The sequence below is a fragment of the Bubalus kerabau genome, chromosome 3 (assembly GCF_029407905.1).
Source record: "Bubalus kerabau isolate K-KA32 ecotype Philippines breed swamp buffalo chromosome 3, PCC_UOA_SB_1v2, whole genome shotgun sequence".
Classification (NCBI taxonomy): domain Eukaryota; kingdom Metazoa; phylum Chordata; class Mammalia; order Artiodactyla; family Bovidae; genus Bubalus; species Bubalus kerabau.
The window spans coordinates 179,973,622-180,083,935 of NC_073626.1; the positions used below are offsets into that span (position 1 = coordinate 179,973,622).

At 50.8% G+C, this 110,314-nt stretch overlaps 2 protein-coding genes and 1 pseudogene across 2 annotated transcripts; 1 reads left to right on the forward strand and 2 right to left on the reverse strand.

Moving 5' to 3' along the window:
- Positions 1 to 5,895: 5,895 nt before the first annotated feature.
- On the forward strand, positions 5,896 to 60,306 carry SLC9A1 (solute carrier family 9 member A1). The gene is made up of 12 exons (XM_055574009.1): positions 5,896 to 7,081; positions 46,606 to 47,066; positions 50,350 to 50,600; positions 51,527 to 51,744; positions 52,911 to 53,113; positions 54,889 to 54,978; positions 55,430 to 55,500; positions 55,625 to 55,798; positions 56,018 to 56,132; positions 56,299 to 56,400; positions 57,812 to 57,884; positions 58,474 to 60,306. The coding sequence occupies exons 1-12, from the start codon at positions 6,730 to 6,732 to the stop codon at positions 58,818 to 58,820; spliced, it is 2,457 nt and encodes an 818-aa protein (XP_055429984.1). The 5' UTR covers positions 5,896 to 6,729; the 3' UTR covers positions 58,821 to 60,306.
- LOC129646980 (prefoldin subunit 5-like) lies at positions 38,309 to 38,894 on the reverse strand. Its single transcript, XM_055574010.1, has one exon. The coding sequence runs from the start codon at positions 38,886 to 38,888 to the stop codon at positions 38,424 to 38,426; it is 465 nt and encodes a 154-aa protein (XP_055429985.1). The 5' UTR covers positions 38,889 to 38,894; the 3' UTR covers positions 38,309 to 38,423.
- A 5,352-nt stretch (positions 60,307 to 65,658) lies between the features above and the next one.
- On the reverse strand, positions 65,659 to 66,133 carry LOC129647919 (40S ribosomal protein S10-like; annotated as a pseudogene).
- Between the last annotated feature and the right edge of the window lie 44,181 nt (positions 66,134 to 110,314).

Genomic DNA, 110,314 nt, shown 5'->3' on the forward strand with positions numbered 1-110,314 from the left:
AAGCAATCTGTACCTGAGAAGGTGGAATGGTAGCAAGTTCAGGGAAAGGTTGGGGCTGTGATTAGTACCTGTAGAGATGGAAGTACCCATAGGACTTCTGGTCTGTGAGTGGATATGAGAGTCTCAGGTTCACCGATGGGTGTTAACCAGATTCATTGTCCAGTCTCCCACAGCAGGAAGCACAAGGACTTGCACATAGTAGGTGCTAAAAGTTTATTGAGTGAATTAAGAATTTAGCTTCAGGGACTGCCCTGGTGGTCCAGTAGCTAAGACTTTGAGCTCCCAATGCAGGGAGCCTGGGTTTAATCCCTGGTCCAGGAACTAGATCCCACATGCTACAGTTAAAGATCTCATGTCCCGCAACTAAGACCCGGAGTGGTCAAATAAATAAATAAATATCTGAAGAAAAGAATTTAGCTTCAAAGCCAATCACTCAGTCACAAATTCTACCTTCTTACCAGTAACTCTCTCCTGGTTGCGTAGCATGCAATGTATCTTCATGGTGGCCATCAGCCCAAAGAAGTGGGAAAAACTTGGACTTCAGAGTCAGACAGACTTGAATTCACACCTGGTTCCCCTTATTCCCAGCTCTGTGGCCACAAGTGAGTCTCCCTTTGGAACTTGGTTTTCTCAGGTGCACATAATGTCATTTGCTCATTCATTCATTCAGCTTCTTTTGCCCTCCTGGAGTTTGCAACCTAAGGAGGTAATGGTAGTAAATAACACATATAGTAAGTAGGTTCATTATACCATATGTGAGAATGTGAAAATTGCAATGGAAAAAAAGAAAAAAAAGCAGCAGAGTGAGGGCTGGGCCTGAGTGGTAGTGGCAGCAGTGATCAGGCTGGAGAAATGTCATTATTAGTTAGTGTTATCATGTTGTAGGCCACGTTGACTCAGACAGTAAAAAATCCACCTGCCATGGAGACCCAGGTTCGATCCCTGGGTTGGGAAGATTTCCTGGAGAAGGGAATGGCAACTCATTCCAGTATTCTTGCCTGGAGAATTCCAAGGACAGAGGAGCCTGGCGGGCTACAGTCCATGGGCTGGGAAGGAATCAGACACGACTGAGTGACTAACACACTTGCAGGCCACGCTGAGGAGGATTTGCGGAAGTGATGGGATGTGGAGGGTTTTGTGGAGGGATGTGATGGAGTGGACCAAGTGGATAGCTAGAGAAGAGTATTCCAGGCAGAAGGGACAGCAAGCACTAAGGCACTGAGAGAAGTGTGCTTGGCACTGTGTGAGAAATAGCAAGGAGGCCGCATGGTTGGAGTGGAGTCCGTGATGGAAGAAGAGGGCCATGCAGGGCTGTGATGTCATATAACAAAGGAAAGAAGGAGGTGAAGTCAGTTACTGAGTGCCAACAATGTGCAAGAAACTGAGCTTTGTGTATTAATATATCAGCTATTTAATCTTTGCACTAACCTTCAAGGCATATATTCAGACCTCACCCCTCTTTTATATACATGAATAAATTGAGTGACAGAGACAAAACCTGACTTCCTCATGATGTACAGCTAGTAAGTGGCCCAGAGGATCTTTTCCAAGTATGACACGTTGTCTGCTACTTATCTGTCATAGCTATAGCAATTCCATAAAATTACCACTACTTAAAATTTATTTGGCTTAGCTGGATCTTAATTTGGGCACGTGGGATCTTAGTTCCTGGATCAGGGATTGACCCTATGTCCCCTGGGGTCAAGGTAGACTGGACAACCAGAAGGGGGATTTGCATAAAGGCTTGAGGGATGTGATGGAATAGGCCCAAATTCCCATTACTTTTACCAAAAGGATTGAAGGAGGGACAGACATGGCCTAAACAAGGGGAGATGCTGCCCAGGGCCAGGCATCTGAAGATGGTTCTGGATCTGCAGGAGAGGAATCTGCAGAGACACGGCCCCTGTGAGTCAAGAGCAACGTGTAACAGTAACACAAAAGGACTTGCCAAAACGGGGTTACAAGTATTGCAGCATATATTAACTGATGACCTTTAACAAGATAGACTTCCCTGGTGCTCAGACAGTAAGGAGTCTGTCTGCAATGCGGGAGACCTGAGTTTGATCCCTGGGTTGGGAAGATCCCCTGGAGAAAGAAATGGCAACGCACTCCTGTGTTCTTGCCTGGAAAATCCCAAGGACAGAGAAGCCTGGCAGGCTACAGTTCGTGGGGTCACAAAGGGTCAGATACAACTGAGCAGCTTCACTTTCTTTCTTTCTTTTAACAAGATCATGCTTTTAACATGCAGAATAAGCAATATAATTTATCTAAAATTATTAAATTCAAAATATAATTTTAAGAAATTATTAAACTCATAGCATGCCACAGGGGTCGTGGTCTGATGATCAGTTTCTCAGATGTGAGGGATTTTTTTCTAGCCAGCATTTCTGTGTCTGAATGTGGCCCTAACACCAAAAGTCTACATTTGAGGCCCTCAGTGCATATAAATGAAGATACAGACGGTAAATGTAAGCGGTACTGCTGTGTGCTGCCCTGAGTTCCACATGTACATTGGCTAAGATCTTATAACAGCCCCATGAGACTGGCATTGTTGCCCGCATGCGATGGAGGAAGAAACTGTGAAACAGGGAGGTCGACTGACTTACCCAAGGTCTTCTAACTACCAAGTGGTGATGTGGGGATCTGAACCTAGACAGTCTGGCTAGACTCTTTTTTTTTTTTTTTTTTTTAAGATTTATGTATTTTATTTTTGCTCGTGCTGGGTCTTGGTTGCTGTTCTCGGGCTTTCTATAGTTGTGGCGAGCAGGGGCTACTCATCATTGCTGTGCATGGGCTCCTCACTGTGGTGGCTTCTTTTGTTGCAGCGCATAGAGTCTAGGCCTACGAGCTTCAGTAGTTGTGGCACAAGGGCTTAGTTGCTCCTCAGCATGTAGGATCTTTCCAGACCAGGCTTGGAACCGGTGTTCCCTGCATTGGCAGGCAGATTTTAACCACCAGAGCACCAGGGAAGCCCACAATCTGGCTAGATTCTTAACCTTAACTTTTCCGTTCTACTGCGTGGTCCAGGCTGGGCCTTGGTTGTCCCAGGTGGTTTTTCCCAAGGGCTCTTTCTTGGCATTGCCATGTTGGTGCAACCTTCTCCAGGCTGCAGAGGATCTCAGGGCTGGTATTTCCTGGTCCTCACGGGATCTGCTACTTCCCAGGCTGGTACCCAAGGACTGACTGAAGACTGGAGTGATGAGTCAGAGAGTGAGGAGGATCAGAGCATACCGTTGACTGTTGCCCTCAAGACTGGAAAGAACTGGGAGTTCCCTGATGGTCTAGCGGTTAGGATTCGGCACTTTCACTGTCACAGCCCAGGTTCAAGCCCTGGTCAGGGAACTGAGATCCTGCAAGCTGTGTGGCATGGGAAAAAAAAAGCTGGAAAGGTCTCAGGGTTCCCTCTCCATGTCACCTGCATAAAGTCCCTCCACTAACCCCACATTTGCCCTTCTTTTTGCTATATTGAACCTGTGGTGTTTTGCAAGAGCTCTGGATTAAGATGTAAGAAAACTGACTTAAATCCTGGATCTATTATCTAACAGCTGTGTTATCTTGGCCAAATGGCTTTATGTTTAAATCTTCACTTTTTTTCCATCTGTAAAATGGAAATGAGAGTAATGGCTACCATTGAGCAACAGGACTTGGTACATTGATAAACCTGGAGAACTTGGGTGTAAACTGTTCAGGACTGAACTGTTGTGAGGCATAATGCCATCATTCTCATTCTTGCCCCAAATGCTTTTCTTCTCTTCGGTTATTTTCATTATAGCTGATGTTATCCTTTCATCTGCTGTCAGGTGACACAAGGCCCTTGGCTTTCTCTGAAGGCTCTTCTGGGCTCTTCTGTCATCTCGCAAGTAGCTGGACCTGTGCCAGGAGAATGTGAAGTACAGAGAATCAGTTTAACGTTGACACCTTCAGTCACAATCACATCACTTTCGTATCATTGGAATATACCTTCTTGTGAAAGGAGAGCGTATCTTATGAAAAGTGCACAGATCATGAGCACTCGGTGGGTTATCACAGTATAACCTTTGTATCTACCACCCAAGAAAGAAAGGGAACAGTATCAGCCCCTAGAAGCCCTTGTTGTACCCACTTTGTGCCCCCTCCCAATCACTGCCGCCTCCTTCCTCCCCATTATGTCTGTGTTGCCAAAGCCTAACACGAATCCTTGTCAAGAAGCCCATAAACAGTTGCTAAACTGAACCGAGCCCCTTTGAAATCATTTTCTGATCTCAAGGTAATCACTTCAACTTCCTTGGCCTTGATTTACTCTTCTGAAAAACAGGGATGGCATTTCAGTAATTTCAATAGTTTTCTATCCTAGCTGTACACTAGAATCACCTGGGGAATCTTTTGAAAAACTGTCCACCGTTCTTGGGCTCTAGATACGAACCTCTGAAGATCCCAGGCAGTGGTAGTTTTTCATAGCTTTCCAAGGATTCCAGTGTACAACCATAATCACTTGAATCTTACCAATTCCAATCAATACACAATCACATATACATTCAAATCTCAGTTCCACCCCTGCCGTGGGTTGAATTGTGTCCTCTGCAAAGATGTTGTTTCGAACCCCCAGCACCTGCAAATATGGACTTATTTGAAAACAGGGTTATTGAAGATGAGCAAACTAAGATGAAGTCGTTAGTGTGTGTGTGTGTGTGTGTGTGTGTTAGTCACTCAGTTGTGTTCGACTCTTTTGTAGCCCGACAGGCTCCTCTGTCCATGGTATTCTCCAGGCAAGAATATTAGAGTGGGTAGCCATGCCCTTCTCCAGGGGGTTTTCCCAACCCAGGGATTGACCTGGGGTCTTCTACATTGCAGGCAGATTCTTTACCATCTGAGCCACCAGGGAAGCCCAATAGGTCTTTAGGGTGGGCCCCTAATCTAGTGTGACAGGAACCCTTGTAAAAAGAGGAAATCCTGGACCCAGAGACAGAGGCCCAGGGAGATCACCAAGTGAAGGCTGGCGTTACCATGGTGCACCAAAGATTGCTGCAAACCACCAGAAGCTAGGAGAGAGACCTGGAAGAGATTCTTCCTCAGAACCTCAGAAGTCCTCTGCTGACCCCTTGACTTCAGACTCTAACCTCCAGTATATGAGACAATAAGTTTCTATTCTTTAAGCCACTCAGTTTGTGGAACTTTGTTACAGCAGTCCTAGAAAATCAACATAACTATTTTCATATTAGCCAAGGAACTCTCTTGACCTGTTTCTTCATCTGCAAAGCTGGAGGCATAATCATGGTTTCACATCCTGGGCTCCATTCTAAGCACTTTGCATAGATTATCTCATTTAGTCATCACATATACTTTACTACTGACTTCCCTGGTAGCTCAGTTGGTAAAGACTCTGTAGTGTGGGAGACCAGGGCTCGATCCCTGGGTTGGGAAGATCCTCTGGAGAAGGAAATGGCAACCGACTACAGTATCCATGCCTGGAAAATCCCATGGACAGAGGAGCCTGGTGGGCTGCAGTCCATGGAGTTGTAAAGAGTCGGGCACGACTAAGCCACTAACACAACATACTTTACTACAACAGGTATAGGTACTCCTGTTATCTCCACTTTTTCAGATGAGATAGCTGTGGAACAGAGGTTAAGTAATTTGCTCAAGGTCACATGGTAACTAAATGTCTAAGACAATAAAACATCATTCACGTTTCCTGGGAAGTCTCCATGAGACTGCGAAGGTGGATGTGAACAGCGCTTTGTAATTAGCAGAGCATTTTACCCTTTTTAAAGTTAGAATCTCTGTAGATGCTGGACTTTGGCTATCTCTGACTCTTCCCTTCTCTTTCGACGCGATACTTCCTTTCCTCGGCGACAGGGGTCGCTGCATCGCGCGGGCACTGACAGGTCCTTCTAGCCCGCAGCGCCGGCTGCTCGCTGGTGCCTATAAGTGGCAGTACAGCGCTCAGTAGACAGCAGTCAGCCGCCGCCGGTGCCAGGGCCGGGGCTGCAACTGCAAGTGGAGCTGGATGCGGAGGAACTGAAGCTGGGCCGGGGCGCAGCGCAGCACAGCGCCGGGGCCGCAAGGAGGGGCGTTTCGCTGCTGGCCCACCGCGAGCCGCCCCCAGCCGGCGCCAGGGCGCCCTTTCTCCAGGCCGTCTGCCTCCGCCTTCCGCCTCCCTCCATTTCCCCGGAATCTCAGCCCGGCGCGCCTGCACCTGGGTCCTTCTTTGGGTGGGGAAGCTCCCGGCCGCTCTCTGGTTTCACTCCTTCCTCGCAGCCTGGGCTCTCAGCTCCCTTTCTTCTTTTCCTGGACTGGGTCCCACCCCCTTCGATCCCCTTCTTTTAGCTCAGGCTCTCTGCTCCTTCCCTTAGCAAGAGTCCCAGCAGCTCAGCCACTTTTCTCAGCAGAGGGTCCCCGCCTTCCCTTTTCCTTTCCTGGGGTCCCCCCCCCCCCATTCTATTCCTTCCTCTGTCCCTAGGGTGCCGCCTCTCCCCTCCCCCACCCTCTTTCCCAGGCCTGGAGTTCCAAACCTTTTGGTCTCCTCTTATGGTCCTAACTAGGTCCTGGTCCCTCTTCCCCGGTTTGGCGTTCTAGATCGGGAACCCAGCCTTCTTTCCACCTCCAGAGGACTGCTTCCACAAAAACACATCTCTCAAACATGAACTTTGTCTAGAGTCTCTCCTGCCCCCTCCTGCTGACCCCTTGGTACCTATGTCCCAGGTCTTACTCTCATTTTGCTAAGGGTCGGGGGGGTGGGTAAGCAGCGGGATGCTTCTGTGGTCTGGTGCCAGTGGCCTCCCTCCGCCTCGAATCTTCCCTTCGTTGCTTGTGGTGGTAGCCTTGGTGGGGCTGCTACCCGTTCTCAGAAGCCATGGCCTCCAGCTCAGCCCTACCGCCAGCACCATCAGAGGCTCAGAGCCGCCCCGGGAACGCTCAATTGGGGATGTCACCACCGCCCCACCGGAGCTCGCCCCCGAGAGCCGCCCTGTTAACCATTCCTTCGCTGAACACAGCCCAAAGGCTCGAAAGGCCTTTCCAGTCCTGGGCATCGACTACCAACACGTGCGCACACCCTTCGAAATCGCCCTCTGGATCCTACTGGCCTGCCTCATGAAGATAGGTAAGTCCACCTCGCCCCCGATGCTTCCGCTGTCACCTAACTGATGAGCCTGTTGCCCATCCTTACCACGTGAAGCTGCCCAGGAATGAGGGTTTGGACTGCTCCTGTATAGTAGGCAGCCTCCATCCGGCCATCCTGATGCTTCTCAAACTTGAGCTCTGCGGCCTCCTCACATGGGAGCGGGGTATTGTTCACGGGAGAGAGCAGGACTGGAGGATGCTTCTGGTCCTAGGTACCTTCAGCGAGGCTTCCAGGCCTGGCAGGTCTCCTCTGGAGCCAGGTGCCCAGCTGTGTGTGTGTGAGACAGGCGTGTCTTCAGCAAGTGACACAGTCTGCTCTGTCACCAGCCACCATTGTAATAACACGCTTCATGGAAGGCTGTTTCAGGACGGAGGATCTTTGTACTTGGTTTGCCTAAGGAGTTTGAGTAGAGTGGGCAACGTGTGTGCTGGAGACTTACAGGTGTGGCGGAAGATGAGGCATCACTGTATTCTCACCTTCCTTCCTTCATCCCTGGAGTGTTATCCATCAGCTCTGCCTGCCCAGGCTGGTCAGGAGCCCCTGAGTCAGTTTCCTGCCCGGGAATGCCATTCTTTATACAGTTTATGGGACAGGGGGCCTTGGGAATTCCTGAAGTCTGGTTTGAGGCGGGGGAGGGGGAGTGGAGGACGGTCAAGCTCACCTCCAGGTTGCACCCTGCTGTGTCTCAAAGTGCTGTCCAGCCCGGCCAGTCATGGTGGCCTGCCTGCTACTCAGCCAAGTGGGAGAGGGACGGGTGGAGAAGCTCAGGATGTTCTGATATGAAGAGACTTTGAAATGTTCTTTTTGGAAGAAGGAAACAGAAAAGTGGTTCCCCTCCAGAGGCTGTCTCCCCACTAGGTCTGGGCATTCTGTTCTGCTGGGTGATAGATGCTGGAGATGCTCCAGCTAATAGATGCTCCAGATGCTGCCGGAGCTCCCCAGAGCCTGCCCAACCCAGAAGTCCCTGGAAGTGATGTCCTGGAGGGCTTTGACATCCGCCTTTGCCTTTTTAGCCCCCAGCCAGCTGTGGAAGGCACGAGGGCCTGGGACTCTGCTGGTTTGGGTTTGGAGAGTTTGTGATTCTTGGCAGGAAGCCTTGCAGCTCTCCCAAGGACACGCGGGAGCTGAGGGCGATGCCAGGCTGGTATGAGGCAGGCTCCGGGACATGCTGCAGGAGGGCTCGGGTGCTTCTGTCGTGACAGGTCTAGGAGCTGGCTTCCTGATTCAGGGCTTTGGTGCTGTGGCTGTGGCAGGCCTCCACATGGGCCTGGGCCACCAGCACCTATCCTGATGGCAGCCGGGAAAAAAAATCAAGGCCGGGGCGAGGGGAGTCGTGTGTACTGATTCTGACAGATACATGACCTTGAACAAACTGGGCTTTTTTCTGCAGGTCTCGCCCACCTGTGAAACCGGCAAGAATCTCTAAATTTGACCATATCCATTGAATCCTGAAGCCCCTGTGTCCTGTTTTGTTGTAAGAAGCTGAAGTGACTGATGTGTCATTTGCCTGTGTGAGACTGGGAAGAGGCCTCACAGGCACTATTTATAAATTGCCCTCCTCCTCTCTCCAACCCCGTCACCTCCCAGCCGCACCTGGCATTGTGTTAGGGCATGGGGGGGGGGAGGTGGCGGGGGGACTAGTGCATGCACGGTGGGTCTCAGTGACTTCTGGTAGGTCGACAGCATGACCACTAAGCTCCTACTCTGGACAGTCAGGAGTTTGTCCATGCAGGCCTAACTCCAGTCCCAGTGGGACCAGGTTTGGCCTGATTTGTCCCCGCCAAAACTGCCGGGGCCCCGGGCAGTTGGCAGAGGTGGTTCCATGACATGGGTGTCAGCCTAGAAGTTAGGAAACTTGGCCTTTTGTCCTGTCTCCCTTGTGACCTTGGGCCAGTGACGCCTCTCCACTTGTCAGTTGATCTTTGTGGCTTCTTCCAGGTCTGACATTTCTGCCATTCCACTGACTTGGGTAACCCTGGCAAGTCATTCAGCCGTGGGCCATAGTTTTCCCATTGTAAAAGTGAGGATGCTGGATATGATCTCTGAGGGCCTTTGCAGTTGCGAGACACTGTGTCTCTGCTTTGACAGGACGTTTTTCTGCCTCTGGAAACAGAGGTGCCCTCACACCTGGCCATCCTGGGGAAGAGAGTAGAGAGAAAGGTGATCTTAAGGGTCCCTGTTCAGGTGGCCAAAAGCGAAAGCCCATTTCCCCCTCTTTGTTTGGCTGTTTGTTTTTTGGCCACACAGCTTGAGGGATCTCAGCTCCCCACCCAGGGACTAAACCGAGGCTACGGCAGTCAGAGCCTGGAATCCTAACCACTCAGCCACCAGGGAACGCCCCCCGCCCCTTTGCAGTGTTGAACTGAGGTTGGCACCCCTCTGCCGCTTACCCTCTCTGACCCTCAGTTTTCATAAGTATAAAAAGGGGGAAATATTAGTATCCAGTTATGGTGCTGCTGACGTGGTGAGGACAGAAATTAACGCGCTTGAAGCTGCCTTTGTGCTCACAGGAAGCGCTCAGTGAGGTGCAGTTTAACCACCTCAGGTAAACGCCTCCCCACCTCAGCCTCCTAGAGCCTTCCTCAGAGGCTGGAGGATTACGATCTCTCGGCCTAGGCTGCCGCCAGGAGCCCCTCCTTCAGGTTTCAGGAAGGACTGAAAGTCCGTCCCACTGACTTTATTCTTCCTTTTGCTTTAGCATTTCCTGTGGGGGAAGGAACGTGGTGCCAGCTGACTCCGGGGGGTGGGCTGGGCGGCCGAGGCCATGCTTCCTTTCTACTACGCTCTAGAGCCTTGGAGTTCATCTTGGGGTCTTGCCCCTTCTTTCAGTGCTCCAGCGTAGGTAGGCGCCCTGTTGGAGGCCTCATTCTGTCATCTGTGACAGCTGCTTCCCTTGCACGTCACCTCTCCTTTAAGAACAGAAGGTGCTGTGTGCAGTTCTCATGCTTGTCCTGGTCGTGGAGCAGAGCCTCAGGTAGACACTGGCCGAGGGCGGATGGCGTTAGAGCCGAAGATTAAAAAACAATTCTTCACCTGTACACCCATGGCTGATTCATGTCAATGTATGGCAAAAACCACTACAATATTGTAAAGTAATTAGCCTCCAATTAAAATAAATAAATAAATTTTAAAATAATACTAAAGTGATGCTATTAAAAAAAGTTATTTTGGCCGCACAGGTGTGGCATGTGGAATCTTAGTTCCCAGCAAGGAATTGAACCAGTGCCCCCTGCAGTGGAAGCACAGAGTCTTAACCCCTGGACCTCCTGGGGAAGGCCCTAGAGCTGAAGTTCTAGAGGAGATGCTTCTGGGTTCTTTCTGAGTGACTCAGTGGGTGACATGGGGCAAGTCTCTTCCCTTCTTGGGCCTTTTCTCTCTCTCTGACAGTCTCCTTCTCCAGGGGATCTTCCCAACCCAGGGATTGAGCCCAGGTCTCCCACATTGCAGGCGGATTCTTTACCAGCTGAGCCACAAGGGAAGCCCGACAGTCAGGGATTCTTGCCTTTTCCCTCGTGGGGAGGGCCTAGTGATGTGAGTAGGGGGTGAGCCCACTGGGAGAGCTGTGAGAACAACTCCAAGCCCTGGGTAGGACCACTCCGCATCCCAGCCCACCCCACACTGGGGTTTGGACCCTGCATGAATCCCGCTTTGTCTCTCTGTTTACCTGGCTCCCAGTCCTGTGTGTGTTTCAGGGGAGTGCCTCGCTGTAACCCAGCTCTCCACTGGCACCCCATACAGTTGTTTACCCACGTCCAGCTCCTGGCAGCCTGTGAAGCAGGTATTCAACTCGTCTCCTGACCACAGACAAAAAAAAAAGCCTTCCTTTGTCCCTTCACAGCTTATAGCTTTTCTTGGTTTTGGTCTTTGCAAGGTGCGTCCTGATGTGTCCTCCTCAGAGCAGGTCTGTGAGGAGGGGAGATGGGAGTCGTTATTGCCCAGTTCACACATGTGGATATCAGACCCAACGGCTGGTTTCCTGTGTAAGACTAGAACTCTCACTTCTCAGAAGGAGAGAGGAACAACTTAAAGGTCACCTTGAAACTGTTCCTAGAAGCCCAGGTGGAACTCTCCAAAAAGGAAAAGGTGACCTTTTTCTCTTTGGGAAGAAACAGCAGAATACCCGCAGGACAGTATGGGGAGGTCAGCTGGGGCCTGGGAGGGAGTTCAGGTAAGAGCCCTAGGTCCTGGGGCGCCAGGACACTTGGAGGGCCTCTGCTGGTCGTGTGGCCTGGGCTTCACTCAGCTGAGCCCCCATGAGACGCCCCTCTCCTCTCTGTCCTGCCCCTCATGGCCGCTCCCACTCCAGTTCTGGTGGGAAGGACAGACAAGGTCACGAAGTCGAGGCTCTGCCCCTGGTACCTGCGTGACCAGGCACCTGGTGTCTGTGAACCTGACTTGCCTCATCAGGAGGGTGAGGACGCCATCTCTTTCTTCCAGCATCGAGACAGAGGCCGAACGTGGGATGCCCAGCACGGAGTCCAGCGCTGTGGTGGCTTTTCAGGGCCTGTTCAGGTTCCTCCCCTTTGGGCGGTCTTCCCAGGCCACTCCAGCCCAAAGCCATTGCTTTCATTTCTCCCCCAAAGCCGTATCCCGTATTGTTTATCCACAACTTTGGCGTCCGGCCTAGCCTGCCCTGTGACATCTCTTCTGTTGGGGGGCTGTGTGTTTTAAAAAGAATTACCATTTATTGAGTATATGCAGAGTAGTGTCAGGCAGAAGTAATCTCGTTTAATTCTTACTAAAATTGGATGAGATAAAGGCTATCTCTGTTTCACAGATGAGGAAACAACTCAGAGGGCTTATCCTCTGTGGTGTGGGGCTGCCGTTGTCTGCTTGAGTCACGGTACAGCCTCCTCTCAGGGTACAGCTGCATCTCCCACCCTCACGTTCCCCTCAGCAGATGCCTGGCCTCTGCAGGGAGTAGCTGCCCAGCTCACCGCACCTGCTAGCGGGGATTTTAGTACTCCCTGTCGGAGTTGGCGGCTTCCCAGGTGGCTCAATGGTAAAGAATCTGCCTGCCAATGCAGGAGACGTGGGTTCGATCCTTGGGTCAGGAAGATCCCCTGGAGAAGGAAATGGCAACCTACTCCAGTATTCTTGCCTGGGAAATCCCAAGGACAGAGGAGCCTGGCGGGCTACAGTTCATGGGATTGCAAAGAGTCGGACATGACTTAGTGACTGAGCACTCACCCCGTAGGGGCTGGCACTTGTTGATGGCAGGAGCTCTTTCCCTCTACTAAGAGAGCCGTCGGGGTTCTGTGCCGGCATCCTCTGTCCCCATGAGCCTGCATGTGTGCACCTGAATCCCGCAGGGCTGGGCCTATCCCTTGTCCTCTGCTAGCGACCCTGCCTGCCATCTCTTTGCTCTCTCCGTGGTCTGACCCAGAGTGCTTCTTCCCTGCTTGGACGGGGGAGGACCAATTAGAGGGTCGTTTCCTTTTGCCAGCAGGGGTGGCTAACCTTGTGATTACCATCTGCTGCCTCTGGGCTGCTTTGGGTTACCCTTGGCACCCAGCAGGGTCCCCTGAGAGGCAGCCTCTGTGTTGAGAGCAGGTGGCACAATTGTCTTTAGCCCTTTAAGGCATGTGGAGTTTAGTACTGATTCTCATTAGTACTGTAACTTGTTTCCAAAGCACTTGCATATACACTGTTTAATTCTGATCTTCTCAATGGTCCTGTGGGCTAGAATAGCAGGTGGTGCTTTTGTTTTCGTTAATATTTATTTATTTGGCTGCACTGAGTCTTAGTTGCAGCACACAGGGAGCTTCAGTTTTCGTTGTGGAATGAAAATTCTTACTTGCGACATGCGAGATCTCGTGCCCTGACCAGGGATTGATCCCAGACCCCTTGCATTGGGAGCACGGAGTCCTAGGCACTGGATCACCAGAGAAGTCCCTCGCAAGTGGTACTGATGTACCACTAATGACATCTGATGTACCAGATGTCATTTTACATCTAAGGAAACCTCAAGCAGGTCACTTAACAAGTAAGGACTCAGTGCCCAGACTTATAACCCAAGACCCTGTCCTCTTTCCTGCCTGGTCAGGTCATTGTGAAGACAAAGGGAGACCGGAGGTCCCAAGAGGCTTTAGCTAGAGTAAATGACCAGACACATCCCTGTTGGTAACCTGAACTGTTGACAGGAGGGACAGTTTCCTCTTGGAGGAAGGAAGGGCGAAAGGAGCATGGTGGTTTGGGTTGCTCTGGAGCCCAGGCCACCTCAACTCCAAGTCCTTGACCCCTCACACACGCCTAGTATTTGTATGAAGAAAGAGTGTGAGCGTGTGAAGGCTGACTCAGCTTTGGGGTCTGTCCTTCTTCTAGTCTGTGGAACAGCAAGCTTTTGAAATGGAGAGCTTTCCCTTTCCCTTGATGTGTTGTAGGCCCTCTGGGAGGAGAAAGGAGAGGCAGAGGAGTGATTTATAGCAGAAAACATGTGGGATGGGGCAGAAGAGGGAAAGTCGGGAGACCTGAGATCTGGTTCCAGCTTTTTGCCGCTTGTGTGACCTTTTAGGCAAGGTGCTCTTCTCTGAGCCCTCATTGTCTCATTCGCAGTATTTATGTTAAATACTTGTTAATTATGTGAGCCGTCACATACCAAGCTCCTGTTTGAGACACTGTCAGATATTGCCCAGCTGGAAAGCACTGGTGTTGAAGCTCAGATCTGTATGACTTTGGAGCTTGTGTTCTTTTCATCATCATGCCCTGATTCCCTTTCAGTTCAAAAGTTTTCTTTTTCCCATGATCATTTTAAAATAGGGAGGGAATGAAGGCATTTCAAGTCTTGGCTGCTGTCTGTGGATCATTTCTTGGGTTGGAGGGGGTGGTAAAACTGTGCACCCCCGTCCCCCGCAAAGCCTCTCTGTGAAGCAAATAGGCCTTCTCGGAGGTGGTGGCATTCAGAAACACGGGAGGGACCTGGGCTCCCTTCGGAACGCCAGCCTGTGTGCAGCTGGCTGGCAGGCCTGCCTCTCTCCCTCCCTCCTCCTGTCTCCCTGCCCTCCCCCACCTCCCCCCTTTCCTTCCGTGGTGGGGAGAGAAGGCTCACTCAGCAAACCCAGGACCTGGGTTATCCCTGAGTCATCCATCGCCTGTGTGGGCCTCCTTCTGCAGCGCTCACTGCCCCTGCAAACGTCTGAGTCAGACACGTCTCCCCAAGGTTGTCTGCACACACCGCGCTGGGCCCGACCATCTCTTTAGATGCCGACAAACATCAACTGGTACTTTAAGGCAGCCCATGATTACATGTGGGTATTTTTAATCTTATAGGCTAATCTAATTTTAACTGAACTAGGTTTTGAGTTGGGCTCAGATCAGTGGGCTGCCCCCACCCCCTTCCCTGAGATCGTGCCGACTTCATTTCCTTACCCCCTAAAGTTCTATCAACATATGAGGCCAGTTTGGGGGTCTGTTAGGTCAGACGTGACCCGAGTTCTGACACTGACTTGATGAGAGCCTGGAGTTTCCCCAAATTACCCAAGCAAGCGCTTTCCTGAAAAGATAGCATCCTTAAGCAGCTCTGAGCAAGATTCAGAAGAAGTCCTATTCCTTCCCTAGTCCCTTTCCCAGTCCCTTGTGGGGGACACTTGCCCCTAAGCCCAGACTGGCCCTTCCACAGCGCTGGGCCTATTTGAGACCAGGTCACAGAAGGCAAAGAGGTGACATCACAGACGTGTACCAGCAGAGTCTATAAGTTCACCAAAATAACAAGCAGTTAACACTTACATAGCACTTCTGTGTGCCAGACAAACTCACAGAGGCTCTGGCTTCGGGCTGGCCAGTCAGGACTGAGGGCAGCTAATTAATTCGTCTGTTCCAGCTGAGGTCGTAGAGGGAAATGAGCCGAAACCCACCAGTAGGCTCTGAGCTTGGCGGCCCATCCGGGAACCAGGAAGAGTGAGAGACCCAGGCCCAGCTCACCAGGAGCTTCCAGTTTGCTTGGAGAAAATGGTCTCTATGTGCTGAGGGCTGGGTGGACTCCCGGCAGAGGCAAAGTTCAGAGGGAAGAGGCAGTTCCCCGAGAGCACAGATGGTTAGGGAAAGCGTCTCAGAGGAGGGGGAACTTGAGCCAGTCTTGAAGATGGAGAGGAATTCGGGAAGCAGGCAGGACAGAGAGATCTATTCTTAGTATGTGATTCCTACGAGAATGTCAGCCCATTGAGGGCAGAGCCTTCGTTTGCTTTCTCCTCTGTGCCTGGCATGGAAGAAGGGCTCCGAAAGATCTGAGGGGACAAGTGAGTGTATGACTGACTTCCATGCAGAGACAGTGTCCGTGGGAAGCGTTTGAGGCAGCCAGGAGACCCGCCTGACAGGGATGTCAGGCGTCAGCCAGCCCGTGTGTAAGTGCCTCCCGCCCCCACCTCTCCCATCTCCCTCCGCTTCGCGCTAATGGAGGGTCTGCAAGGGCATCCTCTCTGAGCTGGGTGGGGTCTCTCTGGGAGAGTCTCGATCCATTTGGTTTGCCCTCAATTTGTGTAAGTAAAAGCAAGATACCAGAGCTTCCTCAGGGAGCTGCCAAGAGCCCTAATTGAATTTAGCTTTTCTTGGTAAGATTCCTCAAGTCATCACCCGCACCATGACTGTGAATTAATGAGACCAGTGGCCATAAACTATGCAAAAAGGCAGTCTCGCTAATTTATAGTTTACCCGGACGGGAGGACTTAAGGCTTCTCTTTGTTTCTATTTATGTGTTGGAGGTGGGCTGGGGCCAGAATCTCCTTTCGGTGGCAGATTTATTTTTATAATTTGAATACATAAAACACATTCATGGTAAAACAAAACAAACAAAAATAAAATCCAGCAGTAGAGAAGGGTATTAAGGTAAATGTTAGCCTCCTCACTTCTCTGACCACCTCCACTGTCACACTCCCCAGAGGTTACCCCTGTTAACTTTCTTGTGCACCTTTTCAGAAACTCTCATGCATGTATGAGTGTGGGAGGACAAATTTAGCTTTTTTTTAAAGTGTATTTTTAAAAATTTGTTATTTATTTCTGGCTGTGCTGGGTCTTCATTGCTGTGCAGGCTTTTAGTTGCAGCAAGTGGGGGCTACTCTCCGGTTGCAGTGCACAGGCTTCTGATTGCTGTGGCTTTTCTTGTGCGGAGCACAGGCTCTAGAGCAGGTGGACTTCAGTGGTTGTATCATGTGGGCTCAGTAGTTGTGGTTCCTGGGCTCTAGAGACTAGGCTCATGGGCTTAGTTGCTCCATGGCACGTGGGATCTTCCCAGACCAGGGATCAAAGCCATGTCTCCTGCATTGGCAGGCGGATTCTTTACCACTGAGCCACCAGGGAAGCCCCCAGATTTAGTTTTTATAAAGCCACCTGTGTAAGGTAAAGAGCTCTAGGCTTGGAATCAGGGACTGGGTCTAGTCCTAGCTCTGCCTCTTTCTATGAATATTGATCTGTGGCACGTCATTTTGCTTCCCTGGGCCTTAGTTTCCCTTTCTGCCGGTTTTAGTTTCTGAAAGGCTCTCTGGGATATTCCAGTAGGAAAGGCAGTCATCCCAGGGGAGCTCCTGCTCTTATGAGGCCTGGGCAGACAGGCTTTTGGAGGGAGATTTCCGCAGCCCCATTGTTTTGGGGAATGGTCCACTGCTGTCATGAACCTTGGCTTCAAAGCACAGAATTCTCATATTCATGATCATGGTCATCTCCAACTCTGGTTCAGGGTTATGGGGTTAAATAAGTGGGTCCACAGAGAGCCAGCTCTCTTGCTTGGGAAGAAAGTACAGGTGGGAACTTGTGTGGCTCTGACTGAGATGCTGAGGGGCTCAGAGAGGAGGAGAAGAGATGAGGGAAGGCTCCCTGGAGGAGGTGATCTTGAGCAGTGGGCCAGATGAAGAAGAGGAACATCACTTGACGGAGGTGAGAGGCTTGCTGTTAGACGGGATCCTGGCTTAGGCGAGAGAAGGGACTGGGTGACCTGCTTTTCTTCTAGGATCTAGGTTTCTAAGAGTCTTTCTGAGTCCTTGATGGACTTTGGGGGGCCCATGGTACCCGCCAAAATAGTCTACAAATATTTGTGTGTTTTTATCAGAGGAAGAAAGCCCATAGTAGCCACAGATAGCAACAGGATCTATTCCCCGCACCCCCGTCACCTACCAGAAATGTTAAGAGCTTTGACCCTTTGTCCTGTGGGAATCTGAAGACAGGTAAAGGACTTTCCTTAGATGAGTATGTGTTAGTTGCTCAGTTGCATCTTGACTCTTTGCGACGCCATGGACTGTAGCCCACAAGGCTTCTCTATCCATGGAATTCTCCAGGCAAGAATACTGGAGTGGGTAACCATTTCCTTCTCCAGTGGATCTTCCTGACCCAGGGATCGAACCCAGGTCTCCTGCATTGCAGGCAGATTCCTTACCATCTGAGCCACCCGAAGTGGTAGTTAATTCCGTCCTCAGTGGGGTTTGCCTAGGGAACTGGAGAACTCCTTCTAGGCGCGGGGAATGAACCCCGTTAGAATAAGCAAGCTGTGTCCTGGGAGAAGAGAGGGAAAATGACTCTGTAAAGTAGAGAAAAGCTTTTTTGGATTGGGGATCAAAGCAGACAAGAGAGGCCCCTCTTGCCCAGTGTAGGCAGGCAAGGTACTAGGGTCATTCTGCCCCCTGGTCTGCTGGGTTTCCAGGATGAGTGCTGCTCATACCCTGGGAGGTCACTCAGGCCTTCTGCCGTTTTTCTGTTTTAAGTGGCCAAGGCCCGGGCAGTCTTCTGAGACTCTGTTAGGTGAAACAGCTACCTTGGAGGCAGTAGAAACATGGCCTTGCCTCTGAAGGGGATAAGCTTTGAAGGCATAATACTAGGCAGTCTTGATTGGCCTCTGCTATTTCTTGGACTGAGGACCGCCACCTCCTGCTCTGACCCTGGTTCTGGGAGTAAAAATAGAGAATATTATTCTACCTGTAGGATATTAGAGGTAGAAAGAACCTAATCATAGCCCGTGGCCCCCGGACCCAAAGGGGAACTGGAGATGTTTTGATCCAGTCCTCTCATCTCCCTGTTAAGGTGCAGAGAGGATGTGCCCAGTGTCACATGAATTAATGGCTGAGGGAGGGCTTTCCCTGTTCTGTTAACTAACCCAGGGGTCTCTAGGCAGTAAGAGCTGGACCAAGAGGAGGGGCCATGGTCTTTGGCCTGGATGTTGGTATCTGAGTAGTGGCAGCTCTCTGCGTGCATGCTTAGTCACTTCAGTTGTGTCTGACTCTTTGTAACCCTATGGACTTAGCCTGCCAGGCTCCTCTGGGATTCTCCAGGCAAGAATATTGGAGTGGGTTGGCTGCCATCTCCTACTCCAGAAGATCTTCCTGACCCAGGGATCGAACCCTTGTTTCCTACGCTCCTGCATTGGCAGGCGGATTCTTTACTGCTGAGCCACCGGGGAAACCTGGTAGCTCTCTAGTGGCCCTAAAAGCCTAAGGAAGGGCAGCTTCCTGCTGGACTTTCTGTCAGAAGAACTGTTCCTGGCCAGGAAGCCATTTGGCTTTGTCCAGACAGGTCCATGCAGGAGAACCAAGTGCAAGCCTTGCAACCCAGAAGCTTCTGCTCTCACCCATCAGATTCTTCAGGCCTTTGACTCCTTTACAAACCAGCAAAGAGCCTGAGAGCTCTGCTTTTTATTGGATCTTTGCCATCAGTCCAGGGGATGAGATCTTATCTCCTGGGGCCAGGGCCCACAGGAATCAGGATGTCATACCATGTAGGCAGGATGCCAGCATGGAGGTAGGGCCAGCTCACCCCACTGAGCCCAGCCCAAGGCTCTGAGTACAGCTCAGGGCAGGAGGGGAGTCGGCACCCTACCACAACCCTCTGGGCCTGCCTGACTGGTGGAGCTAATAAAGACACACAAGAGCTGCTTCTCTCAAGGAGCTTAAGGACTTGTCTGAGGAATTCAGTGTAGATGCAGAAGAGTCAGGCAGTAGAAACTGGGTGTGAGTCAAGGTGCAGATAGAATTCTTTGAGGGTATAGAGGAAGCAGAAAGACCTTCCTGGGACTTGCCCAATGGTCCAGTGGCCAGGACCCCATGCTCCCAACGCAGGGGGCCTGGTTTTGATCCCTGGTCAGGACTCTAGATCCCACAAGCCGCAACTCAGACCTGGCACAACCAAAATGAAACAAGTAAATATTAGAAAAAGAAAAAAAGGAAGACCTTCCTACCTTGGAGGACCAAGGAGGCTTCATGGAGATGACTGGTGAACTAGGCCTTGAAGAACAGGTAGGATTTAGATGAGACGCTTGAGTGAAACAGAGCTTACTGGGCACAGCCCAAAGCTTTGATTTGGGGCAGGACTTTCGGACTGCAGAGAGTGGCCCAGAGCAGTTTCCTCAGGAAACATGGTAGTTAGGAACAGAGGCTTTGCAACTTGACAGACCTGGGTTGAAATCTTAGTTCAAATCTTAGCTCAATTCTGTAGTGACTCGGGCAAGTCACTTTCCCTGTTTGAGTCTCAATCTGATGATCCCCGACATGGGGATCTTCCCAGGCGGCGTGAGTGGTTAAAGAACCTGCCTATCAGTGCAGGAGATATAAGAGATGGAGGTTTGATCCCTAGGTCAGGTAGATGCCCTGGAGAAGAAAATGGTAACCCACTCCAGTATTCTTGCCTGGAGAATCCCATGGACAGAAGAGCCTGGCAGGCTACTGTCCATGGGGTCACCAAGAGTCAGACTCAACTTAGCATGCATGCGTGCAAGCATGGGGTAACGCCTGGCAGGGGTGTCGGGAGGACTCAGGGAGAGTGCCGTTGTAAGATGCATGGCATAGAGTTTGACACATTCTGAACATAATGATCAGTGGTGGCACTTAGGAGTCCTTCTAGGATCAGGAGGAGGAGCAATAGTGGTTTATTTTCTGTGACTCCTGAATCTCCAGCAACTGAAAAATCACTCAGCAAGACTTCCTGATCCCTGCTGGGCATCCAGTGCTGTGCTAAACGCAGGGGTGAGGTGGCTGCAGATAAATAAAATTTATTATTTCAGTGAAGTGGGTGGAGCGCTTTTGAGCATGCATCAGAAAACCTTTTGGAGAGATACTGTCATTCTCCTTTATACAAACGAGCAAATGGAGGCCCAGAGCACTTGGGTGACTTGCCTAGGATCACATAGCCTGACTGCGGCACAGCTGAAGCCAGACCCAGGGCTTCCCATTCCAAGTGCTGCTGTGTCTCCTACATAACAGTCCTTTCCCCACCTCGCTGGAGTAGCAAGACTTATCACTTGAAGCATTGAATGAGCAAAGCGAGATTTTGTATGACAGTTTGATATGTAACTATAAAAGCACTAAATTTTGCAGAACAGATGATGATTTTTAAAATAGACTCAGCTCTGATGAGGTGCCAGGTGATCTGTGCCAGTGTTAAGGGCAGAAGATTCTGCCAGTTCATAACTGCATCACCTTGTCTGAGCCTCAGTCTCCACAAGCAAGTGGGATAATGTCTGTAAAGCCCCGAGCACATCATAAGAGCTCAGAAATGGGAGTTACCACCATCCTGTAGCATTACAGGAAGAGGAGGGAATTCCCTGGTGGTCCAGTGGCTAGGACTCTGTGCTCTCACGGCTGAGGGTGTGGATTCAATTCCTGGCAGGGAACTAAGATCCCACAAGCTACAAAGTGTGACCGAAAAAAAAAAAAAAAAGAAATTGTTTTAAAAGAAGAGGAGAGGGTGAACTCTAGCAGTGGAGGATGATTTTAGGTAAGGGGGCTGGAGGATGTTGGGGTAGGGCTGACTGTCATTGTGACTGGGATGAGCATAGAATGAGACCATGAGCTGAAATGTCTGAGTTTGATTGTCAGTTGGGAATCAGTCCACCCTAAAGGGAATCAGTCCTGAATGTTCATTGGAAGGACTGATGTTGAAGCCGAGACGCCAATACTTTGGCCACGTGATGCAAAGAACTGACTCATTTGGAAAGACCCTGATGCTGGGAAGGATTGAAGGTGGGAGGAGAAGGGGACGACAGAGGATGAGATGGTTGGATGGCATCACCAACCCGATTGACATGAGTTGCGTAAACTGTGGGAGTTAGTGATGGACAGGGAAGCCTGGTGTGCTGCAGTCCATGGGGTCGCGAAGAGTCAGACACAACTGAGCATCTGAACTGAACTGAACTGGGAATGGGAAGAGACACACTCAGTTAACACTGATTCATGCCTGATAAATGCTGTGCTAAAGATGGAAAGATGAATAAATATAATCCTAGCCTCACAGGAGAGGCTGGCGTATAAACAGGCACTTGCCCTGTGCTGTGAAATGCCGCAGCAGGGCCCTCAGAACTGTGGGCGCATGGGAGGAGTTGGGCGGCGGGCGATGGATCAGGAAGGCTTCCCGGAGCTTGACGGTTAAGCAGGAGTTTGCTCATCTCGCATGGAGGGGGTGCTGGGGCAAGGTGAGATGTGGGTGATGCGGAGCATAGGATGATGCAGTCACCGACTTGTGCTTTTGAAACGCACGGCGCAGCCTTCATTCCCTCCACGTCACCCTCAAACATGCTTCATCCCCCTGCCTGGCTGGGCAGAGAAGCTGAGCCTCCCTGCGGAGTAGTGAGCACCCGGGATGGGTGTCCTCAGACACAGGCGGTCAGGGAGGAGCTGCCCTTGAGTGAGATCTCCAGGTGCCTGGCCTTGTGCTGAGGGCTCCACGCAGCCTGTCATGGTCTGAGTGTCTCCACAACCCTGAAGGGTGCGAGTCTGGTGTCTGCCTTTATCTAGCTTACAGCTGCCTTGGGAAAGTGAAAAAAGGGAATAATGACGTGCTCCCTGATAGCTGCCTTGGTGGTGGCGGTTTAGTCACTAAGTCGTGTCCCACTCTTGCAGCCCCATGGACTGTATCCTGCCAGACTCCTCTGTCCATGTGATTTCCCAGGCAAGAATACTGGAGTGGGTTGCCGTTTCCTTCTCCAGGGCATCTTCCTGACCCAGGGATCGAACCCAGGTCTCCTGCGTTGCAGGCAGATTCTTTACCAACTGATCTGTGCCGCTGCCTGAAGCCCAGAAAGACTTCAGGGAGGGGAGAAATGAGGCTGGCATGAGCAGGGGTCTTTGTGCCGGTGTCTTCACCCTCATGTGGTGGTGGTAGGGAGTGGCAGGTCAGGTGAGGGTCGCAGCATGTGCTGTGGGCATGGGTGGGCAGCTGAGAGGAGGCCGAGTCAGCTGGGGGGAAAGTCTGGGCTAGGGGTCGCTGAGAAATAAGATTGGGTAGGTGGGCTGGGATGGATTGCGAGCATCTAGAACTCCAGCCAGGGGGCTGCTGACTCACAGGCCTCTCTGGCTGGTAGGACAGACGGCTCCATGGGTCGAATGGAGCCCCTTCCTTGTGTTTCCACCTCTGTCAAAGCCACGACGAGCATCTCTAACCCGGTGACTCCAGCAGTCTCCTGGCCCACTCCCCTCCACAGAGCAGCCGGTGCGGTTCATTTAGAAATGTAACCCGCAACATGGTGTTCCTGTATTTGCTGACAAGTGCTCAGTCGTGTCCGACTCTTTTCGAGTCCATGGACTGTAGCCCGCCAGGCTCCTCTGTCCATGGGATTTTGCCAAGCAAGAATACTGGAGTGGGTTGCCATTTCCTCCTCCAGTTCCTATGTTTAAAATCTTTCAATTGCTTCCTGATGAACTTGGGATAAAATCCAGGAGAGGTGTGTCCCATCTACCCCTCTCTCCCTCACTCCCTGCTTTTCTTTCCCCTGCTTCACTCACACCAAGCTTCTTGGGTTCCTCAAACCAACCAAGCCTTCCTTACCAGACCTCTTCCTCCATGGGGCCACGGCTCTTGCTTTCCCCCTCCTGGAAGACTGCTTGGAGATGGCCACAGGCTGGCTGCCTCGTTCAGGCTCTAAATCAGATGTCACCTCTTCAGATAGGCTTCCTGGCCACCTAGTCTAGCATGTAGCACCCCTCACCACCCCCCACCCCGGCCCACACGCTTCTGGGTGCTGAGGTCACAGCTGGGAGCAAACTGAGGAGGCTCCTGACGTCAGGGAGCTCACAGGCCAGCGCGGGGTGTTGGACAGTGGATACAATGTCAGCTGGCAATAAATGGCCTGAAGGAAATAGATAGGAGAAAGACGTGCTGCTTTGGATGGTCAGCGAAGCCCTCTCTAGGGAGCTGGCTTTTGAGCTGAGCTCATGAGAAGAAGGAGCCTGTCTTTCAAAGATCAGGGCCCCTGAAGAGAGCATGTTTGAGGAACCTGGGGTAGAGTAAGAGGCAGGGGGTGGTGTGAGGACAGAGAGGAAGGCGGGAGCCAGACAGAGGCTGCTCGGCCCGTGGGCCTTGGGTTAGGCATCGGACTGGGTTCTGGATGTGCTGCCGCTGAGCCGGGCCGGTGTGCAGACCACTGGTCTGACCCGGGGAGGGATGGAGCTAGCACCCTAGGGGTCAGAGATGGCTCCCAGAGCTGGCCCGGGCTCTGGGCTGGCCACAGCGAGCCGAGCAAAGCAGGACACTGGCCCAGGGCTATTCTGCCAGGTCTGCGAGAACAGGAGCAGAGCTTGGGAACAGTCACCTCTGGCCAAGCCAGAAGCAGGAAGGAGAGCCCTGTTCAGAGAGGAGTGGACCGGGAGTGGGAGGGGGGGGCGAGAGCTCTTGGGGTAGGGAGGGGCCAAGTGAGGTGCCAGGCTCTGCTGGACTCCCGGCCCAGCCCTGCACCCCCCCCTCCCCCGGGCAGGATGTCACCAGACCTGTCATGTGGGAGGCGTGGCACTGCTGAGCCCCAGGACCCTGACATGCCTGTTCCCAGCTGAACCCTGGGCCCACGTGGCCTGGGGAGTTATCAGGCCCAGAAAGGGCTGGCCTGAAATCAGAGAATTAGACTCGATTGTTGAGAGGGATCCTAGAGACAGAGTCAGGAGTTCAGGAGGTGTAATGGAAAAAGATAAGGGCGGTGGGGATTAAGAGGCCTGGACTCGAATCCTGGCTCCTGGTCGCCCAGCTGTGCGGTGACTGATGGGCGGCGTTGGGAGGTTCGGTGACGGTGCTGTGGGGAGCATGCAGCAGCAAGGGCTCATCCATGTCTGGCCCAGCCCCCTGTGTCACAGAGGAGGAAGCAGAAGGCCAGGGAGGAAATGGCTTGCCCACAGGCCGCAGGGGGCGGTGGCAGAGCTGGGTTAGTTCAGGTCTCAAGCCCTGGTCTGGAGCTCTTCCGCGGTGGTGGGAGTGGGCCTTCACTCCTGCTGCGTTCCAAGGGGTGAGCCCGCTGCCCCAGCATCCCACCTTTTCCTCGACTCGCCTCTGAGCACCTACTACGTACACATCTGCAGGGCTGTGTGGGAGGTGGCCAACAGTTCTGTGTGGGAGATAGACATGCAAACAGCTTAAATACAAGGCAGGCCGAGGGGACACCGGCAGGAGGCGCGATGCAGCGTGGGCCCTGGTGGCAGACGGGCTCCGTTCTGGCGCCGTCACTTAGAACCGAGTGGTGCTGGGGCACGGACCGGAGTCGGGCCCCCATGGAAAGGCCTCTGGTCCGCGGGGCCGGCCGAGCAGTGAGGACGACAGTACAGTGGCGGCAATTGCGGAGGTTTGGGAGGGAGGCGTGACTCCCTTCAGGCCATGGCTGAATGGCTTGTGTTTAGGGCGAAGGCCCTCCTGGTGGGTGGAGAATGAACTTGGTGACGTTTTCCCCCATGTTCTTGGCTCTGGGAATGTTCCGCCTCCTCCCTCCACGGATAATCATCCTTCCTAAGAAACTAATCAGATGGGAAGCTGCAGGAAGTGGTTTGGGACAAGGACTGTGTAGGAGTTGGGGGGAGAGCAGAAAGGATGTCGCAGGAGGGGGATCAGTGCCAAGCAGCAGGAGGTGGCTCCCTTTGGAGGGGGTGGGGGAGCCTGGGCAGGCTGGAAATTTAAAGCACAGGGCGGTGGTTCTGGGGAATCCAGCTTCCTCAAAGCTCCTCTGCCCCTGGTCCCCGGTGGGGAAGAAGGTGAGATCAACTGGCAGGGTCTGGCTTTTCTGAGTCAACAGGAGCTGCGGTCCTAATGGGCTTCCTAGGTGGCACTAGTGGTAAAGGACCCGCCTGTCAGTGCAGGAGACATAGGAGGCGCAGGTTCAATCCCTGGGTTGGGAAGATCCCCTGGAGAAGGAAATGGCAACCCACTCCAGTGTTCTTGCCTGGGAAATCCCATGGACAGAGGAGCCTGGCGGGCTACATTCCATAGAGTTGCAGAGTTGGACATAACTGAAGCGACTTAGCACTGAGAACGGGGTCCTAATGGGAGAATGTGAGACAGCAAAGTCAGATGGCTGGAGCACTGGGCCAGGGGTTTGAGCTAATAATCCCAAGCCTACCTCTGCTGCTTAGCTGTCCTTCCACATTTGAAATTCCATCGTTGTGGCCCAGGGCCTATTATGGCAGGTGGGTGGGTGTGTGCAAGGCTTCCTCTCCCTGCATGGAGCACTCCAGCCATCCCAGCTCCCAGTAGGCTCAAGACTTTAGTTGTGGGCCTGGCCTCTGCTCCCTTTTGGCCTCACGGGTTAAACTGCAGCCCTCAGTGTGCTGAGCCTTCCGGGGAGCCGGGCTCCACCCACTTGATGTGAGCAGGTGACTGAACCATAGTGACTGGTGGTTAATATCGAGGAGCAAGCCAATCTTGAACCCAGGGGCAAGGCTGCTTCTGCAGAGAGACACAGGGACTCTTTGGGGAGATTCGGGGCATCCTTTGGGCAGTCAGGTTTCAGTGTGGCCTGGCGGCTTAAGGTCTTTAGAATCTAACAGACCTGGTTTTGAACCTCAGCTCTGTTCCCTTCGAGCTGTATAGCCTTGGGCTAAGGACCTGTGTGACCTGTGAGCATTATTTTTTTCTGGAAATAATTCTCACCTGCATTTTTTAAAAAACCTTTCCCCCTCTGTTTATTTAATGGAGGAGTAATATACATCCATGGGTCTTCCCTGGTGGCTCAGGGGCGAAGAATCTGCCTGAGGTGCAGGAGATGCAGGAGACACGGGTTCGGTCTCTGGGTTGCGAAAATCCCCCGGAGGAAGGCATGGCAACCCACTCCAGTATTCTTGCCTGGAGAATCCCCATGGACAGAGGAGCCTGGCAGGCTACAGCCCATGGGGTGCAAAGAGTCGGACACGACTGAAGCGACTGAGCATGCCTGCACCTACATACATATATACAGTAGATTACACTGATCTTAATGTATACATACAGCTTGCTGATTATTTACAAATATTTGCACCCAGACGGATATAGAGGACGTCTGTGTACCCCCCCAAGTCCGCTCTGCCTTCCCCAGTTTGTACCCCCACGTGCCGCCGAGAGAGCCACCGTTTTGACTTCCATCATTGTCACTTGGTTGTACCTGTTCTTCGACTCTATATACCTACAGCCAGACACAGGTACTCTTTGTATCGGGCTTCTCTTGCTCAGTGTTTCCTGGAGGTTCCCCTTTATCTTCGCCTGTCCCAGCGGTTTGTTCTCTCTGTAGCTGTGTGTGGTGTTGCCTTGCGTGAGTAAGCCATAGTTGATTCATTGTGCTGTTAATGGGCATTTGGGTTGGTTCCCTTTTTTGACAATTATGAATAAAGCTGCTATGAATATTCTTATACGCCATAGGGTCTTTGTGAAAATTGAGATAAACAATTACAGCAACATGTTTAATACTGAGATTTTTTAAAAAATCATTTATTTCAAAAAAAATTTTTTTTTTTTTTGGCTGCATCATGCAGCATCCAGGGTCTAGTTCCCCAACTGTGGATCAAACCCACACCCCCACTTTGGACCACCAGCAAAGTCCCCCTAATACTGAGTTTTGACTTAGATCTGGTGCTCAGAAAATTCTGCCTAGATTTTTGTTGTTGTTGTTTGTAAAAAGGAAAATAACAAAAACAAACCAACAAACACTACATGAGTATTTAAAGAAAAATATTCAGGTCATATCCTTTTCACTCCACCTCTCCTTACCTGCCCTGCTTCTCAGAGCCACTCCCCCAAAAACCCCCGCTTAGAACCGATCACTCTTCACAGTTCAGTGTGTCTGCCTGGACTTTTCCCTACAGTTGTGTGATGTTCTTTTTAATAAAAATAGTTTCACAATAATAATCATGCTGTCCATAATATTTTGTGACTTCACTTTTGTCATTAAATCTGATCTTTTAAGAGTCCCCTTATCTGCCTCAGTGGAGCAGTTTCGAGAGAGACAGGCTAGGTGAATTCTTGAACTCGTCTCTTGGGCCTCCACCCTATCCTGGCCCGACTGCCCTCGACTTTCCTCTGTGTGGAGCCCAGGGTGCAAGGTCTGGCTCAGTTGTGCCCTATCTGAGTATGTTCTTGGGCATAAGTGCCTTGAGCTTTGTTTTTGTTTTTCCTGTCTTTGACTTAGGAGAACTCATACTTGCCACAGAAGGATGCCATGATGTTCACATGAGACCAAGTATGGGGAAAAGACAAAGCAAAATGGAAAGTGACGCATGTGTGCTGTTTATCATGTAAAATCAGGGGCTGTCAGAGTTAGAGGAGGCCTCTGAGAAGCTAACTCAGCCCATCATCCGACACACTGAGGAAAGAGTGGCCTGGGGAAGGTCACAGAGCCAGCAAGTGATGGAACCAGACCCAAACCGAGGGAGGTGTTGGAACTACAGCGTCCCAGGGGACCCCCCCCGACCCCGCCCCGCCCCGCCACATTCCACTCTCTCTGGACCAGAGCTTGGTCCACTTCCTATCTGTGGGGACTCCCTGCTAGGGAGGAAGGGTGGTCTAGAAAATTTCCCAGGCTCAGTCTCTCCCCTGGTTCCTGGCTGAGGCCACTGGGTGCTAGAAATTCTGGGCAGTGGTCTGGTTCCCCACCTTTCCCTGGTTCAAGAGTGCACAGATGCAGGAGGGTGGGGGACAGAGGAGCCTTGGATGGGAAGGAGACGCAGCCCTGGTCTGGGACCTGAAGACCCGGGGCTCTGTAGCTCCCAGGGCTCTCCATGGGGCTCTGCCTCATGGAGCTCACTTCTTCCTCCTTAGAAGCCAAGCTAGCACCCCTGCCCCTGTCCTCTCAGACAGACAAGGCCTGGATCTGAGTAGTCAGCTTGTAGCTCAGTGTCCAGGTCTCCTGAACCTTCGCCCTCACAGCTTCTGCAGGAGAGTTATGGGAGGTCTCCCAGGCTGGGGAGATTACAGCCTAGGCTGAGGTCAAGAATCTGGAAGCAAAGGCCTGACCAGCGTGGGTTGGGCCTCTGCCTCACCACCCGGCTCCTTCCCAGGAAGCATTTAGTGTGATAAGATACCGGCCCAGGTGGACTCCACTTTGCTTGGTGTTACCACCTGCAGTGCCAGGCACACAGTGGCGCAAGTGACTCCTGTGCTCTGGCTCCTGCCTGTCTAGGAGGCATAGCTCATTGTGAAAGCACCCCGGGCGGTGATATCAGGGAGCAGGGCAGGCCCTTCCTTGGGAGTGCCCTGTTGGTCCAGGGTGGAGCTTGGGGACGGCCTCTGAGCCCTGGTATCTGCCTTCAGGGCGAGGTCGTGGAGTGACACGTGTTCTAGCGGCAGTGACTGGTGACGTCACAGGAGTCCGGCCCAAAGAGTAGGAGGCACCTCCACCTGGGGCCCGAGCCTTGCCCTCCAAGGCCCTCTCTGCCTTCCTCAACTCGGTGGGCCTCACCTGACCCTGTGAGGTGGTGGAGGTGTCCCCATTTGTAAAGGAGGACCCTGCGGTCTGGAGAGGTTAACTACTTACCCAGGGTCACACGCACCAGAAAGTGGAGGAACTGAGTGACTTTGAAGTGTAGGAAACCAGAGTGAAAGAGCCCCTGAAGTTCCCTGGTCCTTTCCCTCTACAGGGGAGCAAACCCAAGGCCCTTAGTTCGGGCAGTGTGAGGCCTGGCATTCAGGGACAGTCTTCTGTCCTTTCCACTGGTAACAACAATAGTTATTCCATTCCAAGGCCCCCAGCCTGCTCCTTGGAACATTCTGAGATGGTTCCTGGAGAAGGAAATGGCAACCCACTCCAGTATTCTTGCCTGGAGAATCCCAGGGACGGGGGAGCCTGGTGGGCTGCCGTCTATGGGGTTGCACAGAATTGGACACAACTGAGGCGACTTAGCAGCAGCAGAGATGGTTCCAGTGAGGTCCGTCCTTCAGAGAATTGAGAAAACAGTATCCAGATCGTTTTCACTGTGGCTCAGATGAGGAACCTGGCTGAGAGCCACCCTGGAGGATGAGCCGCCGTCAGCTCCGGAGTCAGCCTCCTGGGCTGGAGTCCTGTTTGGCCCTGCCACTCGCCAGCGAGGAGGCCTTGGGCAAGTAACCTAGCCTCTCCGAGCCTCAGGTTCCACATCTGGGAATGGATATGACAGGGCCTCCCTCACGGGGTAGCTGTGAAGGCTAAGGAGCCCTCAGTGAGGCTGTCTTCATGAGCATCCCCGTCTCCTGGGGAAGCTGGGCCGCTGAGCTGGTTAGAAAACCAGGGCTCCACCCGGAGTTCCAAGCCTTTTGTCGCCCACCCCGCAGGGGCTGCTCCTCCAGCTCCTGCTGCCCCAGGCACGCCCACTTACATCCCGTGTGAAGGGTCATCCGATTGGCCTTGCCCAGGGGGAGGCAGGTGCTATGGAGCCTTTCTCTGTGCCTTCCTGGGCACGGTGCGCTGCCTTCTATGGGACGGGCCGGCGGCAAGTAGACAGCTCGGCAGCCTCTCAGTCTGCCTGGGCCCTTGCCCCTCCGTGCCTGGCTCCTCACCGAAGGACTCCTGGCCTCCAGCCAGCCGCATCTGAGGATGTGCACAACCTGTGCCCTGAGGACCAGAATGACAGCAGGAAGCCGTTACGCGTCCTTTCCTATCCAGCAGCCTGGCTTGAGGGCAGAGCTCAGCTTCCAGTGTCCGGCAATCCTGGAATCAAATGCCAGTTGTCTTGCTGGCTGGCTGTGTGCCGCCTGGGCAAGTTCTTTAGACGCTGAGCCTGTTTCTCCCCCCCCCAAAATGGGAACAGTACCTGTCTCAGGTATTGCTGAGGTGAAATGAGAACGCACAGGCCTTGGCATGAGTCTCCCTTCCTGTGCTGGTGGCAGCTGGAGGGCTGCAGCACGCCCCCCCGAGGCAGCACGCACAGGTGCACCCCAGGACTGGAGGTGCCTCTGCAAGGGTCCCATTCCTCTTCACCAGGATACCAGACAGCTCCTGGTTCTCCCACAAGCAGAGCAGATGCAGAACAAGGGCATGTGGGTGCCGCCAGGGGTCCTGAAGGGAACCAGAGGTCTAGAGTGGGTGGGTGGCTCCCCCCATAAGGAGTGACAGAGCTGGCTGTGAACTGAGGCTTCTGCTCCCAGCACAGCAGGACAGAAAGCCAGTGCTCGGAGATGGAGGCAACCTGGTTGAGCCATGGCTCAGGAGTCAGAAAAGACTAGCTCTGGGGCCCTGGGTTAGGTCCCTTCACCTCTCTCTGCCTCCATTTCCTTTGCAGAAGGAGGATGGCAGTACCTGTGTAGAGAACTTTCAGGAGGATCAGGCAGTTAATGTGGACAAAGCATCACAATGGAGCACTGGGAAAGGGTAATTAAAAAAAAAAAGGTGGGAGTCATGTGAGGGGTGGTACCGCGTTCCCAGTGAGGACTGGCTTGGGATGTTGAGTCCTGGGTGTGCAGTCTGGCACTGCCATCACGTTGCAGTATGACCTTGGCCAAGTCCCTTCCCGTCTCTGGGCTTCCTTCTTGGCATCTGTGAAGTGGAGGGGCCAGATTGAGATGGTCTGGGGAGGCCCTGCCTCCTGTGACCTCCCTGGCTTTTTTGCTGCCCCTCTTCTTCCCCAGGAGAGGCCCGAGTCACTTTGCTGTTTCTGGAGCCCTGGGCCTTCCTGGCACCAGGACCGAGGCCTGCAGCCGTACGTGTCCTCATCTCTGCAGTGTCCTCTAAAGGGCAGCCTCCTCTGAGCATGCTTGGCTCTGTGTGTCTCCGGGCTCCTGGAGGCCTGGGGCGGCACACTGTCCCCGGTGGAATGGGGAGGAGGCTGGGAGAGGCCCACCCGCACGCCCTCTGTGTCCCCCTCCTTGCTGACGGTCAGCCAGCTGGGATGTTTTCAGGAGAAGCGTGTGGACACTTTCAGGGCAGACCCTAGACTGGTCCTCGGGCATCTTCTTAGGGGGGACCTCTGGCCTCCCCACCCCAGCAGCCTGCTTCAGGGATATGGCTGCTGAGGGTCCAGGGAGCCTGGGTCTGCATGGCCCAGCCACATCCCCAGCGCCCCAGATCTGTGTTCAGGTACCCTGGCAGGACGTTCTATGGATTTTATAGGGAATAAGAAGTAAACCCAGTGGGGGCTCTAGAGGGCCTCTCTTCAGCCTCCCCTCAGCACCTCCAGAAACTCCTGCCAGCTGGGCTCAGCCTGAAATTGATGCTGACAGGGACAGGGCACCCTGCTGTGCTTTGGAGGGGCTGCCCCAGAATGTGGCCCCGTCTCCTGGGTGGCTGTGCTCTGGTGCGAGCAGGCCCTCTCCAGCCTGGGACTGGGGCACAGTGTGGGGACCGGGCCCTCCGCTGAGCTCTTTCTTTGGCAGTCCCTTGTTCAAGATGTATCATCGCCTCGGACCCTCAGAACAGCTCTTTGACATAGACGTGATTGTGAACCTTGCTTTTCAGATGAGGAGACAGAGACTCAGAGGGCGAGTGCCTGCAAGTAGGTGACAAAGCCAGGAAACAGATTACTGGGTTCTCAGGACCAGGCGCCCCGCCTCCCTGATTTGAGTTGAAACGAGACAGAACCCAGGTGTGACACCCCGGTTTGTTTTTCCAGCGTCTCCCTCCCAGCCCACTAGCTCCCAGCCCACACCTGAACCACCTCCCCTGGCCCAGCCCTGCTTGGAGCCCAGGACCGATCCCTCTGCTTCAGTCTCCCAAGGAGCTGGCTGCTGAGGCCTCCGAGAGAAGCCGCCTCTGGCGCCGACCCGCCGCCCGACCAGGGTGGGTCCTGCTCCCACCAGGTCCTGACTATGAGGCTGGGCAGTGATGACCGCAGCTCTCTGGGAGTTTATCAATGCCTCTTTTACTTCTTTTTCTCACGGCCACCCTGTGCCACAGTGCTGTTGCTAGAGAGGCAGGAAGCGGGGTTCAGGGCAGTACCATGGTTTGCCAGAGATCACAGAGGAGTTCAGGTTTAGAGCTGGGACAGAAGCCAGCACCCTGGTTGGCAGCCAGGACTCTTCATGCTGCCCCGTGCCGCCTCGTGCAGTCTTGATCAGCGTGAAGGCTGCTCTGGCCCAGACATCGTGCTTGTTGGCATGGGCAGAGATGGTGAGCGTTGCAGAGCCCTGGCTTTGTCCATCAGCAGGGCTCACCGGTCAGACGTCAGAACTGGAAAGGCTCTTGTTATGCCTCTGAGGAAGGGGAAAACTGAGGCCAGAGAAAGGCCAGGGCTTGTTCAAAGCACCTAGTGAGGTGGTGGCAGGGTCTCGACTGAAGCCCAGGTCTGCTGATCCCCAGCCTGGCTTTGGCTCAGGCGCTTCTCCTCTCAGTGTAGCTTTCTGGTGTCTGCAGGCATTTGGAGGTGAGATGGGGGCTAGGGCTCATCCATCTGTCGGAATCTTCCAGAAGCGGAGCCAGCTGCCCCCGGAGCCTAGACTTGCTTGCTAGGCAGTTGGAGAGCTCTGCTCCACCCCAGGGTGGAGTACCATCTCCCGCCTCCCTCCCGAGGGGCTTGTAGGCAGGACTGTCAAAGCCCTCCGGTAGCTCTGCCTGGTCCACCGGGTTGACCCGGAGGTCCCTCTCCAGGGTATTTAAGGCCTTTCGCAGTCTGGCCCTGTGTGAGCACTGGACTGGGAGTCAGCGGTATCAGCTTTGTGACCTGGCTTGGCTGCTACCCATGTGATCTTGGGTCAGTGTCTGGACCTCTCTGAACTTGTTTCCTCATCTGTTGTCTGCGTGCCCTGGGTTTTAGCGAGGACCAGAGGAGAGGCTGCTTTATGACCATTTCTTCAGATGATTATTTCCTCCTCGGCCTTCACTCTCATTTGTGCCCAGTAGAAGCCCTCTACCCACACACTCGTTCCGTCTGTTCTGCCTTTCTGGACACTGGGGCTTTGCCTGGAAGGCCTTCCCTGTGCCTCCCTAACCCCAGCCCTTCCTTCAGGCTCAGGCCAGTTCAGCTAACGCTTAGTGCTCATGCGCTTAGAGCCAAAACTGAAGATTAGGTTCAATTAGGACAGGAATCGTGCCCTTGGATAGTCATGCAGACTCAACAAGGAAGTTTGATGCTTGCCCGGTGCCAGGCTCTGTACTGTGTGGGAGTCAGCAGTGAGTAGGACAGGGTCCCTGCCCTTGAAGAGCAATCTGGAGGGGAGACGGCCAACCAGCCCCATGGTGTGAGCAGACTCTCTCGATCTGCTCCGGGCTCCCGTGTCTGGGTCTCATGCAGTCCTCGCATCAACCTTGTCAGGTCACGAGGCAGAAGACCATCATCCATGGAGCAGATACTGATGGCGAGCCTATAGCCTGCCAGGCACAACTCTAGCTGCCAGGGACGCAACAGAGATTGCGGCAGTCTGCCCTGACGGAGCTCACGTTCTGGGTCATGGGGACATCAGTGAGTGCATACAAACGGTCAGGAAATGCTAAGTGCTCTAAGAACGATAAAGCAGGTTAAGCAGAGACAAGGGAGGGTATGGGACCTGGAAGAAAGGAGGGCCTGCCATTCACCTATTCAGTTTCAGGCAGAGTAGCTAACAGGTGCAAAGGCCCTAGGGTGGAATCATGCTTGCACTCAAGAAAAAAGCAAGGAGGCCAGTAGAGCCAGAAGGGAGTGAGGGTTTGCCACTGGATTGGATGTGGGTTGTGAGAGGAAGAAAGGAGTCAGGATGATTCCAGGGTCTGGGCCTGAGCAACTAAATGATGCTGGGGAGGTGGGGACCACTGGAGGAACAGGTTTGGGGGTCAGTGCAGCTCTCCTGTCCTTGTCACCCTGCAGGTCCATCCCATGCACACCCAGACACACTGGTCTCAGGGTTCCCCCATTCCCCCGCCACCCGCCTTCTGGATTCCTCCCCATCTTCTCAGGCCCGCTCCAAGCTCTGAGAGGTCACCAAAATGCTCTAGTTGAGGGGTACCTGGCCTCCCTTCTTCATCACTACCCCAGACGCCATGAAGCACAAGTGGACTCTAGCCAATCGAGCTAGGAGGGGTGGAAGGGGCCCAGATGCCCCCCTCGCTAGCCTGCCCCACTGGAGTCCTGGTCTCCCTTTCCAGCTCCCCCTCTCTCCCCTGCGGCCGCTGAAAATGGGGCACCCGGACTTGCTTTTGCACGGCTATTGTCCTGGAAATGGTAGAATTTCTCTTTGTGTTGCTTTCCTGCCACCATCTCTCTGTACTCCCCCTCTCTCTGAGTGTGGTGACATCGTGAGCAAGTTCAAGTTATATATAAAGGATTGAATTCATTGTTAGGCTTCTAAGCAGAGTGACTTGCAACTGGGACTCTTAAGAACAACAGGTATTTGGTATCCTCAATTTCAGTTTTATCTTAAGCTTGCATTTGGCAAACTACGCCCTACCCCCACTAAAAGGAACAGGAAAGAAAAACGCAGCTTTCTCAGGGCTCTAAGGTTTCTGGAAATAGAACTTCTCTCACCAAGCCTCCTGTTTTCTTCCCCACCCCAGGTGTGGGGCAGACTGGTACTTGGAGCTCCTGCTGCTGTCTTGAAGTCCTGAGAGCATCTGGCAGGAGTCATGACAGGTCCCGGGCATGGGGATGGGTGGGAAGGGCAGAGCCCCAGCTGGGGAGCTGCATACCTGGGGCATCAGGAGACGAAGGGGATGGTAGCTTGAAACTAGACAAACCCCTGGTTCTTTTCGAGCTCGAGCATCCTGTGCTTTCCTCTCCTCCACACTTCTTAGTTGAAATCCGGGGAGCCCAGAAGGGTCTCCTTTGCCAGGGGTGTGACTCAGATTTTTCTGATGCCCGTGGTACCAGGGGGTCAGGAGAAAGCAGAAGCTGAGGCCCTCTGGTCTCCCTGCCAGCACAGAGGCACGGCCTGCCTGGGGCTCTTAGTGAAGGATCTCGGAGTGTAAGAAAGCAGGCTTCAGCCCGATGCCGTTGGTGCGGTACATCCAGTACATGATGGCACAGGCAGGGAGGTTGATCCACGGGCCGGGGGCGGGGCGGCCAAGGGATGGGACCTGGAGGGTGGGGTCAACCTGGGTCTGAAACGCTGCTCTGTAGCCCTGGCTCTCTGACCTTGGGGCATATTAGTGGTCATCCCTCTGACCTTCTCTTTACTTACCTTGAAATGGGGACAGTAATAATGCCTGTTGCCGGAGGGTTGTTGAGAGAATTAAACAGGAAGCTGCAGCGTTGAGTGCAGTCTCTGCTCCATAGAAGCCAGTACAGCACTGTGTAGAATATACCATTTACACAAACATTTTTCTAAATGTTTATCTAGTCAGGCTGCCTTGGCCCTAGCTGCCACACACGGGGTCTTCGTTGAGTCATGTGAGACCTTTTGTTACCTCATGCAGGCTCTCTAGTTGTGGCATGCGGGGTTAGTTGCCCCGTGGCGTGTGGGATCTTAGTTCCCCAGACGGGGATCAAACCTGTGTCCCCTGCATTGCTAACCACTGGACTGCCAGGGAAGTCTCTACACAAAAATTTAAAACTTAAGAAATACAGAAGAGTTTTGAAGTTTATATCTCTGTCTGTTTCTGGGGTTAGGGGATTGTGGATTGGGTATTGAAAGAGGAGGATCAATGGCAGATAATTAGCACTTATATACTTTTGGGGAAAAAAAAGTTTTAAAGGACCATGGGTTTCATTTAAAATCACCAAAGTAATATATTTCTATTTTGAAAAAAATCAAAAGTAGCTGGTGTGTATCACATGGTCCCCCATCAGGGACCCAAACCAGCCTCTAGAGTCTTTGGAGCCTGAAGTCCTACCCCACCCCCTCCAACCGGCTGCCTGGAGGCCTCTCCTTCGCCGGGCCCTCCGGCTGCCCGCTGGAGCTCTGTATCTTGTCAACACATGCATGCTGTTTACTGCCAGGCCTCAGTCCATGTCCCTACCTCCCCTGCCCCATGTGAGTCATCATCCACCTCCCTGTGTGGGGACACTCCATCCAGCACCTTTCCTGTGGGGGTGGGGAAAAGCTGCCGGAGGGAAGTTCGTTCAGCACATGTTTATGGGGGGCTTCGGCAACTGGGGAGACTGGACTAGGTCCCTGGAGGTGCTGCCCCAGTGCAGGGTGAGGGGGGTGGGGTGGAGGTGGGTACCAAAATGGGTCTTGAGACCCGCAGAGAAGTCTGGTGGAGTAAAAGGCAGGGCAGGAATAGAACCTGGGTCAAGGCCAGGTCCAGGGCTGAGGGTCAGGGGTCCCTCTGAGCCCTGCAGTGTCAGCTCCAGTCCCTTGACTCAGGTCCTGGCACTCCTGCCTCCTCCAGCTGTGCCAGCACCTCCCTCACTTCCAGTCTCATTTCCAGGCTGGTTGGAGGCTTCAGAGTCCTTGGTAGGCTTTGCAGATGCCGCCCTCTCTGTTCCTTTGTTCACTGTTCCCCCATCCGCCCGTTGCCCTCCAGACCCAACTTCAATCCCACATCCTTTAGGAAGCTTCCATCATCCCCTTAACTCACTTATCCCGAGCATCACTTTCGTGGGGCCCAGGGCCTTGTGCTGGGCTGCCAGGGGGAGGAGAACACCAGCTGCAGAGCTCCCACCCGTCAGCTTGCAGGAGCGCCTGACTCAGCCTGGGCTTTCAGGGAAGGCTTCCCGGAGGAGGTGACACCTGCAGTAGGTTTGGAGGCGGGTAGGAGCTCAGGGTGAAGGATTGCCCCCTGTGTGCGCACAGCTGCGGCTTGGCCACTTCCAGCAACTGGAGTACAGGGCTTGATCGGTACGGGAGGTTAACGGCTAAGGATTACCCGACCCAGAATCCTGATCACAGCCTCTCTTATCAGGTCTCCAGGTGGGCCCGACAGTCACAGCATCTCTCTGCTTATTGCTTTCAAGTCTCCTTGACCCCCCGCCCCTTCTGTCCCATGTCTGTCCTTCAGTTCAGTTCAGTCGCTCAGTCGTGTCTGACTCTTTGCAACCCCACGAATAGCAGCACGCCAGGCCTCCCTGTCCATCACCATCTCCCGGAGTTCACTCAAACTGACATCCATTGAGTCGGTGATGCCATCCAGCCATCTCATCCTCTGTCGTCCCCTTCTCCTCCTGCCCCCAATCCCTCCCAGCATCAGAGTCTTTTCCGATGAGTCAACTCTTCGCATGAGGTGGCCAAAGTACTGGAGTTTCAGCTTTAGCACCATTCCTTCCAAAGCACACCCAGGGCTGATCTCCTTTAGAATGGACTGGTTGGATCTCCTTGCAGTCCAAGGGACTCTCAAGAGTCTTCTCCAACACCACAGTTCAAAAGCATCAATTCTTCGGCGCTCAGCTTTCTTCACAGTCCAACTCTCGCATCCATACATGACCACTGGAAAAACCATAGCCTTGACTAGACGGACCTTTGTTGGCAAAGTAATGTCTTTGCTTTTCAATATGCTATCTAGGTTGGTCATAACTTTTCTTCCAAGGAGTAAGCGTCTTTTAATTTCATGACTGCAGTCACCATCTGCTGTGACTTTGGAGCCCCCCAAAAATAAAGTCTGACACTGTTTCCACTGTTTCCCCATCTATTTCCCATGAAGTGAGGGGACCAGATGCCATGATCTTCGTTTTCTGAATGTTGAGCTTTAAGCCAACTTTTTCACTCTCCTCTTTCACGTTCATCAAGAGGCTTTTTAGTTCCTCTTCACTTTCTGCCATAAGGGTGGTGTCATCTGCATATCTGAGGTTATTGATATTTCTCCCATCAATCTTGATTCCAGCTTGTGCTTCTTCCAGCCCAGCGTTTCTCATGATGTACTCTGCATAGAAGTTAAATAAGCAGGGTGACAATATACAGCCTTGACGTACTCCTTTTCCTATTTGGAACCAGTCTGTTCTTCATGTCCAGTTCTAACTGTTGCTTCCTGACCTGCATATAGGTTTCTCAAGAGGCAGGTCAGGTAGTCTGGTATTCCCATCTCTTGAAGAATTTTCTACAGTTTATTGTGATCCACACAGTCAAAGGCTTTGGCATAGTCAATAAAGCAGAAATAGATGTTTTTCTGGAACTCTCTTGCTTTTTTGATGATCCAGCGGATGTTGGCAATTTGATCTCTGGTTCCTCTGCCTTTTCTAACACCAGCTTGAACATCAGGAAGTTCACGGTTCAGGTATTGCTGACGCCTGGCTTGGAGAATTTTTTTTTTTTTTTTTTTTGCCCGGCTGGCTCATTTATTAGCATTAAACACAGACCCTCTTCTTTCCCCATTCCAGGAAACCACGTCCACAAAGTCCCAGGCCCCAGAAGCAGGCACCCTCTGCCCCATTTGTGAAACAAGCTCTCAGGCCTTGGCAGTAGCCTGAGCTGCTCCCAGGGTTGTGAGCTGCTGAATCTTCTGGCTCATCATCTCCATGACAGCCTGTTTCATGGCGTGCTTCTCCTGCAGAGCTGGCTGGATTTTTTCCATTTGCTTGGTAAGGAAGTCTATCTTCCTCTTGAAGAAGTCCTTGGCATCCTCAGCTGTCTTCTCTACGTAGTAGCCAGTTCCCACATCGATAAGCACATGTTCCACATCATGTAGCTTCCCGGGGACATACATAGAACTCGTCAGTGGGACAAGTAATTCTTTCCCCTCGTTGTTTTTCTTCAGCACGTTCAGACAGTCCTTGGCTTCCACATACTTGGTCTGAACCACCTTGAGCTGGGCAATGGACGTGGACAAGAACTCCACTTCCTGGTCCAGTTGGTTCTTGAGCATTTCTAGCCGCGGCAAATTCAGCTCGGTGATGTTAACTGACTGCGCCATGTTGGGAAGGAGCTGGCTTGGAGAATTTTGAGCATTACTTTACTGTACTAGCATGTGAGATGAGTGCAATTGTGTGGTAGTTTGAGCATTCTTTGGCATTGCCTTTGAGCTATTTCAAATAGCTCAACTGGAATTCCATCATCTCCACTAGCTTTGTTCTTAGTGATGCTTTCTAAGGCCCACTTGACTTCACATTCCAGGATGTCTGGCTCTAGGTGAGTGATCATACCATTGTGATTATCTTGGTCGTGAAGATCTTTTTCAGTTCTATGAAGACCTACAAGACCTTTTAGAACTAACACCCAAAAAAGATGTCCCTTTCATTATAGGGGACTGGAATTTCTGTCCTTACTTCTCATGTGTTGATCATCTCCGAAGTTTGTTTGCCACATCACAAGGTACAAGGTGCTTCTGTGTCCAGTCCCTTGATTCTCACTTGTCTACACACGAGGAAACCGAAGCCCGTCTGTGAGTTCATGATTTGCCCAAGCCTCCTGATTACTAAAGGGCAGAGCTGGGCCTGAAACCCACGTTTTGATCTGACCAAGTCCTCCTTTCCCTATGCCTCAGGGAGCCCAGTGTATGCTGCTGTATTCTCCACTGATTTATTAGCTAATTTCCCACCCGGACTGGATGTTCCCAGAGGGTGGGACCCTGTCTCCCTGAGACGGGGACTGAAACAGGCCAGAGATAGAGGTGCCGTTTGGAAGAATGATGGGGGAAGGCACAGACAGAGACTGACTCCCCCGGTGTGGGGGACGATTCCTCTCCAGGTACTTGGAACACATTTATTTTTGGCTGTTTTGCAGGGGAGGCACATTGCAGACTTGACTTCTCTTTCCTCTGATGCTCACAGGCTTAGTTTTCATTGATGCAGCCTGCCACAAAGACTAGTGATGGGGAGACCTGGGTTCTGATTCTGACTCTGCCACTTCCCAGCTCTGCAGCCTTGGGGAAGTCACTTCACCTCTCTGAGCCTCGGTTTCTTCATCTATTAAATGGGGGTCAAGATATGAGATAAAATGAGAGGAGATGTGAAAGTCTTGCATCCAACCCTCTTAAGTGTCCAGTAAGTGTTTTTCTCCTTCTCTGTGCTAGAGATTATATCTTAAAGTGAATTATGATCTTACTGGGTGGGCATATTTTTAAAAAATTGTCTTCACAGTTACCCTGGTCACTGGGTACTCAGGTTATTCATCATCACCCCAGTGACAGAAGGGACCAAGACTCAAAGACATGTGTAACAGGTACTGTGCCAAGTGATTTATATACACCATCTCATTTAATCTTGGCAACTCTCCTGTTTGGATATTGGCAAAGGCTTGGTGAATTCAGCCTTGCTATTTGTCTTTTTCTTTCCTTATTTTTCATTCATCCCATTATCCATACATCCATTTGCGGGGGACTTGTAATACAGACCCTGCTGCTGCTGCTAAGTTGCTTCAGTCGTGTCCGACTCTGTGCGACCCCATAGACGGCAGCCCACCAGGCTCCCCCGTCCCTGGGATTCTCCAGGCAAGAACACTGGAGTGGGTTGCCATTTCCTTCTCCAATGCATGAAAGTGAAAAGTGAAAGTGAAGTCGCTCAGTCGTGTCCGACTCTTTGCGACCCCATGGACTGCAGCCTACCAGGCTCCTCCGCCCATGGGATTTTCCAGGCGAGAGTACTGGAGTGGGGTGCCATTGCCTTCTCCAATACAGACCCTAGAATGGCTTTTTTCTTCCTTCTCTCTCTGGCAAACTTCTCTTGATCCTTCAAAGCCTAATTCAGATGATCCCTGCTCTGGGAGCATCACCTACTCTTGAAATCTCAGAGTCTCTTCCATCTCCTTCCTCTTTCCCATGCTTCACATCTGAAAGTCAGTTTTGTCTCAGTTCCTAAATAGTTAATGCCCACTCTGTGCTGACAGCTGGAGACCCAGATGACTTAAAAAGTTTGCACCATTGCAGAGCTTAAAGTGATGTCCATCCTAAATGATGGACAAGTGCAACAGGTTGTAATAATGTAGTGTGATTCACATTAAACCTGGTTTAAGCCTGGTTTTTAAGATTATAACAATAATAGAACCACTTTTTGCCAACATTGAAGGTCAGCAGTGTTTGCCTTTCTTTACCCTTATTAGGTCCTCTTGGGCTCTGGAAACCTTCTGAAACAGGCTTTTACACGGACAGGGAAACTGAGGGTAGGAGATGTAACTTGCCCAAAGTCACCAAACTAGTCAGTGACTGCATCTGGCTTATAACCCAGGGCAGAGTGGCGAGTGCCACACGTCTTTGTCTGTGCCGGTCTGGCTGCAAGCCTACTGAGGCAGCGGCTGCATCTGGACCTCAGAGCTGACTTGATGGTAGGAAGACTCAACACTGAGAAGAAATCTGACTCGAGAAGAGTCAGAGCCCCTCTGATTCTCCTCCTGCCCTAGGAGTTTAGGAGAAGACTGACCCCTTCCGGCTGAGAGGGGGCAGCCTTAAAAGATGGAAGGGTTCCCTAAGGTCTTTCCTTGAGCGGAAGAACAGCCGTGGCAAGACTTCCCTGGAGAAGAGCTCATGGAAAGAAATACCACCTCTGGTCCCCTGGGAACCGCTTTGGGGCTCTTTAGTCCTGGGTTCTGATGCGCCCCTTGGAAACAAAATAAGAATAAAACCAGGGATAATGTGGCAAGTGGCTGAGAACCCGGAGTGGCGCCAGTCTGCCTGGATTTGAATTGGTTGCCAGCCACTGGACTTCGAGCAAGTTGCTTCACCTTTCTGTGCCTCAGTTTCCTCATCTCTAACATGGGGGGCTGATGACTGTGCCGGCCAGAGCCTGGTGAGGTGCAGGCGAGTTAGACACAGCAGAGCAAGCTGCTGTAAACTGTCGAGCGCCAGGCTCTCCTTGGGAGGGATCAGCTTTCATTACTGCAGCGGAGCCTGGTTGCTGGGGCAGTTGAAGAGGGATTTAAAGACATGGAGTCGTTGTGCAACCAGGAATCCCTTGGGACCTGGCCGAGTTGCAGCCCCAGCGCAGTCCTCAGGCCAGGAACTAGGGCGGTAGAGCCCCTCATGTGCCCCTGGGTACCTGCTGACCCAGCTCTGGGGGGCCAGGGAGGCCCCTCTTCCTGGCACACCCCTCTGACTGCCAGGCCAGGGGAGAGATGCGGCCAGTGGGGTTGAGCTATCCCTTCACCCTGGCAACCAAGGGTGACATGGGACAGTCTTGCCTGCCTGCTGCACGGCACCCAGTCTCAGCAGGTGGGGATGGTCTGGGATGTAAATAAAACGTCCTCACAGTGAAGTACAGCGAGGCCGCCGGGGACCAAGAGCCCTTCATCAGTCTGCAGCTGAGTCGCATGCCGGTTCAGTTTACCTGTGTGTGTCAGAGAGAGAGTATGTGTGTGTGTCTGTAAGACAGAGAGGGCAGCTGAACGTGAATGTCTCAGAGCGTGCGTGTCAGAGACAGTAAGAATGTAGGTGATTGTGTGCATGGGTGTGTAAGAGAACGAGTGTGTGGTCAGAGTCTGTGTGTGAGAGCATGTCAGAGAGTGAAAGCGGGGGGAATGTGCGTGAGAGTGTGTGTGTCAGACAGTGGGCAGAGTGAGTGCGTGTCAGAGCTAGAGTGAGTGTGCATGTGTGTGTGCCCCCCGTTGCCCAGCTGTCACCCACGCTGGGCAGAGTGAGAAACACCACTCCCCTGCCCCCGCCTCTTCACCTAAAAAGGGAAGCCAGCCTGAAACCGCGTTGGCGGTTTCGCCCCGTGGCCAGGAGATGTTGAATTCCAGACCTCCTCCTCCCGTCCTTGCTCTGGGAGGTCTGGGGGCTCCAGCAGGAGGCCGTGTGGCTCGAGTGATCCCTGGACTTTAGCTTCACGGGTCCTCATGGGGGTACTGGCCGTGACCTGACAGATCGCCACCCCTGTCTGCGTCTCAGTTTCCCCAACCATGTGATGGAGGATCTAGGTGGCTTCTGAGGTCCGTGTCGGCTCTCACAGCTTGGGTCTGAGTCTTGTGGCCTCTGCCCCACCCCTGATTCCATCCTGGTGACATCACCATTGTCACAAGTTCAGGCCCAGAAGTTTCGCCTCATTTCGTGGCATCTTGACGTCCTGCCTCAATGCTGGGTCTTGGTCAAGGGCCCAGAGGCCCAACTGTCCCCCTTTCACTTCACTCAGTTTCTGGGGTGCAGTGTGGGGACAACAGGTGGAGGCAGGGCCTCGGGAGAGGGACAAGTCAGAACAGGCCATCAGGCCCCCTTCTGCTTTGCCTGATGACAGAATCCGCCCCTCCCCCAGAAGCTATTTTCCAGTAATATGCAGCCTACCCACAGGCCAGGAGCCAGGGTGGATCCCGGACTTTCCTCCCCTCCCCTTCCCTTGCCCGTCAGGGCCCGGGATTCTGCTCCCCGAGAGGCAGGGCCAACACAGGAAGACCTGGGGGTTCTGCTCTGGGGACAGGGCACCAGCCCCAGGTACTGTGAGGACCGACTCACTTGAAGAAGTGAGATGCTCTGAGCTGGAGTCGAACTCCTCTCCTGCACTCTGGGAAGGCTACTGAACCTTGCCAAACCTCAACTGTCTCTTCTGTAAAATGGGGACAATACCTATCCCACAGGGCTAGGTATTGTGAGGACTAAAGACGCGACATATGCCTGCCTCCTGGCGCACCTTTAAGAGTAATGAGTGTTCTTCATGTTATTGCTCTTGGAGGGTTACGCACACACACAATCATCCCTCTGCTCCCCCAGTGGGCTGAGGCTTACTGGTCTCTGGTGCATTGCCTGGCACTTCCTGCAGCCAGGAAAGCTCTGTGGATTGGATGGATGGCGTAGAGGGTGGTGAGGCAATTTCAGAGCCTAGCAGTCTGGCTGGAGGTGAACACTGTCCTCCACTTGCCCTGGGCTGCCTCCTTAGACCCTGCTTACTCCTGTGGCAGCTCTTGTTGCTCAGCTTCTGGGCTGGGGGTGGGGCGTTGAGGAAGTCAGCTGGCTGGCTGACTACTGATCAGCATGGGGGTTTCTACTGATCGGAAAATGCGAAGGGCTTGGCCAGGACCCACGTGAATCTCTATAATCTGTCTAGGGAGGGATGTTCCTCTTCCTTCCCAAGCTTCCCAAACCCCCATGCTGTCCTGTTTTCCCTCAAGGCAGATACAGGTCCCAGGTGTGGTGCCATTGTCCTGTTTCACTGCTTCTCCCTGCGTTGTCTGACCTCATTGGGTGTTGGGGAGAAAGAGGAATCCAGGTCATGACTGTGGGTCAAAGGTTATGATGGGGGACACACCAGAGGACTCCTGCTCTAGCCCAGGCATGCAGGGGTGGTCAGGGAATGCTTCCTGGAAGAGGAGGCAGGCAGAAGGATATGGTGTCAGCCACATATAGTGAAGGTAGAGGAACAGTGTTCTGGACAGGCAGACTGGACTGGGCAAAGTTCTGCAGGCCAAAGAGGGTGTACCTCACTTGAGCGAATTGAAAGGAGTTTGTCAAGGTTGAAACATAAGAATATGCAGTGGGGGGAATTCCCCGGTGGACCAGTTGGTAGGATTCAGTGCTTTCACTGCGTGGGCCTGGGTTCAATCCCTGGTCAGGGAACTAAGATCCTACAAGATGCATGGCGAGGTCAAAAAAAAAAAAAAAAAAAGTAGGGAGCATGAGACATGAGCAAGACCTGATGATGAAGGGCATGCTGAAAGTTTGGACTTTAATCTTTAGAGCAAGGGAGACTTGGACTCAACCTGACTTAGCCCTTCACAGTGTACCAGCCACACGAACCCTGAGGGTTACTGACAGACAGTCAAAGATGGATGGATATGGCAGGGTAAGAGGAGTGGACTTTTCAGCAAAAGTGGTGACTTTCTTTTTTGGCCTTACTACCCGGCATGTGAAATCTTAGTTCACGGACCAGAGATTGAACCCACACCCCCTGGCACTGGAAGCACAGAGTCTTAACCACTGGACCACCAGGGAAGGCCTAAAAGCAGTGACTTTTGGTCAGGTCTGTTTTGAAGTCTCCTGGCCTAGGATGGGGATGTGTTTTTTTTTTCCAACATGATTCGATTGTATCTCCTGGGTGCTCGGCCCTGTCACATCCAGGCCCTGGGTGCTTGGCTCTGGGCCTGGATGGTATACTGAGTCCTGACTTGTAGCTGGCACCACCCCGATCAGTGCCTGAGAGCAGGAGGGCTCTGGGCCTGGGGAGCGATGTTCCTCTTCCTTCCCAGGCTTCTCCAGGGGTAAAGAGAGAAGAGGCCTGGCCAGACAGGTGATAGAGATTCACGTGGGTTCTGGCCAAGCCCTTTGCATTTTCCGATCAGTAGATACTTGTTGAGCGCCTCCTGTATCCCCGGCCCTGGGGACATAATCATAAACAGAGATGGAATCTGCCTGCAGAGAGTTTACAAGCTAAGGAGGGGAGGAGAGCGAGAGGTTCTACCTCGAGCAAAGTGGCAAGCAGACCATCCTAACCAAGTGGACCTTGGGGGTTATGTCCCAGGTCTTCTCCACCCACCTCCTCACCCAAAACAAACCAGAGACCCATGAGCAGCTTGGGGGCGGAGCTGGCATTGAGAGGGGCCCTCTCTGAAAGGGATTTTTGCCACTTCCCTGCTCAGGGTTTGGAACCAAGGGGGCCGGCTGCAGAGGGTGGCCTGCCGCTGCTGCTGGCCAGGACCTGGCTTGGAGAGACGGTGGGTCTCAGGCAGAGGGGCATTTTCACCTTAATGGGGAGAAAGGAGGGAGTGATTTAAAGAAGGGGGCGTTTGATAGAAGCTGGTGGGGTCAGACCTGGGTTCTGTCCTGGTTCTACTACTGATGAGCTGTGTGACCTTGGGTGAGTCCCTTCCCCTCCCTGAGCTTCAGTTGTCCCTTCTTTAAAGTGGGTGGAATTGGGTGAGAAACAGGATGGCAAACAGGTTTTGTCTCACGCGCAGAACCCATTGATTGCTGTCGGCTTCCTGAGCATCTCTCTGGGCTCAGCGGGAAAGCACGCGAAGCTGGGATTGGAAGTCGCTGCGTGCGTGCTGCACGTTTGCAGGCCCCAGGCAGTATGATCCCCAGGTTCCTTCCTGCGCTGATAGTCTTTGATTCCTCTGTGCTCCTTCCTGTCTCCTGTGTCACTTCTCCACCAACCATTGTCTGCCTTTTGCTTCTACGCCTCTGTGATGGGGAACTTGATGTCTTCCCTTAAACAGAATTCTTCGATTGTTATGCCTGGTCTTGAGCTTACATCTATCTCCGTGAACTTGTGCCTGGACAGATGACTTGGGTTCAGGTGTTAGGTAATGCCTTCAGGATTGCAGATGGAAGTTGTGAGAAGGGAAGGCACCAGAGAAGGACCCCTACCCTAACCTGGGCAGACGGGGCAGTCAGGGAACTGGGTGGTACTTGGAGCCTCGGTAATCAGTGTATAATTTCTGCTTTCTGGAGGCATACAGACCTGCTTCTTTCTCCTACTTTACGACAGTGACAGGGAGCCTCTGTATGTCCTTTGAAAAAAGCACTTCAACAACATCATCATGTAGTTTACACATCAGTTATGTATAAACATAATCCATAACTGCATTATATTAGCCTGTGAGGCTGGTGTTATCAGCTCTAGGCGAGAAGGCTGAGGCTCAGAGAGTAACAGAGCGGTCCTCTGAGACCAAGCCTGAGCCCCTCTTGGTCCTACCCCTAGCCTTCAGCCCCAGCCATATTCTGTTCTCCTGGCTCCCCTCAAGCCCACGGCCTTCCGTTATCTTACCCTCTGCAGGTTTCCACGTGATCCCCACCATCTCGAGCATCGTCCCGGAGAGCTGCCTGCTGATTGTGGTGGGGCTGCTGGTGGGGGGTCTGATCAAGGGCGTGGGCGAGACGCCCCCCATCCTGCAGTCGGAAGTCTTCTTCCTCTTCCTGCTGCCGCCCATCATCCTGGATGCCGGCTACTTCCTGCCGCTGCGGCAGTTCACGGAGAACCTGGGCACCATCCTGATCTTCGCCGTGGTGGGCACGCTGTGGAACGCCTTCTTCCTAGGCGGCCTCATGTACGCCGTGTGCCTGGTGGGCGGCGAGCAGATCAACAACATCGGCCTCCTGGAGAACCTGCTGTTCGGCAGCATCATCTCGGCCGTGGACCCCGTGGCCGTGCTGGCCGTCTTCGAGGAGATTCACATCAACGAGCTGCTCCACATCCTTGTGTTTGGGGAGTCCCTGCTCAACGACGCCGTCACTGTGGTGAGAGGCAGGGGCCACGCCCCGGGGCGCGCAAGACCCAGACCCAAGTCCAGGTCCAGAGTGAATCCCACATCCCCCCGCTCACGATAGTCAGACAGCAAGTGTCCAGCCCTGCCTGCTATGTGTGGCCATCGTGCTGGGCACCGGCAAGGATTATCTCAGTTATCCTCCTGACTACGTTAAGAGGTGCTTCTTAGTCTCACTTTGCAGAGAAGGAGCCAAACTTAATGAGGTTAAAGAACTCAGTAGAATAGATAGAACTGAAATTGGAAGCCAGGTCTATCTGACTGCAGGGCCTGAGCTCAGCCTGACCAGGTCATACGCTCTGTCCCTGATGTGATCTTGGTTAAATGACTTATCCTCTTTGTACCTCAGTTTACCCTTTATAGACCAGTTAGTCTCTGAGGGGCATTTTAGCTTTCTTGGTAGCTGTATCTTAAACTAGGGCTTCCCAGGTGGCTCAGTGGTAAAAAAACCCACCTGCCAATGCAGGAAATGCAGGTTCAATCCCTGGGTTGAGAAGATCCCCCAGAGGAGGAACCCACACCAGTATTCTTGCCTGGGAAATCCCATGGACAGAGAAGCCTGGTAGGCTGCAGCCAAAGAGTTGGACATGACTGAGCATGCATGCGTACCCACACACACACACACACACACACACACACACATGTGTCTTAAGTTAGAGTTTAATTTGTGCAGAGTTTCGGGGCAGCATTCATGGAAAGGAACCTTGTCTCTAAAACCTCCAGAAGGTGGCAAGTAAAGTGGGTCAGTCTGGGTTGGCCACTTGCTTACTGTGTGACCTTAGGCATGTGACTGTACCTCTCTGGGCTTCACCTTTGACAGCTGGGATATGGCAGAGTAGTCAGTGCGTTCCTGCCAGGCCTAGCGAGGACAGACACCCCCACCGCAGGGTCTGCACGTGGCAAGGCTGTGTATGTTTCCACATACCCTTCCTCCCAGCCGGCTTCCTCAGGAAGCAGGTACGTGTATGTGCACACCCGTGTTGTGTTGTGCAAACACCTACATCCCCCTCCTGCCTGGACCCCTCAGGGAGCAGCTGCCCACACAGGAAAACTCATGGACCCATGTGCATGCCCTGTGCACGCTCGCACACACGCTCCCGCCTCACTCCCAGCCGCTCAGGAAGCCGCACCTCAAAGAAGCCACCGACAGTAGAGGTCGCCTGCCAACAGCCTCGGCTTCCTCTCCCGCTTCTTCCCCTGGCGCCCCGTCAGCTCCTCCTGAAGCCAGGGGAGCCGCGGGCTGGCCCATCTGGCCTGTCTCCTCGGGCACCCGCCTTTGCCCACGGCTGCCACGCAGGCCTATTTCCCCATCTGGAGCAGGGACCGTTGCCCTGAGCCTGCCGTCCTCCCGGGGCTCTGACGGGAGTCACACTCACTCATGCCTGCAAAAGCAATGGGTGCCAGAGATGAAGCCCTCCCCAGAGGATGTATGTTGGGGTTCAGGCTGGCACTCTTGGGGAACAGTGGGGCGTGGCTGCAAGAGTGGATGCCCCCATCTGGCCACCGTGGGCCCATGGCCGTGCCTCCCCGAGACAGGGGCAGTGATGGGAGTCATTGCTCGTGTTCTGTCTGATCATGTATTGTCTCAGCTAATCTGCACAGACTCCATGAGGTTAGCACGGTGATTTTTCCCAGTTTTTCGGGTGAGGGAACTGGGGCACTGGGAGATTAAGGAACTCGTCCAAGATCATAGTAGCTGATAAATGACATACTGGGGTTCAGATCTACACAGTCTTGAGTCCAGAGTCCAGATGCTTAGCACTATGCTACTTGGCCTCTGTAGTCCCAGCGACAATGGTGCCGGGCCAGAAGTGAGGACCTTGCCCTCTGCACCTGCCCCATCGGCCCAGCCAGTGCACTTTAGGACCTGAGCATTTCCTCAGGCCAGGAGTAGGTTTAGGTAGCCCAGGGCTGAGAACGCACTGCCAGAGCCCTGCCCTGTCTCCCAGATGGCTGTGTCAGGCACATGGGGGACTGGCCAGTGCTTGGCATCTCCCTTCCCTGCCTGGCCCAAGTCGGGCCCTTTCTAGAGCTCTGGGCATGGGTGTGAATGCCCCATTACCCAGATGGTAGGGCTGAAGGCTGCCCCAAGCTGTGTGGCCTCAGGCCTTGGCCCTGGAGCAAAGGTGCCCTGCTTCCACGTGTGGCCCAGGTACTGGGGGCTTTGGAGGGTCTGTCTCGGGGATCCCCAGGTCTTCTTCCCCACTCCCTCTGCATTCCTTCAGCCTGGACACTCCCCAGCTGGTTTCTGGGCAGAGCTGTCTGGGAGCAGGCCAGGCAGCCAGCACCTAAGAGGAGGTAGATAGAAACTCAAAGCTGGATCCCCAGAGAGGCCATCCACTGCTGGCAGGGACCAAGCTCTGGGCCCAGTTCTGTTGCTCCCGGGCGGGGTTGGGGGGGTCCTCTGGCACATCACTTCACCATTCTGAGCTTTAGTTTAGCAAGGGAACAAGCATCTTTAGCCTGCCTACCTCATGAGGCTGTTGTGTGGCAAACAGGATGACCATAATCAAAGGGCTTTACAGTGTATGAAGTGCCACTTAAAGTCTGATGGTGGTGTTACAATGACCGTTTATTTCCCCAGCCCAGAGGTGGGGAAGCCGTGGAGAGCCTCTGGTTCCATAGTGCCTGAACTCGGTGGTTCACTGCAACCCCCTGGGGGCCTTGTTGAACAGAGATTTCTGGGTCCCACTTCCAGACAATCCAAGTAGAGTATGGGCTGGCCAAGTGTATTTTTAGAAAGCTTCAGCAGTTAAGAAGTCCTATTCTAGTTCATTATCTGAATTTCCCAGCTTTGTGCTAAAGGAAAGACCGAAATCCAGGCAGGGACGTGCACGATGAGCTTGGTGAACAGCAGCTAATGCTGTGATAGGCAATTTGCCCTCATTAACTAATTGAATCTCACAGTAGCCCTGTGAGGTTGGTACTATTGCCCCCATTTTCTGGACAGGAAAACTGAAGCACAGGGAGATTGAGTCATTTGCCCCATTTGCTGCTGGGGAGCAGCAGAGTCAGAATTTCAACCCAGGTGGTTTGGCTGCAGAGCCAGTTCTTTCTCTGCACAGCCCACTCCAGGCCCAAAGACCCTCTGGGCCCCAGACCCCTCTGCCACCTCTTGGCTGTGGTCAACAGAGGGGACAGAATCGCCCTGGGTGAACCCCAGGAGCCATGGGGCAGGGACCCACCCTGGGTGACCCCCAGGAGCCATGGGGCAGGGTGCCCACCCCCCTGCCGACCAGCCTGCACACCCTTCCCAGGTCCTGTATCACCTCTTTGAGGAGTTTGCCAACTACGACCGCGTGGGCATCGTGGACATCATCCTCGGCTTCCTGAGCTTCTTCGTGGTGTCCCTGGGTGGGGTGTTCGTGGGCGTGGTCTACGGGGTCATTGCAGCCTTCACCTCCCGCTTCACCTCCCACATCCGCGTCATCGAGCCGCTCTTCGTCTTCCTCTACAGCTACATGGCCTACCTGTCGGCCGAGCTCTTCCACCTGTCAGGCATCATGGCGTGAGTCTGGGCGTGGCGTGCAGGCGGGGCCCCAACTCAGATCCCCCCGGGCTTGGAGGGTCAAAGGGAGCTCCCCAGGGCCCAGCCCCCCAGATCCAGGCTTCAGGTCTCGGGGCTGTCCGGAAGCACAGAGTGAGGCTTCTGGAAAGCCTCACCCCAGCCATTTCTTCTTTTCTTTTGTTACAAAGGGAGCCCCTTGGCAATCTCCGGACGCAGGCACTCGCGCCCACTGCTCCTCTCAGCAGCTCTAGTGAGGGGGCGCGAGGCTTCCCTTGCTTTGGGGGTCCTGAGGCCCCAGCTGCATCTTGCAGTTGGGGTTGGGGGGTGGCAGGGAAGTTGTGCTAAGGTGCTCCCGCTAGGAGAAGTCACTGGAAGTACCAAGGCTGGATTGGGGGACGGGGATGGGAGGTGACAATGAGGAGGCTGGGCCAGCGGGAGTGGACCCTGAGCGTGGGCGCCAGGCTAGGAAGGGCTTGGGCTGCCGCCCGGAAGACAGCTCCCTGTGGGGACCCCCAGGTGTTAAGGAGACACCACACTCTGGAGGATAAACCTGTGGCCAAAGACGTGACCCCTGTCAGGTGGAGAGGCCGTGTGGCCTCGGGAAAAAGGCCCAGGCTTAGGAGCCGGGCAGAACTTCTTTTGTTCGTGTCTTAGCTCTGCCACTCCGTGGCAGTGTGACTGTGGGCAGGTGACTTTATTTCTGCACGTCTCAGATCTCTCATCTGGAAAATGCCAGAATACACCCGTGTCTGCAGGGTTGGGTGAGAGTATTGAGAACAGGGGTTGGAAGCCGGCAGAGGTGTCTGACCCATGAGAGGAGCTCAGGTGCCCGGCCCCTGCCCACCTCTCTGGCGCTGGAGGTGCCCTGGGAGGGTGCAGCTTGACTCTGAACCCCGCTCCCCGCTCTTTCCTCCCCTGACCCCCAGACTCATTGCCTCGGGCGTGGTGATGCGCCCCTACGTGGAGGCCAACATCTCCCACAAGTCCCACACGACCATCAAGTATTTCCTCAAAATGTGGAGCAGCGTCAGTGAAACCCTCATCTTTATCTTCCTGGGCGTCTCCACCGTGGCCGGCTCCCACCACTGGAACTGGACGTTTGTCATCAGCACCCTGCTCTTCTGCCTCATCGCCCGAGTGCTGGGTGAGGGGCTGGAGCCGGGGAGGGGTGCGTGTGCGTGTGGCAGGGGGTGCGTGCACGTGGCAGGGGTGCATGCGTGTGGCAGCCGGGTGCATGCTATGTGTGGAGGCGGTGGGCTTGGCTCCAGGCTGCTCCTGGCGCCCCCGTGGGATGGGGGGCTTCCCCATTCCCACTCCCTGCAGCACTGAGGCCCTTATGGGCCCTGGAGGGGACAGAGGGCCACGCTCCTGGGGGTGAACAGCCAGAATGTGCGGGTGGAAGAGGCCTCAGCAACCCTGGGACTCTGAGCCAGTCAGTATCTGAGGAGAGGACTGAGGCCCCCAGGGCCAGATCTGTGTTCAGGTCTGTGGTCTTTGCACCTCCTCTTCCCATGCTTGGCTTTGGCACTTGCAGAGTCTTCTGCAGAGCCTCCCAACTGCTGCTGCCAGCCCCGGGGCACACCTGGGCACCCCTGGGCACCAGGCCTCAGGCCCTTGGGCAGCTGCTTCACCTTCTGGATACACTGGATACCTCAGTGACCATGTGGCTTCTGCCCGTGGATCTCACCTCCTCTCTGAGGTTAGGTCTGGGCATGGCACTTAACTTGCTGTGCCGTCTTAAAAACCCTTTCATCCTGGGCCTCATCCTCTGGAGATTCTGGGGCTATGGGGTTGAGATTGGACTCCAACCTCCCTCTGCAGTTTTTTTTTTTCTGGCCATGCTGCACATGCGCTCTTAGTTCCTCAACCAAGAATCGAACCCGTGCTCCCTGCAGTGCAAGCATGAAGTCTTAACCACCGGACTGCCAGGGAAGCCCTAGCATTTTTAAACTTTTTATTACAGAAAATATCAAACACATAGAAAAGTAGGCCCCGTGTACCTATCATATTTAATAGGTATCAATTTGTAGCCAGTCTTGTCTCATCTCTTTTCCTGGTACCCTTCTGCCCTCCAGCTCCTGGAGGCCTCTATAATGTCTCTAAAGTGTACACAGGTTGAGGAACCTCCCTTAAAGATCCACCCAACTCTTGGATTGAGGGATTAGAAGCACCTTGGACTGAGGGACCTGAGATATGAGTTAGCTGGGTGGGTTTACCAGTGGAGGCTTCCTCCAGACAGAGAAAATCTCCCAGCTGCAGAAGCCATGAGGGGCTGGGACAACCTGACCCCTCGCTTCCCCTCCCTGGCAGGCGTGCTGGGCCTGACCTGGTTCATCAACAAGTTCCGCATCGTGAAGTTGACCCCCAAGGACCAGTTCATCATTGCCTACGGGGGCCTGCGAGGCGCCATCGCCTTCTCCCTGGGCTACCTCCTGGACAAGAAGCACTTCCCTATGTGTGACCTGTTCCTCACGGCCATCATCACCGTCATCTTTTTCACCGTCTTTGTGCAGGTGCTGGACAGGGCGGAGCAGCCCTGCCTGGGGACCCTGACTCTGCCAGGAAAGAGGAAGCACATGACCGAGCGGGGCGGGAGGTGGGGGCGGCGGGGAACATGGGTTGTAGTTCCAGCTCCATCAATACCTCGTGTAGCCCTGGACAAGCCACTCCACCTTTCTGGGCCTCAGTGTGCTCAATTGTAAAGGGAGAGTTTGGTCATGCGTCATTGTGGAGTGATGCTGCCCAGCTCAGTTAGGAGCCCAGGTAGCATTGAGAGGGGTAGGTGCAGTCAGCAGGACCATGAAGTTCATGGTAGGGATTTAGGGAAGTGGTTTAATATCTTAGGGTCTCAGTTTCTACATCAATCAAATAGGGACAGTAGCACAACTTGGCACTCCAGGACTCCTGCCTGGAAAATCCCATGGACGGGGAGCCTGGTGGGCTGCAGTCCATGGGGTCGCGAAGAGTCGGACATGACTGAGTGACTTCACTTTCACTTTTCACTTTCATGCATTGGAGAAGGAAATGGCAACCCACTCCAGTGTTCTTGCCTGGAGAATCCCAGGGATGGGGGAGCCTGGTGGGCTGCCGTCTATGGGGTTGCACAGAGTCGGACACGACTGAAGCGACTTAGCAGCAGCAGCAGCAGCACAACCTGGGGACTGGAAAGGTGAAGCGGCCCCTGAGCTGCGCTGGAGGAGGCCGTTAGCCAGAGCTCTGCTGCTGTCAGTGTGACCCTGGAAAGATTCTCCTCCCATCTCTGGGTCTCAGATCCCCATCTGTGAAGTGAGGGGACTGGACCAGATGATCCTGAAGAATCCTTCCAGCTGCTGGCCGTGATTTCTGTGCATTTGAACAACCAGGCTTAGCTGAGAACCTCACCCACCCCTTGAGTCCCTGAGGGAGCCCAGCCTGAGATGATGTAAATCATTTCTCGTTGTCTGACCCGTGACTTTGGGCAAATGAGAAACACTTCATCTGTGTGCTTGTCTATGTGTTTCTCTACCACCTGCTCCATCTGTCCTGGATAATAATCCTGGACAAGCCCTCAATGGGAAACATCATTGCCTTCTCCAGAGAACACAGCGTAGAGCAAACTTCCTAGGGCTGGACTTGTCTTCTGTCTTTTAAAAGGAGAAGAGGCTGCCTCTTTGATCATCTTGCCCTGCCTCCATCTTCAAAAATACTTTATCACCTTGATTTTGCAGTTGGTTTACTAAGCCAGTTTTTAATGAATGCAGCATTGAGGTAGGGACCTCCCTGCCTGAGTTTGAATCCAGCTTTACTACTTCTGTAAGACCTTAGGGAGTTACTTGACCTCTCTCAGTCTTAGTTTCCTCATCTGTACAATGGGGACAAGGAAGGGGTCATCGTAGGTATTGAAATGCTAATTCTAGTAAAAACACCACTGACCCTGGCACTTGACAAGCGGGCAGTTAGATGAGCTACTGCTGTCCTTACTGGGTCCTTCTGGGTCAAAAACGTGCAAGGGGGCCAGAGCAGAGGTAGTCCTCCCTGCTAGGTGACAGAGCACATTTGTGGTGGAACTCACACTTGAACTCTGGCCCGGGCTAGCTGACCTGTGTGTGAGTCCCTTGGCTGGATATGAACCCCCTGGCAATGTCTTCAGGAATAAGTGGGCTTAATATAACCACAGCTTGGATGTTGGGAGATTGGGGACGTCAGAGCAAAGGGCATCCCAGGCTCGGGGACCTTAGGGTGGGGGACCTCTGTGGCCTCCCTGCCAGGGTGGCAGAACTGGAGTGCCTGACACCCACCCGCCCCCCAGGGCATGACCATTCGGCCCCTGGTAGACCTGCTGGCTGTGAAGAAAAAGCAAGAAACGAAGCGTTCTATCAATGAGGAGATCCACACGCAGGTACCGGCAGCTAGGCCTGGGCCCTGTGTTGCAGGAGGAGCTTAGGGAGCTAGGGGTCGGCTAGGCCTTGCATCCACGTCCTCAGTCAGCCCCTCCTCTCTCATCCAGTGCCTCCTGAGGTCACCAGGTCACCCAATAGGGAGGGGTGGTGTGAGCAGCCAGGAACCTGAGGAGGGGGCGTCATGCTGCCTCTGCAGGAACCTGGCCCAGGTGCTGGGCACAAGTGGGTTCAGAGAAGAGGGTTCAGCCGGGCCCCAGTGGCAGTGGGCTGGAGGGGGTCCACAGGGCTTCAGGATGAGTGGGGTGTGGGCGCCACCTCCTGGCTGCTTCTGGAACTACAGGGCTGGGTTGAGCAGAGCAGCGCTGGGGTGGAAGGTGGGGGCCCATTCAGGAGTCTTGGTCCAGGAGGAGCCCAGTAGTGAGGCTTGACCTGGCCCTGGGCACGTTTCAGTTCCTGGACCACCTTCTGACAGGCATCGAGGACATCTGTGGTCATTACGGCCACCACCACTGGAAAGACAAGTAGGTGGCAGGCCTGGTGGGCAGGAGGGCGGGGAGGGGCCGGTAAGGATCTCCCCCGCTGGGGGCCTGGGCATCTTCCCATTGCAGGAGCCAGCTTCACCCATCTCCTCCCGCCTCCCACCAGGCTCAACCGGTTTAATAAGAAGTACGTGAAGAAGTGTCTGATAGCCGGTGAGCGCTCCAAGGAGCCCCAGCTCATCGCTTTCTACCACAAGATGGAGATGAAGCAAGCTATCGAGCTGGTGGAAAGTGGGGGCATGGGCAAGATCCCCTCGGCCGTCTCCACCGTCTCCATGCAGTGAGTGCTAATGGCCAACCCCGGCCACGTCTGCAAGCCACACGCTGACCCCTCAGTACCCACCTGGAGCGGGTCCCTAGGTCATTCCACCGGGCGGGTGGATCATACTGAGGACCCAAGGCTTGGCGCACCCGACCGGATCATCCCCAGGGGACCCTTCTGGCCCGGCCCAGCCCCCACAGTCCCAGGAATTTTCTCATCTGTGCCCCATTATCCCAGGAACATCCACCCCAAGTCCCTGCCGGCCGAGCGCATCCTGCCAGCACTGTCCAAGGACAAGGAAGAGGAGATCCGCAAAATCCTGAGGAACAACTTGCAGAAGACCAGGCAGCGGGTGAGGGGCTGCTCCCCGCCTGGCCCACTTCACTTACTGCAGAGGAGGCCCCCGCCCCCGCCCCGCCCCACCCGCCTCGGCTCCACATGCCCAGAGCCACCCCAGCCCCTCCAGGCCCAGCTTCTGTGGCCTGGCCAGGCCTGCCTGACAGCTGTTCCTCCCACAGCTGCGGTCCTACAACAGACACACGCTGGTGGCCGACCCCTACGAGGAGGCCTGGAACCAGATGCTGCTCCGGAGACAGAAGGCCAGGCAACTGGAGCAGAAGGTATGTCCGAAGTTGGAGCCAGCTCCTGCCTTTCTCTGGGAACCTGGGCTCTTCCTCTGCCTGCATCACCCCCAGCCAGCCCTCTGGGAGACAGAGCCACTCCCATCTGGTGTTTTGGCCTCCCCCAGTGTTCTCGCCTGGAAAATTCCATGGACTGCAGCCCTCCAGGCTCCCCAGTCCATGGGGTTGCAGAGTCAGACACAAATTGGCAACCGAACACACACACACCCTCCCCCTCCATGTGTTTCAAAGGCTGAGCCCCAGGGAAAGTTCCAGAAAGCTGCTTTCTCCACCTCTTCTCCACTCAGAGCAGCAAAGAGGCCCCCCTTCCCCACTGTGTCCTTGGGTATCAGATCTAGAAGAGTCTGTCCATGTGCTCTAACCTCTCATTTTCTAGTGAGAAAACTAAGGCTCAGAATCAGAAAGCAAAGACACACATGCCTGCCTTCATTTGTTCAGGAGAATATTTGTGGAGCTCTCCCTAAGTGCCAAGCGGCAGAACTGCCTCCGTGAATCGGGTGTGAATCAGCCCAGTCCCTCCCTTATGGAGCACACAGGGGCCCCGGCAGAACCGGAAGTGCAAGGGACTCTGAGCACCTCAAACAAGGAAGTGGTCAGAGTGCGCTTAGGAATGAGAGTCACAGGGGAGGGAGTGTGGTCAGGGGAAGGGCCAGGCAGAAGGAAAGAAACTATGCATAAGTTCCTGACCACACACTGAGGGGGCTCAGCTTTCAAGGAAGCTTATTAATGGCGTTAAGGGTTTGGGCTTCCTTCCAAAGCATGGAGAAGTCATGAAGGGTTCTCAGCAAGGGAAGCACATGGGAAGGGGTGCGGGTGGATTAGACGGGTGGCAGGGGGAGGGGAGGAGCAGGCAGAATTCAAGGGACATTTAGGAGGTCGGAGTGGCAAGACTTGGTTACCAGTTTGAGGTGGGACCAAGGGAAGGGGAAAAGGAGGCAGGGGTCACGTCTGGCCTTTGATTGGGGTAGGTGGGTGGGGTGGTTGAGGGGACACGGAGGAAGGAGCAGGTTTTGAAAGAAAATAAGTAGCTGAGTTCAGCTGTAGCGTGTTGCACTGAGAATCCCAGGGGTCATCCAGGGCCCGGGTGACATTCCTGAGTTGACAGTGGGTCCTTAGGGGCAGATGAGGGCCAGAGCTAGAGGCTGGGCTGGTGTCCCCACGGGAGAGGTGGGACAGTGTGGGGGTGTCCAGGGTCACCCCAGAGCTCAACAAGAGGCTGGGCCAAGTCCTCAGGACCCAGCACTGGCCCAGGCTCGCCACGGGCATGGGTAGAGAAGGTGTGGGCACCCTGGGCACCCAAAGGAAGGGTGTGCGGCCACCGGCCCGGGGCGCCGTCCAGAGGGGCCGCCTCTGCTCACCCCCCTGCCCCCATCTGCTCTTCCTCTGTCAGATCAGCAACTACCTGACCGTGCCGGCCCACAAGCTAGACTCGCCCACCATGTCGCGGGCCCGCATCGGCTCAGGTAAGGCAGGCCATGGGGGGCCCGGCAAGGGGCCTCGAGGCTGGGCACAGGCCTCAGAGAGCCTGCAGGGAGGACGGGCTTCTCACGGGCCAAGCTGTGAGCTCCTCCTATGTCAGGTGGAGTTGGGGGTTCACCAGAGGGGGGCCCCCCAGAAGAGTGGCCCTGCCGTCCTCCCCAGGGAAAGAGTGCTCCATGGGGGGGGCTCACGCTGAGGAGCTAGGTGCCCGCGAGGAGGCCGGAGGGGGCTGCACTGTTGGGCTCTCCGACATGTGGGGGACCAAGGCAGGCCTTCCAGGACGGGGGACTCAGGAGGGAGCCTGAACTCTTTGTCGGAGCAGGGACTCCTATGGGAGCCCCAGGCCTGAGCAGGGGCGCACAGTCCTACCTTGGAGAGCAGTCCGAGGGGAGGAGGAACTATTGGCCAGGTGACAGGATTCATAAAAGGCCCGTTTGGAGTGATTTGAAGCATACCAGGATGACTGCACTCACAGGCAGGCTCTTTGGGAGCCACTGGCGTGGGCAGAGATGAACCACGCACTGGGAGGACCCAGGGCCAGAAGCCAGCGTGCTCCTTGCTCTTGGTTTGCAGACCCGCTGGCCTATGAGCCCAAGGCCGACTTGCCTGTGATCACCATCGACCCGGCCTCCCCACAGTCGCCTGAGTCTGTGGACCTGGTGAATGAGGAGCTGAAGGGCAAGGTCCTGGGGCTGAGCCGGGATCCGGGGAGGCTGGCTGAGGAGGAGGAGGACGACGAGGACCCCGATGGGGGCCTTACGATGCGGACCAAGGAGCCCTCATCCCCGGGCACCGATGATGTCTTCACCCCGGCACCGAGCGACAGCCCCAGCTCTCAGAGGATACAGCGCTGCCTCAGTGACCCAGGCCCCCACCCCGAGCCTGGGGAGGGAGAGCCTTTCATCCCCAAGGGCCAGTAGCACGGGGGGCCAGCGGGCGGTGCCCTCCCGCCACGGACTCTCCCACCAGAGCCGGGGCTGCTGGCGGGGGGCGGGGGCGGGGTTCCCCTCCTCCTTCCCGACCTGGACTAGCCCCGGCCCTCCCCCACCGCATGGCAGCTGGGCCCACAGCCCCCACCGCAGCACGGCTTCCCCTTGCCTCCCGGGAAGCGCCCTCCCTCCCCCCAGAACTGCCTTCCAGATCCATCCATCAGAGGTGGACCTGCCTGGCTGTGAGGCAAACCCTGCCCCCTCCCAAGCCAAGCTCTCTCCCTACGAGGACCAGGGCCTCTGAGTCCCCTAGACCTCCGCGGGGCTCCTCCCATTCCGTCACCCTACTCATTCAAGTCAATCTTAATTTCTAACCAAAGAGCCTCTGGCTCAGCCTTGGTCCCTCCTGGGAAGGGAAGGAGCCGGGGCCTCCATTAACAGGGAAGAGACTAGGGGACCAGGCGTTGGACTTGGGGAGAGGTCGGGAACCGTGGCCATGCCGTCCCCCTGCCGGCTCTTACCCTGGCCACCTCACCTGACCTGTCCTTACTCAGAGGACTCAGCTTCTCCAAACTGGGCTCCAGCGGGGACCACTGGGCCCTTCAGGGGCTACTGATCGGAGCTCTGGAGAGTGCTGCCTTTTTATCTGTTTTGTTTGTTCACACTTCCATGTACGATTCTATTTGCACAGAGGGCATTCCTGTTTTTAAAACATTTTTGAAACCTCTGCCTGAACAGAACTCCCGCCATCCTACTCCAGAGCACCACGCATCCGCATACGTGCCTGTCTGCCCAACACTTCCCCAAATCAGTCCTCTGTCCACAGGGCTCTGATTTCAGAAATGACCTCACCACCCCCCACGCCCAACACACACACACACACACACACACACACACACGGACACCCCAATCGTGACTTTCTCTAACTCATAGATGCTGGGCCTCCTGGGACCTTCTTCTGGGCCTGGCCCTCAGCTCCTGCTGGCCTGTTCTCTCTCCTCCCCCTCCCCACCCCCGTTGGCCCCTGGAACCTCTCTCGTAAGCACTGCACTCAGCTTGCTGTAGAGCCCTGTCCTCGGGGGGCGGGGGTGTCCCCTGAGCATCTCCCACTGGCCAGGGCTGGTGGGTAAGCGGAGCCCTGGCCCCAGAGGCCTTTGCTCTCAGAAATACATGCCTACTCCCATGGCCGCCATGGGCCCGGCCCAGGCCTAGTGATTGATCTCTGTCCTTCTCTCTAGGGTACTCCTTTCCCCAGGATCGTGCAATAGTCAGAGCATCCCCTCCCCAGTGGCCTGGACAGAGGGTGCTCATCTCCCCCTCCTCTCCATGAAAGTGCTGTTTTGGGCGGGAGTCACCATGCAAGGGTGACGTTGGCAACCATGTTCAAAGCCTCCACAGCTGCTGCCGCTCTGCCGCCTGTACAGAAAAAACCGAATCTTTTTCATATTCTAATAAATCTGTGTGAGTTTTTGATAGAGTTGAGGGCTGCTTCCTGGGAACCAGGGACTTGGGGGAGGAAGGTGGCCCAAGCACCCGAAGGACTTGGCTCAATGGCCGGCACAGAGAGACACTTAGTCCATGTCAGGTGCTGGCGTGCTGATTCCCGTGGACCCAGCACCAGGGGCACAGGTGCGAGCAGAGCAGGAGGCTCCCAGCCCTCGGCTCCTTCTGACGCAGAGCAGCGTTCACCAGTCCTGCCAGGAAAGCCATGTGTGCGTGTCTCTGTGCGTGTGTGCGTGTCTCTGTGCGTGTGTCTGTGTGTATCTATGTGTCTGTGTGTCACTCTGTGTGTCTCTGTGTGTGTTTGTTTATGTGTCTCTGTGCGCCTGTGTATCTGTGTGCCTGTGTGTGTGTGTGTGTATCTATGTGTCTGTGTGTGTGTCTCTGTGTGTGTGTGTGTGTGTCTGTGCATGTGTCTGTGTGTATCTATGTGTTTGTGTGTGTGTCTGTATGTCTCTGTGTGTCTGTCTCTGTGTGCGTGTCTGTGTGCCTGTCTGTGTGTGTGTTTCTGTGTGTCTGTCTCTGTGTGTGTGTCTGTGTGTATCTACGTGTCTGCGTGTCTCTGCATCTATGTATCTGTGTGTCTGTGTGTGCGTCTGTGTGTGTGTCTCTCTCTGTGTGTCTCCGTGTGTCTGTGTGTGAGTGTATCTATGTCTCTGTGTATCTGTGTATGTCTCTGTATGTGTCTCCGTGTGTCTGTGTGTATCTATGTGTCTGTGTCTGTGTGTGTGTGTGTGTGTGTATCTATGTGCCTGTATGTGTCTGTGTGTCTGTGTGTCTGTGTGTGTCTGTGTGTCTCTCTGTGTGTGTCTCTGTGTGTCTGTCTCTGTGTGCGTGTCTGTGTGTATCTATGTGCCTGTATGTGTCTGTGTGTCTGTGTGTGTCTGTGTGTGTCTGTGTGTCTCTCTGTGTGTATCTCCGTGTGTCTGTGTGTGAGTGTATCTATGTGTCTGTGTCTCTGTGTATTTGTGTATGTCTCTGTGTGTGTCTCCGTGTGTCTGTATGTATCTATGTCTCTGTGTGTGTGTGTGTGTGTGTATATGTCTCTGTGTGTGTCTCCGTGTGTCTGTCTCTGTGTGCGTGTCTGTGTGTATCTATGTGCCTGTGTGTGTCTGTGTGTCTCTCTGTATCTATGTCTGTGTGTGTGTGTGTCTCTGTGTGTGTGTCTGTGTGTATCTATGTGTCTGTGTGTGTTTGTGTGTATCTATGTGTCTGTGTGTGTGTGTGTGTGTGTGTGTGTGTGTGTGAATGTCTCTGTGTGTGTCTCCGTGTGTCTGTCTCGGTGTGCGTGTCTGTGTGTATCTATGTGCCTGTGTGTGTCTGTGTGTGTCTGTGTGTCTGTGTCTCTGTGTGTGTGTGTGTGTATATGTCTCTGTGTGTGTCTCCGTGTGTCTGTCTCTGTGTGCGTGTCTGTGTGTATCTATGTGCCTGTGTGTGTCTGTGTGTGTCTGTGTGTCTCTCTGTATCTATGTCTGTGTGTGTGTGTGTGTCTCTGTCTCTCTCTCTGTGTGACAAGGGAAGGAGGGGTGTTGAGCAGGACTTTCCTACGTGATACCCTAGGAGAGAACTATAGGATGAGCTGAGGTTAGCCTGGTGAAGAAAGCTTCAGCGAGTTCCCAAGTATTCTAACTGGGAGCTGCACGTGGGAACACCCTAGGAGCTGAAGAAAGGCTGGTGTGGCTGGGTCAGAGAGTGACAGGCAGGGAGGTGAAGGTGGGACCTTGCAGCCCATGGTCAAGATTTTGGTTTATGCTACAGGCATGGGAGAGGCTCTCCATTGTAAAGTGGGGACAATAAACCCTGGATGGAACATGCTCAGGAGTGTAATGGTCTCAGCACAGTGCCTGGTGGGCTTAGTTCAGCTGAAGTTGGATCCATGAGGTGCACTTTCTGGAGCTGACCACCAGAGGGCAGTGAGGCCTTGGCACACACCCCAGGCACCCTTGGGACCTGCTTTATGGAGGATAGCATCTCCTTTGCCCAGACTTGGGACCTGTGAATGGAGCTGGTTTGATCCATAAAATCTGAAGTGATGGGTATCAAAAAGACCATAGGGAGGGACCACAGCATCCATTCCTGGAACAGTGTCCCAGCAAGAAATGGATGGAATGCTCAAAGGGTTACTGAAGAACCTTCAACTAAGGAATTCTTTACAGAGGTGTGGCAGGGTTAAGGGAACTTAGCGGGGATGGGACTCAAGGGGATCACACTACAGGAAGCTGAAGGGCAAGAGGAAGAAGTTGTTACTTCGGGGCGGGGAGGGGTGGCGCTGCCTTGCTGGAGCTGCAAACGCAGGGATCAGAACACAGCCCCTGCCAGGCAGGGAGCCAGAGGAGAAATGCTCTGACTTTGATCCTGCTGGCGCCTCCCCTTGGTCAGACCCACGGGGAAGGGAAGGGAGGCAGCGACTTCACTGAGCACAGTTCACACGGGTGAGCCTTCAGTAGGGGGACAAGGGGAGAGTGGATTTAGAGGAGGCAGAGCCGTTCCTTTTCCTCCCCCTCACCGTTCACTGTCGTCCTTTGGATGAAAAATGGGTGTCCCTATTGCTTAACGGCTACAGAATTTCTGTTTAGAGTAATGAGAGAGCTTTGAAAATAGATCGTGGTGATGGTTGCACAAATGCCACTGATTGTTCACTTTAAAATGGCTTGTTTTATGTCATGTGAATTTCACCTCAATTCTTAAAATTGTTTATTAAAGCTCATCCCTAACAGGAGGAAAAAAACAAACAAAAAAACAGACTCATCAGCTCAGCTCACGATATCCTTGTCTTACCACAGCATTGTTATCCTTCAGTCACACTCACCGGGAACCTAACTCAGTCATCATCAAGGCTCTTTCAGCAAGACAGTAGAGGAGGGAAAACAGCAGAAACCTGCTCCGGCTCCTTTGGAGCTGGTCACGAGACCTGTGTTAGCAGCCATGCCTTCCTCCTCCCCCCTCCCATGGTCCTCTCACCAGCTGCCAGCACGTTGGCTGATCTGGGCCTTTACTGTGTGGTATGTGTGTATCTGGGTCTTTAGAATGTGTGTGTGTGTGTATCTGGGTCTTTAGAATGTGTGTGTGTGTGTGTATCTGGGTCTTTAGAATGTGTGTGTGTGTGTATCTGGGTCTTTAGAATGTGTGTGTGTGTGTATCTGGGTCTTTACAGTGTGTGTGTGTGTCCTACGTCTTTATTCCTATGGAATTCAGGTTCGTATTGGTCTTCGGTTTGTTGGGTTGCCATTTCCCACTGTCACTATTAGACGTGGGAGATCTGAGAGGCGTTCAGTCAGTCCTCTGGATTCTAGACATGGCCTTCCTGCCTACCCTCCCTTTTCTAGATTGATCACCCTACCTGGTACACTTGATCCCCTCTCTACATTTGAGTTAAGCAATACACAGAGCTCAAAATGACCAGAAGGAAGACTACTTGTGACTTGAAGGAACCACATCTGTGTTCCCTCCAGGCCCACTGAACACAAAGTCGAGAGAGGGAAAGCAAAAATTCCTCCAGGAGGTTATTTGGAATCACAGAAGAGCCACCCTCATTTCCACTGCTTGGTCCCCGGGCCTCTGCATCCAGGCTGTGAGAGAGGCGGAGCCACTGATTTTAAACTTACACTGCATCCTGCATGTCAGTAACCCAAGTTGCCGTCTCCCAGCTGGCACTGGAGGTCTCTCTACCGAGTCAGCTGCTTCTGAGCGATGGGACTCATTGTATGTCCAGTGCTTCCATGGGCGAGACCACTGCTCGGCGCCTTTCACCAAAAAAGGAAAATAGGCTATGTGGGGGACAGCAGAGCGATGAACAAGCAAGTACAAAAATGACGAGGCTGGCAGAAGCACTACAGGCGGGGAAGGCAAGTCCATAGCAGGAATGCACATTTATTACCATGAGGCAATAGATAACCGATCCTTTATGAAGCAAGGGGACAGGGCACTCAACCCGCCAATAGATAGCTAGCTGGTCCCTGAAGGGTGGTGGTTCTCAAATTTTTTGATGTCAGGATCTTTTTACACTCTTTAAAATTATTGAAAGGTTATACTCTTAAAAATTGTAAACGGTTTTTGTTTATGTGGGTTATATCTATTTTACTGGATTAGAAGTTAAAGCGCTAAACTATTTAATAAACCCATTACATAGTAACATAACGTTTTGATGAAAATAACTTTTTGAAAACAAAAGTTGTGAGAAGAGTGCCATGACTTGACATGTTTGCAAATCTCTCTCTTTTTTTGACCATGCTGTGAGGCACGTGAGATCTTAGCTCCTTGACCAGGGATTGAACCCCCGCCCCCTGCGGTGGAAGTGCAGAGTCCTAACCACTTGACGTCCAGGGAAGTCCCTGCAGATCTCTTTAGAATCTGGCTTAATAAGAGACAGCTAGATTCTCAGATCTGCTTCAGCATTCAGTCTGTTGTATACACGCTGTGTAGCCTCTGGAATATTCCAATATACACTCATGAAGGAAAAAGGCAAACACTGTCTTAGTATTAATAAAGTAGATCTGACCTCATAGAACCCATGGAAGAGTCTTCCTGGTCCACACTTTGAGAACCATTGCCCCAGCGAATAGTTCCAAACAGGAAGCTCAGCTGGGTCTTCGCTGATGGCAGCTTGAGCACTCAGCAGTGCCTGCTGCCTGATCAGATGTGGTGAGGGAAATCTGTTGTGTCTATGTGTACTGATTTTATATGGCTGCTGAAATAAATTACCAAAAACCTAGTGGCTTAAAACAATACAAGTTTATTATCTTACAGTTTGGGAGGTCATAAGCCTAAAATGAGTCTAACTGGGCTAAAATCAAGGGCTTCCCAAGTGGCTCGAGTGGTAAAGAACCTGCCTGCCAAAGCAGGAGAAAGAAGAGACCTGAGTCCGATCTCTGGGTAGGAAAGATCGCCTGGAGGAAGACATGGCAGTCCACTCCAGTACTCGTGCCTGGAGAATCCCATGGACAGAGGAGCCTGGTGGGCTACGGTCCATAGAGTCTCACAGAGTTGGACATGGCCGAAGTGACTGAGCATGGGCTAAAATCAAGGTGTCTGCAAGGCTGCAGTCCTTTCTGGAGTCTCTAGAGGAGAATCTGTTTTCTTGCTTTTTCCAGCATCTAGAGGCTGCTTGCATTCCCTGGCTTGTTCCCTCCTTCCATCTTTAAAACCAGCCATGGCCAGGAGACTCTCACCTCACTCCACCCTGCCTCTGACTCTGTCTCCTGCTTCCACATTTAAGGACTCTTGGGATGACACTGGGTCCATCTAGATAATTCAGGAGAATCTCCCTATTTTTTTTTTTTTAATTTTTCAGGTTAGAGGCTTATTCAACCCAAAACAATCTCTTTCAACTTTATTGAGGTGGTTGACCACGTCCACGACCAAATCCTCCTCTAAACTGGAATTCAGTTGCTGACCGAGCCTCAGTCGGCACCAGGGGGCACGGCGCTTTGTCTGTAGGTGTCTCTGTCTGCTTCTCCTCATGTGAATCTTGCAGGTTGCTCTCCCTCCAGACCTTTGGGCCGCGGCCGGCCAGTCTCAGGACGGCTGCGGCGCAGGGTTGGCAGGCATGATCTCAGGGGGCTGGTGGAGGTAATTGCGGAGATAGTGGATGCCCTCGTTGGTGAGGTACCAGCAGAAGTGTCTCCAGGCAAACTTCCTTCAAGTAGCCTCGCGATTTGAGAGACAACATGGCTTTCATGACGTGAAGATCAGGCACGTTCTTGTCTCCCAGCTCCGGGTGCTTGGGCATCCTTCTTGGCCACCATCACCCCCTCCTTAAAAAGGAGTTCATAAATGGCAATCCAGTTCTTCTTGGGCATCAACATCGCAACGGCTGCTGCATCCAGGGGCTGAGCTGGAAAAGTGAGAATCTCCCTATTTTTAAGGTCGGCTGATTAGAGACTTCAATTCTTTCTGCCTACTTTAAATTCCAATACTTAAATTCCAATACTTTGGCCACCTGATGTGAAGAGCTGAGTCATTGGAAAAGACCCTGATGCTGGGAAAGATTGAAGGAAGGAGGAGAAGGGGACAACAGAGGATGCGATGGTTGGATGGCATCACCTACTCAATGGACATGTGTTTAAGTGAACTCCGGGAGTTGGTGATGGACAGGGAGGCCTGGTATGCTGCAGTCCATGGGGTCACAAAGAGTCGGATGTGACTGAGCAACCGAACTGAACCTTAATTTACCCTTTGCCCTATAAAACATATCCACAGATCCTAATCCTAATTAGGATCCTAATCCTCGGATTAGGACGTGGACATCCCTTTATTTTTGACTGTGCTGGGACTTCATTGCTGCACATGGACTTTCTCGAGTTGCAGCAAGCGGGGCTACTCTTTGTTGAGGCGCTCAAGCTTCTCGTTGCCGTGGCTTCTCTTATTGTGGAGCACAGGCTCTAGAGAGGGTGCTCAGTAGTTGTGGTACATGGGCTTAGTTGCCCTGTGGTGTGTGGAGCCTTCCAGAACCAAGGGTCAAACCCATGTTCCCTACACTGGCAGGCAGATTCTTAACCACTGGACCACCAGGGAAGCCCAGGACATGGACATCTCTGGCAGGTCATTATTTGTCTACCACACTATGAATGGCCTCTATCCCTGCCACATGGCCACTCTGTGTGTGGGCCCATTGAACCGGAACCAGAGTAGCTGGGAAAGGAAGCTGACAACAGATTAGGTAATCTTGTCCACCTGACCCCTGAGACTCTCCCTCACAATGGATGCCCTCTCAGGACACTTGTGTGAGTTAAAACAGCTTTACCACCTCTGCCCATTTCAAGCAGCTCATCCATAAATCTTTCCCTTAGACCTCTTACCTCTTCATCACCAATCTTCCAATCTTGTTTTCAAGTCCCTGAGCAGCCAGACAACTTGTTAACCCACTGCTCATGAATCAGAGGAGATCTGTTCCTCTAGTCATCTCTCCTTCCATGCAAAATGGACAATCAATGTGACCATAAGAGGATATCTCTTCATCACTGTCTTTTAGAGACACTCTGAGTGTGGCTTTAATGTGGCAGTTAATCCTTTTGTGTCTGGTGCTAACATACCATGCAGACTCATTTGGAAATAATGTCTGTGCTTTTTCCTCCCTGATAACCAGTCATAGCAACTTCCCCAACTTGGGGCTGAGAGAGAAGCAGTGAAGCGGTAAGAGAGCCTACCATGGGAATCTGAGCCACCTGTTCCTGCAATCTCCTTGTGCCTCCTGGACTTACTCAGACCTGATCCAAGATACAATACTGAATAATAGAATGTTGCCATGCATGTCCAGTTTGACAAAGAGATGGATCCGGTGATGCCCAGTTCTGGTTGCATGGGTCACTTGGTGTCCTGAAGTTAGGCATTCAGTCTTCACCATGCTCAGGTATGAGCCAGGAGCTGTTTTTCAGTGGAGAATAGTTATTGGAGAATAGTTACTGGCAGAAGAGGGCACGAATTAATCCAGAACCCTAAGGGTCTATAACGGTACTGCATTTCTCCTGCTGGAGCTTGTCCATACAGCATGTTTTCCCTCCATAAACTTCTAAATTGTAAAGCTCGAGGGACAGGGCAGCTTGCTCTGCAGTCTGGACCTGCTACAGTGTCTTATCTTGCCGCAGGCCTCTCTCAAAACTTGCAATATTATGAGTTTTTCCAGTAAATCGGTAGAACAGCATGACCAAATGTAGTATATATTACCTCAAAAATCCAGAGTCCCATCAAACATTTTGCCTCTTTCTTTGTTGTAGGCAGTATCAGGTTCAGCAACTCTCATTTTGTAGGAGGTGTACAGACATGCCCCAGACCTCCAGATACCCTAGAAACTTGCCTGACAAGGCATTCCTCTGAATATTTTGTGGGATTTATCACCCTTCTTTTGGCATACATATGTTCTGCTAAGAATCTAAAGTACTTGCAGTTTCCTGCTCACTAGGCCCAATTACCATAATGTCATCAATATAATGGACCAGCATGTTTGGAACTATATCAAGATGATGAGCATCTCTTTGGACTAGATTATGGCAGAAATCAGAATAAACAAAGCCTTGGGGATGTAGACTGAAGATATACTGCTATCTCTAATACACAAAGACAGACTAATTTTGATGATCTTTACTTAGTGGGATAGAAAAGAATTGGGGGTCAAAGATGGGCCCCAGGGCAGAAGTTGTGTTGATTTGCTCCAGTGAAATTTTCATGTCTGGATCCACAGTTACAGCTCCATCCCACCTAGTAGTTACAGTAATCTAGTCATTCCTCAAGACCCAGCTGGCTTTTGCACCAGCCAAATAGGTAAGTTAAACTGGGTCTCAGTAGGAATGACCACTTCTGTGTATTTCAGATCATTGACGGTGGCACCAATTTCTGGAATTCCCTTAGGGATGTGAATATTGCCTTTGGTTTGCCCCCCTGCTTTTTTGGCCTCACCACAGGGCAAGTGGGATCTTAGTCCCCTAACCAAATATTGAACATGCATTCCCTGTATTGAATGGGAACCTACTTGGCTCAGAGGGTAAAGTGTCTGCCTGCAGTGCAGGAGACCTGGGTTTGTATTGAAAGCCCTGAGTCTTAACCTCTGGACCACCAGGGAAGTCCCCAGTGGTGTGTCTGTCAGTTAATTGTCAGAATGGGTCTGTGGTCCCATTGAGCTCATTCAGGCTAAGAACAAACTGAAAGCCTTGAACTCATGACTCAGTGCAAGGGTGGACATTCAGAAAGCCTCTAGAATGACTCTGAAGGAATCTTTGATCTCTGGGGGCCACAGGGCAGATATAGCCGAGGACCAAGCCCAGGCCTTAAAGGTCAGGGCACAGTCCATGGGGTCTCAAAGAGTCAGACACAACTGAGTGACTAACACACACACACACACACCAGGGTGGCAGAGCCAATTAAATGTGCAACCCACCACATCTTTATGCTAACGGAAGGGCACCGGCTAAGAAAGGATGGGACATCCAGGCATGGGATGGGGACATTTGGATAGAACTTGGAACCCCAACACTTCCTGAATCTTCCTTGTTGGTGAAGGCAGCACCCCGGCTTCAGTCTGACACCTTCACACCTTCCAGGCATGAACACCCTGCAGTGACGTCACCTGGGGCCTTTTCCTGATGCTGGTTTTCCTCAGGACACCTCCATCACCTCTCATTACTTCTAGGCCATAATGAGAATTATATCCCATCAAGCCCAGTTCAAGGCTTTCAATCTGTTTTGTTTCCTTTGTGTGTGTTCCCGAGGGCAATCAGATGTGGAGTCAGAAGGCCGTGCCAGTCTTCGTAATCACTTCTGTCACCATAGTGACTAAATGTCCTAGCTCCTTGGTCTCCCGACATCATACCAGTCATCTCACACCACCACTGGTCATAAAGGCAGTCACTGTGATGTTGCAGATAACCATCGGCCCTCACCCTCGCCAAGGAGGATGTTCGCACACTAATCAGGATGTGTGAGCCACCCATCCCAGAACCCCAGAATCCCAGCCAAGAATCTATTTCCCAGGGCTATTCTGGTACCAATTACTGTAGCAGTCAGGACACTGGATGGAAACAGATGGCATATTTAAAGGGGTAACTGAAAAGAGCTTGATGAAGGGACGAGAGCAGAGCAGTGGGCTCAGTTGGAGGAGCTAAGAAAGGCTGCTGCGGTGCTCAGGGGCCGCAGAGGCAGGAAGCTTCACCCCCAGGAGCAAGGGACGGTGCCTGAGCTGATGAGGGCTGCCACCCTGGGAAAGGTCGGCCTCCAGGGACCAGAGCAGAGCGGAGGCGAGTGAAGGGTGGCCGGTGCTGGCGCCAGAGAACGTCAGACACGAGGCCCCATTTTACAGAGCAAGAGGCTAAGGCTTAGCTGCCCCTGAGGGATTCATTCAGCAAATAGGCCCTGAGTGCCTGTGTGTGTGTGGTGGGCTAAGTGTGTGGTGGGGATGTGTGTGTGTGTGTGATGGGGTGTGTGTATGTGGTGGGGTGTTTGTGTGTGTGGAGTGGGATGTGTGTGTGTGTGTGATGGGGTGTGTGTGTGTGTGTGGTGGGGGTGTATGTGTGCGGTGTGTGTGTGTGGTGGGTTGTGTGGTGTATGTGTGTGTGGTGCGATGTGTGTGTGGGTGCGGTATGTGTGGTAGGGTGTGTGTGTGTGTATGGTGGTGTGTGTGTGTGTGTGAGATGGGTGGGGGTGTATGTGATGGTGGGGTGTGTGTGTGTGTGATGGTGTGTGTGTGTGTGTGTGTGTGTGATGGGGTTTGTGTGTGGTGGGGTGTGTGTGTGGGGTGTGGGGGAGGTGTGTGTGTGTGTGTGTGGTGGGGTGTGTGTGTGTGGTGGGGCATGTGTGTATGGTGGTGTGTATGTGGTGGGCTGTGTGTGTGTGGTGGGGGTGTGTGTGTGTGGTGGTGTGGTGGGCTGTGTGTGTGTGTGGTGGGGTGTGTGTGTGTGTGGTGGGGTGTGTGTGGTGGGGTATGTGTGGTGGGATGTGTGTGTGTGGTGGGGGCTGTGTGTGTGTGTGTGATGGGATGTGTGTGTGGTGGGGGGGTGTGTGTGTGTGGTGGGGGGGTGTGTGTGTGTGGTGGGGTGTGTGTGTGGTGGGGTGTGTGTGTGTTTGTGTGTGGTGGGGGTGTGTGTGTGGGGGTGGGGTGTGTGTGTGGTGGGGTGTATGTGTGTGTGGTGCGGTGTGTGTATGTGTTTGGGGGGAGTGTGGTGGGGTGTGTGTATGTGTTTGGGGGGAGTGTGGTGGGGTGTGTGTGTGTGTGGTGGGGTGTGTGTGTGTGTGGTGGGGTGTGTGTGTGGTGGGGTGTGTGTGTGTGGTGATGTGCGTGTGTGGTGGGGTGTGTGTGTATGTGGTGGGGGTTGTGTGTGATGGGGTATGTGTGTGGGTGTGGTGGGGTGTGTATGTGGGGGTGTGTGTGTGGTGGTGTGTGTCAGTGTGCGTGTGTGTGGTGGGGTGTGTGTGTATGTGTGGTGGGGTGTGTGTGTGTGGTGGGGTGTGGGTGTGGGTGTATGTGGTGGGGGTGTATGTGTGGTGGGGAGTATGGGGTATGTGTGTTTGGTGGGGGGGGTGTGTGTGGTGGGGAGGGGGTTTGGTGTGGAGAGAGGGAGGTGCAGAGCCCTGTCCTGGAAGGACGGACAGTCTGGGGAGGCAGATATACTCAGCCTCATTTTCCCATCTGTAATAAAGAATTCCTAATTACTGCCCACATCATAAATTCAGTAAAAGGATCATGCCACTGAGAGCCAGGAAAGCAATTATCCATCAAGAAAATTTTTTTAATTTAATTTTTTGGCTGCACCACATGGGTGCAGAATCTTAGTTCCCCAACCAGGGGAGCCTGCACCCCTGCTTTGGAAACGCAGAGTCTTAACCATGGGATCACCAGGGAAGTCCCAAGAAAGTATTTTTTGAGGGTCCATTTTGTGCTATTTTCTGCACTCAGGGAAATGACGGGGGATTGGAAGGGGACACTTGTAGAGAATTGAAGCCCACCTTCCTAGCGCCCAGGGTGTCCCAGAGAGGGATTGAGGAAAGAGGACAAAGAGAATTTCTGTACACCTGGAACTAATGCAATGCTGTGAATCAATTACCGTGCAACATAAAACAAAGTCACATTTACACTATACTGTAGTCTATTGTGTGCAACAGCATTATGTCTACAAAAACAATGTACATATCTTTCTTTCTAAAAATGAAAAAAAAAACCTTTAGAAATCGGTCTCATTGATTAAAAAAAAAAAGTTATGTCAAGATACATGGATTGGCTGTAGTATTATAGAAACAGACCACTGCTCTTTCCTGAACAGGGAATAAAAACCAGTTACCTGTAGTGATTGCCTGTGGAGTTTTGAGATTGATTGGAAAGGGGAAAGCAGGCATTTGGGGGGATGATAGAAGTGTTTTACATCTTGATCAGGGTGTTACCAAAACTCATTGAATTGTACACTTAGGGTGTGTGCATGTTACTATGGGTGAATTTAATATCCACTTTAAAAATCATATTAAGAAATCTAACGCTCAGCCCTCAGCTTACATTCTGGATAACAGACTCCTGCAGCAGTCACTGCTCTGCTGCTACTTGGGAGGCTTCTGGGAACCTGGCTGGTTAGACATCAGCCTGGTCCCACAGCTAGAATAGGGTCCCATTCTCCTCAAGTTTGTCAGAATCCCTGGTGACTCAGATGGTAAAGAATCTGCCTGTAATGCAGGAGACCCAGGTTCAATCCCTGGGTTGGGAAGATCCCCTGGAGAAGGGAATGGCAACCCACTCCAGCATTCTTGCCTAGAGAATCCCATGGACAGAGAAGCCTGGTGGGCTATAGTCCATGGGGTCACAAAGAGCAGAACATGACTGAGTGACTAAGCACGGCACAGCACATAGTCGCTTTCCAATACTGTGTTATAATAGTTTCGACTGTATAGCAAAGTGAATCAGTTATACATATACATATATCCCCCCTCTCTCTTTTTTTTTTTTTTGGATTTCCTTCCCATTTAGGTCACCATAGAACACTGAGTTGAGTTCCCTGAGCAATACAGAGGGTTTTCATTAGTTATCTATTTTATACATAGCATCAGTAGTGTATGGATACTTCCCTGGTGGCTCAGATGGTAAAGAATCTGCCTGCAATGCAAGAGATCGGGGTTCGATCCATGGGTTGGGAAGATCCCCTGCAGAAGGGAATGGCAACCCACTCCATTATTCTTGCCTGGAGAATTCCATGGACAGAGGAGCCTGGAGCCTGGAGCCTGGCAGGCTGTAGTCCATGGGTGCAAAGAGTCGGATACGACTGAGCAACTAACACACACAAGTCAGTAGTGTATATATGTCAATCCCAATCTCCCAATTCTTCCCATCCCTCCTTCCCCACCTTGATGTCCATTTGTTTGTTTTCTATGTCTGTGTCTCTATTTTCCGTTTTGCAAATAAGATCATCCATGTGTGGTTGTCTTACACGAAATAAAAAATCAATACAGATGCTTGTCTTGTTTCTTTGAGCGAGATGAGTGATATTGAGAGACATTCGTGAGCTATTGGGAAATGACCCAGGTGAGATGGAAACACTTTAAGAAAGTAAAGGGGTAGAGATTCAGAGTCAGACACCTTTGAGAGCAGCGGGGACAGCTTCTCCAGGGCTTTCCCCAGGGCCGGGAGCAGGTGGGTTTGCAGATTTAGTGGCAGGAAGATGAAGTATGGCAGTGTGATTGAAGGCTTTAGTTCTCTTAGGAAAGAATGAGGGAAGTTCACCAAACAAGAATAAGCTTCGAAAAGGAGATAGAAAATTTGAGGAACGAGGCAAAAGCATGAAACAGTAATCTTGAGAGTGTAGAGAAGAAGGAAATTGTGCTTATTCAGAAAACAAAGTAGAATTTTCCATGTTGAGTCCATTTGATGTTTGAGAACAGGAAACCAGTCAGCCTAATTGTATGATGTTATCAGTGATCTTCAGATACTTGAGCACAGGCACCGGAAGGATGAATTTTGCCAAGTAAGAAAGATGAAATAAAAGGAAATGAAATGAAAGATGTGATTAGCATAAGAAACCATAGAATCGGGTAGAGATTCCAAGAGAACTAAAGATGGAAGAAGAACTGAGGTCAATGGACTGGATATCTTCATGAGAGGGAAGCATTATTAAGCAGGTGTGTATTAGTTCAGGGGAAAGGCAAAGGAGCTATATAACAAAGATATCCCACAATACAGCAACTCAACATTAGTTTTTTTTTTCCTCATGTAACAATCTTGCTCCAGTATTCTTGCCTGGAGAATTTCATAGACAGAGAAGCCTGGTGGGCTACAGTCCATAGGGTCGCAAAGAGCAATTTAAGCAACACAACTGAAGCAACTTAGCACGGACGCAACAATCCTGAGATAAGTGGTCCAGGTTGTCGGGGCCACTGCGCTCCCTGCAGTCATTCAGGGACCAGGTCCCTCCCATCCTGTGGCTCTGACAGCTCCTTAGCTGTTGTCTTCATCTTCATGGTCAAATTATGGCCCACGTTTAGCCCAATGGAAGAGAAAAGGGCATGAAGGGGAATGCACCTAAACTCGAAAGCAGAGGCTCGAAGGTGACCCCCATCACTTCTGCTCACATCCACTGGTAATAGCATGTTGTGTGGGTGCTCCTAGCTGCGAGGGAGGCTAGGAAATGTAGTTTCTAGCTGGGCAGCAAAGTAACTCTACTGTTAATACAATAGAAGGAGACAACAGATTTTGATGGACATCTGACAGTCTTCGCCATGGGGGATGCTTGAGAAAATGGACATTGTAATTGTCATATTTGATAGCATGATTTAATACTTTCCCCTTTTTTGAACACTACCTAGCATACCTAATTTTTATGTCTTTGAACTAGTTTGCCAGTTAATATCTTAGTACATCAGTCTTTGGGAGTAAAGTTTCTGGTAAGCATCTTCCTAAAAGCATCTTCCTGAAAAGAAGATATTTTAGGAAGATGCTTATAATGAATAAGCATCCTTGAATTCTGACAAGCTTATGATGAAAAACTAGGCAAAATCTCAGTGAAATGAGGGAGGTTAATCAAGGTCAGAAACTGTTTTTATCTGAGGTCTTTTGCCATCTGTGGGTTTGGTATCTAATGAACTTTGGGTTTGATGGTCTACAAAACTTAGAACCCATCCAAGAAGGAGAAGCTGATAAGAGACCCCAAGGGACCATACTCTTAGTGTAAGAGTGAACCAACAGAAACCAATCCCATACTGCCCCTCACCCTGGGACTAGAAGGAAATATGTCTTGGTTCCAAAAAGACTGGGGGGAAAGAAACCATATCCCTGAGAAGTTGCTTTCTGAACTGTCCCTTGTGTAGAATTTCACATCGTCTATCATGGTCTCAAGTATTCAGATTGTAAATTTATTTTAAAATGATCCTGGACTGGTAATACCCCTAGCTTCTGATAGAAGCAAATGCCCTCCAAAGGAATGCACCATCATCCTGAGCTTCAAAATTTCAACAAATCGTGTTTTTAAAAATGTGAACTGTTAACCATGCAGACAAGGGAACAAATTATCATGAGTAAGTGGAAAAAATAGATACAATTGATTTTATCACAATCCAGAAACTCCATCAAGAGAATGCAAAGACAAGCCATAAATGGGATAATACTTGAACATATTTAACTGATGAAGGAGTCCTATCTTGAATACATAAAGAACTCGATAAGAAAAGACAAACCCACCAAATAGAAAATGGACAAATAAGTTCAAAACATACTTTACAAGAGAAGGAAATCCAAATAGCCAATAAATACATGGAAAAGTGCTTAACTCCATAATAATCAAGACAAAACAAAAAGTATAAGAAATATTACTATACACACATACCAGTTGGGCAAAACTCAAAAGTGTGACAAGACTAAGTAGTAACAAGGATACGGTGCAGCTGGAACTCTCATACACTGCTGGTGACTATTAGCCCAAGTACTCTGGGGGGATGCCTGGGGGGAATAAAGTGGTATAAATACTCATATCCTGTGACCCTGCGACATCCCCACTGGAAAAAATGCTCTAAGAAGTACATGGATTCTTCATCAGGAGACATGCACCAAAACGCTCCAAGGAGAATTATTTTTGGAGCCTCAAACTGGAAACAATCAAAATGCCTATCAATAATAAAGTAGCGAAGAAAAATTTTGTTTATAACCAAACCATGGAGTGTTAAACAGCAATGACAATAAACTAGAACTTCACAATAACATGGATTAATGACATAAATCCCATGCTGAGTAAAAGAAGCAAACAAAATGCAAAAGATATACGAGGAATTGTTCCATTTGTTTAAAATTCCGTAACAGAAAAGTCTAAACTGTATTATATAAGGATGGATAAGCTATATCGAATGATAAAACTATGACACTAGGCAGTGAGTGCATACTAAGTCACTTCAGTCGTGTCCGATTCTTTGTGACCCCATGGACTGTAGCCCACTCTCCACGCAAGAATACTGGGGTGGCTTGCCGTTCCCTCCTCCAGGGGATCTTCCTGACCCAGGGGATGAACCAGTGTTTCTTATGTCTCCTGCACTGGCAGGCAGGTTCTACTGCCAGCACCACTTGGGAAGCCATAACACTAGGCAGAGAGAACCTTAAATACAAGAATGATTATCCCTAAGAGGAAAGTGGGGGATGTGACTGAGGAGGTGCATGTGGGGATTCCTGTGGCCCTGGCAAGATTCTATTTCTTGACTTGAGTGGTGATTATACAGAGGTTTGCTTTATGATTGTACATTATACTATGCATTTATGCTTTATGCACCTTTCTGTACGTGAGTTTTATTTTACAATCAAGTTTTTAAACAGAACAACTTTATGCCAATGTATTTGAAAATTGAGGCAAAGTGAACACATGTCTAGCAAACTATTACTTTCCAAAGCTGAATCAAAAAGAAACAAGATATCTGAACAGTTCTATAACTAGTAACCTATTGCTATGTGACAAATTACAACAAGCCTAGAAACTTAAAAACAGACACTTATTATCTCATGATTTCTGTGGGTTAGGAGTCTGGGCACATGTTAGCTGGGTGCTCTGTCTCAGAATCTCTCACAAGGCTGCAGTCGTTGGCCAGGGCTAGGTCTCATCTGAAGGTTCAGCTGGGGAAAGTCCACTTGTAGACTGACATGGTTGTTAGCAGAATCCAGCGTCTCAAGGGTTGTTGGACTCTGAGCTTCAGTTCCCAGCTGGCTGTGAGCCTGAGGCCACCATCTGTTTCTTGTCACGTGAACCTCTCCAGTACAGCCACTTGCCTCATCAGAGGGTGCAAGCCAGGAAGGCAACAGGGAGAGTCTGGCAGACAGACAGAATCTTGGACTTCCCTGATGGTCAATGGTTAAGAATCTGCCTCCCGGGGGGGTTCAGGATGCGGAGACACGTGCACCCATGGCTGATTCATGTCATGGTATGATGAAAACCTCCACAATATTGTAAAGTAATTATTCTCCAATTAAATTAATTAATTAAAAAAAAAAAAGAATCCGCTTCCCACTGAAGGGGACAGGGGTTCCATCTGTGGTCCAAGAAGATTCCATATGCCTTGGGGCAACTAAGCCCATGTCCACAGCTGCTGAGTCGGAGCTCCAGAGCCCGTGCTCTGCAACATAGAAGCCACCACGGCGAGAAGCCTGCACACCACAACTAGAGAGGAGCCCCGACTCACCGCCGCTAGAGAAAGCCCACAAAGACCCAGTGCAGCCAAAAATAAATAATAAACAAATAAATATTTTTTTAGAAAAAAGAAGTTACAATCTTATATAACCAAATCATGGAAGTGACAGTCATCCCCTTTGTCATATTCTGTCAGTTAAGAGCAAATCCCACACTCAAGGGCAGCAGATTACCAAAGGCTTGATACCAAGAGGCAGAGAATCTTGGGGGTCATCTTAGAGTCTGCTCACCACATGAGTAAAGGAATTGAATCAACAGTTAAATACCTTCCTGCAAAGAAAATTCCAGGAGCTTCCCTAGTGATCCAGAGCCTAAGATCACATACTCCCAGTGCAGCAGGCCCAGGTTTGATCCCTGGTCAGGGACCTGCTCCCACATGCCGCAACTATAACGATTCCTCATGTCACAACGAAGACCTGACAAAGACAAATAAATAAATAAACATTTGAAAAAAAAAAAAAGACGAAAGAAAATTCCAGGCCTCCCTGCTAAATTCTGCCAAGAATTAAAGTAACAATTCCAATTTTACATACCAATTGTTCCCTTAGAATAGGCAAATTAATGGGGCAAGTCTTTTGATAAATGCTGCTGATTTCTTTTTTCCAGGAATGTTGTACCAATTTATATTCTTACTATTTTTCTACATACACTTTCCCCCCATGTTTATTATGAAAAATTTCAAACACACAGAAAAGTTGAAGAAACTGTGCAATGAATGCATATATGCTCACCACCTGAATTCTACAATTGTTAACATGTTGCTATATTTTTATATCTATCCCATTATATATTCATCAATGCATCTTACTTTATCTAAATTGTGGTGAAATATGTATAACATAAAGTTTTCCATTTTAACCACTTTTAAGTGTACAGTTTTGTGGCATTAAGTACATTCACATTGTAACTGTCTCCACACTTTTTTCCTCTTGCAAAACTGAAACTCTATACCCATTAAGTAATAACTCCCATTCCTCTCCACTCCCAGCCCCTGGAAACTACCGTTATTTCTGTCCCTGTGATTTTGACTGCTAGAAAAGCCTCACATGCATGGGATCATAGAGGTTTTTGTCCTTTTGTGACTGGCTTATTTCATTTGGCAAAATTTCTTCAAGGTTCATTCATGTTGTAGCACATGTTATAATTTCCTTCCCTTTTAAGGTTGAATAATAGTCCATTGTGTGTCTATATTACAGTTTATCCATTCATCTGTTAATGGACACTTGGATTGCTTCCACCTTTTGACTATTGTGAATAACAATACATCTTATGTTTAACGCATTTGAATAATTTGCAGGTATCAGTACACTTCATTCCTAAACACTTCAGCATGAATAGTATTGACTAGAGTTTAATACTTGTTTGCAGTTCCTTTTTGCCTTTTTCTTATTGAAGTATAATTGGAGTACAATATTATATGTTACAGGTATACAATATAGTTATTCACAATTTTTAGGGGTTAAAGTCCATTTATAGTTATTATAAAATACTAGCTATATTCCCTGTGTTGTACAATATATCCTTGCACTTTATTTTATACACAATAGTTTGTACCTCTTAACCCCCTATTCTTATAGTGCCCCTGCCCTGATCTCTCTCCCCACTGGTAACCACTTAATTTGTTCTGTATATCTGTGAGACTGTTTCTTTTTTATTATATTCATTGTTGGTTGTATTTTTTAGATTACACGTATAAGTGATATCCTATAGTATTTGTCTTTCTCTGATTTATTTCACATAGTATGATACCCTCCAAGTCCATCCATGATGTTGCAAATGACAAAATCGTCACTTTTTTATGGCTAAGTAGGGCAATGGCACCCCACTCCAGTACTCTTGCCTGGAAACTCCCATGGACGGAGGAGCCTGGTGGGCTGCAGTCCATGCAGTCGCGAAGAGTCGGACACGACTGAGCGACTTTCACTTTCATGCACTGGAGAAGGAAATGGCAGCCCACTCCAGTGTTCTTGCCTGGAGAATCCCAGGGACGGGGGGATCTGGTGGGCTGCCGTCTATGGGGTTGCACAGAGTCGGACATGACTGAAGCGACTTAGCAGCAGCAGCAGCAGTATTCCATTACACACACACACACACACACACACACATATATCACATGTTCTTTATCCACTCATCTGTTGATGGACACTTAGTTTGCTTCTATATCCTAGCAGTTGTAAATAATGCTGCTATAAAGAACATTGGGATGCATGGATCTTTTCAAATTAGTGTTTTTGTTCCTTTCAGGTATATACCCAGGCGCAGAGTTGTTGGTTCATATAGTAGTTCTGTTTTTAGTTTTTTGAGAAACTTCCACATTGTCTTCCATAGTGGCTACACCAAGTTACATTCCCACCAACGGTGTGTGGGGTTCCCTTTTCTTCACACATTGCCAACCTTTGTTATTTGTGCTCTTTTTGATGATTGCTGTTCTGACTGGTGTGAGGTGATATCTCATTGTGGTTTTGATTGGCGTTTGCCTGATGATTAGTGATGTTAAGCACCTTTTCATGTGCCTGTTGGCCATCTGCATGTACTTTTTGGAAAATCATCTATTCAGGTCTTCTGCCTCTTTTCTACTTTGGGGATAAAATTTAGACTCACTGAAATGCACTCACAGCACTTTGGCCACCTGATGGGAAGAGCTGACTCATTGGAAAAGACCCTGATGCTGGGAAAGACTGAGGGCAGAAGGAGAAGTGGACGACAGAGGATGAGATGGTTGGATGGTATCACCAACTCGATGGACACGGGTTTGAGCAAGCTCTGGGAGTTGGTGATGGAGAGGGAAGCCCGGCATGCTGCAATCCATGGGGTCACAAAGAGTTGGATACAACTGAGTGACTGAACTGAAACGCACAAATGACAAGTGTGCCATTAAATGAATTTAGGCAAATGTGTATATCTATGTTACCCAGATCATCCCCATCAATATACAGAACATCTCCATCCCCCTAGAAAACCCCTCATGCTCCTTCCTGTGTTGGCAGGTGGGTTTCTTACCCCTAGCACCACCTGGGAAACCCATTAATGCTCCTTCCTAGTCAATTCTCAACCACTCTTGCCCCCAGTCCCAAGGCAAACACTGTAATAATTTTGTTAAACCATAGACTGGTTGTACCTGTTCTAGAACGTCATATAAATGGAATCATACACTACTGTGCTCTTCTGTGTCTGTCTTCTTTCCCTCAGCCTGTTTCTAAGGTTTGTCCATGTTTTTGCCATCTATCAATAGTCCCTTCTACTTTATTGGTTAGCATTCTACTGTAAGTACACAGTCAAATCCATTGTGCCGCAGTGTCTCATTGTGGCTTTAATTTACAATCCCTGGATGACTAACGATATTGAACATCTTGTCTTCTTCTTAGTGGCCATGTGCCTGTCTTTCTTTGTGAGTATATGTTCAAACTGCTTGCCCATTTTAAATTGGGTATTTGTCTTTTAATTATTGACTTTTAGAAATTCCATATTGTCTGGAAATAAGTCATTTGTCATGATTTGGGATTTTTAAATATTTTCTTCCTCTCTGTGACGTGTCTGTTCATTTTCTTAAAGATGACTTTTGATGAGCAAAAGTTTTACATTGTGGTGAAGATTAATTTACTGTTTTTTTGATAGTTATTGCTTGCTGTGTCCAGTCTAATAAACCTTGGCTGACCTTCAGACTGTAAAATTTTCTCCTACGTTTTCTTCTAGAAATTTTATGGTTTCAGTTCTACATTTAATTTCAACAACAAGTCATAAGATTTAGGTACTTTTTGCCCTTTTATAGAGGAGGAAACTGTGGCCACAGAAAGACTAAGTAACTCACACATAGACACACCTTTAGTAAGTAATCACTGTGTTGGAACTGGAATCCAAGAGGTCAGACGCCAGACCCAAACTCTGACACACCACCATGAACCACTTTTGAAAGGTGCTTTTGGGGAGAGAGGAGACCCAACCAAGCTATTGTCTAAGGCCTGGGTAAGGGGCACAAGGAAAGACCAGTACCGCATGGGCACATCTTTGGTCTTCACAGAAACATGAGCTTCTGGGTGAGGGAGGCAGGCTGTGTAAGACAAGGCCCAACACTGCCATTCAGTAAGTTTAAGAATGGAGGTGCAGGACTTCCCTGGTGGCTCCCTGGTAAAGAATCTGCCTGCTAATGCAAGGAGGACATGGGTTCCATCCCTGGTCCGGAAGATTCCATATGCCAAGGAGCAACTAAGCCCATGAACCACAGCTGCTGAGCCCACGCACCCTACGGCTAGAACTCTGCAGCCAGAGAAGCCCAAGCAGCACAACTGTGTGTGTTAGTCACTCAGTTGCGTCCGACTCTTTGCGACCTGTGCATTCACTGTAGCCCGCCAGGCTCCTCTGTCCATGGGGTTCTCCAGGCAAGAATACTGGAGTGGGTTGCCATCCCTGCATCCCAGGGGATCTTCTTAACCCAGGGATCGAACCCAGGTCTCCTGCACTACAAGCAGATTCTTTATCATCTGAGCTACCAGGAAAGCCCACAACAAATAATAGCCCCCACTCAATGCAACCAGAGAAAGCCCGAGTGTAGTAATGAAAACTCAGCAACCAAAAAAAAGCTGTCAGTTGTTTAAAAAAAAAAAAAAGAAAGAATGGAGGTGCGGGGGGTGGGGGTGGTGGGCGAAGTCAATCCAACTCTACAATAAGGTTCTATGCAGGAGGACAAATTGCTGCCCCTCCATGGATGAGATTCTTGACCAGTTGTGGCTTATGGCAGATTCTCAGAACCCAGGACATAACATGTTAACAATTTGTCCTCCTCTTGGGAAGCAGATGGAATTAACAAACTATGACTATTAAGCAAGTTACACCAGAAGATAAATTATACATATTGCAACAAGGGGAAAGAGAACATGTAATGTTTGCAAAATTCTTAAGGGAATTTGTCCTTGTCCTGGGGAGAAAAAAATAAAGTGCTGGCTTGCAGTTTAACATTTCTATCAGAAAGCTGAAGCTCTTCGTGCCTCAAAGAAGGCAAGAAAGTCATGCTGAGATGTCACCTCTGAAGCTGCCTCAAGTGATTCAGAGTTCAGAGTCACAGTCTAGTTTTGACCAGTTCCGTCCCCAGGGAATAGATGCTGAATGTTGCTAGCATTATCTTAGGTCAGGATAACGAGACAGGGAAAAGCAGACAAATGGTCTGTATCTCTTGTCCTGAAATTTAATTCTCACTGCAATTAGAAATATCAAAGGTAAGCCGTAGTGGATACTGCAATATTTTCTCAAATTTTGGTCCTAAAAACAGAGACCTGTAGCTCCCTGTAGATCAGTTGGTAAAGAATCATTCTGCAGTGCAGGAGACCCGGGTTCGATTCCTGGGTCAAGATGATTCCCCTGGAGAAGGATATAGCTACCCACTCCGGTATTCTTGCCTGGAGAATTCCATGGACAGAGGAGCCTGGCAGGCTATAGTCCGTGGGGTCACAAGAGTCAGACACAACTTTGCGACTGAACCACCGCTACCAAAAGCAGAGAAGGGACACCCACAGGTGTCCCCTGAATATTGAGCCTCCTTTCAGGTGGACAGCCACCTGGGACAATCATTCTTGCAGTCTGGGCCCATCCTGAGGGTCCAGCCACACAGCACCTCCTTGTCATCGATCCTCCCATCTCCCTCCTTCCACCTGGCAAGACCGCCAGCCACTGCCCAGAGCTGACATAGAGCCTGACCCCAGGCCGCCTCTCCTTCCATGCCAAACAGACACAAAAGGTACTGCTAGAAGCCCTGGAAAGATTTCTCGTCACTGTCACCGCCGGAAATCAGGCTGCAGCACCACAGCGATCGATTCCTGGCTGGGGCTGGCTGCTAGAGGAACCATCTGTTAGCAGGCTGTGGAGAGAGCTCAGGATTGTCTGCAAAATGACCTCGAAGTCTCATCCTGGGTTGCCTGGCAACTAGCAAGCTGGGACCAGTGGCTCCCGGTCCCCAAAGGAGGGGCTGTGCCTGAACCAGCCTGTTGTGGGATCAGGGCAAGGTGGGGCACAGGCCTCCAAGCCAGCACTTCCCCGGAGAGCTGATGCTTAAGGTCAGACCGCTTGGCAGTCACTCATCACCCCATCACCCCAAGGTCATTCTCACACTCCCCTCTGAAAGGGAGAATAAGGGTCCCTGTGCCCCATGGTACCTCCGGCCTCATCAGGGACCCGGTGCCTGTGGGTGCCCTGCCCGTGAGTTCTACCTTCACCACTATTGTGCCAAGTGTCCCCCAAGCTCTATACATGGTGTGGGCTTGAGTTTTCGATCCTTGGGCAGCTGGGCCGGAGGGACCTGTGTCTGAGGTGTGGGTGGAGGGAAGGGCGGCAGGAAGCTGGAGAAGGGCCTCCGGGGAGTCAGCTGCCTGCTCAATAGCTCTCCTGGGTTTCAGGACGTGCCTGGGCCCAGTCCGCCTCCCTGCGTGCTCTCTCCCCTTGACAACAGATGCTGCTGGGCACACCTGACCTTGTGGCAAGGTCAGACCGCATGCGGCTCTCGTCACATGGTCCCCAGGTGCCTCGTGTCAGGCTTTGAGTCTCCCCTGGGGCCCACCAGCTTATGAAAGGCATGAGCTGTTTCTGAAAAGAAGAACAGTGGCTGGCAGAAGGGGAAACAGCTTTGCACTCAAACCCTGGCTCTGAAGCTGAGATTTGCCGCCTGGGGTTTGTCCTAGGCTCCAGAAGGGCATCTCAATATGCCAGAGACACTCGCGGCCTCAGACAAACCCAGCTTTGGAGCAACTGTCACGTGAGAGAGCAGAGGTGGAGGTGGCTGATCCTCCACACCATCCAGCACCCCCTCACCATGACCCAGACAGAGTTGTGTCCAAGGAGAGGGCAGCATGGCTCCAGCCTCGGGGATGGATGCAAATTACCTGAGGCTCCAGACTCTTGACCTCTGTCCATGAGCTCCCCTCCACCCCAGACTCCCCTGTTACTTTAGGTCCCTGAGTTTCACCTGCCTTTACTCCCACCAAGGGAACAGAATGGACTCCTGATTTTCTTAGAATCTACTGGAAGAGACAGAATGACACTTCATGTTCTCAAACTTGAGAGCATACATCAGAACTCCTCTGGGTGGGCACCTTGCTTAAAATAGAGCTAATGCGGGACTCAGGAATACACATTTTAACCAAACTTCCCATCTATGATTGTGATGCAGGAAGTCTGCAGATCTACATGGTGGAGTGCCTCAGGGGCAATCAAGCCTGGGTCGAAATCCAAGTTCTGTACCTAGACTGGTTTAGATTCATTGCAGCTCTGAGGGACAGATACCCAAAATAACAGGAGCCTAAACAAGAGGGAAGTTAGAAGTTTCTGTCTCTCATATGAATGTTCAGGAATGTCCCAGATTCAGGCTGGTATGGTAGTACCACAATCATTAGGAACCTAGACTTTTTCTATCTTGTTAGCCCCAAACCCTCCATATGCAGCTTTGCCTCATGGTCCAAAATGGCTGCTCCACTCCCATCATCATGCCTTCATTTCATCTAGCAGGAAAAATAAAAGGGGAGAAGAAAGGCACAATCTTGTTTAAGGGCAAATCCTGGAAGCTAAACAACCACTCTACTTATATTCCATTGGCCAGAACTTAGTCATATGACTAGAACTGCTGCAAGAGAGATTAGAAAATATAGCTAGCTATTTAAGAGTTTGTAAATAGTGGTTTAAGACACAGAAAGAGTATGTAAAGTAGCTGAAACAAAGAAGGAAAGGGTGATGGGAGAGAAAGATAAAATCAGTCAGCTAATACCAATCATATATGGTGAATACAACTGAATGCCAGTGACTGTTCTAAGCACTTCATGTGTAACCATGAATTCAATTCAAAATGTTTTGATGTATGTCCTGCTATCCTTGTTTGTCAAAATGGAGTCATACACTCACTCCAAACCGCACCAACTGAAAGACTAGTCTTGCCAGCTACTCCCTGAGTAACTCTGAACAAATTCTTTGCTGGCAAAACAGAATAGGTAAGCCATTCTCAGCTCAGACCAGACACAATTTCCCTCTGAGACCTGGATACATTGTGCTCCCCAAACTTTGACCAAGTCAAACTTCTGCCAGCAAGGAAGAAAGGGCATTTGCTTCCCTAATGTTTATAAATCAGGTGTCAGCCAGGACACCCCATGAGACTGAGGTAGGTTGCACTCAAAGCCCATCCAGAGGGTTGCTGCCTCTGGCTTCTTGCTTCTGCTAGATTCTTAACATCTGTGGCTGTTTGGAGCCTGGAGGTACAATTCCTGGGCTCTGGGACCTCCATAAGGGTCTGCTGTTGGCATGGTGCTAGGCACAAAGTAGTTACTCCCTAAATGGTTGTTGAATAACAATGACAATAACCATCACTTAATGAGTGCTCATTACATGTCAGGCACTATGCTCAGAGCTTTGCATATGTTATGCCATTAGACCCTGACAGCTGCTAAAATCTTCATATTTTCAAGATTTACTTATTTTATAAATTTTTTTTTTTGGCAGGAGAAGGTATTTATTTATTTTTTCTTGGCCATGCCAAGTGGCATTTAGGATCTTAGCTCCCTGACTAGGGATTGAACCTGTGCCCCTTGCAATGGAAGCATGGAGTCTTATTAAACACTGGACCATCAGAGCAGTCCCAGCAAGATCTTCACTTTGCTGATGAAGAAACTGAGACTCACAAAGATAAGGTGTTTGCCAAAGGTCTCACGCCTGGTAAATAGTAGAGCTGGGATTTGAAGCCACACATTTTTTAACCACAAAGCTTGGATTGTCTGCAGCTGCTGCTGCTGCTAAGCCGCTTCAGTCATGTCTGACTCTGTGCGACCCCACAGACAGCAGCCCACTAGGCTCCTCTGTCCCTGGGATTCTCCAGGCGAGAATACTGGAGTGGCTCCAATAGCCACCCTTCTCTACCCACATGTATCATGAGAGTCCCAAGAGCCTGGGATCTAGGCTGCTGGGTCTGTGTGCTGACAGGAGCAGAAGAATGAGTTTTGTCTGGGATTCCAAGGATTCAAACAACTGTGGGAACCTCCTGTCCACTCTCCTCGATTTCCCCCGCTCCCAGCCCCCACCCTGAGTGAGCCTGCCGCCCAGAACGGAGGCTGTTTTCACTGCAGTAGGGGGACGGCAGGACGGGCCTTTCATCCACAAGGGACTTGGAAACCATTTTCAGAAAAGCAGCAGCGTACATGGTTGAGAGGCGGAACTCCAGCCTGCCACTCCTCAGCTTTGTGACCTGGTGAGGATTATGAGCTAACACACAGCACAGAAAGCCCTGAGGAAGGGACTGGCACGCGGTCTACCAGCAGTCTTCGAGAATTAGTCATCATTCTGCCTGTTTCAGGGAAAGCTGGAACCAGCAGAAGCCAGTCACCCGGAGAGGGCTGAGTTCTGGCCTCTCTTCTTTCTTTTTCTACATAATAAATTGGCTTTCAAATAACAAGTGATACATGGTCAACTGATAGAAACTATAAAATTTTGGATTTAAAAAAATCACCTATAATCCCACTCTCCAAAGATCATCTTTCTCTTCTCGTTGTGGAACTAATACCATAGTGATTTGGTGCTATTTATTTTTTCCCCAGAAAGTGACTGGGATTTGTGGTTCTCCCACCCCCACCAGCATGAGTCACCCTAGTCCCACAGAGTCACCCAAGGCTCTGAGTTTGCTAAGGGGGTTGATGGCTCAGAGGCAAACAAAAGAGGCTGAAGAACAAGCCCTGCAAGTGTATTTGGCTTGGCCCCAGCCACCTGGAGAATTTTATGAGCAAAGAGCTTCAGAGACTTAAAAGGTGAATCAGAGCTGCCACCTGAGCTCACAACCTTTCAACAGCTTCCCATGGCTCTTTGGAGAAAGCCAAGGTCTTTCTCGTGGCCTTGGATGTCCACCCTCCCCGGCCTGAGTCTGAATTGTGGACTCCATCTATCAGTTGTGTGACTTTGGGTAAGTTATTTAAACCTCTCCATGCCTCAGTTTCCCCATCTATAAAATGGGAATAACAGAACCTACCTCTTAGAACTGCAGTGAGGGTGAAATATGGCTAGGTGAAGCACTTAGCACCTGGCACATGGAAAGCTCTATTTACTATTACTATTACTATTACTAAAACTATTACTGTTTTGCTCCATTCTTCCCTTTGCCCTCTACCCTGGGATGCACGCCCCAGCAATGTGACTGCAGAGCCCTCACGTTTAACCCCTCTGTACACAGCCTCTGACCATATCCGTTCAATGGTGATAAGACAGGGCAGGCCTTCTCCTCAGATGACTTCCCTGTTTTCACAGGGGGTGAAGATGGGGGATCTTTCCAGAATCCCCTCTGTCTCATTAACCAGAACTGTGCCCCACACCTGCCCTTAAATGAATAACTGGCAGAGAGGAATGCAAACGTCCTAGTTGTACAAGACCTGGACAAAATCAGGCTTCTGTTAGCTCTGATGGTGTTTCTCAAACTCCAGGTGCGTTGGAATCCCCTGGAGGGTTTCTTACAACACAGATTTCTGGGCCCCACCCTCCAGGCTTGCTTATCTCTCAGGTGAGGTCAAGAATTTGCATTTTCCTAGAGAACTTCCTGGAGAAGGCAATGGCACCCCACTCCAGTACTCTTGCCTGGAAAATCCCATGGACCGAGGAGCCTGGTAGGCTGCAGTCCATGAGGTCGCTAAGAGTCGGACACAACTGAGCAACTTCACTTTCACTTTTCACTTTCATGCATTGGAGAAGGAAATGGCAACCCACTCCAGTGTTCTTGCCTGGAGAATCCCAGGGACAGAGGAGCCTGGTAGGAGGCCGTCTATGGGGTCGCACAGAGTCGGACACGACTGAAGCGACTTAGCAGCAGCAGCAGCAGAGAACTTCCTTCCAGGACTTTCCAACAGGACTTCCCCTGGTGGTCCAGTGGTTAAGAATCCGCCTGCCAATGCAAGGGACACAGGATCAGTCCCTGGTCCAGGAAGATTCCACATGCCATGGGACAACGAAGCCCACAAGCCACAACTACTGAGCCCATGCTGTAGAGCCCACATGCCCTGGAACCTGTGTTCCCCAAGAGAAAGCACCGCAATGAGTAGCCTGTGCACCACAACGGAAGAGTAGCCCCCACTTGCCACAACTAGCGAAAATTCACATGCAGCAATGAAGACGCAGTGCAGCCAAAAATTAATGAATTTTAAAAAAGAATTTGCATTTTCCCAGATGCTTCTGCAGCTGCTGTTGATGATCCCGAGACCACAACTTGAGAGTCCCAGGAGGGGAGGAGGAGGGGGAACAAATGTTTGTTCCTGAGATTAACCTGGCCTCTGACTGGGGCCTCTGGGTCTAGAGATGGCTGTGGGCAGCCCAGTCTCAACTCAGGCTGCGCAAAGACCTCCCCCAGATCTCATGGCCACTGTCTTGCTGCTGCTGATTTCTGGTCCATGGCCTTTATTTCCGCCCTGGAACAGACCCAAGTGAGGGGCGGCCGGGGTGGAGGGCAGTTTCCCCAGCTCACAGAGCAACTCTGGGTACCAGCTATTGTGTGAGCAGGACTTGTACTAAAGACATGGCCCACGGAGGGAAATAGCACGGGAGCGGATCCTGTTCTGAAAAGCCCTGGGGCCTCCCTGACACCGAGGTTCTCAGAGCTCTGCAGCAGTCGCTGCAGGACCCAGCCAGTTCCTCTCCCTTCCTCCTCGACTTCACGCCTACTCGCACCTCCCTCTTCGCTGCCCCCGGGCCTGGCCGTAGAAGAACGTTCCCTCCACTCTCTCCTCCCCAGCTCAGCGCAGTCCTGCCAGTGGCCACGCCCTTCAACTGAGGGCCCAGGGCAGGAGAGTCAGAAAACGCACCTGCATAGAGCCTGGGTTAAGGGCGCTGAGTCTGAGCCCCCAGCTGCGAGAAGGGGGTGCTTCTGATCTGAGCAAGCCCTGAAGGCGGACAGGAGACAGTTCAGGCCTGGGGGGTGGGGGCGGGACTCTGCCTCCTGTGGGCTGAGCAAGGACTGGGGTTTGGTTCTGAGCTATCCTGCCCCTGAGAGGATCCTAGGAATACTGTGAGAGATGCTGGGCAGTCGATCCCTCCTGCTCCTTCAGCTCTCAGAATCACGACAGGCTCATACCTGGAATTGAAACGAAGCAGCATCTTACGGTCCTTGCCCCCTCCCCCCAGCCCCCAACACGTACTTTGCCTGCCTTCTGCCTGTGGAAAACTTTAGTCAAAGAATAAGTTTAATTGGAGAAGTGAGAAATGCAGAAACAAAGGAAAACCGTCAAAAGAGACTAAATAATAATAATGTAGTTATTAAGCAGAGTCAAGGACCTTTAGTTCTTCCTCAAGGGCTGTAGATAATATTATGAGCTACATCCGGTGAGCTGTCTTACAGATGAAACCCCAGGTGGAGAAGTTAACTCCATGATGACCAGACTTTACCCACAACATGAGCTGCTGCAATTCTGAGAACTGGCCGCAAAGAAATGGGAACATACAGACCCTGGAACTGAAGACTGCTGCTGCTGCTGCTGCTAAGTCGCTTCAGTCGTGTCCGACTGTGCGACCCCATAGACGGCAGCCCACCAGGCTCCCCCATCCCTGGGATTCTCCAGGCAAGAACACTGGAGTGGGTTGCCATTTCCTTCTCCAATGCATGAAAGTGAAGAGTGAAAGGGAAGTCGCTCAGTCGTGTCCAACTCTTCGCGACCCCATGGACTGCAGCCCACCAGGCTCCTCCATCCATGGGATTTTCCAGGCAAGAGTGCCGGAGTGGGGTGCCATCGCCTTCTCCGGGAACTGAAGACTAACTGTACCTAAAAAAATCAAGATGACACTGGTCAGACCACTCATGACCAATTTGAAGATGACTGTCGGGGCTGACTGTGCTGTTTCTGCCTGTAGTCACCCCTACTTCTGTCTAGAAAAGCTCTCGCCCCACTGGTTGCCAGTGGCAGAGTGTTGCAGCCACGCGTTCCGGGAAACAAACTCAGTCAGAAGGACAGTGCAGATAGTGGAGTGCAGTGTATTACACCGGCGGGCCCAAGGCAGAGTCTCCTCTTAGCCAAGGACCCCGACCAGTTTTTGTGAAAACCTTATAAACCCTAAGTGTACGTGCTCAAACCCACCTCCCCAAATTCCCTGAAAGTAGTCTGAACAAAGGAAAAGAAAGATACAATCAAAGTTAACCCGTGATTCATAAGCCCTAAGCCTCATAGAGACTAATAGAGTTTTGCCAAGAAAATGCACTGGTCATAACAAACACCCTCTTCCAACAACACAAGAGAAGACTCTATACATGGACATCACCAGATGGTCAACACCGAAATCAGATTGATTATATTCTTTGAAGCCTAGGTAGTTAATAGTGGACAGTTATCAATAGGCCTATGGTCATACCACAATAAGCATAATAGAATTTATGATTCTATTCGGTTACACAGATAATTAGGGTATTCTTTTAGGCGAGGAGAGGCTAGGTACGAGCCCTAGGGCTCTTCCATCCTGGGGGTCTGGTTTTCCATTTGGTGTGTTGTTTCCATAGATACTGGGCATATAGCTCAAAGTCCATAGGCCGGCCCAAGATGGAGTCCTGCTTTCAAGATGGAGTCTGTTCTGTCTGTTTCCTCCTTCAGCGGGGGATGGTGGGGGGAGTCAGCCTTTGGACAGATGTCCTCCCTGTCCTCCCCCCGCACCACCCCACCCCGAGGTTTCCAGCGTCTGAAATAAAGCAAACTTTCCGCCAACCTGGCCTGTTGGTTGGCTTTTGAGTGACTGAGCAGCCCAACCCCACACTCTAGGTAACAGAATCCCTCAGGCTTTTGAGCCTCTGAAGAGAGAACCTACTGACTAGGACAGGTTGCCCTTCGAGGCATCTAGAGGCACCATTTTGGGGACAGGAGCTTAGAAAACTCCAGGAGGACAGTATCTTTCTTTTTTTTTTTTTTTTATTTGAAGGTAGGTCCATGGGGTCGCTAAGAGTCGGACACGACTGAGCAACTTCACTTTCACTTTTCACTTTCATGCACTGGAGAAGGAAATGGCAACCCACTCCAGTGTTCTTGCCTGGAGAATCCCAGGGATGGCAGAGCCTGGTGGGCTGCCGTCTCTGGGGTCGCACAGAGTTGGACACGACTGAAGTGACTTAGCAGCAGCAGCAGGGCCTTTTAGGGGGCTGTGTGTCTCTTCAATGCTGACTGCAAGCTTTCTCTAGTTGTGGTGAGCAGGAGGCGGGGGGTGGCGTGGGGCAGCTGCCCTTCCTTGCGGTGTGTAGGCGCTCGAGCGCGGGCTCAGCAGTCACCCCAAGGCATGTGGAATCTTCCCAGACCAGGGATCGAATCTGCATTGGCAGGCAGATTCTTAACCACTGGGCCACCAGGGAAGTCCTTCTAATGCAATCTGATTTTACCTTCTCGGGTTCTGGAAGAATGAGTGGGTTCTTTATGGTGAACTTTGAGGATACTTAGGCCCAGACAGGGGGAGGACCCTCTTGGCTGTCAGCTTATTGCAAAATTTCGATTTCACCCAGAGGAATCCAGATTGGGGACCGCTGTTATTTATAACCACAGCTTCCTTCTCAGGAGAGTAGATCCTGCTTCTTTAAATAAAAGGCTCTTTTGTTTGGTTTGAGGCCCCTTATTGGATTTAGCAAAGGTAGCCAGGTAGCCAATTTTGGGAGGAGAAGCTGGGGAGGGCCAAATCCTTCGAACTGCTTGGTATCTCGAGTGAGCTGAGCCAGGGAAGCCCCCCAAGGGCGGCGAGGTGGGAGGGCTGTGAAGGAAGGAGGGCAGGTGGAGATGGGAGCAGGCCGCCCAGCTCAGGAGGCAGGGGGCTGGGGAATGCGGGGGGGCCACGGCTTTTAAGAACAGGGATGTCCCAGTGTCCCTTTCAGTTGGGTGCTGAGCAGTGCTGTGACTTCCAGAGACCTAAATATCTTCTGCTCACAAAGCATCCTGGTATTCATGCTTTCTTGGGAGAAGAAATGGGCTGCATCCTATGTTTGAGTCAATTCCAGGGCAGAAATAAAGGGAACAGCTGCTAGAATTCAGCAGAAGCAGGAAACCAGAGCCACACAATTGTAAGCCTGAGAAAGTGCAGAAGTCTTGGGGACGGGGTTTGAGCCAAACCTATTTTAATCCCGATGAGCTGGGAACCCCCAGCCAAGCCTGGGTTCTGCCATCCGGGAAGACTCCACCCCGTTTCCTTACTGAAAAAGCCTGTTGTGTTCAAGGGAGAGGGCAGTGTACCCACATAGGGTGGGACAGGGGTGGGGAGGATGACAACTGGTCAGAGATAATTCTACATGTTCCCACTCCCCTCTGCTGTGATTGGGGTGCAGTAGGCATGTGACCCCGTTCTAGCCAGTGAGGCAGAAGGGGAAGTGGGGCTGGGGGCTTCAGGAAGAATTTCTCTGCCTAATGAAAGGAGAGAGAGCCATTTTAGGGCAAGCCCTGCCCCTGCTTTCTTCTGGAGATGCTATCTCTGGCTGAGCCACTGAGCCACTGAAACCGGGGGTTCCAGAGTCCGGGTTAAAAGCACGGCTGGGCTCTGATTAGCTGGGCGGTCTTGAGAGAGTCACTCGATATTTCTACCTCATCTGCAATGCGAAAATAATAATGGCACCTTCCTCATAGGGTTGTCGTCAAGATCAAATGAATGAATGCACGAGTGTCTAAAATGGTTCGACAGCTCCTGCACATGGTGAACACTCGACACCTGACAGTTGCTACCATTCTTAAAAATATGTATTTATTTTTGGCTGTGCCGGGTCTTGGTTGTGGGACTCTGCCCCTTTGTGACATGTAGGCTCGGTACTTTCCCCAAAGTGTGTGAGATTTCAGTTCCCCAGCTAGGGATCAAACCTGGGTTCCCTTGCACTGCAAGGCAGGTTCTTAACCACTAGACCACCGGGGAAGTCCCTGTTATTTTTATCTGTGGATATGATGCTTGGAACCACTGTAAACTTCTTTTAGCCACAAACGAGGAAACCCTAACATAGAAGATGGGAAGGTAGAAAGAGGAAAGTATTGATTCCAAAACAAGACCTCTTAAGATAATAAAACTCCCAACTCTTTAGGCAACATTTGGTTGAATATTTGTTATTTGCAGCCTAAAGCATTCTAACCATTTGTACATAAAACTTGATTCCCTAGTTGATTTAAAATAAGAATAAAACCATTTAGTCTATAGGACACTCACATTTATTGATGAAAATACTCACCCTGGAGGCAGACTACGGCAGTGATCGCCAGTTATTCTCAAATGCTTGGTTTCTCCTTTTTTCAAATTTATCTTACTGAAGTATAGCTGATTTACAGCGTTGTGTAGTTTCTCCTTTCTTTAATAAAAATAACTGCTGGACACATGTGCCTAGCTAGAAACTACATTTCCCAGTCTCCTCTGCAACTAGAAGCCATATGCCCAAGTTCTGGCCAAAGGCATATGAATCGAGGGCCAGTCTTGGAGTTTGCCCTTGAAAGGGTTGGGCCTGCCCTCCCCTCACTCTTCTGTCTTCTTGCTGATGGGAAGATGATAAGAGCTGGAACAGTTACCTTGGATCCAGAGACTGAAGAGCCATTTTTAGGGTAGACAGAATTGTCCCACCGGCCCTGAACCACCTACTTCTGACTTCTTACAAACAAGAAAAAGAAATTATCTTGTATAAGCCACTGTATAGTTTTTTTAATTACTTTACTATAGCAGATCTACGTGCGAAACAGAATATCAGGTGGAAATAGTGGTACAGAAGCACTGTTCTGTGATTATTACTATGACCCTGTGTATCAGTCAGCTGCTGCTCCATAACAAAACACCCAAAATTTAGGACTTAATACAATAACGCTTTACTATTTCTCATGATTCTGTGGGTTGGCTACATTCTTCTGCTGGTTTTTCCAGGGCTTTCAGTTGGAGGAATGGCTGAGGGCTGGGTTCTGCTCTGGGACAGAGAGCATGGCTGAGCCCCCCTCTCCACGTGGTCTTTCATCCTCAAGGAAGATAGTCCAAGCTAGGTTTCCTCACATGGTGACTTTACAAGAGTTGCAAGAGAAAGCCCCGAAGCACCAACATTTTTCATTTTTGTGTCATGGTTGCTGGTACTCCACTTAGCAAAGCAAGTCACATGGCCAACTTCAGAGTCAATGCAGGAGGGTATAGATACCAGAGGCTTGATTCACTGGGTTATTTTGGTAACAACTCACCTTACCCTATTACGCCCCATGAATTTTGGAAGCTCATCAAGGATAATTAGAAATCCTAGTGCTGTGCACACTAGACTCACCTGCACAGAGACTAATAACCCCCTAGGATTAGGGACAATTAAAATTCATTCCCTCATTTGGCTATTCATCATGTTCAGTCCGGAGAAGGCAATGGTACCCCACTCCAGTACTCTTGCCTGGAAAATCCCATGGACGGAGGAGCCTGGTGGGCTGCAGTCCATGGGGTTGCTAAAAGTCAGACACGACTGAGCGACTTAGCAGCAGAAGCAGCAGCAGCATGTTCAGTCACTCAGTCATATCCAGGCTCCTCTGTCCATGGAATTCTCCAGGCAAGAATACTGGAGTGAGTTGCCATTTCCTCCTCCAGGGAATCTTCCTCATCCAGGGATCAAACCCACATCTCCTGCATTGCAGGTGGATTCTTTACCACTGAGCCAGTGGGGAAGCCCAAAGGTCTAAAAAAAAAAAAAAAATAGTGTTTCAGGTTGTTTATATAAAAATTTTAAATGATAAAACTAAAAATTATTATTGGAAAGAATCAGAACAGGAGGAAAATGCAGGTAGGAAAAAACCAAAAGGTGATAGCAGAAGCAGGGTCAGAACAAAAGATGTATGTCTCAAAGGTTCATGCTCCTACTAGGAGAAGGACATGAGGGTGTCTGGAGAGTGTTGGGACAAGACCCAGGAGATGGTCATGGGTAGTGGAGGGGATGGGGGTGAGGAAGTGGCTTCTCATAGGGCTGTGCCACTCTGTGGGACTCAGGGGAGCTGGGATGAGGCAACATCTAAAGTACTCCAAGATGGTGCTTCTCAACCTTACTGGGTTTTAGGATCACTTGGGGAGTAGGTTTAACACAGATTCATAGGCCCAATCCCTAGAGCCTGGACTCATAGATGGTCTTTGAACCACATTGTGAAGTGACTTTGAAGCCCATTTCATGAGTGGATGCCAGGTTCCAGGTATGATATTCAGAGTGGAGGAATAACCAAGAAGAAAGTTTCTTGGGACTTCCCTGGTGGTCCATGACTAAGACTCCATGCTCCCAACTCAGTTTGATCCCTGGTCAGGGAACTAGATCCCACGTGTCACAATTAAGAGTTTGCATGCTGAAACTAAGTCCTGGCACAGCCAAATTTGAAAAAAGAAAGCAAGCAAGCTTGTTAAATAAGTGAATGGCTCCAGAGTCCCAGGAATATTCTGGAAAGGGGAAGGGGATGCATTGTGGTCTCGGAGCTCCCTAATATTTCAGATGCTTTATTTCTGTCCAGAACAAAACTCTTTCCTGAATAAATATCTCCCAACGAGATTCTCAGCCCTCAGTAATATTACCTGCTCTAGGGCCGGCCCCCATCCTACAGCGCTATTGCTGGATTCCGCCCCTGCCCCAGCTGTTGCTGATTGGACCAAGGTTGGGCATCTGGCTTAAGCTTCACCACACAGGTTCTCTCTGCCAGGAAGGTGAAACAGAAACAGGGGTCTTTGGTACTGTGTCCATTGATGGCTGTGGTCCACAGGGACACCCCTGATGTTCAGATCTGCAGGGTTGCCTGGTTCCTGCCCTTCCTGGATCCTGGCTCTTCAGTGTCCCTCCAACTTGTGACACATTCTGGCATGCTTCCACTAAATTCTCCTTTGGCTGAGTCAGCTCTTATCCCTGGCCTCCAAAAGCACTTTAACTGCTGCATGCTGGCACAGTAACATGGGATCAGAGTTAGTGGGTCTGAGGTTTTCCCTGTGATCTCAAACTGGGCTATCCCTAAGAAATGGGCCCATCTAGTCTTTTTCCTGGTGAAACCATGAGATGCCAAGGGCCAACCAACACTGTTTTGGGAAGAACTGGGGCAGACCAGGAAAGGCATTTTGTGCTGCAGCTGGAGCTCACTGCCAAGATGCAGAAAGCAGGAGATCAATGAGGGGCAAAGGAGAAAGCGAGCTCATGGGAAATTAATGGGGCCTGCCCCGGCCACCATCTTCAGACAGAACCTTCCAGGGGATGGAAGAGATGCTTTGTCTGTTGTTGTTGTTTAGTTGCTAAGTTGTTTCTGACTCTTTGCGACCCCATGGACTGTAGCCCACCAGGCTCCTCTGTCCATGGGATTTCCCAGGCAAGAATACCGGAGCGGGTTGCCATCTCCTTCTCCAGGAGATTTTCCCAACCCAGGGATGGAATCCATGTTTCCTCTGTTGCAGGTGGATTATTTATACACAGAAGAGATGCTTAAATAGTTCTTTGAGGAAAGAAAGCATTAGTGTTTTAGGTTTATATTTCTGAAGAGTCACCTGAAGGCTGTGGTAACCAGCCTCCAAGATGGCTCCCAGCAAACCCCACCTCCTGGTGGCCGGTCCTTGTGTAGTCCCCGCCCACGTTAAACAGGCTGACCAATAGGATACAGCAGGGAGGATGGCATGTGATTTAGGCTACTTCATGAACAACATCATGGCTTCAGCCTCACACTCCTGCATGGATCACCTACTTTGGAAGAAGCCGGCTGCCATGCTGTGAGGACACACGAGCAACCCTATGGAAGGGCTCATGAGGGGAAGAACCGAGGCTGCCTGCCAACCATCAACACCAGCTTGCCAACCGCATGGGTGAGCTACCACGGAGCAGGTCCTCCAGCCCCAGCCAAGCCTTCAAGTGACCGCAGTGCTGACTGACATCCTGACCACAGCCTCATGAGAGACCCTGAGTCAGAACCAGCGCTATGTTGCTCCTGAATTCCTGCTCCACAAAGGCTACATGAGAAAATAAATGTTTATTGTGGCTGAGCTTAGGGGTAAGTCTGTGTTCTTGAAATAAATAATTAATACAACTAAGGATGAGCATGTGCTAGACTTGGAAAGCAGTCGCAAAGGGGATGACAGGAAAAGAGCATTTGGCCCAGACTTGCATCAATGGGGCCTCAGGCACCAGAGGCAGCCATGCAGACCCCCAGCTTCCCCTATGTCAGGGAGAAGTGGAAGGGAAGCGCCTCTGGCAATTGAGGGAAGGGACCCAAACCACTGGAAGCAGCTGCTAACTCCCTCATCTTTAAAGTATATCCTGCTTCATTTTCACCAGAGACACAGTAAATTCACAATTCCTCTGATATTCAAAATACCAGGATTCCTGAGTGCCCATCCTAGCGATATTAAAAAGCAGAGACATTACTTTGCCAACAAAGGTCCGTCTAGTCAAAGTTTTGGTTTTTCTAGTAGTCATGTATGGATGTGAGAGTTGGACTATAAGGAAAGCTGAGCAGGGAAGAATTGATGCTTTTGAACTGTGGTGTTGGAGAAGACTCTTGAGAGTCCCTTGGACAGCACGGAGATCCAATCAGTCCATCCTAAAGGAAATCAGTTCTGAATATTCATTGGAAGGACTGATGCTGCACCTGAAACTCCAATACTTTGGCCACCTGATGCGAAGAACTGACTCATTGGAAAAGACCCTGATGCTGGGAAAGATTGAAGGTGGGAGGAGAAGGGGACGACAGAGGATGAGATGGTTGGATGGCATCACGGACTCAATGGACATGAGTTTGAGTAAACTCTGGGAGTTGGCGATGGACAGGGAGGCCTGGCATGCTGCAGTCCATGGGGTTGCAAAAAGTTGGACATGACTGAGTGACTAAACTGAACTGAACTGATCCTAGCAATAGTGAGAGACATAGCTTTTCTTCTCCTGAGGTAAGTCCAAGGATCTTAGAGAATCTACCAGTCCAAAGGAGGCCACCCCAATTGGTTTCTCCTGGTAGAGAAAGAAACCAGAAAATCTAGTCAAGACCACTGAGGGGACCCATTTCTCAGCTGCATAGCCTTCACCCAACCAGAAGTTCTAGCAGTTTCTCAGAGCATATCTGAGAAAATGAAATATTACTTTTCCAAATGCCAGGGACCCTTCCTGGAGGAACAACTCAGGAATGTCCCAACTTGTTAGAGTGAAGAAGACTAGAACATTGTACAAGTTGTCCTGTGCCAGCCAGCTGAGTCAGGCTGCACGCTTCTTGGGAAAGAAGGGAGACTCAAGGTTGTACTAATAGTGAGGAGACTGTTCTTGGCCTGTCGGAGCTCGCCATTTCCAGGGAAAGGTAAGTCTCTGAGGCTTCATGATTCTTCTTCCCTTTCCCGCTTTCTACTTCTCCATATGCTTCACACCCGCCGCCTCTGCCTCGTTCCCACCATATCTGGTGGCCTGTAGGCCCAAGGGGCTCAGAGACCAGGCCTTTTCCCTCAGGATCCACTTCCCAAGTAGTCCCACTCTTTTCTTCAAAGATTCCTCTTTCAGGAAATTCCTGAGGGGCTTGACAACAGCATGGGGTGACCTGTCAGGCGGACGTTACAGTCACTCTGTGGGAGCGGGGACCCTCACCCTAACTCACTCCCTCCTGCCGTGATGGGAGGAAGACTTTCTTCCACAGCGTTGGGCCCTGCGTACAGGGCAGGACCCTCCTGGAAACCACTTCCCAGTGCCCAGTGGGACAGACGCGCCGTCTGGTGGCCCCACACCATAGCTCCCACCACCACTCGTGGCCCAGAGCAGACTTGAATACCACAAAGGCCTTCAGGACCCCACCTGCCCACCTCCATCCCTGAGCTTGCTGCCTCTACCCCAGAGCGGAGGGGTCTCAGCTGAGGAGAGGCGTGAGGTCACTCCAGAGCTCCTTTCTGCTGAGTTGGGATGGCGTTGAGTTTGTAGTCATCCCCATTACATTTTGAAGAACTTTCATGACGCTTGGGAAGGGCTGAGGCGGTGACATTTATGCCGCAGGCCTCTGTGAGTGTGACTTCCAGGGAAATGGTGAGGTCTAGGGTGGAATCTCAGCCATTCTTGGGCCTTAGTGGTTGGGGGCACAGCCTTTCCGCACAGTCAGGATGGCCCCAGAATACAAGTCTGCTTTCTCACCTGAACGATGGGAGTGGTAAGGTCTTAAAAGGAGATTACAGAAGTAAAGCTTTTATTCAGCCTCTGACGAGGTGAGTTTTCCAAGGGAAGTGGGTGCAGGGGTAGGCAGGGCTGAGGTACAGTAAAAAGATTCTGATTTTTTCAGAATGTCAGATGGCTCTGAATCCTGGCAGCAAAGCCAGGCAAGCAAAGACAAGGACTGATTCTCTGGAGAATCTCAGGAACATGATTTGTGAGGCTGACCTCAGGTTTGTTGAATGAAAAATGACTGAATCAGTGAATGAATGACTTCACAGGAAGCTAACTCAGAACCGGCCCTGTGGAATTCTCAAGACCTTAAACCTGACCACCCGAAGCCAGCAGAGGTTGAAAACTGGGAGGTCAGCCCCCAGCTCCCAGTCGCAGAATTCACTATGGTGTTGCTGATAATTTGCCTGAGCGCCACCTGCTGGCGGGCACGGACTGGCCAACTCCTGTTGCTAGAAATCGGTCACCTGGATCCCCATGGGGGTGGTGCAAGGCTGGGGACCAGGCTCTCTCCAGATAACCTGCTCCCTCAGGAACCTGATTATGCCTGATCCTTCCAAGGATTAGTCAAGAAAACATACAAAGTTTGGAAAAGGCAAAAGAGATTCTTGGATGTCCTTTCAAAGGAAGACTGTCCTCTAATGATAAGCTCATCCTTAGGGGTGTATGTTCTTCATTGCCTTTGACTGACTTTATAACTCTGTAGGGACAGAAGTAATTTGTAGAAAACAGATAATAATGCAAATGATTCCTGCCCATGGCAAACAAATAATTCCTATTTATAACCATGCAAAGGAATTCAGTCCAGTAGAGAACATTCTCATTTAAACTACTTTTAACACCTTGCTGGTTCCTTGTCAGTTATAGAGTTAAAGAAAATCTTTGACACACATTAATTTTTTTTTTGTATGAGGTCATGATTTTACCTTTTTGGAAATTACGCTTTATTAGCTCTTTGGTTCTCGAGGAACCTACAAAGCCTCTCAGACCTTCCTTCCCATCATGCCCCCAACCTGTTCAGGTGGCACCAGCAACAGCATCCTCTGGGTCCCACTGCACCCGGCACTGACTTCAAGGACAAGCTGCCCTGTGCTTCCCTGCCAGTCTCCCCCTCAAGACTGCCGGTGCCCAGGGGCAGGAGCTGGATGTGATTCTCACTGGATCCGGAACTCGGTAGAGGCTGTTGAATGAGTTTATGAATATACTTAGTGTGGGCCACACCCCTGTTGATGAGGGAGCCCGGGATACTGCAAGCCAGAAGGGCAATTTATGCACTTAGCCAAACACTCCTCAGCCTCAGTTTCCATATCAGTGCAATGAGGACAAAATTTACTGTGTGCTGAAAATACAGATGGGAAGGAAGTCTTAAGTAACTCTCACATGTTTTCCTTTTGCCTCTCTTGGTTTCTGTTCGGACCTCCCACCCCACCCCCAGAATACTAAGAAAAGGAACAGGGTCATTTCCTCTGTCTCCCCACCCTGCAAGGCCTATGGGAAGTGTTCAGTTAAGTATGCCCCACCCCTGACAGCCCATTCTGAAGGAGATCAGCCCTGGGATTTCTTTGGAAGGAATGATGCTAAAGCTGAAACTCCAGTACTTTGGCCACCTCATGCGAAGAGTTGACTCATTGGAAAAGACTCTGATGCTGGGAGGGACTGGGGGCAGGAGGAGAAGGGGACGACAGAGGATGAGATGGCTGGATGGCATCACTGATTCGATGGACGTGAGTCTGAGTGAACTCCGGGAGATGGTGATGGACAGAGAGGCCTGGCGTGCTGCGATTCATGGGGTCGCAAAGAGTTGGACATGACTGAGCGACTGAACTGAACTGAACCCCCGACAGCCCAGCCCGGTTAATGAATGAGAAAGGGAAGCGGAAATGGCTTGAGGGGCCAGGGTGCCCATCATCTGGCAGTCAAGGATCAGGGCCAACTTAGAAGCAGCCTTGGGCTTGGGCTGGGAGGGGAGGGGAGGCGGGTAGTGAGGGGTGGGGTGGTGGACTGCTTACCTGAACAGAGAAACCCCAAGAGAAAATCCAAAGGGAGAGAGAGGCTGGAAGAGGCTCCATGTCCAGACCCCAGCCTCAACTCATCCTAAGCCACAAGAGCCCACCTGCCTCTCGGGCCAGCTACTTCCCTAAATAGCTACATCTGCTAAAGGGGGAAAAAAAAAAAAATTTTACTGACAACCAAATAACTGGGATTCGGGCGCCACCTCGTGGTCATTTGTGAAACTGCCTGCCCAGGTGATCCAAAGGCAGAGAGGCCGACCAGCATTCCTCTAACTTTCCTGCCCTCCACCCTCTTCCTCGTCTTCTCCCTCCTACTTATTGAGCACTAACTTCATGGGAAATGGATGGGGAAACAGTGGAAACAGTGTCAGACTTTATTTTGGGGGGCTCCAAAATCACTGCAGATGGTGATTGCAGCCATGAAATGAAAAGACGCTTATTCCTCGGAAGGAAAGTGATGTCCAACCTAGATAGCACATTAAAAAGCAGAGACATTACTTTGCCAGCAAAGGTCCGTCTAGTCAAGGCTATGTTTTTCCAGTGGTCATGTATGGATGTGAGACTTGGACTGTGAAGAAAGCTGAGCGCTGAAGAATTGATGCTTTTGAACTGTGGTGTTGGAGAAGACTCGTGAGAGTCCCTTGGACTGTAAGGAGATCCAACCAGTCTATCCTAAAGAAAATCAGTTCTGAATATTCATTGGAAGGACTGATGCTGAGGCTGAAACTCCAATACTTTGGTCACCTCATGCGAAGAGTTGACTCATTGGAAAAGATCCTGATGCTGGGAGGGATTGGGGGCAGGAGAAGAGGACGACAGAGGATGAGATGGCTGGATGGCATCACCGACTTGATGCACATGAGTTTGGATGAACTCCGGGAGTTGGTGATGGACAGGGAGGCCTGGCGTGCTGTGATTCATGGGGTCGCAAAGAGTCAGACACGACTGAGCGACTGAACTGAACTGGGGTGGTCAAAATCTCGCCCGTGGAGGGCTTGGAGGAGTTTGGAGGAGTTTGGAGGGCTACGGTCCATAGAGTCACAACTGAAGTGACTTAGCACGTACACACAGCACTGATACTGAGTCTCCAGAGCTCAAAACTGATTTCAGAACACAGACTAGGTGCTCAATAAACATTTATGAATGAAGTCATAAATCAATGAATGAATACAAGATTTTTGAAAACCCGAAAATTTGTCCCTGCCCTCAAGGCGCTGGTAGCCTGGTGCGGAAAACAGATCAGTAAAGGGCAGAAGTGGTTCCTTCTGCCTCTACCCACACCCCACCCCCCACCTCCCCTCACCCCTCAGAGCTTTGCCAGAAGGATACACAGACGCTTCAGGACCCAGAGGAGGCACCTAACGTCATCCCACCCTGAAGCGCTGAGAAGGATGACCAGCAGAGCTGAGACCCATAAAGGAGGGGAGGGGAGAGGCACTCCCGGTAGAGGCCACAGCTTGCGAGAGGGCCTGCACAGTGTGCCATTCAAATTCTAAGCCTTGAGGAGGAACATAAAGGGAGAAAGAGAGGTCTGCAGGGAATTCATCAAGATTTGCCATTAAAACAAATCCTCCCCTTAACTATGCCTCAGATTTCTCATCCACAAAATGGGAATAAGATGAGGGGGAAGGAGAAGCGGAGCCTGGCGCACTGTAACCTTTGCTGTTGTTCAGTTGTGTCTGACAACCCCATGGCCTGCAGCACGCCAGGCCTCCCTGTCCATCACCAACTCCTGGAGTCCACCCAAACTCACGTCCATCGAGTCGGTGATGCCATCCAGCCATCTCATCCTCTGTCGTCCCCTTCTCTTCCCGCCCTCAATCTTTCCCAGTGTCAGGGTGTTTTCCAATGAGTCCGCTCTTCACATCAGGTGGCCAAAGTTTTGGAGCTTCAGCTTTAGCATCAGTCCTTCCAATGAATATTCATTCATTCCTTTGATTTCCTTTAGGATTGACTGGTTTGATCTCCTTACTGTCCAAAGGACTCTCAAGAATCTTCTCCAACGCCACAGTTCAAAAGTATTAATTCTTCAGCATTCAGCTTTCTTTAATGATCCAACTCTCATATCCATACATGACTACTGGAAAAACCATAGCTTTGATAGACTCTTGGAGAGTACAAACAGAACCTTATGTGCACCAGGCCCCAGGAGAAAGGAGCAGTGACCCCACAAGAGACTGACCCAGACTTGCCCGTGAGTGTCCAGGAGTCTCTGGCGGAGCCGTGGGTCAGCGGTGGCCTGCTGCAGGTTTGGGGCTCTGAGTGCAGCAGTGCGTGTGTGGGACCTTTTGAAGGAGGTCGCCATTATTTTCATTACCTCCACCATAGTCTGGTCCCAGGTAGATAACAGGGAGGGAACACAGCTCCACCATCAACAGAAAATTGGATTAAAGATTTACTGAAGGTGGCCCCACCCATCAGAACAAGACCAGTTTCCCCTTCAGTCTCTCCCATCAGGAAGCTTCCATAAACTTCTTAGCCTTCTCCATTAGAGGGCAGACAGACTGAAAACCACAGTCACAGAAAACTAACCAATCTGATCACATGGACCACAGCCTTGTCTAACTCAATGAAACTGAGTCATGCTGTGTAGAGCCACCCAAGACGGGCAGGTCATGGTGGAGAGTTCTGACAAAACATGGTCCCCTGGAGAAGGGAATGGCAAACATTTCAGTATTCTTGCCTTGAGAACCCCATGAACAGTATGAAAAGGCAAAAAGATAGGATACTGAAAGATGAACTCCCCAGGTCAGTAGGTACCCAATATGCTACTGGAGATCAGTGGAAAAATAACTCCAGAAAAAATTAAGAAACGGAGTCAAAGCAAAAACAACGCTCAGTTGTGGATATGACTGGTGATAGAAGCAAGGTCTGATGCTGTAAAGAACAATATTGCATGGGAACCTGAAATGTTAGGTCCATGAATCAAGGCAAATTGGAAGTGGTCAAACAGGAGATGGCAAGAGTGAACATCGACATTTTAGGAATCAGTAAACTAAAATGGACTGGAATGGGTGAATTTAACTCATAAGACCATTATATCTACTACTGTGGGCAAGAATATCTTAGAAGAAATGGAGTAGCCATCATAGTCAATGAAAGAGTCCAAAATGCAGTACTTGGATGCAATCTCAAAAACGACAGAATGATCTCTGTTCGTTTCCAAGGCAAACCATTCAATATCACAGTAATCCAAGTCTATGCCCTGACCAGTAATGCTGAAGAAGCTGAAGTTGAACAGTTCTATGAAGACTATAAGACCTTCTAGAACTAACACCCCAAAAAGATGTCCTTTTCATTATAAGGGACTGGAATGCAAAAGTAGGAAGTCAAGAAACACCTGGAGTAACAGGCAAATTTGGCCTTGGAATACAGAATGAAGCAGGGCAAAGGCTAATAGAGTTTTGCTAAGAGAATGCACTGGTCATAGCAAACACCCTCTTCCAACAACACAAGAGAAGACTCTACACATAGACATCACCAGATGGTCAATACCAAAATCAGATTGATTATATTCTTTGCAGTCAAAAAAGGAGAAGCTCTATACAGTCAACAAAAACAAGACTGAGAAGTGACTGTGGCTCAGATCATGAACTCCTTATTGCAAAATTCAGACTTAAATAGAAGAAAGTAGGGAAAACCACTAGACCATTCAGGTATGACCTAAATCAAATCCCTTTTGATTGTACAGTGGAAGTGACAAATAGATTCAAGGGATTAGATCTGATAGAGTGAAGAAACTGTGGATGGAGGTTTGTGACATTGTACAGGAGGCAGGGATCAAGACCATCCCCAAGAAAAAGAAATGCAAAAAGGCAAAAGGCTGTCTGAAGAGGCCTTACAAATAGCTATGAAAAAAAGAGAAGTGAAAGGAAAAGGAGAAAAGAAAAGATATACCCATTTGAATGCAGAGTTCCAAAAATAGCAAGGAGAGATAAGAAAGCCTTCCTCAGTGACCAATGCAAAGAAATAGAGGAAAATAATAGAACAGGAAAGACTAGAGATCTCTTAAAAAAATTAGAGATACAGGGAACATTTCATGCAAAGATGGCCACAATAAAGGACAGAAATGGTATGGACCTAGCAGAAGCAGAAGATATTAAGAAGAGGTAGCAAGAATACAAAGAAGAACTATACAAAAAAGATCTTCACAACCCAGATAATCACGATGATGTGATCACTCGCCTAGAGCCAGACATCCTGGAGTGCGAAGTCAAGTGGGCCTTAGGAAGCATCATTATGAACAAAGCTAGTGGAGGTGATGGAATTCCAGTTGAGCTATTTCAATCCTGAAAGATGATGCTGTGAAAGTGCTGCACTCAATATGCCAGCAAATTTGGAAAACTCAGCAGTGGCCACAGGACTGGAAATGGTCAGTTTTCATTCCAATCCCAAAGAAAGGCAATGCCAAAGAATGCTCAAACTACCACACAGTTGCACTCATCTCACATGCTAGCAAAGTAATCCTCAAAATTCTCCAAGCCAGGCTTCAACAGTACATGAACTGAGAACTTCCAGATGTTCACCCTGGATTTAGAAAAGGCAAAAGAACCAGAGGTCAAATTGCCAACATCCACGGATCATCGAAAAAGCAAGAGAGTTCCAGAAAAACATCTATTTCTGCTTTATTGATTATGCCAAAACCTTTGATTGTGTGGATCACAACAAAGTGGAAAATTCTTCAAGAGATGGGAATACCAGACCACTTTATCTGTCTCTTGAGAAATCTGTATGCAGATCAGGAAGCAACAGTTAGAACTGGACATGGAACAACAGACTGGTTCCAAATAGGAAAAGGAGTACCTCAAGGCTGTATATTGTCACCCTGCTTATTTAACTTATATGCAGAGTACACCATGAGAAACGCTGGGCTGGATGAAGCACAAGCTGGAATCAAGATTGCCGGGAGAAATATCAATAACCTCAGATATGCAGATGACACCACCCTTATGGCAGAAAGTGAAGAAGAACTAAAAAGCCTCTTGATGAAAGTGAAAGAGGAGAGTGAAAAAGTTGGCTTAAAACTCAAAATTCAGAAAACTAAGATCATGGCATCTGGTCCCATCACTTCATGGGAAATAGATGGGGAAACAGCAACAGACTTTATTTTGGGGGGCTCCAAAATCACTGCAGATGGTGAATGCAGCCATGAAATTAAAAGATGCTTGCTCCTTGGAAGAAAAGCTGTGACCAACCTAGACAGCTTATTAAAAAATCAGAGACATTACTTTGCCAACAAAGGTCTGTCTAGTCAAGGCTATGATTTTTCCAGTAGTCATGTATGGATGTGAGAGTTGGACTATCAAGAAAGCTGAGCGCCAAAGAATTGATGCTTTTGTACTGTGGTGTTGGAGAAGACTCTTGAGAGTCCCTTGGACTGCAAGGAGATCCAACCAGTCCCTCCTAAAGGAAATCAGTCCTAAATATTCATTGGAAGGACTGATGCTGAAGCTGAAACTCCAGTACATTGGCCACCTGATGTGCATAACTGATTCATTTGAAAACACCTTGTTTCTGGGAAAGATTGAAGGCAGGAGGAGAAGGTGACAACAGAGGATGAGATGGTTGGATGGCATCACTGACTCAATGAACATGAGTTTGAGTAAACTCCAGGAGTTGGTGATGGACAGGGAGGCCTGGTGTTCTGCAGTCCATGGGGTCACAAAGAGTCGGACACAACTGAGCAACTGAACTGACGTTGTCTAGACAGACCTTTGTCTGCAAAGTAATGTCTCTGTTTTTTAATACGCTAAGTTAGTAATAGGTTTTCTTCCAAGGAGCAAGTGTCTTTTAATTTTGTGGCTGCAGTCACAATCTGCAGTGATTTTGGAGCCCAAAGAAATAAAGTCTGTCACTGTTTCCATTGTTTCCCCATCTATTTGCCATGAAGTGATGGAACCAGAAGCCATGATCTTAGTTTTTTCAATGTTGAGTTTTAAGCCAGCTTTTTAATTCTCTTTTCACCTTTATCAAGAGGCTCTTTAGTTCCTCTTCACTTTCTGCTTGGTGTCCGACTCGATGCAACCCAATGGACTATATAGTCCATGGAATTCTCCAGGTCAGAATACTGGAGTGGGTAGCTGTTTCCTTCTCCAGGGGATCTTCCCAACCCAGGGATCGAACCCGGGTCTCTCACATTGTAGGCAGATTCTTTACCATCTGAGCCACCAGGGAAGCCCTTCTTCCATAAGGGTGGTGTCATCTGCATATCTGAGGTTATTGATATTTCTCCCGGCAATCTTGATTCCAGCTTGTGTTTCATCCAGCCCAGCATTTCGTATGCTGTACCCTGTATCTAAGTTAAACAATCAGGGTGACAATATACAGCCTTGATGTACTCCTTTCCCAATTTGGAACCAGTGTGTTGTTCCATGTCCAGTTCTAACTGTTGCTTCTTGACCTGCATATAGGTTTCTCAGGAGGCAGGTTAAGGTGATCTGGTATTCCCATTTCTTTAAGAATTTTCCAGTTTGTTGTGATCCACACAGTCAAAGACTTTAGTGTAGTCAATAAAACAGAAGTAGATGTTTTATTGGAACTCACTTGTCTTTTCTATGATCCAACGGATGTTGGCAATTTGATCTCTGGTTCCTCTGCCTTTTCTAAATCCAGTTTGAACATCTGGAAGTTCTTGGTTCAGGTACTGTTGAAGCTTAGCTTGGAGAATTTTGAGCACTGTTTTGCTAGCCTGTGAAGCGAGTGCAATTGTGCAGTAGTTTGAACATTCTTTGGCATTGCCCTTCTTTGGGATTGGAATGAAAACACCTTTTCCAGTCCTGTGGCCACTGATGAATTTTCCACATTTGCTGACATAATGAGTGCAGCACTTTAACAGCACTATCTTTTAGGATTTGAAATAGCTCAGCTGGAATTCCATCACCTCCCCTAGCTTTGTTCATAGGAACCTTTAGGACCTTTCAGTTCAGTTCAGTTCAGTCAGTTGCTCAGTCGTGACCAACTCTTTGCAACCCCATGAATCACAGCACGCTAGGCCTCCCTGTCCATCACCAACTCCCGGAGTTCACTCAAACTCACGTCCATCGAGTTGGTGATGCCATCCAGCCATCTCATCTTCTTTCGTCCCTTTTTCCTCCAGCCCCCAATCCCTCCCAGCATCAGAGTCTTTTCCAATGAGTCCACTGTTCGCATGAGGTGGCCAAAGTACTGGAGTTTCAGCTTTAGCATCATTCCTTCCAAAGAACACCCAGGGCTGATCTCCTTTAGAATGGACTGGTTGGATCTCCCTGCAGTCCAAGGGACTTTCAAGAGTCTTCTCCAACACCACAGTTCAAAAGCATCAATTCTTCGGCGCTCAGCCTTCTTCACAGTTCAACTCTCACATCCATACATGACTACTGGAAAAACCATAGCCTTGACTAGACGGACCTTTGTTGGCAAAGTAATGTCTCTGCTTTTCAATATGCTATCTAGGTTGGTCATAACTTTTCTTTAAAGGAGTAAGCGTCTTTTAATTTCATGGCTGCATTTACCATCTGCAGGGATTTTGGAGCCCAGAAAAATAAAGTCTGACACTGTTTCCACTGTTTCCCCATCTATTTCCCACGAAGTGATGGGACCAGATGCCATGATCTTCATTTTCTGAATGTTGAGCTTTAAGGCAACTTTTTCACTCTCCTCTTTCACTTTCATCAAGAGGCTTTTTAGTTCCTCTTCACTTTCTGCCATAAAGGTGGTGTCATCTGCATATCTGAGGTTATTGATATTTCTCCCGGCAATCTTGATTCCAGCTTGTGCTTCTTCCAGCCCAGCGTTTCTCATGATGTACTCTGCATATAAGTTAAATAAGCAGGGTGACAATATACAGCCTTGACATACTCCTTTTCCTATTTGGAACCAGTCTGTTGTTTCATGTCCAGTTCTAACTGTTGCTTCCTGACCTGCATATAGGTTTCTCAAGAGGCAGGTCAGGTGGCCTGGTATTCCCATCTCTTGAAGAATTTTCCACAGTTTATTGTGATCCACGCAGTCAAAGGCTTTGGCATAGTCAATAAAGCAAAAAAAGATGTTTTTCGATGATCCAGCGGATGTTGGCAATTTGATCTCTAGGACTCTGATTGGTTACCACACCAGATGCACTTTGGAGGTTTGGCCACCAGGGGGCAATAAGTAGGTTCCCAAAGGCCTCTGGGGAATGACCTAAGACTGGAGCTGCAGGGGATAACATTCCCCATCTGGTTTAAATCAGTGTCTCTCAGATGACAGCGCTAAGAGTTCCCCTGGGGGCCAAACATCCAACTCCCATGAGATAGAAGAGATTCGTCCTCTAGTTCATGGGTACTAGGTCAAGGAACTGGAGTGGGCCTCACAGTGCAGTTCAGTTCAGTTCAGTCGCTCAGTGGTGTCCGTGTCCGTGTCCGTGCCTCACAGAGAGGACATCAAATAGAGTCCTTTGATGTAACCAGGAATTCATTCTTGTTTATTAAGTCCCTACTATGGTCCAGCCCTAGGGATGCTGCAGACAATAAACCTATATAGCGTGGGGGTGGGGGCAGGAGGTGATGAGATGTTGAACAACTCTTTTAGGGAGAAGAATAAAAATGAAATAGGGAATGTGGGGATGGTTTGCAGTTTTGAATAGGATGGTGCAGGAAGGCCTCCTGAGAAGGGCCCTTTGCATAGAGACCAGAAGATATGATGGAAAATCCACGGGAATTTCTGAGGAATGAGGGGAACAGTAAGGACAAATGCCCTGGGGGCAAGATTGTGCCTGCCTTGATTCAAGGAGCTCCGGAGAAGCCAGAAAGGGGCTGAGTGCAAGGAGGA

Excerpts from the sequence above, each read along its gene's own strand:
- SLC9A1 (XM_055574009.1), top strand. The coding sequence starts at position 6,730 with ATGCTTCTGTGGTCTGGTGCCAGTGGCCTCCCTCCGCCTCGAATCTTC. Across the intron at positions 7,082-46,605 it reads GGCCTGCCTCATGAAGATAG|GTTTCCACGTGATCCCCACC; the intron begins GTAAGTCCACCT and ends TACCCTCTGCAG. Across the intron at positions 47,067-50,349 it reads TCAACGACGCCGTCACTGTG|GTCCTGTATCACCTCTTTGA; the intron begins GTGAGAGGCAGG and ends CACCCTTCCCAG.
- LOC129646980 (XM_055574010.1), bottom strand. The coding sequence starts at position 38,888 with ATGGCGCAGTCAGTTAACATCACCGAGCTGAATTTGCCGCGGCTAGAA.